General features: G+C 37.5%; 1 long non-coding RNA gene across 1 annotated transcript; it reads right to left on the reverse strand.

Annotated features, from left to right (window-relative positions):
* Window positions 1-9791: 9791 nt before the first annotated feature.
* LOC113602273 (uncharacterized) lies at window positions 9792-63802 on the reverse strand. The gene is made up of 3 exons (XR_008291468.1): window positions 62124-63802; window positions 15411-15466; window positions 9792-9910 (listed from the first exon to the last, which is right to left on the reverse strand). It is a non-coding gene; the product is annotated as an uncharacterized LOC113602273 (long non-coding RNA).
* Between the last annotated feature and the right edge of the window lie 80377 nt (window positions 63803-144179).

Consider the following 144179-nt stretch of genomic DNA (forward strand, 5'->3'; position numbering starts at 1 on the left):
GAGAGTAGCTGGTGATACCAGCTGGTGATACCCAATCACTATTAAAGGGGAGTACATTGTATTAAATGTCACTTTTTTTTTGATATTTGCAATGAACACCAAAAGAAAGTGATGTTTTACTGATCTACTCCTTGTTTTACTTTTAGCACAACCTCCATGCTCCCAATTTCAGTTTTAATTACTTCTTTCTCTATAGCATATGCAAAGGAAGACTAAGGGACAGACAGGCAATCTGGTATAAAATCAAAAAGAGCGAATACATAGCAATAAGAAAAGAATAAAAACAAATACAGTTATGAAAATGTTCTGTACTAAAAATACTCTACTTTGGGGGAATAAGCTTTATCTAAAATAGCCTTTACTAACTACAAAAAGAAAATGGAATAAATTAAATCAAGAAAAGTGTTACTAGAGGTCAGTGATCCATTGCAAATTGGCCATCTTGAGCTATAAAGGAACCCAATATTAAGTAACACTAGACTGGCTTGGGCTATGCATTGGTTTATTTGGTTGGTTGATTAGATGTTTGTTTTGTTCTACTTTTATAAAGGACTCCAGGGACTCCTACATTACCAAATACTTTCAAGGATAAAAGTTAAGGAAATGAAACTGAGTGGAAGCTTGAGCGATTTAGAAAAAGACCACAATATATTTTGAAATCTCATTTTATGCAGAAAAACACACACAGATTATCTTGATGAATGACAAATGATCTGCCTTTTTAAGTGGCTGATTTATATTGGTATAGAATTTGAACATTTGTGTCAGTGGAGTAAGGCAGAAGGTGAGGGGCAACAAAATCAGGATTAGAGATAATGTGGTTGCTCACATGGATTTTCAGATTTTGCGTGGAGCTACAGTGACCTTTTAGTATTTTTCATGTAGCTCATAGATCCTTTAAATCTGTGACTTAAAATATATATAAAGAGGTCTGGGCAAATTTAATATATTTTATTTTACTATTATCAAATGGACTTGTATAGGAAATGATTATATCTATTTTTGGCCTGCAAATATAATCTTAAACTACCCAATAAAGTGGGGAGGGTGTGTGGAATGGCTCACAAATCACAAATGGCTATGTCCACGGCAGGCATTGCTAACTGAGCTCAGCGTTCTTTACTACTCAGCTGGTATGTGTTCTCAGAATTATTTAATTATTTAATACAAGGCTCCAGTCAGCTTCTACTAAGCCATTGGAGTTGACAGGCAAGTTTAAACCTATTTGCAACCACTGACTTAGATTATCAATAATTGATTATATACCACAGAGATCAGAAGCTAGAAGAACCAGTAAATCAAACACCTGACTGGGAAAGAATATGAGTTCTATTTTCTCTGTTTTTACAAACAGCTTTTTACTGGTTTCACATCACCTTTGGTTTAAGGCCTGTTTGGTGTTCTAACAATTATTACCGATCCCACAGAGGCTCCTGCAGGGGTCTTTGAGTAGTATCCTAGGAAACTTGAAATAGGAAGAACTCAAGTGATGGTTAAGTGGGTAAATTTGAAAACTCCTAATCGGTCAACATCTATATTTAGCTTTTCACAGTGGGAGACCACCTCCTCTACAACCACTCAATTTCAAATTTAGTATTTTCCCTTCATATGTATTTTTCTTTCAAACTACAGTCAGACTGTGTCTGATGTTGACAGATATTGCTGAAGATCAGCCTTGTATCACCGCTCTGCTGATAAGCTCTCCCCGAAGCACAGGGCACCCCAGCACACCAGCATATCTCTTGAACTGTGAGAAACGTAAGTATCTATCCTGACTTGCTGGTACCTACTTTTATAAACTTCTTTCTTGATATTATTGCATAGCACTCAACTCATAATTATGATTTTATCTTCATTTCTCATTCCTAAGTATCACTATTCCTATATCTTCTTTTAAAGTGTTTGTTTGTTGGGGCACCTGGGTGGCTCAGTTGGTTGAGCATCCAACTCTTGGTTTTGGCTCAGGTCATGATCTCATGGTTCATGGGTTCGAGCCCCACGTCAGGCTCTGTGCTGACAGCATGGAGCCTGCCTGGGATTCTGTCTCCCTCTCTCTGCCCCTCCCCTGCGCGTGTTTGTTAATTTATTTAAAGTGTTTGTTTATTTATTTATTTGAGAGAGAGAGAGAGAGAGAGAGAACACATCAATGGGGGAAGGCAGAGAGAAAGGGAGAGAGAATCCCAAGCAGGTTCTGCTCTGTCAGCACAGAGCCCAATATGGGGCACAGAGCCCAATATGGGGCTCAGTCCCACCAACGATGAGATCATGCCCTGAGCCAAAATCAAGAGTCACCCAGGTTCAAAATGTAGGCTCATTATTCCTACATCTTATACATGATTTGAGCATTTTGGCTCATGACGGCTTTCTTTTCATGTTCATTTTCCATTTTGCTGCTCCCCAACAATTATAGTCAGGTATTAATCTGCAGGTCAATCATAAGGTGAGGGTAGTGACACAGGTATCATCCAAGCTGGATGGTGCCAGTGGTTTGAATTATGTATTTTACTGCATAAGACATATATTACTAGCCTCCTCCCTACAAAATAATTCTGTCATTGGTGTTTCCCTGGAGATTAGCCTCAAGTCCCCTTCTTTTTTTTTCAATTTTATGATTTGAGTATTCAAATCCCCTTCTTATGCCAGCAGTCCTTGAAACTCTAGCACTTCCTGTCTTCCTTTCCATTTTTCTTGTCTTCTTTTCCCTGCCTTCTTCAAAGGTTTGTAAGGGTTTGGAATGTGCTAGAGCTGGTACATAGAGGAGATAATAAAGTACTGACTTCCAGGACTCCTTAGTCCTGTGGAGAAAACAGATATCACAAAATAATTAGAATTGAAGCACTGTGGGGGTTCCTGAGCGGCTCAGTTGGTTGAGCATTCAACTTCGGCTCAGGTCATGGTTCATGGGTTTGACTCCTGTGTCAGGCTCTGTGCTGACAGCTCAGAGCCTGGAGCCTGCTTTGATTCTGTGTCTCCCTCTCTCTCTGCCCCTCCCCTGCTCGTGCTCTGTCTCTCTCTGTCTCTCGAAAATAAATAAATAAATGTTTTAAAAATTAAAAAAAAAAAAGAATTGAAGCACTGTGATAAATATTGTTGTAGTAGAAACTTTAAAATGCTCTGTGGAAGGCCAAGTGGAGAGAATACTTACACACAACATGAGTACATCAGAGAAAACCTTGTTTTCTTCATCTATACTGTGATATTAAATTTCTGAAACATCATTTTAGTTTCAAGGCTATTTTATGTGTCTTTCTTCTTAATTTATCTCCAGTCCCCCTTCCTTCTCTTTCTCTCTGTATTAACCATGTCTTTTATTGTACACATTCTGATATTTTGACATCTAGAGACTTGCTGACCCCGGGGGGATCACCCCTTCCAAGGGGAGCCAATTCCCAGAAATAAGAAACAACTCACCCAAGAGTGCACTTTGCAAATACAAATCAACCAATCCAGAGCTCAACTACCCGCTCTATCACACTGCCACATTCTGGGACGCTAACTCTCTACCCTAATCACCATAGGCTAGGTGCCAGACAAGTAAGGACAGACCTTATACACTGCAATTGTTCAAACTGGTCAGTCCTAAACGTGCCTATCCTGCCTTGCACATGCTACTGAAGAAACCATAACAAAGTTCTTGCCCATAGTTTTCCCTTTCCTTCCATCTCCTAACTGATAGCGATACTTCCCTGTGTGGATACCTCCATGACCTGGTGTGTTCTTACCTCTTGGGACATTTGAATGAGAAACTATGTTTTCAATGGCAGTGGTTTTCCAATCTATTGGTCCAACTATAGCTCAAGTTTCTACTAATAAATGATCTTTTATAACACTTCCTCTCTCCCATTCTCCCTCCCCCTCCTACATCCTGTCCTCTCCAATTTGTTGCAGGATTTTTTACCTCAACACCTAGGTTTATCTCACCACTTCGAAGAATGAAGAGGTGGACACAGAATAAAATGAGCAGCAGGCGAAAGTTTATTAGAGTATAAGATCAGAAAGGAAGAATAGTATGGAAACTCTCTTTGCAGAGTGGGGGCATTCGAAAGTGAATATCTGTGGACATAGGCAAGGGACTTTGTTTTATAGGATTTTGGTCAACCTCGCTTCCCTTCCCCCTCATTCCTTCTCAGGTCTACCCTTATTGGTTTGATAACTCTAGGTTCTGGGTTGTCCATTCTTGACTGGCTGATTTCATTGTGTGAGGAATCAGACTATGGTCATACTGTCCCTTTTACAACATGAGTTTTATGGTTTATCTATTTTAGTTAGGTATTTTGATTGTCAAAATCCTGAGGGGAACCTGAGGAGAAGTAGGTGGTGTTCATTAGATTTTTAAGATGAACCTTAAGCCTGAGGAAGTTTGCTCCTAGTCAGATGCTCCCAACATTTTTTAAAATATGTGTTTTTCCCCACCCAGAGATCTCAGGTCCTAACTTTCCCTCTCTGACTATTTTATCCTATCTTTCCCTATCATAATTTCACTTTGTTAATATAGACTATAATTTTTTTAAAAGTCTGTTATCAAAAAATTGGCTCTCTTCACACACACACATGTAATTCTTGTCAACTACTTCCTTTGTAAGAGCAGTCTTCACACTGTTTGTTAGAACAATTAGAGAAGAAATTATCTCTTTTGGCAAAAACAAGTAAAAAATATTACATATACCGATAGGCTTTTAAACTTAATTTGTTTACTTTTAAAAGAGAAATTATACTTGAGCAGCTACTCTTTTAAAACTAAAAACCAGGGGCTCCTGGGTGGCTCAGTCGGTTAAGTATCTGAGTTTGGCTCAGGTCCTGACCTCATGGTTCGTAGGTTTGAGCCCAGCTTTGGGCTCTGTGCTGACAGCTCAGAGCCTGGATCCTGCTTCAGATTCTGTGTCTCCTTCTCTCACTACCCTTCCCCACTTGCGCTCTGTTAAATAAGTGTTAAAAAAAATTAAAACTAAAAACCACAAGTGAATCAAAGATCTTAGTCTATGAAGTAAACTAGATAGTACATGTGCACATGAGTGTGTGTGGGTGCACACACACACACATAAACTACAAGTGAGTCATAGGTGGATATTACAATGGGGTGAATGTGTCCAATCTGTAAATAAAGCAGATACAAAGATGAACCCCTGACTTAATCTGTTACAGAATTCTTGGTCTGGAAAATCATGGTCTGTTAAGGAAAGACAAAATTGAAAATACTCATTCAGCTTCCATTCTAATACATTAGCTAAACACACTAAGTGTTTTATGCACAGATAGTAAATTGAAATGGTAAAACAACAACAATGACAAAGCAACAGAACTAAAACAAGCAAGAAAAAACTGTTTTCTGCATTATACCCAAAGATCCACCCCCCCCCCCCCCGCCCGGATATCTCTGCCTGCCGGTATTGAAAAACAAATACAGTCTAGCAATTATGGAAAGAACCTATTAAGCCAAGAGAGTGTCTCACTACCCATTGGCATCAAAAGTTCAAGAGCCCTCAGGCTCCTCTAACAGTTCCTTAAAAAGAGCGATGAACTGAGAAAGCTCTACTGGGGCCAAGCATTCCATGGAAGTTCAGAGGCAAACAAAGGCAGACTAGCCCACCCAGCATCACAGCTCATTAAGGTGTTTTATATTCAAGTGAAGTAAAACAGGAAAATATCACCACGCTTCTCATGTGAAATGAAAAGAAATTGAGTCATCCAGCATCATTAAAATAAAAAGAAGCTAAAAATATATCTCCATGAGCAAACAGCCACTTGCAACCTGTAATATACACTTGGCCATGTCTTACCCTGTAAAGCACATCAGGCTAAGAGAATTCATTGTTGTGAAGTGTAGGTTCTCCCCTCATCACTAGTCAACCTGAACCCTAGCCTGGATTGTCAAGTACACATGAGTTTGATGGGATTCAGTTGTTTAAGAGAAGGAAGAGGGGGCATTTGTAGGGCTTACCCAAGTTTCAGCTTCTGTATTTATTAGCCATTGGCTTTAGGCAAATAATTTAGTCTCTGTACCTGTTGCTTCATATATAAAATGAGATTAAAAACTATTTCATTGCCTTCTTCACTGTATATAAAAGTATGTTGTAAACTGGTTGATTCTACAGAATTGACAGTTTTATTATATGTAATTTATGAAAATAGAATCAGACTTTTTGGGTTTACAGGAGAAATACATTACATCAAATATACTAAATATATCAAGTTTCATATTTCTATACAGATAGCTATCACAAGGCTAGGTAAACAAAGATTTCTTGAGTTATTACCTACTGATCTAGTTATCATCCTAGCATATCACAAAAGTGCACCCTCACCTCCTATAGGCGTTTTAATAATGCCTAAAGGATATCTTATCTTTTACTGTTCTCTTGTAGCACTCATAGGATGTCCACGTGTGATATCTTTCAACTGTCCACTTTAAGTGAAACCCTTTAGCAGAAACTTATTACATTCAGTTGGCAGATGTAAGCCAACCACTCTGGATGTTTTATCTCTAACCAGATGTCCACTCAGGCCAAACTGACCATACCATACTGATAAGGGAGCATGAGGCAGACTGAGGGGCAAAAACACAAGCTAGCACCCCACCCCACCCCAGGTGGGATCTGTGTGATATTCCTTGGACACTCCTAGCTACCCAAGAACAAAGGAAAGGGGTTTAAGTGCTTGCCATGGTAATGTGGGAAACTAAGGCAAATGAAAAATTAAACTCTCTTACTGCCTATAGCCTATTGACAAGTCCTTGAGACCAGCAGAGTAACCTCCCTCTAGGAGCTCAGCTGCCTCAAGGATGACACTTTGCTAGGGGCAAAAGAGAAACTTGGCTTAACATTGTCCCAATCTTGAGGATCCTGTAAGTTTACTTCCTTTATCTCAACTGCCCCAGAATCATGCTCCAAGTTTATGTCCCTCCACCACCACATGCATCTGAAGGGTCTCATGACAGGTTTGATTAAATGGTGATAAATGATGTTTCCCTACCAACAGCTAGCCCCTCAAGGTCCTGGAAATCTTGCTTCCAAAATACCTTAGAGATTTACTCAATCCCTGACCCCCTCCCAACCTGAGAGTATATAATGAGTTACCTATCATGACCCCAGTGCAGCTCTTCCTGCCCAAGGGTCCTGTCCCCATGCTTTAATAAAATCACCATTTTGCTCTACAGATGTCTTCAAGAATTCTTTCTTGGCCATTGGCTCCGGACTCTACAAACCCCCCATTACCCCAAAATTTCACCAATACTGTAGGTCTTGAATTATCATGACCCTTTGGAACTATAAGATAATTTAAACGTCATTATAGATAAAATAATTTAAAAACTAATTTTTGTCATCATTAACCTTCCCCAAATGATAAATTAATAAACAAATGTTTTATCTAATTCAGTATACATTTTAGGGCTATATATTGGAGAGACACAGCCCAGCAGACTCTAAGCCTCAGGTGAGTGATGGTCCAGAGAGGCCAAAGAAAAGACCCCAAGACAGTAATCAAGACATAGGACAATTAGGGGGAACTTATATACAGGGACTCCGGGAGCAGCTGACTAGACAAAGAATCCTCTGCAGCCAGTTTTTATAGCATAGCAACTTAACCAAGTAACCACCAGTGGCCCTTCTATGATAGGAAAAGATAGGCTTCAGTAGACAGAGAGGGAAAGATTAGGACCTGAGATCCCTGGGTGGGGAAAAACACCAAGGCTGGGAGTGTCTGACCACGGCAAACCCTCTCAGGCGTAAAGTTCCCCTTAAGAATGTAACAGATACTACCTACTCCCCTTCAGGTTTCCTGCAAGAGTTTTACTAAAGACTAAAAACAAGTAGTAGGCCATAACATGTATGACCCACAAAGAATGATATGGCCATAGACCACCCCTCGTACAATGAAATCGAGCCAATCAGAATGGACAACCCAGCACCTAGAGTTATCAAGCCTATAAGGGTAGGACCTGGGAAGGAAGGAGGGCAAGGGTGAAGGATGGGCTGACCAAAAGCTTATAAAACAAAGACCCTAGTTATAGACTATATGTATATAGTTACTGACTACAGGTTAAGGGCATTCACTTTTGAATGTCCCCTCTCTATAAAGAGAGCTTTCATACTATTCTTCCTTTCTGATCTTATACTCGAATAAAGTTTTGCCTGCTGCTCATTTTGTGTCCACTTCTTCATCCTTCAGAGTGGTGAGACAACAAACACTGGTACTAAGGTAAAAAATCCTGCAACGCTCCCACCTGTCTGCATGGCCAGCATTTCCCAGGTGATTAAAGCCAGGCACCTGGACACTTTTCATTAAAAGGAGATGCTCTGGGTTTGCCACCCTTGGGGCCCCTGACCTTGAACACTGAACAACACATTCCTCTGCACATTATGCTTGATGGGAATATGGAGGGAGGACAGGGTCTTTACATTTTCAAGAAAGTGATTAACAGGGTCACTCAGGGTATGTTTGCACAAACTAGCTATCTAGCATATACCATAGAATTGTGACATCTCTTAAGTCATTCCTCCTCAGTTTTCCATCATGAAGTTAAAATATACAGAAAAGTCGAAAGGATAGTTCAGTGGTCACCAGTATACACACCACTTAGATTCAATATTTGTTTATATTTTGCCATGTTTATCATGTATAGATTATGTAACACATTTTTTTGATAAACTATTTGAAACTTTAGACACCATGATGTTTTATCCCTGAATACTTCAGCATGCATCACCTAAAAATTTTTTTCCTCCTAAACTGTAAATTCATTATCATCTAAGAAAACTAACATTTTTCCTAATATTTCCTAATACTCTGTATTCACATTTCCTCAATTAAACACAAAATTCCTTTTATATCTTTTTTTGCAATCCTAATTTTGCATAGAATTATACTTTTTATACTTTAAAAAAAAAAAACAAGGATCCAACCAGGGTTTACATATTGCATTTGGTTTTGGTTGCTATGTTTTTTTAGTTTCTTTTACTTTAGAATGGCTGCCTTCTCCCTACTTTTTATTTTAATAACATTGGCTTCTTGAAAAGTTCAGTCCAGGTGTTCTTGTAGAATGCTTAGCTCCCACATTTCCTGTAAACTGAAGGTAAGGTCAAAAGATTTCTTTAGATTCAGATATTTTGGCAAGATTACTTCAAGAGTGATGTTGTGCTATATTTCATATTTGCATTACAACAGGGGCACATTAGGGCAAGTTATTCCATTCTAAGTAAATTTAAGGCTGATCCCTTGGTTAAGGTGGTAATCTACTGATAGTTCTCCTATAAAAGGTACATTTTCTTCTTTGCAGTGAGTAACCTGTAAAGCCATAATTGTATGATGTAAATATTGTACCTTCCAACTTCTTCCATACTACTTTATGCATACTTTAATAATCTCTTGCCTCAGCCAATCACATCATGGAGGGTTGCATAAATGTTGATTTCTAATTCCCTTCTTTCTTCTGTATTTATTAACTGTCTTTTCTTTCTGTACAAAAAAAAAGAGCTTTCTATTATCAATTTGAGCTGAAATATCTTTCCTCGCCAAAAAGACAAAGTAAATGATTCATTCCTTCCCTTTAATTAGCAATTTTCACAGTAAAGATTCAGTGGAAGATTTAACTCCAAGGGTGGTAAATGAGTTTTATTCTTTTGATTAGCATTATTGGGTTCATAGATTTGAATTTGCTCAATGCTTTACAATCAATTAGAGTCATTATTCCTTTTGATATTCGAATTATCACAAATTTGGCTAGTGGGAATCCCAGCAAGTTCAGTCTTTGAGTGCTTTCAATGTTGTTTTGAAATGAGAGATCCTAGGCTCACCTGCTCCAGACTGACGATCGCCTATTTCTCCAAGAAGTCCTAGTTCCTTCTGGTAGGAATTAGATGTGGTCATCACTACTGGAGTGTCATTCTTTCATAGGCCATTTCAGAGGGCAGACCTAGGAAACATATGTTAAAAATTACAAATTCATATTAAAATTTCTAATCCCTTTTATCTTCTTCCAAATATTTTGTCCCCAAATTTTTGGATCCTGATAACATAATCATGTTTACATTTTTACCCTAAAGTATTTGTAAAATGGTTTCAAATTAGCTAGACAAATAAAACCAGTAGCAATGAAACTAGTGAGTTCAACTTTTCCCCTTAGAATATATCCCAGTAAGAAACTACTATTAGAGTTAAAGGTAACTCAGAATTGTTTTTTCCTCTGTGATTATGTTACCAAATTTATATATAGTTTTATTATTTTTGTTTAAGTTATGTGTTCTGCTTTCTCCTGTTTGAATTTATTCAAGTTTTGAATATATAAAAACATTTCTCCTTTTTCTCCCTCTGTACTTAAACATATTTTAAAATGTCCAGTTTCCCTTATGATAAAAGAAATGAAGATTAAAATGTATAAGTCTGACAATATACTTTTTGGAGCAGATGTGAAAAAAGAGACTTTCATACCTTGATGGTAAGAATGCAAAGATATACAACCCCTGTAAAGGTGAATTTATAACATTTTTAATCTTGCTGAACGAATGTGTGTTAGGTATCCCTCATGTAGATTGCAATGAATTGAGCTTTGGGGAGTTTTCTAAAAATCTTATCATTTAATTAAGTGAATTAAGCCCATTGGTATTGACAGAATTCATACATTTAGCCTCATCTCTATTACATTATTTTATTTTGGATATTTTGAGTGCATTATATTTGTTAGTTTTTTCACTACAGGTTTTTTTCTGTTTTTTTAATTTTTTTTGCTTGGTATCTTAAAACATATATATGTTTGTTTAAATATTTTACTAGTCACTGTATATAACGTTCCTACTCACGTTTTTCTTATTTAGTCCTGTATTACTCCATTTGTTAGCAATTAAATGGGATTTTTATCCTCTTGCACCACCCATCCAGCAATCACTGAGTTTCTTATGCTTTCCCTTTTCCTCTTTCCTTCCTTTTCCCAGTTTTAAGTTGTGTTATTTTCCTTTCTTCAAGAGCATGTGGCATCTATTCCATCCTTAGAACCACTTCTGCTTTAGGCTTAGCTTTCTTGCAGAACATATTCAATACCCCACAGTTCTCTGGCCAATTTACCCAATAATCATTTGGTTGAATCAGCCTCACCCTCCAGTTAACTCCTTGGGAAAGGCTTATGATTACAATATTCTTGCCAATTTTAAACTGATTTTTCTATAGCCTTGATACTGTAAGGTGAACTTGCCTGGATTTAAAATCCCTGGCTCTTTATTTTCTTTCCTAGATTTAAAATGTTGCTCTTTTATGCCCTTTATTGTATGTTCCTGTTGAGAAGTCTTATGCCAAATGGGTAGATGATTTCATTTGTAAGTTACTTGGATTTTTATTTTTTGCTTGTTTTTATCTTTGATGCACAGAGGAATATTTTCTTCATTTTATCTTTAAATTGTATTTAAATTTATTTTACTTAGTTTTGATTTTACTGGAATATATCTCAGAATTGATCAATGGGGGGACTCCTGGGTGCTCAGTTGGTTAGGCCTCCAGCTTTGGCTCAGGTCATGATCTCACATTTCCTGAGTTCGAGCCCCATGTCAGTCTCTGTGCTGACAGCTCAGAACCTGGAGCCTGTTGCAGATTCTGTGTCTCCTTCTCTCTCTGCCCCTCCCCCACTTGCACTCTGTCGGTCTCAAAAATAAATAAAAAAACACATTAAAAATGTTTTAATAAAAAAATTTAAAAATAAAAGGAATTGACCAATAGGTCTTATCTATCTGAATGTATCTATTCAGATCTTATTTTATATCCTTTAATTGTATTAAAAGAGTTTAACTATCCTTTTAAATATTAGTTCTGTCATTGTTGTTTTAGTCTTCAGCCTCTCCAATTATATACACATGCGATCTTTGCCTGTTTTCTTAATAACTTTTAATGTGATCCTTGTTATCTTTTCTTTGATGTTAAACTTAAGCTCTTTTTCTTGGAATTGTATATACTTTATTGCATTGCTATTGTCTGTGCTACTAATTGTAATTTAATCATAGCTATTCTCCCCTGGTCATTTAATACAATAAAATTAACATAAGTTAGTGTATATTGTAATATATTCCTATGGCTTTTTTAAAATTTGATTATCTCCCTGCTTATATCTTTCTGTTTTTTTATTTCTATTATGATTTATCTAATTATATTTAGTTAATAGTGTTGACTTACTGCTTTTTTTCATGCCTTCTTTTGGTGGTTGTTATTATTAGTGTTTTTGTCTCCTGCAAATTTTGAGTTTCATAATGTATTTTCTTCTTATATAAATTCCATATGTGTATTGAATTCTCTTCACTTAAATTCATAATTACTTTTTATTGGAATAGTAGGCATTTCAAAGGGAAGGGTTGGTATGACTTATTTGATTTCTTTGTTTAAGAGCATCTTCTGTTTCTATAGTAAAGTAAAATTTATTTTATTAAAAATAGTATCTTTTTTGATTTGTTTCTGCAGTCTTCTGATTCTTAGTGTCTTCTTTTACTATGGATTTGACTACCATTACCTTCTTCCTTCCCTTCAAGAGACACCTCCTATTTCTAAGATGTCTCTCTTTTTGCCAGAAGTGGTATTTTTCAGGACCACTCAGTCTGTTCAATAATTCCAAACCCCTTTTTTTTTTTTAATTTTTTTTTTCAACGTTTATTTATTTTTGGGACAGAGAGAGACAGAGCATGAACGGGGGAGGGGCCGAGAGAGAGGGAGACACAGAATCGGAAGCAGGCTCCAGGCTCTGAGCCATCAGCCCAGAGCCTGACGCGGGGCTCGAACTCACGGACCACGAGATCGTGACCTGGCTGAAGTCGGACGCTTAACCGACTGCGCCACCCAGGCGCCCCCCAAACCCCTTTCTATTGCTCTCCTTAGGAACCAGTACACTGTTTTACTGGGTCTCAGAATTGTTCTTGAAGTTTTTCAGATTCAAGGTAGGTCCTTTTTTTCCTAGGAATGAACTCTGGTTGGTGTTATCTGTGTTCTATTAGTAGAACCTCACCAAAATTTCTTGTCAACACAGTTGCTGCCTCTTTGCCAAATGTGCTGCAGAGATCATTCTGCTGGTTTAGGACACTCGGTTTTCTTCCAACATGTGAATTTAATGTCCCAGTATTCTCTTCTCTTAGTTACAATGTAGTCATGGAATATGGCTTTATTGAAATTATACGGAGCGATTATAATTTAGTCTTCAGCCATCATATTAATAGTTCCATACTCTCAAGTCTCTTCTAACGTAGCTCCAACTCCCCTACTTTTTTAAAAAAACCTCTTTTTAAGTTTTTTGTTGTTGTTGTTGTTCATTTATTTTTGAGAGAGAGACAGAGCATGAGCATGAGCATGAGCATGAGCAGGGAGGGGCAGAGAGAGGAGACAAAGAATCTGAAGCAGGCTCCAGGCTCCGAGCTGTCAGCACAGAGCCCAATGTGGGCTTGAACCATGAGATCATGACCTAAGTTGAAGTCAGATATTTAACCATCTGAGCCACCCAGGAGCCCCTCCTTTTTTTTTTTTTTTTTTTTTTTTTTTTTTTTTTTTACGACAGCATTCATCTGTTGAAGAAACCAGAGCAGCTGTCATGAAGAATGCAAATACCTGATGGATTGATTTGTTTTTATTGTTTTGTTTGGCTTCTTTCTGAATCAAATAAGAAAATTTCTTAGGGCCCTTCATCTCACTTTATTAATAACTTCACATCTTCTCTCTTATATCTTACTCATACCAAAAACAAATTCCTTCACTTTTATATACTTTTAATGTTTATTTATTTTCAAGAGAGAGAGTGTGTAAGCAGGGGAGTGGCAGAGAGGGAGACAGAGGGTCCTCACTGAGCAGATCCTCACTGATAGCAGAGAGCCTGATATGGGGCTCAAACTCACAAACCATGAGAACATAACCTGAGTCGAAGTCAGATGCTTAACCAACTGAGCCACCCAGGGGTCCTGCAGCTTAGCTATTTTTTTTTTTTTTTGGTTGTGGTCCCATTTACAGCTATGTCTTCAGATCTCAACTTTTGCATAAAAGTGTTTGTTATAAATATAGTCTAAATCTCGAGAGGAGTCAATTCTGTTTATGAGATAACTTTGGTAGCAGCTTTCTAATAAAAATAAAAAATAATAGTATCTAACATTCATTGTTCTCTTTTGTCCTTGTTATTGGTGGTGGTGGTGGTGACTATCATTGGTGCCATGCCTATCCAACTCCTTTATAAATATATTCCTAACACCTCTATCAAATAGATTATATTACATCATTTACTAAATTAAAAAAAAAGCCCTGAAGCACAGAAAAGTTACGTAATTTGTGCAAGGTTATACAGAAAGTTAAGTGGCAGGAATGGGGCAAGATTTAATTGTAGGCACTGTGATTTTATAACTCTTCCCACCTTAAGCACTGGCATGGACTCCTTCATCATAACATTATCATTGTTACACAAGGATTACAAATCACTCTTTCAGGATATGATGTCTACTGAGAAGGGAAGAATATAACAGACATATACCCATCTGATTTAGGTGAGCAAACTGTTGGCCTCACGTATATATTAGTATACATTTTTTAAAAAATTGTCTTTAATGTGGGGCACCTGGGTGGCTCAGTCGGTTGAGTGTCCAACTTCAGCTCAGGTCATGATCTCACAGTTTGTGGGTTTGAGCCCTGCATCAGGCTTCCTGCTGACAGCATAGAGCCTGCTTGATATTTCCTCTCTCTCCCTCTCTCTCTGCCCCTCCCCTGCTCACTCGTTCTCTCAAAATAAATAAATAAACTTAAAAAAATTTATAAAAAATTTTTCTAGTAGCTGCATCAAGAAATAAAAAAAATAGGGGCGCCTGGGTGGCTCAGTCAGTTAAACATCTGACTTCAGCTCAGGTCATGATCTCACAGTGCGTGAGTTCAAGCCCTGAGTCAGGCTCTGTGCTGACAGCTCAGGGCCTGGAGCCTGCTTCCGATTCTGTGTCTCCCTCTCTCTCTGATCCTCCCCTGCTCACACACTGTCTCTCTCTCTCTCTCAAAAATAAATAAATATTAAAAAGAATTTTAAAAAATTATCTTCAATGATTTGGGTACAAAGGTGTTATAAGATGATATTATAAGATGATATTATAAGACAGTTTTGTGAGGCCCATGTGAGATTTTCCAGGGTCTTTTTGGGAGCTGTATTAGAGTGCAAAGGTTGTGGCTGAAAGAGAGTCTATCCAGAGTTCTAGTTTCACCCAGTTTGCCTCTGGGCAAGTTGCTTAAATTCTCTGTGCCTGAGTTCCCCTATCTGTAAAACATAAAATGGGAGGATTTATCATATAGATTTATTGAGAAATTGAAGGAGTTAATACATGTAAAACACTTAGAAATATAACTGGTGCACAGTATACAGTAGGTGGTAACTACCATTGTTTCTAGAGGACATTCAGTTCATCAGGATGCCTACTCCACATTAAACTTACTTCCATCTTTGGTTTCATTGTCCAGGCATCCACATCCCCTTAAATCCTGCTGTGTCCTGCCAAGGGAAAGTTGTGAAACTTAAACAGAAAAAGAAAGAACATTTCAAGTACACTCTGCTAAGGTCAGCAGTGTCTCATTACCAAACCTCAAACATACCAGCCCCTGGCTCTTTTTTCCCAACCAGAGAGTCCTGCTTTCTTCATTTTGCCTGTTATACGCTGTGTATGTTTACAGACTTTGCTCAAGACCCATGACATTTTCCATCATCGTGGTGCCCTCGTTGATCTCTCTGCCCTGCAATGCCTACTCTCGGAATTTGTTGTATGTGGTCTAGAATTTAATAACACATTCTCCGGCCTTTTTCATCTTTTTTACTTTATGTGCACATATATTTCTGCTACCATTTCATGTATGCACATCTCTTCTCTGCATCTGAACAATAAACTGTGAGGTCAGAGACACAGCAAACTTGTTTACAGTCCCTGCAGCAGGGGTAAAATGCCACATACTTGTGGGTGTTTGCTAAGTGATATTTATTTGTTCTTTTTCTTTCTAGTTTGAATGGAATCAGAAAAAGCTCGGAAATCTGGTACTCAGCTAGCCCTGCTAATGTCTTCGTATTACACTGAGCTCAGCCCCTTTGCCGTTTTGCAGTTTAGGAAGTGTGACACGTGAGGCTGACAGATGTGCACGCCCTCTAAAAAGGCAGTCGGAGATTTTCTGCAAAACCCACAGGGTGATGGTGTTTAGCAGCACCTTTTATGACACCACCGAGGAGAGTTTCTTCACTTCTGGGCCTGACTTTTGGTATCATTTGAGAACTAACTCACAACCCCATTCTTTTCAGGACATCGGTTCATCTTGGATCCTCAGAAATGGCTTTGAGCTTCCAGATCCCAGTTCTTGAGGACTGAAACTCTTGTCTTCCAGACCTTTCATTTTGCTCCCAGACAATAAATGAGAACTTCCTTATAGAGGATTTTTTTGTTGTGGTTGCAGTTATTATTTACAACATAAGTATTATACAGAACACGGTGTGCTTTCTTTAAGTAAGGAGAACATAAATCAAACTCAGATTTTATTGTGTTATTGACTACCATTAAGTTGTAATAGCTAACTCGGCCCATATGGCCGTTTGAGAGAATAAGTGTGTGTGCACACACACACACATCCTCAGGGCTGGGGACACGGGTGTGTAGCAAAACTCAGAACTCAGCACATCTAGTTTGCAAGTTCAGATTATAGGTTTATGGATTCAAGTGTACCGAGTTTCTCAAGTGTGTGCCCCAGTGCCAGCTCTGAGCTGATGTTATTCTTGAATAAAATGAAAACTACAAGCCAGAAGCAAAATGTAACAGCTTTGCCAGCTGTGAACATACTGTTTACAGATTGAACCTGGGACCAAAACCATTATACAGTATACCTTATGACAATTCAAGAAAATATGTTTTGACAAACAGAGGTCTTCTTAAAAAAATAAGCAGGTGCAAACAAGAGCTCTCTTCTCAGTAGCACACGTTCTACAATGCTTCTTCCCCTCTTCCAACCATCTCAATTTAGATTTGCTCAGAGTAGATAGTGGTTTTCTTTACTAGGAACAAGCAGGACTTAGACAAATAGATCTCTCCCTCTCCCTCTCTCTCTCTCTCTCTCTCTATGTATATATATATATATATATATATATATATATATATATACACACATATATATATCGTATATATTATAGACTTATACTTAGACAAATAGAAGATATTTCCCTCTCTATATATGGAGTATATATTATAATAATTATATGTCACCATTATTGCATTATATATAATTATATATTTAAATTATATATTTATAATTATATAAATATATATATATAATTGCTTCAATCTTTCTGGGAACTACAGCCTCATTTTAAATGGTCCAGGGAGAGGCACCTGGGTGGTTCAGTCCATTAAGCATCCGACTTCAGCTCAGGTCATGATCTCACCGTCCATGAGTTCCAGCCCCGCGTTGGGCTCTGTGCTGTCAGCTCAGAGCCTGGAGCCTGCTTCGGATTCTGCGTCTCCCTCTCTCTCTGCCCCTCCCCCCACTCGCACTCTGTCTCTGGAAAAGAAATACATGTTAAAAAAAATGTTTAAAAATAAATAAATAAATACATGGTCCAGGGAGAATGTTAAGGATTAAAACCTTGATTGTTTTCCATTGTCCTTGGCTGTGAATTATTTGCCAGCTTGGATAAATAGAATTTATTTAGGCAGCTGAACTGTATACATGTCACTAATATTTTGTTTTAAGAAGCTATAAATTGTATTTGCAATAATCTTGAACTCAGAGGTGAGGCTATATAGGAAAACTGGAAATGGATCCTAGAGCAATTATATGAATGGTTCTGATAGTTTTTTTTTATCAATTATTTGGGTAGTTCATACATTGGTAGACATGCATTCAGTATATTAAAACTGGTCCTGGAAGTGAAAATACTGCTTTAGGAAATTGGACACAACTTGATTTATTGCCTACTATGAAATTGTTAATGAGTGAAGCACAAGGAATACAAGGATTTGTAAGATGTTGCCTTTCTCCAAGTAGCTCACTGTCTACTGGGTTATTTGTATAAGTCCTCAATTCCATATTTCGTAGACAGATCTTCCTTGACTTACAATGGTGTTATGCCCTAATAAACTCATCATAAGTTGAAATACTGTAAGTTGAAAATGCAGTCAGTATACCTAACCTACCAAACATCATAGCTTAGTCTACCTTAAACAGCTCAGAGCACTTACATTAACCTACTGTTGGGCACAATCACCTAACACAAAGCCTGTTTTAAAATAAAGCATTGACTATCTCATGTAATGTGTTGACTACTGCACTGAAAGTGAAAAATGGGATGGTGTGTGGGTACAGATGGTTGTTAGTTTACCAGGTTTTACCCTCATGCTCGTGGCTAACTGGGTTTTGCAGCCACTGCCTCTGCCCCGCATCACAGGAGAGGACCCTCCCACATATCCCTAGTTCAGAAAAAGACCCTCATCCAAAATTCAAAGTATGGGTTCTACTGAATGTACACCACTTTTGCACCATTGCGAAGTCGAAAATTCGTAAGTTTAATTGTTTTAAGCTGGGGAGCATCTGTATATCCAAGAGGAAATGTTTAGAGAAGTCATAGAGACATGTGATTTAAAGACAGTAACCGTCTTAATTGTTCAGGGACATGGATTAAAGAGAAGAGGGAAAATGTATTGCTGCACGTATAATTATAGACATTCTTTTCTTCTATTCCTTTCTATACAGAAATAAAAATATCTTGAAAAGATAGAAGAAAAATGTTTATTGCCATGTTCATTATATCAGGTACTTGAATGCATCATTAAATAAACAAAGCCCTAGCTACAGTTAAGAAATGACTTAGAACCACTAGTTACGTTTGGATTGGATCAATGTCTTCCAAGTTACCTGGACACATTTAGGACAACTGAAATTCAATATACATTTCCCAAAAAGATGTTAATTCATAATCTCCCACTGTCTTTACTCTGCTGTAGAAGTTCTATTAATTGCAGAGTTCCCTCAAGAACTGAAGAAACAGAAAACACAGTATCGTAGGATGTCTTTTTACCTTACTTCAGTCAATTAATATAGTCTACAGATATGGGAAATTCTAAAAATTAAAACAAATGTAATACTGTAAAGTTAAAACATCGGCATCTAAAATTAAAAATAAAAATTAGGGTTGACACATTTTCTGAAGAGTTATTTGATCCTTCACAGGACATTTCAAGGACTGACAGTGTAGTGAGCTAATTATACATGATATGAAGAATAACAAAATGCCCACCCTTCCTACCAGTGAAAAAAGTGTTATAAGATTTCAAAGGTTCAAGTTAAAGCACTATAATAAGGCAAACGTTTGTTACCTTTCACCTATAATTAATATTTTAGTTGACATTAATTAAGAAAACAGTTGTATCTATCAGATATAGTAGGAGGTCACAAGGCAGGCAGGCTTTGAAAGGAGAAGTGGTTCATGGCATACAGTAATAAGCTTGAAACATTTTGCTCCTATACATCGTCTTGAGAATGTAACTTCCAGCATATTCTAAGTATTAAGGCTTTGAAGTCATTGTATCACTTTTCTAAATGTATTCAATAGAATGGAAATAGCATAGTAACTTGATACTCACCATCAACCATTTTAAATAAATGCAGTAACAATTTTATATTTTATTTGTACATTTCAAAATCATATTTTTGGGGGTGCCTGGGTGGTTCAGTCAGTTAAGCATCCAACCCCTGATTTCAGCTCAAGTCATATCTCACTGTCGATGAGATGGAGCCCTGTGTCAGGCTCTGTGCTGACAGTATGGAGCCTGCTTGGGATTCTCTCTTTCTCTCCCTCTGGCCCTCTCCCTCTGGCTCTCTCCCACTCTCTTTTTGCCCTCTCTCTCTCTCTCTCAAAATAAATAAATAAACATTTTTTTAAAATCATATTTTCATTTTATTTCTTCCACAAAATTCTGTTCTAATATACTATTTATACTTGAAAGTGTTTGGGGCACCTACAATATCATATTTCTTTGCAACAACAACTATATATATATATCTTTTTTTCCTGTGACCGGAGGCTCTGTGATGTTATAAAAAAGTTCATCTGGATTGAGTTTTATTATAATTATTGTTAGTATACAATTATTCAAAACAAATAAATGATACATACTTTTTAAGCCAAAAATAGAATCGGAAATGCTTTTCTTAATGATGTGAGTGGAAGTAGAGATTAGATTAAGGGGGGAGGGTTAAATTATCCCTTTATTTTGTACTTTTTTTTTTAAGTATCTTTGGGCAATGAACCATAGTAAGATTCTGGACAGGTGAGATGAAAGGGGAAAAGTAAGATGGAAGGTGGAGAAGAATTGATTGACATCTCAATTGCAGATACATTGGGCAAATCATATGGAAACTGAAATTCTGGAAATTGATTGACTTAATATTATTCATGCCAGAGTACCTCTAAGAGAGTTTTCATGCACTCTCAGAGATAAGAATACCTCGTTTGAACTGTTGGCATAGCATGCAGTCTAGGAAAGCATTCTGGAGATTTTTTTTGTTTTGGGGAATATTTGATAGCAAGGGAAGACTATGTTAAATACAAAAAGATTGAGAAAGGAGAGTGGTGCTGAACAGGAAGAAGGTCTACCAACAAAGAACTCAACCATCATCACGACTTGATCACATATGACCCTAATTGCCATGACTTCCCTGCGTGTTTATCCATTTTGTACTCCTAAACAGGAAACAAATGAGTTCCTTGCAGTCTCTGAGAAGAGATTAAATGGAATAAGCCCAAATGTGAAAGGGGAAACACAAAATAAAGGAAAATTCTGTTAGGGAAGTACTCTGGAAACCTTGTTTAGAGAATCATTTATTAGGTTTCATGTTTGCTATGCTAGCCTTATTTTTTCTCCAGCTAAAGAAATACCAGAGGGCTTCAAGTGAATCATCATTTATCTTATGTCTTGTCACAACTAGACTTAATTATCTTTCTGTCAATTATTTTAAAACCACTTTGCCCTCCAGCCTTGTATATAAGTTGTGTTGGCATGGTTACCCAACACATTATTCTGAGTGCATTGATTCTTTAACTCTTCAAAGCAATAAATTCCTTTTCTAATACCAGTCCAATCAAGGCTTAAAATTATAGACCATGATATCAGTTTCTGAGTATAGAAATTCATTAGCCTGATGAGCTTTTTGAAACTAATGGCTAATTTTTCTAAATGGCTAATAAAGATTCAACAGAAAATGTTGAAGAGGGAACATACAGAAAGCATCACATCTTATAGACAGCTGAATTAATAATGGACCAAGGATGTCTCTTATAAACACATCCACTGTTAAGACCAACATCCCCTAAAAGCCTTGGGCTCAATTCTAAAGCAGATATTCCTTCAAGCAAGGAGTGCTGCCTCATTCTCTCCTTTTCCTAAATTTGCCCCCCACTCTCAGGACTTTCTCTTTTTAGAAAAAACATGTGTTAGAAGCATATTTCTTGAAAAAGGTATGGAATGTTGGGAGATAAAATTATTGCCAGGATCAGATATAAAATTAAGTAAAATATAGAGAAAAGAAATGGTCCTTTTCAAATAGCACTGCACAGGTAAAGAACTGGGATGGGAACAAAGGTCCTAACTCAACAGCTGTGTCATTGTAGTCTAGCCTCATAGTTTCTCTCCATCTCAATTATTTCATGTAGACCAATGGTTCTCACCTGGGAGTGGAGTAAAATGTTTGAAGACATTCTTGGTTGTCACAACTGGGAAAAGAAATTACTACCAGTGTCTAGTGGGTAGAGACTAGGGATGCTGCTAAACATTCTACAATGAACAGGACAGTCCCTACAACAAAGAAAATTATCTAAACCAACATTTCTATTGTACCAAGACTGAGAAACCCTAATATGGAGGTTGGAGGGGTTCAACCAGCCTTACTTGTATTACGGATTTACTAGAAGATAAAAGGGAAAAGAATGTGAATATTTTAGGAATCCATAAAACTATATAATTTATGGTATTATTATTATCATGTTATTTATTCCCATTTCCCCTTAGAATTCCTTCCCTTGACAAAGAGGCCACAGCTTTCATATTTTACCCTTTGCAGAATGTCTCAGCCTTCATATTTTACACTTTGCAGAAGGTCTCAGCCTCTTCTACCCTCCTCCTTGCTCAGGTCCTTCTCTTTAGAGCCTGGCCCTCCTTTCCTACTTTCTGTGCTTCATCATAATATATTTATTAAATGTTCTAGTTTCTGTGGATATTTTTAGATGATTAAGTTTTCTGAGAAACATCTTTGAATTGATGGCTCAAAATATAATTGTTATTAATAGTTTAATATGAATCCAACTGGAATACAATTTTTTAGACATGAAGAAAGTCTAGATTCCATTTTTTCCAGTAATTTTCTAAATGTGGGTGGTAGAATCCTAGGGTTCTTGGGAAACATGACAATGGAAACAGTGAGGGGGCAAGAGAAAAGAACAGGCTTCTTTCTAAGTTCTCTGCCCTCTTTCTCATTAAAATGACTCAATTTTTGCTTATTTGACATATCATGACCTTTTGCAAGCTTTAGTTTGACAAAAGATTTCCACTAATAAGTAAATATTCCAGAAAGCCACTAATCTCATCTGTTCCCTTTTCATAAAGAAGCAACCTAAGGCTCCAAAAGTCTTAGAGACAGATAATAAGAGGTGAGAAATAAATCACAGTACCAGGTTTTCTGACTCCCAGTTCAATGACCTTTCCAATCTGCCATGTTGGCTCATAGATAATGATTGCATTTGAACATGAAGCTTTAATGGCTAATGCAAAAGGATGAGTGATGTGAGATTTGGGGGGGGGGGGGTGAGAAGTGAGGGAGGCATTTTTGAGCAGGCTTTTAGCACCTTCAGATAATACAAAACATCTACTGACTTCTGCCAATAGTCTGGATTAGGAAGCCAAGCTACCTTAATAAAGAATAAATAAACCCCCCACCTCTTCCTTCTTTTTTCCCAATCATTCCTTTTTGTGACAAAGGAATGAATGGACATAGTAAGGCCTCCCACGTTTGCGTAATGTGTCCCCCAACCAACCCAGTCATAAAAATCACCAGGGGAAGCTTGTTGTAGAGCTACCAGGATCTAGGCCCCATGAGCAGAGTCAGAATCTCCAGACCCATGGCCTAGGAATCTGTATTTTGGCTTGCCAATCACCAGTACTACACACAATTGGTTAAAACTGGAAGTTTTTAAATTGGGAGACGTAAATGGCTGACTTGACCGGTATTTTATTGATATTGTCATCGAATTCACTAGTTGTTCTAGTATCCCATAGCCATATTATGCATTGACTGAACTATATAAAGGACAGATCTCACCCTGCAGAAATGTCCATAAAGCTGCCAGTGTGTCCTTCTCCACAGCTGGCCCAGTCCCAGATGGAGCCTCAGGGCCATTCAGACCAGTGCACATGCCACCTCTCCTTTTGGCATGCTTCCTATGGAATTTAAAACCTATAACCACAAATGTTGAGCATCCATATGGCACTTTATATCTGCACCGTGTTTAATATTCATTTTTATCGGTCATTTCTGAAAACAATTCTCCAGGGTACATTCATGTTATCACCTTAGATGACAGTTGAAGAAACAGAACCACATGGAAGGTCTGGGTCACAGAGCAGGGATAAGACCGATTCAGCTGCTTCCACCTAATCTACTCTGCATTGCTTGATTGGGTAGCCTCATTTTGCCTGTCTGGATCCATTCTCCTCTATCTGAGGATGCTGACCTACATCAGCGGATTCCTTTGCCTCGGTCTTACATCTGAATTTGGCTATTGCAGAGCAATAGAGAGAAATCCAAGGGATGGAGGAGATGATGGTTGAAGCATTTATTTTCCCAGTTCTCTTTCTAGACGTCACGTAAGAATAGCTGCAACCCCGGACCAAAATTCACCACTCCTTTCAAGGTCATGACTTTCTCCTTGGGATTTTAGTAACAGCTTTCTCCCATTGCCTCTTCAGGCTTAATAGAGGTAACAACTCCTCCTTACCTATTACTAGTCCCTGGGTGCTGCATTACTATTTTTACTTTCCTCAACTCTACCTACACGTTTGTAAATAGTTCCTTGTTACACATTCCAGAGTATGCCACCTGTTTCTTTCTGGAGCCCTACTGACTCAATAAATGTCCACCTAAGGCTGCTATATGTTTGCAAATATAACCTGATTTAAGCCAATCTGATACATGAAAATTTATACTTATCAAATCATAAAACTTTAAAGGCAAAATGAATGCATCCTTTTTAGAATTTCATGAAAGCTATGCTGCTTTCATCCAAAGCTCCTATGTACAAGCATGCATGCACACGCGCGAACACACACACACACACACACACACACACACACACGCATTTTTGCTTAACAGTGGTTTCACAGACATTCTGAAGCCCATCTGAAAAAGTTTATGGACATAAACTTTTGAGATGGTCTTACATTCAACATCCCCATTTTATGAATGAGGAATCAGAGGGAACTGTCCCAAGTGAAATGGGTAGTTACCAGCAGAAATTGGACTAGAAATCAGACCTGCCCCTGAATTTCCAGTCTAAACTTTTTCTGCTACAATGAATATAAATGTTGAGACTTGTTATTTAAAAAAAATCACTGAGGGATTTATGAGTAGCATACTCCTCAGGCATGTTTACATTTTAAAAACTTGCTCTTGGTGAAACAAGCTTCGTAAAAGAAGGGACACTTATAGGTATCCACTTTCAAAAGAAATAGATCAGGACTTGGAAGTAAGAATATAAAAATACAGAAAGTTGGCGTTTTAATTTCTGAGTTATTTGGTGATCAGCAAAAACTCAACTGTGATTTTTGTCTTTTTGAAAAGTTCGGGATTGCCCAAGAGCAAAGCACATTTATTTGCCAAAAAATGTGTGCATAAAGCTGCCCTTTTCTGAGAGCAGAGACCGAGGAAGAACAACAGTGAACTGCTGTCTCTGAAATCCAGTGGCAGCTTTATGATGATTTATAAGAGACAGGGCCTGGGTAGGAGAAGGTCATCCTCTCCTGTTACACCTACTGTCCCCTGGCCACCACCTGCAGCTCTGCATTCCCCAGGGGCCCGGGCCATGGAGGACACTGGCACAGGGGAACCAGAACATGGAATAACTTTCCCAAGATGGCAGTTACAAGCCTTGTCACCAGACAAGGGCAGCTGCTATTAAGGACTGGCTGATTATCTGAGGCCAATATAAATAGGGTAGAGTAGTGGAGAATTTTCTTATCCATAATTTCAGAATCCAAAGATCTCAGAAAAACGATTATTACTATTTTTCTTTTTTGCAAGTTTGATGCAAACTCATTTGGAGGCAAAATCTGACCTGAATTGACTTGAGGCTATTTATATACTATTTAGATACTATGTTTATCCCACTTAGCATAAATGAGCATAATTTTCACTGTAAATATTATTTTGATCCCTGGGTATTGTTTCAGACTCTACTAGTGATGTTATAATAGATACGGCTATTATACTGTATTACCTTTTTAAAAAATAGACTTTATTTTTTAGAGCAGCTTTAGGTTCATGGCAAAATTGAGTAGGAGGTAGAGATTTTCCATATATTCCCTATCTCCACACATTTATAGTTTCCCGTTATCAACATCCAGCACCAGCGTGGTACAATCAATGAACCTGTACTGACACATCATTGTTACCAACGTCTGTAGTTTTATGAGCGTTTACTCTTGGCGTTGTACATTCTTAGTTTGGACAAATACATAATGACAGGTATCCACCATGAAATGACCACGCAGAGTAGTTTCACTGCCTTAAAAATCCTCTGTGTTCCTCCTGTTCATTGTATTATCTCTTTCAAAAAAATGAACTCTGAAAAACATCAGGCTCTAAGGTTTCAGATAAGGTATAGTAGACCTGTATTTTCTATGGAATACAGAGGTAGAAGTCTCTGGAATGAAAAGGGAAAAGACTCACTGGTTAGCTAAATTTAGGAAGAAAAGGTCAGTAATAGGAGCCTTAGAAAGCACCTTATAGGGCGCCTAGGTGGCGCAGTCGGTTAAGCGTCCGACTTCAGCCAGGTCACGATCTCGCGGTCCGTGAGTTCGAGTCCCGTCCCGCGTCAGGCTCTGGGCTGATGGCTCGGAGCCTAGAGCCTGTTTCTGATTCTGTGTCTCCCTCTCTCTCTGCCCCTCCCCCGTTCATGCTCTGTCTCTCTCTGTCCCAAAAATAAATAAATAAAAAACATTGGAAAAAAAATTAAAAAAAAAAAAAGAAAGCACCTTATAGCTCAACTATCCATTCTTTTTTTTTTAATTTTTTATATGTTTTTATTTATTTTTGAGAGAAAGAGAGGCAGAGCATGAGTGGGGGAGGGGCAGAGAGAGAGAGGAAGACGCAGAATCCAGGCTCTGAGCTGTCAGCACAGAGCCCTACATGGAGCTCAAACTCATGAACCACAAGATCATGATCTGAGCCGAAGTTGAACGCTTAACCAACTGAGCCACTCAGGTACCCCTCAACTGTTCATTCTTAATATCTGAAATTCGACAAATTTAACTCATGCTTAATTTATTTTAATTTTGCCTGCTAGTAAACAGACTCTAAATGCCATAGAAAGGAAACTTTGAAAGCCCATAGGTCACTGACATCTTAATGTAAGTTTCAAAAAGGAGAGGCGTTCAAAAGTAAATCCACTGCTGAAAGGGGAAGCCAGCTCATCCTACCAGCTGAGGACCAGTAGATCTGTCCCAGGCAATCAAAACAATGCCCACTTGACTTGTTCTGATCAGAATTTTACATGTTAAAACATATATATACATATATATACACACACACATGTACACATATATATGTATATATACATATACGTACACACATATATGTATATATACATATATATGTGTGTGTATATGTATATATACATATATTTATAGTATAATTACATAATTATGCTATAATTATAATTGTTATAATTACAATACAATTATTAATAATTATAAATAAATTATACACAATATGTAAAATCATTAATATTAATATTATATTTAAAGAATAATTTATATTCACAGGTGAACCCTTGAGTTGGAAACAGTATCCCCACCCCCATGAGCTGAGGATAATGAGCCATAAGCTGAAGGAAGTCAGGTGACTCACTAAACTAACAGAAAGACAGGTAAGTCACCTTTGATTGTTACATAAATTCAAACATAAACCTCCTGCATTCCTCGATAACATTTTCTAGGGCCCTCTGAAAATGAAAATCTACTACTAATAAAAAGAAAAAAAAAGGAAAGAAAGAACTCACAGTACGTTTCATACCTTTTCTTGTCTGGAACATTTGGTGGAAACAACTAGAGAAAAATCTGCTATGGAGAAGGGATGTCTAAACTGGAAATTTCGGGGTTTCTTCCTCTTTATCTTTCCTAAGGCACTCATACACCACTGGATGATTCCCAAAAGCAGAAACACAAAGACCCAAGTATTCTTTTATTCTCCCTCTTCCCATCAACCTCAATCCATTGTCTTCTCTTTCCGGCCCACCAGAGAGTCACATTCTCAAACAGCCTCACCCCTGCAGGCACCACCTCTGAATTTCCTTATTTCCAAACAAAACTCTTGAGCCCTTGAGGCCTCTTTCTGACTATGGAGATTCCTACTAACAGAGAATAACATTCATTCATTCTCAGGGACCATCTGCATTTCCAAGAAGAGCTTGCTAATCAGACTACACTTCTCAATTAGAGGTAGTTTGGAAAAGATTTTTAAGCAAGGGGATTTTCAGATATTTAGTCATTTTGAGCCTCTCTCTACTCTTCAATTTTTTTCTGACAGTGTGTGTCACCAGTAACAAATACAAAAAGAGCTTAACAGACAAAGAGAGCTCAGTCCCCTCCTTAACTTAGTTTCACTAAAAATTTGTGTGAATAGAGATCCATGAAAGAAGGTATTTCTTGGGGGAAGGTGGTTGGTATTGATCCTCTCCTTTATATTAATAAATCCATGGGAGAATTTCATAAATGAGACTATATTTCTTACTAATAAAATTTCCTTTCATGTTAATTATGCACCATGATTTGCTCTTTTTATTTAAAAAAAAAAACTTCAAAAGTTCAAATACTTTTTTTTAATTTTATTTAAATTTAGTTCATTAACATACAATGCAATACTGATTTCAAGAGTAGAATTCAGTGACTCATTACTTACATACAACACCCCGTGCTCATTACCATAAGTGCCCTCCTTAATACCCATCACCCATCCAGCCATCTCCCCCCATCAGCCCTCAGTTTTTTCTCTATCTAGAGTCTCTTGTGGTTTGTTACTTTAACTGAAACAATCAGAGCAGAGTGATAGATTCAAAAGATTAGGACTGTAAGAGAAAGAGTCTCAAGTGGGGATTTTTCCACCTTGACACTAATGACATTTGGAGATGGATAATTCTGTCTTGTGCATGGTAGGATGTTTAGCAGCATCCCTAGCCTTTACTAATGAGATGCCAGTATTACTGTCAGCAAGCCTTCTTGATCGATTATAGACCCCAACAATTATTCTTATTGCACTTTCTTGAGGCTTTGACAATGACTGGAACATTCCAACTGCCAGTCTGATAGCAATAGAATTCCTAGAAGACCACACAGCACAAATCCCCTCCCCTGTCTCTGATCTTAAGCTGAACATGTACCAACCCCCCACCAACCCATGATCATGCACTCCCTGCTGCTTTCTTCCCCAACCCCTCCCTGTACAACTCTAGGTTTCCATCTTGCAGGTAGAGAAGGCAGTTAAGTCTTGAGTCTACCACCTCCCCTGGTTGCCAACATCCGAAATAAATTTCTCCCTTTCCCTTTTCCAAACTCTCATCTCCTGAGCTACTGGCTTCTCTTGCAATTTTATCCAAGTTTGTTTGGCAACAGTGTTGGCCAACCCAGCCAGGAGCTGTGTTCTGGGTTTGTCCAGACCCCAGCAGGATTCCCCAGAATGGAACAGTTGGCCACAAAAGTGTCAGGGCTCACCTGTTGGTTTCCTGAGTTAGCAGCTCAGGAAGATGATAGATCATCTGGAAACATTACCACCACTCCCACTTGTGACAACCAAAGTGTCTGCAGACATTGCCAACAGTACCCTAAGAGGAAAACTGCTCCAAGTTGAGACCGACTGATACAGACCAGACTCCTCATCTGAAGATAAGGTGTGTTGAGAGACTAAGAGAAAAATTACCAGGTATACTCACAACTGCAAAGAAAAGACCCCCCCCCCCCCCTCCCCGCCCGCTTGCCCGCCGTTCCCGGAACCAGCCAGGGCGAGCCCGGTTGTGGTCTGACCTAAAGGCGGGAACCAATCAAGTTCTGCTGAGTGTTCAAATTTAAATATCAACCAATAACAGCTCTGTAACCACAAAAAAATCCCTAACTTGTTTGTGCCTGTCTATAAAAGAAGCTGTAAGATCCTAGCTCGGGGCCTCTTAGCGTCACCGGCAACGAGTGCGCGGAGGACCGGGTTGGAACCTGCAATAAACGACCCTTGCCACTTGGCTTTGACTCTGGACTCTGGTGGTTTGTTTTCGGGGGGGTCTCTCCAATCGGGGCATATCAGTCTAAAATCCAGAAACAGAAGGGGACATCACCACATTTGTACCTATAGTTAGAAGCAGAGTCAGGAGTATATTGTAGTTATTCCAGTTCTCAGTCGTGTTCATTCAAGTCCTTATTTCACTCATTATACCCTTGAGAATGATTTAAAGTTTTTTTAATGTTTACTTATTCTTGAGAGAGAGAGAGAGAGCAGGGGAGGGTCAGAGAGAGGGAGACACAGAATCCGAAGCAGACTCTAGGCTCTAAGCTGTCAGCACAGAGACTGACGCGGGGCTTGAACTCACAAACCGTGAGATCATGACCTGAGCTGATGTCGGATGTGCAACCAACTGAGCCACCCAGCCGCCCTGAGAATGATTTTATATTCTCCAATATATTCTCTCTGGCTTAAGCACATTTTATATTTATATCATAAGAGTTGAGAATTTAAAAATGCTTTTGATTTCTAAATTTTAAATGAAGATAAACATTGATTTATCTTTGCTACATAAGGGTGCTAGTTAGGGTTCAACGGAACCAATAGAGTACACACACACACACACACACACACACACACACTCACACACTCACACTCATGTGATTATGGAGCTTTTCGAAGTCCCACACTCTGTTGTCTACAAAGTGGAGACCCAGAAAAGCCCGTGGTGTATTAAGAAGACCTGAGAGCAGAGAGGGCCCATGGTACAGATTCCAGTCTGAATTTGAAGGCTCGAGAACTAGCAGCACCAAGGGCAAGAGAAAAATCAATGGCCTAGCTCAACTAGTCAGGCAAAGAGCCAATCTTTCCTCCTCATTTTTGTTCTATTCACACTCTCAGGGGATTAGGTGAGGTTCACCCACACTGGGGACGGCAATTTGCTTTTTTTAGTTCACTGATTCAAATGCTAATTTCACCTAGAAAGACACACACACACACACACACACACACACACACACACAGAAAGGAGTTAGCCAATTATCTGGGCACCCTGTGTCACAGTCAGGTTGACATATAAATTAACAATCACCATAAGTAAATCCAAGAAGCAAAAATGGGAAGAGAATAGGACAGATACACTCAGTCGCTTGGAACTCATCTCATTTCTAGATCCTCGTGTCACGTAATATGTAGTTACTATTCTATAAGAGCTTTGCTTTACTACTGAGCATTTCAAATTCCCACACCCAAATCAAAGCATCAATCCCTAAGACATTTCTCTGAAAGAGTAACAGATGATCATTTCTCTATTAAACTCCTCAGAACCAAAATGTCTTATCTAAATATACCAAAGAAGCTTCTATCAAGTCCAGAATACACCTTATAGAAGCTACTTTTCAGGTTGTTGGTTTGTTTGTTTGTTTTAATCTTAGGGACTTACCTAGCATGTACACAGGTTGTTCCATTTTTACCATCCAATGTTTTGCAGTGTTACCTGATGGGTAGTAGTGAAACAGACAGTGCTACTTCTCTGAGGTCATAATCCTGAAGTGCTCTTGACATTCATAAAGGCCAAATTTCTTCACTTGATAATACCAAGATATTGGTTCAAAAAAATGCCCATCAGCTATGCACTATTGCCTGTAACCAAAGGGACACGCTCCACTCTCATGAACAGAAAACTGGGGTGAAAGACAATGAGGAGTGAGTAGTAGCTTCTTGTAGGCAGCACTGAGCATGCACGACAGGACAAAGACTACCTGTAAACCAATCCAGGTGATCATGCCCTAACATTTTCTGAATTCTTTGACATGTAAAGAGGGGCTAAACAGATTAGTGACAATCATAAAACAGCACACTGATCTTCCAAGAGCTGCCAATCTAGTGGAAGAAATCAAGCCGAAATCCTTGGAACGCAAGTAACTCATTCAGCAGGGACCCAACAAAAGCCAACAATCTTATCTCCATCAGTATTATGAGCATGAAAGTGAGGCAACTCAGGTAGGATTAAATAAGAAAAATTCCTGCAGGAAAAAAAAATTCAGAACCAGCTCATTTAAGAAATGAGAGAATAGCCTCATATTGTAATTCTTTTTGAAATAATTCCATTTGAAAGCTGCATATAAATGAAAATTGAAACCACACCGGAACAGTATATTGTCTACTTTTACATTTTTGAAGAAGAATCTTTCTTCTCTACTAAATTGAGCAATTCTTCTTTGTCATTGTAGTTTGTATTTCCCACAGTATTCCTCTTTATCTCATAATATAGTGTGAATCCTATAGCACTGAAAGGAAATAGATTTCCTGGAAGTATACACTTATTTACTCTAAGTAGGTGGCAATCAAAAAGTGCCCAAGGATAAGTCCCTGTGAATTGCTGGGTTCTGACGGGGTTCTTACTTTAAGTCATAAGTCAAAACCTCATATAAAGAAGAAGAAAAAAAAGAACTAAATTGCTTTTTGTAAGTGTCTCAGATTTTCTTGTGAAAGATGAACAAATGAGTGGCATTTCTGCTCTCCTCTATCCCTTCCCCACCAGCTAAATGAAACCAGCTATCAAATAGACGCGTGAAGTGTGGGCACCATCTGAAATGCGTTATACATAATTTTCTACCAAATGAAAAGAGCTGAGAAAACATGTTTCATTCATTGTGTAAAATTTATAGTGTCTTCTATTCTGTTGAAGTCCCATAAATTTTTTTTGAAAACTTGCAGTATATCTATAAGAGCAATCTTATGCCCCATCAGCTGAATCAAGATGTATCAATTTTTTTATACACACCAAAGACTCTTGAAGCGTCAGACCCAAGACATATTAAGTGGCCAGATGAGACTGAGAAGAGATAGGAACAAGTTACAGATGGCCTAAGTTAACATTGTCAGCGGAGAATCAAGCTTTCGGGAGCTGGAGTGACAGCTCGGATGTGCTCCTTTGAGATGATTTCTTTGCTGTTGTTCTTAGGAATTCTATTTTCAAGACTATTATGGCAACCACTCAAAAGTATTTCTTAAAAGAGAGCATATATTGCTTCCTGTCAATCTAACATTCAGTGGGCCAATGTTTGATGAGCAAGGTATTAGGATATAATCCTGCAATTATGGTCAAAATTAGGCTCTCCTCCCTCCCAGCTGGTCTCAATAAAGGTAAATATATTGAAAAGGGCACATTTGCAGTTACTGCCACTAGGATTAGGTCTGCTTTAGAGCCACATTTGAGACTCTTGATGATCATTCAAGAACCTTCAGGACTTTTGAGGAGGGCAGAGGCCAAGAATAGAAATACAAATAATAATGGAAAACAAACACATAGTAACATTATTTGTTTATTAGAGGAATAATAAAGAATTGGAAAAGCACATTTTTGTAATCTATTATTAAGGGACAATGTAGGCATGAGAAGAAGTCTGATTAAAGACACCATTTTAGCACTGCTTGCTTTTCCTTCACCTCTCATTTAAATATAATAGTCTCCTGATATTTTTATTTGAATAGATGACGGTAAACCTCATCTCTAAAGAATTACTTTTCATTGTATTTTGTAAACAATCACAAATTTGGTTGTAACTGAGATTTTTTTGATCCCACAGTAGCTGGACTCCAGAAAATGCTTTTCCACTTCTTGAATTGCCCATTGTATTATGGGTTGTTGGAACATGTGACAGTGTGTCTGCATGTGGAATAAAAGCTAATAGCCACATGATATATTGATTTGACATCACAATTCTGAATCCTGGGATGTAGAATTCAAGAAATTTTTACCTTTTTTTTTTTGCCTTATCTACCAAAAAAAAAAAAGTCTCTAAAGCCTACAGATTAAATGTATGAAAATGCAATTTAGGAAATATCTTGAGTGAGATATTATATAAATATAAAATAGAAAACAAGATATTTTGAACCGAGGATGAGAAATAAAATACTTTATACACACACACACACACACACATATATATATATAAAACAATATTTCTCAAATCTGAGTATATACACACCCCTTATAAAGGGAAAATATAGTAGACTAATATTAGTAGTATAAATTAAATATACACAAACATAAAACTAAACTTATATTTTTAATTCCTATGCAATTGTAAACATAAATTTATAAGTTAAAAACAGAGCAACAAAACAAATAAAAATCAAATAAATAACAATTTAATGTTATATGCAATACTTTGCTATATCTACATTACCATCTACAATGTAAATATTGTATTGAGTAGGAAATTGTACAGAATATTTTGGGTTTGATCTATTCTACGCTGCATCATTTGATGACTCATTTTTTAAAAGTGGTATTTCCCATTTAATTTATTGCAAAACTTTTTCATATGGAATTCATTTAGTGAACCATTAAATATTATCAGACCTACCCTTTAATTTTGTCTTACTGGCAGGTGATAAATTAATCCATTAAAAGTTTCATCATGATCATAAATACAAATGAAAATACAGACACTTTGAGCTGTATTCTCTTTTAAGATAGTTTTCCATGTGATTGTGTATATGCTTGTATTGAGTCTGATTATTGATCTAAACATTCAAAACTTAAATATTCTCATGGACAACTTGAGAATTTTTAAGAATAAGCTAACAAAGTGTTTATATGCGTGTGTGATTGCTTCACTTAAGGTTCTACCTAAGTGTTCTTATTATTTTCTTATTCAGATTGTGGTCTTTTTCAGCAATTACATTTCGCTATTGTGGATACTATGCAAGCAGCTTTTTCTTTCTTTTTCTTTTCTGGTCATTAGATCTCAGGTTGATTAATAAAAGTTTTCTGAGTGGTGGTTGCCCTACAAATAGGGGAAAATAAACTTGTATGTTATTCTAGAAGGCTGGCAGTATAGAAACAAATAGCCAGCCACCTCCTTGCTAAACTACCTAAAAGAATTTTCTCCAATTTCAGGTAATTAATTTTTGTCTCAGTTTCCAAGAGAAAAGAATTTGGCTTGTCCAGTTTGCTTCTCTGGACACTCGGGATCCAGAAAGATCATATATTTATCCATTGTCAATCTTATCCCAGAGAGCCTCAGTTATATGTGGATAAAGCTCTAGAATCCAACCACCTTTGCTCCTGGGGTTTCTGAAAGAAGGGTGCAGATACTCATCCAGCCTTTGGATTAGAAAGCTGTGAGCCAGTGCTTCTGGTGGGAACTTCTTACAACAGTCTAAGGTCCCACTTGTACCCAGTTATCTATAGGTCCCAGAAGATATTTGCCTCTGAAGGAGCAATAAATCAGAATTAGATGGGAACAGAAGGGAGAAGAATCTTTGAATCCCTCTTTCCCTCAGCCACTTTCTGAGACCTTACAAATTACACATGGGATAATGTATATACTCATCACATTAAGCTCTAGCAGTCAACTCAATCACCTACTGTTTTCATACTACAATACACAATACAAATCAAAATAATCACTCTTTCAGTTAAATCAAGTTTTAGTTGATAGTCAACAGAACAAAATTGTTTATTCTTTTTCTAGTTTATTCCCTATTAACACACTTTACATCTCAAAGAAAAATGACAAAAACATTTACTCCAATGCCTTTTCTATATCTTATTTAATTATTTCTCCAAGTAATGTCATTAAAACTTGAAAATTTTTTTTCTTTTTTTGGTTGGTTGATTCTATAGCTTAAGTATATTTTTCCCCTAACTGCCTTATAAAAATATTATGCTTGTTGTAATATATATTTGTAATTCAAGATTTACTTTTGTTTCAAAGCTGTAACCAGTAATAAATCATTAATGTATTAATATTCTACTATTAATATATTATTGAAAGTATTAATGAGGATGATCTATTATTCATGAGAGGGATCTGAGTGCTCGGTCTGTAGATACTCTAATCTTTAAAAAAATGGACTTGTAAATAAATTATATAAATGATAGAAAGTAATATTTCCCCTGATTCTTATAAAACAATATTTAAACCCACCATTTCTATTGCAACGGATATGTTCTGTGAAGCTGACATTACCCAATAATTTTTAGCTCTGATGACCCACCTGAGCTAAACTAGAAATAGAACATTTTTATCAGATGAATATAATCAAAATACTGACCTAAAATAAAAAAGAATACAAGAAGACAGGATTTTTTTCAAAAACTGGACATCAAGTGAATGATCATAATAAACTTGAAACTAAAACTTAGCAGTATTTGATGAGGTATACAACTTTGACAAGAATTGCCTGTTTTCACATTACTCAGCTTTTAATCAATTCATCACCATTGTCATTAAGCATTTGTCACATCTTGAATATTGTATAATGTGATAGAGCACAAAAGACATGATACTGTGTATTAGGGTATGGTAAACTATCAAAGATATATCAACCCCTCAGTGTGAGGGTTCAAATACTATTACACTTATTTTCTCTTCACATACATTTTAGAGCATCTCAGGTTGGCAAGTAGTTATGCTCCATGCAGTCTGTCAGGGAACCGGGCTAGTAGTGTCTCCACCATACTTAACACTACTACTACCATTTTGGCACATAGAAAGGGGGAAAGAAGCACGAGTGAAGCACTCGTGGAAATTATTATGGCTTAGCCCTGGAAGAGGCATATTAAACTTCCAGTCCATTAGAAGAACTTTTGGTTCAAAGTCACACTGAAGTGCAAGGGCAGCTGAGAATTTAGTCTCAGTAACTAGGAAGAAAGAGAAAATGGATTTTGGTGGTTAGCTAAGAGACCGTCACAAAATGTTAAGTCATGACCACAAGGAATTTACAATCCAGGGGAGACAGAATACAGCAACACAAAGGAACATATGCTGAGCAATAATTTAACATTAGAGATAATAAATACTATAGGCATCCAAAGGAAGGGAAAAGCATCAAAGTTAAAGCTTCATAGAAAAAAAATGTATGTAATCTAAAGGAGGTTAGATGGGTTTTCAACAGAGCCAAGGGAGCCATTACACATTCATGGGAATTGATTAGTGTTTATATGCATACTGGGGAGGCAGAGCAAGAAAGTAGAACACGGAAGACAAATGGCCCTAAGTAATACATCAACTCTTTCTAGCTGTGTGACCTTGGGCAGGTCATTTAACCACTGATTCTAGCAAGTTTGGGTAAAACTACATTATCTACTTTAATTTTTATATCAACCTATATTTAGCTTGTAGCTACGAGATTTAAAAAAAAAGGAATTTTATTTAATCAGAAGAAGGATTAGAAAATCTGCTTTTTAATAAAAATGCCAGGAGACACTTCTAACCTGTCAATTTGGAAAACCTTGAGAGTATGTGGTGCTCAATTATTCTCACTGTTTTCAGAAAGAAAGCTTGTAGAGCAATAAGAATAGAAATGTCCAAGTCAGACAAATTGAGTTTGAATCTCAATTCTACCATTTGTTAGCTGATTAGCTTCTGAGTCTATTAAATAGTGGTCCACATATTTTGGTTTCATTTTTCTCTGGCCACTTCTGGTTATCGTTCTCCAGTATTTTCCCCCTAAACCTATAAATGCCATAACTTCTCAGATATGGGTTATGGACGTTTCTACTTCTCTCTTATATATACAGCCCCAAATGAACTCATTCTGTCATGCATTGTAAAATATTAATTCTGTGCATTTTCTTCCTAAATATATCTTCAGTTCAGCCTTCTGAGATCTGAAATTCAGATTCATAGGCAACCATCTATTGCTACTCCACTGAAAGAGTTAGGAGACATGACAAATTTGTCATGTGGTTTTTATATGGGATCCTCAATTTCCACCTCATCCACCCCTATTACATGCATGAAGACACACACATGCACACACACATGTTCCTCCCTCAGACTTCCCCATGTGAGCACATGGCATCATCATCATCTGACTAATTATTTAAGCCAAAGTCCTTCAAGTTGCTTTTCTGATTCTCTCACTTCACCCTTACACATATAATCAATCCATCACCAAAATATATCTTAAACCTGCCTGGTTTTCTCCATCTTTACAGCCATCACCCTAGACCTAGCCACCATCAACATATCTTTTTTGATCTATTAAAATAACCTCTTAACTCCTTCCTTTATTATTATCCATCTTATATCCATTCTCCACAGCTGCCAAAGTGAATTTTACATACATGAAAGGAATCATGTCACTCCCTTGCTTGAAACCCTTCAATATCTTTCCATTGTCCTGGAAAAATGATTCAAACTCCATAACCCACAGAACCTTGAAATAATCTGACTTCTCCTTCCTTCTTCAATATCATGTTGTACCAATTTCTCCTATGTTTTATCTACTGTAGTTTTCTTTCCATTCTCTTAGAAACCAAGATGACTCCTGTCTAAGGGCTTTTGAGCTTTTTACTTGGTTGGATCCTTCATTGCCTTCAGGTCATAGTTCAGATATTACCTCTTCGGAAAATCTCTTCCGACCTCCAATCTGAAGTAGACAACCATACGTTAGAGTTGTATGCTCTGGTTTTCACCCACAGCATTGTCACTATTTGTAATTATATACCCATATGTTTATTTACTTGTTTATTTTCTGTCTCTACACTTTGTCTATTATAACTTATTTTATCAACATATATACCCAGTGCTTGCAATTGCTTAGCATGGTATGGGTGCTCCAAATATACATATTTGATGTATGAATGAATTCAGTTAGCAGTAGATGTGATTTTCTTGCCCCACCACCCACAGTGTAGTAGAGTGGTAAAATGGAAAGAATCCAAACCTGGATTCTAAACTTGGTTTCACCACTTTCAAGCCAAACTACTATTCTGAAATAGTGCATTGATATAAAAAAAACTTGAGGTATTGTAAAGCCAACAGATCAGAAGATGATAGCCATTAAAAAGATTGCTTATTACTCAAAGTTCCCAAGGGGAGAGGCAAGACATGCCATGGGGAGCCACACTGGGATGCACCAAGGTTGGTGAGGAGGTACAAGGAGAAGGAAAATCTGTGGGCAGGACCCTTTATTGTGGTTTCTGCAGGAAGGAATGGGGAGATAGGGTACACAGGCTTACGACTGGTTAGTGTGAACAATTTCAACAGGCCCTGGAACATAGGGGCTATTTCTAGTTTTCTAGTACCTGGCCCTGGGGTCATTAGGGCTGGAGGATAGTAGCATTGAGTATGAGAGCCTGATAGAGGTGGTGCCTGGGGTGTGGGCTCTGGATGGGCTGATTTGTATTTGAAGGGCACACTCACAAGTGAGTTATTTCCTGTCTCTAGGAATTGTTAATACCTTGGAGGGCCTCCAAGGTCAGCAAGGCCCCAGATTTCAAAGCATCAGCAATACAGAAAATGAAACACATGGTTAATACAGCTGCTTTGATGGTAAGCCCTTGACATCACTGAATCTCAGATTTCACTTCTGAAAAATGGAGATAATAATGTTCTTTTCTCAGGATGTCTGGATGGCTCAGTCAGTTAAGTGTCTGACTTTTGATTTCAGCACAGGTCATGATCTCATGGTTTGTGGGTTCGAGCCCCACATCAGGCTCTACACTGATGCTGCAAAGCCTGCTTGTGATTCTCCCTCTTCCTGTCTATTTGCCCCTCCCTCACTCATGCACTCTCTCTCTCTTGCTTTCTCAAAATAAATAAATAAACCTAAAAATTTTGGCAGATAATAGATGTGAAGGCCCTTTGAAAACAATAAATCCATTTATGAAGATATTTTATTCTTTTATAAGGAACAGTCCATCAAGAAAGCATGAAAGCTGTATTTTTCTTACCCTACTGTTGATGCGATTATGGTCACATTTGTTCCACTCTCCCCCCCCCCCCCATTCACTTTGTGGGACTAATGATCTCTTTCTGTGAGATTGTCGAGTAGAACAGCAGAAAGTAGAGAGGTCAGTTTGAAGCCAGGGAGGAAGACACTAAGCAAACCTCATTAGCATCATTCTGTAAACATGTGAGCTATGCAGCCACTGTCATGACTCTAGGACATGGGGGGGGTGGGGAGTCCAAACCACATAGTAGCTATTTGGAAGCATTCTTTATTCACCATGAAAATTCATTACAAGAAGTCAGTGAAAGATCAAATAAAACAAATAGAAATAATAGTAGAGGAATTTTCTAATTATTTACAGCAATGGGATATTTATATTAAAAAGAATTTATAGAAATTTGATGAGGTTATGAATATTTATGTAAAACAAATTGGACAATGGGAACTCCAATCCATCAGTCCCTCTCATTTCTTCACTCTTCTCTTTATGAAGCTCATATTCCATGGGAATTACTAACTCGAATGTTTGGTCTCAGGGAAATGGGAAATTTCTCTTAGTAGGAGGGGCTTTCATCTTCTGAGCTGGTAGTGGAAGGAAGAGATGGATTAGAACTTTGTGGGGAGGGGAAATTCTGAAATAAGCATAATTTCTTGTATAAGCACAATTTCCTCAAAGCTCATTCCTTTTCCCCTCCAACCCTGGGTGAGTTCAACTCTGCCCTAAGCAGCTGAGCTTTGTGGACATTACACAGTACGAGATTAGAACTTCTGATAAAACAGCAACCTTACTTGAGGCCTTCATGATACCTAGAAGTCCTATTGTGTTTGTCCGGTTCTGGTTGACTCAGTCTCTCCTTTTAAACTCTCCACATGCGTGTTGCAAATCTCCCCCTCTTCTCAAAATTCTGACCATTTTCTTTCTACTACCCATTCAGTAGATGAATTTGTAAGGAAAATAGAAACTTTCCCTGAGACCAAGCATGCAAACTTACTTCATCTGCATTCATTCTAGTCTCTCTCCTGTTTCAGATGAGAACTAGCTCCTACCCAACACCAATCTAGTTCCTTCTCAGAAACATGCACTGCTACTCTTATAATTCACCCTCTCCTTCCCATGGAGCTCCTTTTCACTGTTGTTAAATGACTTCAATTTGTCCCATTAAAACAAACAGAAAGTACAGCAAAAATCCCTCAGTCTTTCAATGACATTTGGAAACAGTCTCTTTTCTCAACTGTATTTCTCAAAACACTCATCTACACCCGACATTTTAATTTCTTATTTTCCATCCACTGTTCAGTAATTCAATCCGGCTTTATGTTTTTTTCTTTTTTATTTCCCTGTAGTGTTCTTCCATGGATCACCAATGACCTCCATGTCATTAAAGCCTATGGATCTCACCTTACTTATAATCAGCATTCAAATTTGTTGAGTACACTCTTGTTAAGTATAATTACCTTTTTTTTTGGGGGGGGGGTTCCTTGATAAATACTCTCTAGATATTTTCCCTACTGCTCTGATAATCTTTGCCAAATTTTCAAGTTTGTCTTCTTCTGCCTAGGCTAGGAGTTTTTCAGGAGTCAGCCTTGACTTCTCATATCTTCTCACCCAATGTTCTGTCCCTGAGAAATATCATCTATAACTGCAACTTTAATTACTGCTCATTTTCACATAATTCCCAAATATCTATCTTGATCCTAAGTTTCTTTCCTCAACTGTAGACCTGCATATCCAAATGCCATCTTGTGACTCCTCTTCAATAACTCATAGAAATGTCAAAGTAAACAAGGTCAACACCAAATCTCCTGATCTTCCTCTCTGAACATGATTATCTTCTGGAGTTTTCCATCACAGTAAATAGTTCACCATTCACCCAACTGTACAAACCAGAAGCATAGGAGTCATCACTGGTTTCCTTCACACTCTTCCTCACCAAGCCCTATGAGTTTTATCACCCATTTCTTTAATCTAGCCATACCTTTCCATGTTGTCATCATCACTCTGAAGGAAGCCACCATAGTCTTTTATGTGACTGCTAATAGCACACTCACTCATTTATCTGCATCCACTCTGGCACCTCTCCAAGTCCCAAAGTAACATACCAGCCTCATTTCCTGACTATCTCTGATCAAGACTCTTGGGTGGCTTTCCACTGTGTTCAGAATGAAGGCAGGATTCCTTAGTACAGGATTCCTGTGCTCTCTCACAGTCTGGGGTTTGCATATGCCCGTTTCTTTTCCCAGAGTGTTTTTCCTTCTTCATCTTCCTTCAATAACTCCTGCTCATCCTTCTGATCTCAGCTCTTTATCACAGTGTTTATCACTTCATTAGAGAAGTGGTTCAGAACATTTCTGACTGAGTAAAAACATTATAGAATTTTATAGCACTCTTTCTCCTCAATATCACATTTTGGGAGACTTTGTTTGATTAATGTCTTTTTTCCCCACTGTAGTAGAAGTTGCACATGGGCAGCAAATATGTTTGCTTTCCTCTTTATTTTATCACTATCATTTAACATGGTGTCACATTTAGTATAGTTCCTGACATTCATGTATTCATTTAACAAATATTATCCAATTTATATTATAAATGAATATGCATGTGTTAAGCATATTATAGATAAATATATGTGTATATATATACACATACACATATATAAATCTATATTAATTTACAATAAATCTAGGCACTAGAGTGTCTTGTCTGAAGTCCTATAGCTAGTAAATGTCAGATAAGATTCAAACTCCAGTTTCAAAGCCAGTGGTTTCCTTATATGACACAGGCCCATAAACCAACCATAATTTGTCCCCGTTTACTGACATAGTTCTTAACCTTGGCCTCATGTTGGAATCGCTTAAGAAGCTTTTAAAAATGTTGATGCCTAGGCCCCAGTTCCAGAGATTCTATTTTGATTAGTTTAAGGTTGGGCCTGTGTATTTGTGGTTTTATAAAGCTACCCAGGTGATTTTTATATGTAGCCAGAGTAGAAAACATTTGCTAGAATGACAAAACTAAATTAAGCAAAGAGGGTGGCCTGAGATTATGATGACAATGAAAATACAATTTTAAAAATAGGAAATTAAGAAAGGAGTGGAAATTCACATTGGTGGCCTATGACTTCCCCTATTATATCTTTTTTAATTAGTTGCTGCTGTTACCCTTTCTCAACTGGTTACAAGCCACCCAACATCTTCAGATCCTTTTCCCTGAAACCTGTAAATGTTATCTAACAAGAAAAAAGAACCTTTACAGATGGGATTAAATTAAGGATCTCAATATGGGGAGATTCTCTTGGATTATCCAGATGAGCCCTCAATCCATTCATAAGTGTCCACAAGAGAGACAGAGGGAGATTTGACACAGACAGAAGAGGAGAAGATAATGTGAAGTGGGAGCATAGATTTCAGTGATGAGACCCCAAGCAGCCACCAGAGGCCAGAAGAGGTAAGGAACAGAGTCTCCACCAGAGCCTATGGAGGGAGTAAGACCCTGCCTGAGTCCATGCGAAACTGAGTTCAGGCTTCTGGCCTCCAGAACTTGAGAGAAAAAATTTCTGTTGTTTTAACCTTTCAAGTTTGTGGAAATTTGCTATAGCAGCCCTAGGAATCTAATACACCTAGATTATGATAATTTCACTATAGTGTATTTTTTGCCTATAACAAACTTTTCTAAGGCCATATATTCTAAAGCAGTAAGAGAAAAGTGATAATAAGGATATTCCTCTGTCTCAGCCTTCTTCTTCTGCTTTCTAAGTCCAGCCTCTCACACACATTCTTCCCAAATAGTCCTGGGAGTCCCCTCGGGTATCTCACAAATGTCCTGAATTGGCTGCCTCCTCTCTTAGATTATGTTTTTCATTTCCCATGTTTCATGCTCATATCACTATGGCAATGTCTTTGACCATTGGCAACCACAGTCATGGCTGATATCTGTCTGCATGAATGAAGACTAGGCTACAACGAGAACCTATGATCTGGACCTGTCGGGGGCACATTGGATTGTTGCTTTTCAACTATCTCCTTGATTACACTTAAAATTATAGTTTAAAAGGGCAACATAAATTTGAGATAAGACAAGATAACTGGTTTCAGAAATACTATTTACACATTTACAAAAATATTAGTGATTTCTCTGAGAACATAAAACCTAACTCTATTGTTAAATGGCCCATTGTCTCATAATTCTAATGTCACTATCATCAAGATTTTGGATCTTCTCTTGGAATAGAAAAATCTACATATTTGAATCCATTATTATTTAATGGATTTTTTATTTTACAGCTCTTTATGGCCAATTGCAATCCAAAAACAAAGGATTATTTAGGTTTTACCTATAATCACAACTGAGGATCCATATATTGAAATGCCAGCTGTTACTGATAAGGCTTTTTCTTTTTAATTTTAAGGGCTGTGTTTATTTTTCTTCTGATTGTAAAAGAGATATATTTTTTCATTGATAAATTATCAGGTAGTCACTCAAGGAACTAAATTTACAGACTAAATGTGTCACCTGTCCGAGTCATTTAGTCTTTCTCCACTGAAATGATTAATCCCCCTGGTTTACAGGACACACACATGAATATCCTATAATTAGATCATTAAGAAAACCATCATTAACATTTTTATATTTAATTCCAGTGGTAGGTGCAAGGCATTTTTTCCCTTAAGTTTAAACCTCAAATCACACTAATTCCTGTTTATCAATTTATTATTCATTCTTAGACTTGATCACCTAAGTATTTATCTGACCCCATTCCCTGCCCAGGTCTGTAATATCTGGACAATATAATTAATTCTTACATTGATATTCTAGAAAACCATAACAATATTAAAAGCATTAGACAAATACACTGCTTCCATGTACCTTAATAATTATAACATTTTGTAGACATTAGAGTTTCCAATAGTTGAGAGAAGTGCTTATTAAGAAAAAAAATCTTCAAACACAAAATAAAAAACAAAATATAAGATCAAGCCATTATTGTCACAACAAAAGGTTTTATTTTCCACCTCGTATTTGCTAATAAAAGACATATTCTGAGAAAATGAGAGTGAGCTGATCAATGGGGAAAGTTTATCAAAATTCTGAAAAGAGAGCAAGTTCTGGAAACATAGGCCAGCATGGGCAGGATGCATAAGACAGATGAGAATCCTATATGTGGTCCAAGAAGTTTTGAAAATGATCCCTGATGTGAAGATATCTAATAAGAGCAAAGGAGGAAATGTTCTGTCTTAAGGAGAATCCTGGGAAACTGAGAAGTGGACTGGAGGCAGGGAGAGCTAATTCTTATCCTTAATGTCTGGTTTGTCTGATCAGATTGTTGATTATGAGAGGTACATTTACTCTCTAAACAAAGTTAGGGTTTGTAGGATCTTTTTTTTATTTCTTTTTTATGAATTTTTTAAATGTTTATTTATTTTTGAGAGGGAGAGAGAGAATCAGAGCAAGAGGGGTACACAGAATCTGAAGTAGGCTCCATGCTCTGAGATGTCAGTACAGAGCCTGATGAGGGGCTCAAACCCACGAACCTCAAGACCATGACCTGAGCCAAAGTCAGATGCTTACCAGACTGAGCCACTCAAGTGCACCTAATTATTTTTTTAATTTATTTTGAGAGAGAGAGAGAGAGAGAGTGCGAGTGAGCAGGGAAGGTGCAGAGAAAGAGAGAGAGAGAATCCCAAGCAGGCTCTGTGCTGATACAGGGCTTGAACCCACAAGATCCCATGAGATCATGACCTGAGATGAAATCAAAGTCTGATGCTTGACTGATTAAGCCACCCAGGCACGCCTGTAGGAACTTTTATAAATATGTCATCAATTAGGGCTGTGAATTGTTAAGACAACATTCGCTAAGCATCTAGGAAGAATTAACCCAATCGCAAGGGGGATTAATGAGAAGATTAGGAACTGGAATGATCTGGCTCAAGATTGCTGAGATAAAAGTAAAAGACAAGTCATATCATTTCTATTTCGGATGTACAAATGTTGAGCCCAAGGAAAATTAATTATCTTCCCTGAAGGATGCCAGAGAATTAAAATAGACTACAGATTTGACTTCTGCCCTTTGCTATTTTAAGAAATTTACGATAACTGACATATTGAGAAAATCTTTCACATTGTGTTTCATTCTACATTTCCTGATTTTTTTTTAAACTGAAGAGCTAATCACTCTTAAATAATGATTCTCCAGCTCTCCCTTAGCTTCAGATTAATTTATGCAGCCAATTTTCTTTTCTTTCTTTTTTAATGTTTATTTATTTTTGAGAGAGAGAGAGACAAAGCGTGAGCAGGGGAGGGGCAGAGAGAGAGGGAGACACAGAATCCGAAGTAGGCTCCAGGCTCTGAGCTGTCAGCACAGAGCCTGATGCAGGGCTCAAACTCACCAAACATGAGATCATGACCTGAGACGAAGTTGGACACTTAACCGACTGAGCCACCCAAGCACCCCAGTGCAGTCAATTTTCTAATTGACATCTCTACCTAACTCTACCTAAATGTTGTGTAGGAAACTCTACCTCACTATACTCAAACTGGAACTGTCCCCCAAAATAGATGCATTAGGGCACAAATGTCCTCTCTGTCTCTGTCTGTCTGTCTGTCTGTCTCTCTCTCTCTCTCTCTCTCTCTCTCACACACACACACACACACACACACACACTGCAAAATCTTCTTTATATCTCCTTTATCAATAGGGTTACCAATAGGACATCCATCCAGTCACTCAAGCCAGAAATCTAAGTCACTTTCACCTCTGGCTTCCTTTCCCACACTCTCCAACATCCAATTTCTCTCTAGGCTTCCTAGTTTTTCCCTTGAAATCATGGCTGGCAAATGCATGAAAAGCATCCTACCACATACACTCCCCTGCTAAGCCTGTGCAGACATAATTAAATAATCACAATACCCATTCCAGCTAATCCTGAATTCACCACCACATAATTCCTCAAAACAACGTCCCTCATCAACCATCAGGTGACTGGAGTTGATACACGAGACGAAACTTATTTGTCTTCCCAGTCCTTGAATTTCTGTTTCTTCCTCTCCGACATGACTTCCTCACTTCTGGATTACCGTATTTCTTTTCTGAACAAATTCAATGACCTCTTTGTTGTTCTTCCTGCTCCTGGTCTCAAACCTGTATGATTTTCTCTCAGTCCTGCAGCCAGAAGGATCCTTCTACAAATGCAAATATGTCTGTGCCAGTTTCCTCAAAAAAAAAAAAAATCCCTATCCCTCATTTCTCATTTGTAGAATCTAAAGTCTTTTGTTGCAGGTGGGAGGATGGGTTAAGTGGGTGATGGGGATTAAGGGCACTTGTGATGGGCCCTGGGTATTGTACGGAAGTGTTGAATCACTACATTGTACACCTGAAACTAATATTACTCTGTATGTTAACTAACTAGAATTTAAATAATAACTTAAAGCCTTTAGCACAGTTTACAAAGTTCTTCATATCCTGCATATGCCTACCTGCTCATTCCCAAACTCACAACTTCCTGCATTCTTCCTGTAATGTTTTAGTGAAACCAAACTATTTTCAATACCTTAACTTTTTCATGCTGCTTCTCCCATCATGCCTCTTCTTGTGCATTTCCCATTGCCAGAAAGATCCTTTTTGCTCTTACAAATTTACTCTTTCTTTACCTTTAAATCTCAACTAAAACATTGATTCTCATAAGATCAGTCTCTGATGCTTTGTACTCCCTCACTCGTATGCTCACTGCTTTTAGATTGGGAGCTTCTGTGTGTGCTTCTATTATACCCATTCGTGCTTCTGTCACGGCACTGAAAATATGTTTCTGTGGTTATTTTCTTAGTATTGATATCTCCCTGGCTACCCTCATAAGAATAATGATGAGTGCATATGGACTTTTGAACCTATAAATCACCAGAGTCTATTTATCATGGACCCAATAAATGTTTGTTGAAGTAAATAGGGTGGAAGCTGACCTACGTATTCTGATACCAAACTTCCCATGTAGAGGTTGCCTGCATAGAAATTATTCAAGTGATGCCTGGGTGGCTCAGTCAGTTAAGTGTCCAACTCTTGATTTCAGCTCAGGTCATGATGTCACGATTCATGGGTTTGATCTCTGCTCTGTGCTGACAGCTCAGATCCTGCTTGGGATTCTCTCTCCCTCTCTCTCTGACCCTCCCCCACTTGTGCATGCTGTCTCTCGCTCTCTCTCTCTCTCTCTCCCTCTCTCTCTCAAAACAAATAAACATATTTTTCTAAAAAATAAATTATTCAATAGACTGGATAAGAAAGATGTGTTATATACAATATGGAATATTGTACAGCCATAAAAAAGGATGAGATCAGGCCATTTGCAACAATATGGATGGACCTAGAGGGTATTATGTTAAGTGAAATAAAGCAAACTGAGAAAGATGAACACATTATTCCACTCATATGTTGAATCTAAAAAAAAGGAATTAATAAACAAACAAAAAACAGAATCACACCTATAAATACATAGAACAAGCTGATGGTTGCCAGAGGGGAGGCAGAGTGGGGGAATGGGAAACATGGTTGAAGGGGAGTGGGAGATACAGGCTTCCAGTTATGGAATAAGTAAGTCACAGGAATAAAAGGTACAACATAAAAATTTAGTCAGTGATATTGTAATAGTGTTGTATGATGACAGATAGTGGCTGCACTTGTGGTGAGCACAGCATAACGTATATACTTGGTGAATCACTATGTTGTACACCTGAAAGTAATATAACATTGTGTGTTAACTATACCTAAATAAAAATAACTTTTAAAAAATAAATTACTCAGGCATAAAAAAAAAGAAGGAAACCTTGCCATTTGTGATAACATAGATGGACCTTGAGGGCGTTACGCTAACTGAAATAATTCAGACAGAGAAAGACAAATACCATATCTCTCTCATGCGTGCAGTCTAAAAAGCAAACAATAACAACAACAACAAACAAACAAACTCATAAATACAGAGAACAGATTGGTGGTTGCCAGAGGTGAAGGGCTGGGGATGGAAAATAGGTAAAGGAGGTCAAGAGGCAAAAAAAATTTCATAGTGAGAAATAAGCATTTCTGGAAGACAGGAAATGAGGAAAGGAGAGAACAAAGGTTTATTTACTACTAAATCCTATTGCAATCATCTGTTTATAAGTCTTCAAAAAAAGTAGAACTTTCAAATCTATTTGTACTTGCTTAGCATTATTTGTAACCATGGAAGTAACTGTTATTTTTCTATTTCTTTCTAAGCAAAGTTTTCATAGCAGAAGCTCAGGCTGTGATATTTCACTTTCTACCAGGAAGTGGAAACAGTCCTCCATGGTGACAAATGTATTACTTTGCTAGGGCCGCCATAACAAAATGCCACAGACTGGGTAGCTTGAGCAGTAGAGGTTACATCTCACTGTTATAGAGGCCAGAAGTCCAAGATCGAATGTTGGCAGGTTTGGTTTCTTCTGAAGCTTCTCTCCTTGGCTTGCTTATAACCACCTTCCAGCTGTGTCCTCTCATGGTCACCTAATTTCTACATGTATATCCTAATCTCCTCTATTTATATAGACACCAGTCATATTAGACTAGGACCTGCCCTATGATCTCATTAAATTTTAAATACCCCTTTAAAGTCCCTATCTCCAAATACCATCACATTCTGAGAAACTGAGGGCTAGGTTTTCAACATATGAATTTTGGAAAAACCCAAGAAGGCAATGTATGTCAGGAATTTTCTTTAACAAGGAGCCCCCTAATCCCTAAATGTAAAAATGTGGTGGGAATACATAAGGTAAATGTCTTAAATTAACCTTATTACTATAGTATCTATAAATCAAAGGGGTCAGGTGCCTTGAGATCCCCTCCACACGTATACTTACAGGAGAAGCAATCTGACAGAGTTGGGTGCTGAAAAACTTTATCAACTTCTATTTAAGTTCTCTGAACTTGAACTTCCATTTCTGTTCATAATTATTTTTTTTCCTTGGGGAAATCACCCAATGGTTATTTACACGATGCTTAAACATCTAAAGAGTGCTTTCCTGTCATTGGTCCATATAACCAATTATTTAATTGACTTAAATGCTTTCAAATTTCTGTAACCAGTCAAGTCAGAGACATTGGCAAACATGGGACAATAGCATTAGCAGAAAGCTTTAATGAGCAAAATGTTCCAACAGTTAGGCAGTTTGTGTCTATAAACTCAAAACAGACTTGAGAAACTGCTACTTGAAATTAGTTACAAAATCTAAAAAGTATTAAAGTAATTAAGTGAGCTACTTAAATTAGAGTCATGTTTTAATTGGAGCTGATTAATGTTTGCTATTGTTTTCTTCTTTAGTAGATAGATAATACATAATTCATTTTAGAAAATTATAATAAAGAAAGGAACAGAAATTAAACTCACACCTCTCTTAACACCATGGAATATTTCTGGGCATTGACAGAGGTACTAGAGTCTGAGTTACATCCTCTCTGGAGAAAGTATGTTTGTGGAATGTGTTTGTGTGTGCTTTTGATGCTAATATTAAATAATATTCAAAATATATTAGGTTAAAAGTCATATGCACCCACTCCTAGGTATTTGCCCACGTGAAATAAAAACCCAGGTTCCCACAAAAATTTATTCATGAAATATTTACAGTAGCTTTGTTCTTAATCACCAAATCTGGAAACAGCCCAGCTGTCCGTCAGCTGCGAAATAGAAAAACTGTGATACATCCATACAATGGAATACTATTTAGCAATCAAATGAAGCGAACTATCAACATATACAACACAGAGGAATCTCAAATATATATTGCTAAGTGAAAGAAGTCAGACTAAAAAGGTTACATGCTATGATTCCATTTATATGATATTCTGGAAAAGGCAAAACTAGACAGGAAAACGAATTAGTGAACTCCACAAGTTAAAGAAAGGTTGAGGGAGGACTTGACAAACAAAGGGGAAAAAAAAGAGGGAGACAAACCACAAAACAGACTCTTAAACTATAGAGAACAAACCGATGGTTACCAGAGGGGAGGTGGGTGGTGGATGGATGAAACAGGTGGTGGGGTTTAAGAGGACACTTATCCTGATGAGCACTGGTATACGGAATTGTTGAATCACTTGACTGTACCCCTGAAACTAATACAGCACTGTATGTTAACTCTACTGAAAATTACAATAAAGACAGAGAGAGATCTTAGGGGATCATTTTTGGGGAGAAGAATAATAGAATTGTTCTGTACTTTATGTTGTTTGCATGGCTCTATGCATTTGTCAAAAGTCATAGAACTGTACATCAAAAAGAGTGAATTTTATCACATGGAAATTAAAAATAAATTTAAAACATATTATGCGGAGGAGTATATATATCATATGTTTCCCTTAGTGTTTTATTTATACATATATGATACCTGTAATATATATATCATATAATTTACACATGCTCATACATGTATATGAACCATTTCCAGCAGTATGCAAGAAACTGTTCAGTGAGGACCACTAAAGATTAGAGGTCCCACGGTGTGGGAGAGTTTTGATTTTCATTGTGCATATTCTTATACTGTTCGAGTTGTTTACCATATCAGTATAGCTCTCTTCAATTAAAGAAACACTAAACTAAAAGAATATATAAACATTTCGGTGTTGCAATTTTGGAGTCTATTTAGGTAAATTTTCCTTTCTTACCAAAAGAACAAAATATCTTCTTTCCTTGAAAATGAGTACAATTAGGTTATAAAAAGTTTCTGCAAGTTACTTGGGCAATAGAAGCTGTGTGAACTGGGCTTGAAGTTCCCTGGTCCACAAGAGACTCTAACAATTACTCTCTGGTGAGCAGCACAATTCAAAAATCAATGAAGGTAAAAGCAGTCGGTTGTTCCATGGTGAGAATGACCTCTGTTTCATCAACAGCAGTTAGCACAATCTTTGGAAGCAAAAAGGACTCAGAAAAAACATAAGAGTGTACAGGATGCTCAATATGGTTATCAGCCAAAACCTTATGTAAACAGGGATATCTATTAAATTTTCCTTTTAAACTGCCAATGAAACATAATAGATCCATAGAATTCACTTGTAATCAAGAAACCTTTAAACAGTATGCCATGAAACAAGGCTCTCCTGAGTCTTAAATGACTGGACACAGTAATGGCCTTCTCCTCCAGGGTTATGGAGGATGCAAGAAAATTGTGGGCGCCTCACCAGTGATGCATCTCAGACATCCCATAGGCTTATCATGTTCTGAGAAGGAGTTACTACAACAGCGTCTTCATAAAAAGTAACACAAAGATTGCAACTTTAGAAAAAAATCTGTATGCCTGTGTATATGTATATAAGAATGAATATATATTTCCAGCTTTTTCTATGCTCCCTGATTATTTTCTATGAAAAAATTTCTCTGGGAAATTTCTATTTTATTCTACTGTTTTGTAAAGGGAGGCTGTGTTTATATAGTAGGTATGAAGGAAAACAGCTGATGAATCCAGCATGAAAGGGTACTGTTTTTGTGCAGAAACACATTTGTGTATCATGCCAGAAGCTCTCTTTAAAATATTTGCTAGTTTAGGGGGCACCTGGGTAGCTCAGCTGGTTAAGCATCTGACTTTGGCTCAGGTCATGATCTTGCAGTCCATGGGTTCGAGCCCTGTATCGGGCTCTGTGCTGACAGCTCATAGCCTGAAGCCTACTTCGGATTCTGTGTCTCCTTCTCTCTCTGCCCCTCTCCTGCTCGTGCTGTGTCTCTTTCTCTCTCTCAAAAATAAATAAACGTTAAAAAAATTTTTTTAAATATTTGCCAGCTTAAACATGTGCTGGAAACTTGTAAGATTTTTGCCATTTTTGTTTGTTTGTTTTAACCTTTCATTAGGAACTTGAATTCTCAGAATAGTGCATGGACTATAAATGTAGAACTCCATATTATTATAATTTTTGAGGATATAAATGCTTTATCAGATATATGTACTGTAAATATTTCTCCTAGTTCTTCACTTGCCTTTTCAGTTTTTAAATGTCTTTCAAAAAGCATCATTGTTGATCTCCACTAAAAACCACCTATCCATTTTTATGTTTCGTGCATTTTTACTCAAGTCTAATAAATATTTGTCTATTTCATGTTTACAGAGATAATCTATGTTTTCTTCTAGAAACATAATTTTAGATGATAGGTTGAAGGTTATCAAATTTGTGGGTGTTGTTCAGAGTACCACTTTATTATCATCTCCATGTACATGAAATCTGCAATGATATTCTTTCTTTCATTTCTAATATTAGTTATTTGTGTCCTCTCTTTTTTATCAGATGTGTCTAGAGGCTTATCAATTTATTGGCCTTTTCAAAGAACCAGCTTTTGGTTTTATTGATTTTATTGATTTTCTCTATTGATTTCCTATTTTTAATTTCATTAATTTCTGCTCCACTTTTTATTCTGCCTTCTTCTTTCTCTTCCTCTTCTTCTTTTGCTTACTTTGAATGCAATTTGCTCTCCTTCTAGTTCCTAAGGTAGAACCTTGCTTATTGATTTTAGATCTTTAGTCTTTTAAATACAGTAAAACCTTGGTGTGCGGGTATAATTTGTTCTAGAAACATGCTTCTAGTTCAAACTACTTGTATATCAAAGTGAATTTCAAGAACCATTGGCTCAATTCTGACTATGTGACATTCAGCGTCAGGTACTACTTGTATTTCATGACATTGCTCATTTATCAAGTTAAAATGTATTAGAAATGTTTTCTTGTCTTGTGGAACACTCACAGAACAAGTTACTAATAATCCAAGGTTTTACTTTATATGTATTCAAATCCCACAAATATTGATGTTACATTTTCATTTTATTTGAAATATTTTTCTAATTTGAGATTTCTCCTTTGATTCATGCATTATTTAAAAATGTGTTCTTTAGGGGCACCTGGATGGCACAGTGGGTTAAGCGTCTGACTTCTGCTAAGGTCATGATCTCATGGTTTGTGGGTTCGAGCCCTGTCTCAGGCTCTGTGCCAACAGTTCAGAGCCTGGAAACTGCTTCAGATTCTGTCTCCCTCTCTTACTGCCCCTCCCCCACTCACTCTGTTTCTCTCTCCCTCTCTCTCAAAAATGAATAAACATTAAAAAAAAATTAGTATGTTGTTTAATATCCAAATATTTTTGTATTTTCTAGATATCTTTCTTTTATTGAGATCTAACTTAATTCCACTGTCATCTGAGAAAGATATTGTATGATTTCTATTCCTTTAAATTTGTTATGGTGTGTTTTATGGCCCACAATGTGGTCTATTTTGGTAAATTCTCCATGTTAGCTTGAGAAGAATGTGTATTTTGCCGTTGTTGGATGAATTAGCCTATAAGTGGCCATTATATTCAGTTGATTGATGGTATTGTTAAGTTAAACTATGTTCTACCTATTAGATCTCTCCATATCTGAAAGGGTGTTGACATACCCAGAAATAATACTGGATTCATCTGTTTCTCCTTGTAGTTCTAATGCATTTTTATTCACATATTTTGATGCTTCTTTTAGGCACATGCATATTATACTGTCTTGAATAATTGACCACTTTATCATTATGTAATGCCCCACTTTATCCTATATATATGTGTGCGCATGAATTCATCCATGTGATCAAGGAATATACTATTCCATATGATTCTAATTCTTGGAAGTCTGTTGAGATTTGCTTTATGACCCAATCTGTGGTCAGTTTTTATAAATATCCTCTGGGTGTTTGAGGGAAAAAAACCAGCCTTCTGCAGTTGAGTGGAATATTCTAGTAAGTTGGTTTTGATAATCATTTTTTTGGTAATTTTGTTCTTCAAATGATAAGTAACTCTTAACTATTGAAAGTAGAGTGTTTAAAGCATCTCATTATAATTAATTTACTACCATTTTTGTTTTTTATATATTTTAAGGACATGTTATTTAGTACATATAAGTAGACAGTTGTATTTTTCTGATAATCCATTAAATGAAAGAATAATATTTTTTGTCAGATTCACTTCCTTAAGTTTGGTGTCTAGTTTTCTCCTTATTCTCCTGGATTTAATATGTGGTCACATGTTTCAAAATCATTTAATATCACCAAGGAAATACTGAGGGAAGAGAGTACAAAGCCACATACTTATTATGATAATATATAGCTAACAAGTAACTCAATTACATGCTTCATCCCTTTATTATTTAGTTATTACTATATAACAATCCACAGCAAAATGCACTGTCATAAAATAAGCATCTGTTATTAATTATGGATATGTAAATCATGTGCACAATTATTAAGATTTCAGATGGGCTAACTCATGCATCTACTATCAGCTGGCTGATCATCTGTGAGCTAGTTAGCCTTGAAGATGATCAGTTTTTCTCTATGCGGCCTCTCATGTTCCGGCAGGCTTGTTCTTGTGTCAGTGGCTGAGGTTCAAAAAGAAGTTTGAAATAGTGCCATTCCATACCTGGAATTGGCACACCATCATTTCTGTTGAATTTATTGGCCAAAGCTAGTAACAAGACCAGACTAAACAAGAGTTAGGGAAATAGACCACCCTTGATTGGAAGAACTGCAAATTACATTGCAAAGGGTAGAAGTAGAGGTAAAGATAAAGAACTTGGGACAGTTTTGCAAACAGTTGATCACATACTCAAATCTTTGGGGACTTGAAATGTAACAGAAATGGAAATGGTCAAAATTATTTCTTTTCAGTCATGTTACATGATTCCTTCCCCTTTATTCTTACTTGTAAAATGTAATTATATCTGAATTACTTCTACAATTAAGTATAATATTAATGGAGGAAATTAGGGAGAAAAAATATGCAAACAAGAATGGAGCGGTAATCTCAAACCTACATTTCTTTTTACAAAAGGAACTCTAGGAATGATTTTCTATCTTCCTAGATAGATAATGGAATTCATTAATTAGGAGGAGATCATCTAGTACTACTTTAGGTTTAACCTGGAGTAGCTACTGTGTTTCCTGGGGACCAGACCAAACACTCAAATATATATAAAGTCCCAGAGAATGAGGTATCTAAGGCTTCTGTTTAAGAATGAAAGAATTGGGCAGAATCCTGGCTCTTAAAGTGCCCTACGGGACTTTTGCCTTTGCTGTGACATAATCCTCCCAAGACCTTCACCTTTAAATCTCTAATTGCCTTTAAATGACTGGCTATGGCTCAGTCATCCAGGGATTTATCTAAACCCTTATTTAACCCATTTAAACTTTCAGCCAGTACAATCTTTTGGGAGTATCGAGTTTCATCTGTATTTTGAGAGTTCTCAACTCTTCAGCTGTAATTATATTCCCTTGAATGCAGTATTTGGTACTTGTGGTGTTCAAATCCATTTACAGAAAAGACTACAGTCCTATAGCTTCTGTTAGATTTAAAAAAAAAACTGTACCTATGTGTGACTGCTTGTCTGTCTACTGACTTTACTATTTTGTAATGTGAATTAAGATTAACATAATTTTCTATTTAAAATTATTTATTAACCCTCCTTGTTGCCCATATTCCAATAAAATTGGTAAAATGTTCTTTTCTCAAGCTATAAAAATGCAAAATTACTTGTTACTTAGGTTTCCCCATGTTCCTTCAGCTTTGGTACATGGACATAATACAGCAAGTTACCATATTATAATTTTATTTTTATTCCTCTTTTAGGATTATTTTCAATTTTTTTTCATATTAGAAATGTGCAAGAAAAAAGAAACTCATAACTTCCCCACTTCCTGTGGGAGTTAACGGCTGCTAAAGATAATAACCAGAATACTATAAGGTATATTAATGTTTCTACAGTTGCCAGAATGAAGCAATTTGATGTCAAGAATATGAACTATAGAGTTTAAGTGGTAAAAATTAAATAAAAGTTTTAACAGCTGATGAAGACTGTTAGAATGGAGACAGACTGAGAGATGATAGATGATTGATAGATGATCGGTAGATAGAGAGATGTTTTTGTATTTTTTATATTTGTAAATAATAAAATCTAAGGATTAGCCTATTTTCAGAATTTGTCTTTCATTTCTGAGTTTTATTTCAAATATTGGTTATATTAACAAAACACCAGGGCTTCAGGTAATAGTGAAAGACTACAGGAATAATTTACTCATGACTCTAAGACTTCGAAAGAAAGAACAATGATTCCATCTATCTCTCCTGTTGTTCTTCTCTACTATAAATTATGTTCACATGGAGGCAGGAAGTAAGTTATGATAAATTTGAGGTGGGATATCTCAGAAAACATAATTTTGCCAAGTGTGTTTGATGGAAGTGCATTGGACGATGCCTGTCCTTAAAATAAAACCTGTAGTGTGCAAGCGGTAAACATGGAAGAATTGAGAGTCTATGTGTGAGTCAGAGAGAGACCCTTCCCCACTCCCACCTCACATTAGAACTCTCCCAGGTTCAGAAAACATGTGCATTACAAACCACTGACAATTTGGCACAACTCTATAACATTCCCTATTTATTAGACCAGGTAAACATATCTGCAATGTTTTATACAACTCAAGATGGAAATGGCAACAATCAAGGGAAGAAGGGAATTCTAGGCTAAATTATTGCATTGCTATTTCCCATTGCCAGACTCATCTAATAGGTTGCTAACTGTTTGTGTTCTTCTGAAAATCTAAGTAATCTCTGTTAATAATGGAAGATTTGTTGTTAAAAGTCCAAACGGTTAAGCATCCTACTCTTGGTTTTGGCTCAGGTCATGATCTCATGGTTTGTGGGACTGAGCCCCACGTTGGGCTCTGCACTGATAGCGTGGAGTCTGCTTGGGATTCTCTCTCTCCTGCTCTCTTTGCCCCTCCCCTACTTGCTCTCTCTCTCTCAAAATAAATGTATAAACTCAAAAATAAGTCCCAATCTTCTCATGTATCATTTTGATGTATGCTATACTAGTATCCTGGAAAGATTAAGGCTGGGCTCTTTCCATTTCAAAATGAAAATAGAGAGGATACATTTAGTAGTAAATCTAGAAGGAAAAACAACTGAGAAAATGATGAATACTTTATTGATCATCAATTCCAAATCCAAGCTGGAATGATTGGTAAGTGTTCGTGGCATTCCTTAAAAATGTGCCTTTGAAGGAAAAAGAAAAGGTCGATTTCTAAATCATTCAGAGCCATTTGTATTGGTGAAATTAGTAAGGATAAGTACTAAAATTTTGAGTTCAATTTTTTGTGTGGTCATAACTACAGGGTTGACCTTGATTAAGAATGTTAAGAATATTTTCACACAGTTTCCCACCCTAGGCCAAAACTGGGTATGTTGATGATGAAGACTTTATGTCCAAGTCTACACTGTAATGAACTCACATACTTCCAAATTCCCCTTGAGTGCAGTAGTTATGTGCAATTGATACTTGTGGTTTTAAGAAGTTCTCAGAGAAAAGAACCCATCCTTTACAACCCAAATGCAAAATTTACATGTACAACATCTCTATCATTTTTTCTTCCCTGAAATATGCAGGGATAAGGAGAATATAGTCAAGCGTGGCTACATTTGGCATTATTGTTGGCATAAATATAAAATATGACCTAGTGATAGTGAGAGGAATGGCAAAGGCAACACTATTTGAAAGGTGCTGATTCTCTGGATCTCGGGATCCAGTAAGATGTTTTCTTACCTAGATATTATGTGATTAACACAAACAAACAAATGGGCAAAAAATTCACTGGGAAGTAATTAAGCTGTTGTAAAATAAGCCACATTCTATTTACCAATAAAACTAAGGGTAAACATAGATACCATACATGTGCACATATGTAAAAAGGTACAACCACATGCCTATGTATATGTGTGTACTTGGGTCTGTATGCAGAGAGACAGAGACAGAGAGAGAAATATCTGAAACGGCAAAAAGAAAATTAAACTGGTAGTGACAGTATTAATTCAAATCCATCTTTAGGAATGGTTGTAGGAAGTATCTCTGTTGTGGATTTTCCTTGTTTTTTATTTTTTGGTTTTTTTTTTTTTTTTTTTTTTTTTGGTACATCATCCACCTTTTACACTGTGTATTGTGTCAACTCCACTAATCCTTATCATTCTGCATCTACATGTTCACCTTCATGCATTTAAGTATGTGGATTCATTCTAGGCATTTCTATCCTAAATCTTTTTGTGTAAAACTGTTTAAAGTTCATACGTTATTCTCAGTGTCCTTCAAATATTCTTCTAAAGTTCTAGTTATTGATTTCCTAAATTGCCTCTCAAGCTAGAAATTCCTGTAATGAAAAAATGTAAAGATGTCCACTCTCCTCCACAATGCTCTCTAATTCTAAAAATGCTTCTCATATAGGTCTATTATTATATCACCCAGTTGACACCTTTCACCACCTTGTGGTCAAACCTCCTTATAATATCTTAATTCATGACTCAAGCCTCTACCTGGCCAAGTTAGTTATCTGACAGCTCTCTCTCTCTCTCTCTCTCTCTCTCTCTCTCTCTCAATCTCTTTTTCTTCCCCTTCTTCCTCCCACCTCCTCCCTCCTCTCACTCTATCTTTCCTTTGCCCACTGAAATTATTGAAGGACAAAGAAACTTATTTATAACAACAACAACAACAACAAACAACAACAAAAATCATCCTTGTTTCTAAATGCCAAGGAAACAAATGAAGAATCTGATCCATCACCACTGGGCCCCATTTTAGGCTACAATTATTGTCATTGAAAACTAATCTCACAAAGATTTTAAGAGGTTCTTTCTGAACCTGGTGTGTGTTGTGTTTGTTTTGTTTTGAGGAAAAATAACCTCATTACTTTCAATATTATGATCAGTTAAGGGAGTATTCTACTTGGGCTCCCAAATATTCAGTTCCTAAGTAAGGATTCATACTTAATTTGTTTTGACATTAGCAGTGACTAGCATTTATTAAGCACTTACCATGGGCCATTAACTCTTCTAAGTATTTTATATGCACTATTCCACTTAGCCCCAAAATAGCCACATAAACTACAGATAAATTTGAAATCATACTTAGTTTTATTCACAAAATGTATTCATTATTCTGGCCTCCATGTCAGAGTATCTGGATTAGAAAGAGATCTCTCACTTTTGAAAAATGCTATTCCTAAATAATTCTTCCTTTCATGACATAGACAGCCATAAATCCAAGCTACCAATCAGAATTTTTCATTTCTTATAAGATGAATTCTTTTCTGGGGATCCCTGGGGGCATTAGTTGGAGCCATTCTAATCTACCACAGAGCTTCATTATGATAACAGTGAATCTCAAAAGGAAAATGGTTGGTGTCCTTATCACTTTCTTCCCAGGAAGATCCTTGTCATTTGTGCAGATTTATCTACTTCATTCCCATGCTCATTTCTGTATAATTGAGGAAAACTGGTGTCTTTGTCAAACCATATATAGATGCTGCTTCATATTTTCCCTAAAGCAATGGGTACCTACTTACCTTAAAATTATTTTTAAGAGGGATAATTCAATTGATTGTCCCATAATAGCACAAATCTGCTCTAAGGGGGTTTACTCTACAGTTCTAGACATAGAAGTGGGGAGCATAATTTTATTTTATTTTAGTTTTAATTTTTTATGTTTATTTTTGAGAAAGAAAGAGAGAGGCAGAGAGAGAGGGAGACACAGAATCCAAAGCAGGATCCAGCCTCTGAGCTGTCAGCACAGAGCCCGACATGGGGCTCAAACCTACAAACTGAGATTATAACCTGAGCTGAAGTCAAATGCTTAACCAACTGAGCAACCCAGGCACCCTGGGGACATCATTTTAAATACTACTTGGCTGATTCACATTCATTGGGGACCATGGCAGTGTCTCCCAACCATTTTCAAGTTAGAGTAGACATACAAAATTATTATATTTGTATGAGAACTGGGATAAACTGGAATGGATTTGGGAATATCTATATAGCGCTTGGTGGGGAAAAAATTACATTCTTGATGTAAGATAACAATGTTAGAAAAGTCAAATAAAAGTGATAGAAAGAGTATTAACTATTGAATTTATATAAAACTTCAAAATAAAGACTTTTCATTTTTTTCTTTAATGAGAAACTTGAGCTTCCTTTTATGAAAATAGATTTTTATGTTTGATTTTATGATTAAGCTGACTACAAGCATTTCCTAATCATGATTTTTATGGTGATCTTTCTTCAAATCCTTAAGAGTCACATCAAGTAAAAAACTTTGTTCACATATAGATAAAAAATTTTAAAACCATTTTCCCATTTTATAGCTGCTTAAAAACTAGCCAATTGAAGTTATACTTAAAAAAATCTAAAAGCACTTCCTTTACTCTCCTTTACCAATGTAATGTTGAAATTTCTTATAGCAATGCAAATGGATTTCAAACCCAAATAAACTTTTGTAGATGAGATATTCCAAAATAAGGGAGAACATCTAATTTGCAGAAAATGCATCCATTTTTAGAATGGTCATACTGCAGCTAGATTGTATGCACTAATGAAACATGTCTCAAACAGCTTGAGGAGCCCAGTCCTAAAATAACACCCTCCAGGACCTTTCTTGTGGCCTCTCTGACCCTCACACCTGTGCAATTCACCTTGAGTTGTATGCTGTGTTCTGAATGTAAACTCTTCCAGCAGCAGCCTGGACTGGATTCTAAAGTAGATTTCCACAAGGTAGAGCATCTCCTCAGTGCTTAGCAGGCAATGTGAGAGCAAGCACTGCCAGATCGGGCTCCTTGAGTCCTTGTTTGATGACTCAATTTAAGTGCCCCGAAGGCTAAAGCAATTCTGTAAATGTGGTCCCCAAAACAACAGCAGCAGCAAGAGCACCTAAAAACTTACAAGAAATGTACATTCTCAGGCTCCGCTTGAGACAGAAACTATGTATATTAACAAGCTTTCTAGGCTTTCTGATTCATGCTAAAGTTTGAGAGTCAACAGGATAAAGGGATCAATATTTCAGGGAACATCTGCAATCTATTCCCAACACAAAAGGTAGGAAGCCCCATGCAGGTTTTATTGTTGTTGCTGTTGCTGAAATAGTACATATTTCTCAACTTTTCATATGGAAAGTGTTCAAGATTGAGGGCCATATGAAGAAGTCTATGCATTGTGTAAAAGTCATTATCTGTATTACTCACTGTATAGCTACACTTTGAAACTTGGCTCAGTGGCCCAGAGTTTTAAAGCTACACATTCCATGCCCATTTATATATGCACAATATAAGCAGAGTACCCAGGTAATATTATCCAAGAAGGACTACGAAAACCTTTATTCCAGAATTGAATATCCCAGAATTGAAAATTCTAATTTAGGATATGGCATGCCACCTCCAGAATTACTCCTTTAAGATGCAAATATTTTTTGTGATATGGAAACTATAGCAATTATCCAGCAATACCTTAGTTTATAAGATTCATTCTGGACCCCAGAAACACTCTGAGAGAATGTAATATAGGACAAGAATGGTTGGTTTGGGGCATAGTAGGAAAGAAGATTTAAAAAAAGAAAAGGCAGAAAAGAGAAATCACAGCAAAAGACAGTGTGAAAATGAAGATGGCTCAGCATGGCATCCTAATGAGCTAAGAGGCAGCGTAAAGTCTTGGTTGTTCAGTGTATATTGAAGGGAAGAGAAGTTGAGAGAGAGAGAGGCTTTCACCTCTGAGTTCTCTTTAACACCAGCTCTTGGTTAAATTCTTAATCTTCCCTACGATTCACAATGGTAAGAGTCAACTTGCCACCATGTGTATCACCAATTACAAATTTGTTTTCACCTCAGAGAGCCTTTGCTTAAAAAAAAAGAAGAATTAGATCAAACAGCGTATCCCATGAAATATTTGCTATCCCTGGAGCATCGGGAGCTCTTCATCCTGTGAAGTTGAGGGTTCAGAGCACTGCTGCCTATTTGCTTGTTATCAAGCCACAAACTTCTCTCCAGAATTCTCAAAATGAATGGGAGAAATTTGAGTCCACAGGTGAAATGAAAACTAATGGAGAAGGTGAGGCATTCTAGTGGAGAACACATTGGAAGTTTCAGTGTTGTTTGACTTATTTACCAAAAAGCATTAACAGGATTTCTTTGCATGTATATGGGATTTGATGCTAGGGACATTTCTTTTGGTCTCAGGCACCTTGAAAACAAAAACGTATTTCAGCTACTTTTAAAAATAAAGCGTCACCCAATAATGCATTTCCAACTCTCTGCTTCCGGTCTCCACAAGAAACCTATAGCCACCACTACCAAGGCCATCATCACTGCCACTAAACGGTGGTAGCCAACCAACCGTGTACAGCACTATTGGGAGAGACAAGTCAGTAGAACCAGGTCTGAACAACATCAGTTTTAAGTCTCCACTGGCTTGGGCACAGTTTTCATCAAACAAAACATATAAGAAGATGTGAATAAGATCAAAATGGAACTACAAAAAGTGACCTATGAATGAAACCTTATTCCCTGAAACAGATGCGGCTCATGAGTTACTGGAGCCACACCAAACACACTTACATGGTCACTCGTACTGAGAATTCCTTTTCCATCAAGTCTACAGATGCCCTGGGCAAATGATATTTGAGAAGGAACCAGGAAAGGGATGAAAGAACGGTAGAAAACATTTCTCAGTTCTGCTTCCACAAGGCTGGCTGGCTGATCACGTACCTTTTTACCTTCAGGCTCACGGTATCTCACCACCACCAGCAAGAGAGCAATTTCTTCTAAAAGCTCCCTTACAAGTCTTAACATTCAATCTGCTTCACTGGCAGATCGAATCGTGTGTTCTCTGATCTGTGGTGTGGAATACATGCATAAGCTTAGACCAAAGTTCCAGGGTTGAGTGGGCAGAGGGTGTCTCTCTACCGACTTCACGTCATGCCCACAACTAGCTCTTTTGTAGGATAACCTAAGCCCTGATTTCATAGTTAGTTTCTCTTTGGGTCTAGGTGATTTTGCTGGGTGGCCTTTCCCATCTGCTGGTCTCTAAGGGTTTACTGTGCTCAGAATATTCCAACATTCAGTCTCCACCACCCCCACCTCCCTCAAAAAATTGTGTCAAGGTCTTAATCCTTTTCTTCCCACAGTCCTCTTGGTTTATTGTGAAAACTCACCTACCCTCTTTCCCAGCAGCCTTTGAGCTCCACACACCAAGGTATAAGGAGGGGATAGTCCCTAGTCATCAGGAAAAAAATGATCTGGTACCTTTTCCTCCAAAACCTGGGCTCATCTCAATACTGAAATGAAACTTGAGAGTTTTTTCCAAGTGAAAATAATAATTCCTTCAATGTGTTGATATCACCAACATAGAAACAAATGGTCTGGAAACTGTCAAATGGAAACTCGGTAGCTAAATTCTAGTGAAAACAGGCTTACCTTTCTAAGCACCTGATGACTAAGTGCTAGGTCTCTCTCTCTCTCTCTCTCTCTCTCTCTCTCTCTCTCACACACACACACACACACACACACACACGCATACACGCGCGTGCGCGCAAAATGGGAGACAGAGCTGATTAGGGAGAGAAAAATATTTTGAGCACTGCTGAATGGCTGGTTGAGTTAAAATACTCAAGGCTAGGTTAGGGCGCCTGGATGGCTCAATCAACTGAGTGCCAGACTTTGGCTCAGGTCATGATCTCACAGTTAGTGAGTTCAAGCCCCACATAGTACTAGCCACTTATCAGCACAGAGCCAGCTTCAGATCTTCTGTCTCCTCAATTTCTCTGTCCTTCCCCTATTCATGCTCTCTCTTTCTCTCTCAAAAACAAATAGCATTAAAAAATAATAACAGGGGCGCCTGGGTGGCGCAGTCGGTTAAGCGTCCGACTTCAGCCAGGTCACGATCTCGCGGTCCGGGAGTTCGAGCCCCGCGTCAGGCTCTGGGCTGATGGCTCAGAGCCTGGAGCCTGCTTCCGATTCTGTGTCTCCCTCTCTCTCTGCCCCTCCCCCGTTCATGCTCTGTCTCTCTCTGTCCCAAAAATAAATAAACGTTGAAAAAAAAATTACAAAAAAAAAATAATAATAACAAATAAAATACTAAGGCTGGATTAAATTTTCAGGCTTTTTTAATAGGCAAAAGGCACATAGGTCACCTCTATTCAAAGGATTCTTTTGATACTATTTGCTTACACCAAATATCATACAACACATTGTTGGGCAAACTGCTTCTGCTCTCTGCATTTCTCATATGTTTTCAACTCTGTTTGTGGATTGAAATTTTCTCCACATGTATAATCTAAACTACACTTCCCCCAGTCTGTGAGTCAGACCCTTGAGGAGTTCTTGCCTCCTATTAGGCCATCTGATTCAAGAGCGTGTAGCTTCCAGACCCTTCTTCAGTCTTGTCCTATGATGGCAGTGATTGTAGTGATGACTTCCGATAGTAACTTCATTACCGCCTTTGAGGAGAAAAGAATGGACAGGCCATTCTTCAGCTGCAGCGGTAAACACTAACCTGGCACAGATTTTTGCATATAGATTTGTCATCAGGACTTTGCAAACATTTTATAACTTCAGTTGTTTCAATACCATAAAAGTCATTTTTTTTTCAGAAGCATTCACACAGATCACTGTCAGACCTGCTTGAGGACAAAAGTTTATCATTGCTTTTTATTGCTATCATCTTCCCAAGAGAAACAAATTTATTACCAAATGTGCTAGAAATATTAGGGATCTTCAGGCCTTAAGGGCAATTTAAATAACGTTTACTGAAAAACTCCACATCAATATTTTTCTTATTAATTGGGAATCAATTATTAATATATTTCATAGTGATAGCATTTCCTTTGTTCTGGCTATTTTTTTCCTATCTGGAACACTTTTCCACTATATATATCTTCTCTCACTACCCTCCTCTTTAACTTCCTTGCTCAAATGTCACCTTTTAATAAGGTCCAACCTGACCACACCATGAAAATTTACCACCTGGTACCCAGAATTCCCAATCTGCCTTACCTTGATGTATTTTCCCCAAAACCCTTGTTATCTTTTAATATAGCCAACAGTACACTTATTTAATAAGTTTGATGATTATGGTCTGTCTCTATGTTCTGAAATGAATGCTCTGTGAAGGCAGGAATTAGGGAATTAGGGGAGCTTTGTTCAGTAATGGGTCCCCACTTAATAGTACTGTGCTTGACATATGGCACTCAATAAGAATGCGTTGTGTGAATGAATACGTGCATGAACAAATAAATAAACAAGCAAACTAAAACCAAAAAAGAATGGTGACAGGTTACCGCTTTTTTGAAAGAGTTTGGTTGGATGGTAAATAATCTGCTGAAATAGTAAGATATGATTTCACAAGAAAAATAAATTCAAGCTGTGAAATGAAGCTACCTTTTACTTTTACAACTTGTATGTCACCATTTAAAAGTAAAAAGTGACCATTAATAGTATAATATACATTTGCCTTCTTGGTGGCCTTTTTGACATATAAAAATTGTATACATTTAAGGTATACAACTTGATATTTTGGTATATGTATACATTGGGAAAAGACTGGTACAATCAAGCTAAATAACATATCTGTCACCTTCACATGGTGTATAGAGAAGATTCCATTTAAGATCCATTGGAAATCTATAATCAAAATATTTCCATAAAGATTTCAAGTATCTGACAACATCATTAACTACTCTCACTCACCATGCTGTATATTAGATCTCTGTAACTTACTCATCTTGTGTAAATGATACTTCGTAACTTTTGACCTATAATTTTAAGTCTCTTTTTGTGCTCACATTTTAATATAAAGTCCAACATTTTATTTTTTTAATATTTTTAAGTTTATTTATTTTGAGAGAGACAGAGAGAGAGAGAGAGAGAGAGCAAGCACACAAGGAAGGGAAAGGCAGAGAGAGAGGGAGAGAGAGAATCCCAAGCAGACTCCACATTGTCAGTGCAGAGCTGATGTGAAACTCGAACTCACTAAGCATGAGATCATGCATGACCTGAGCCAAAATCAAGAGTTGGATGCTTAACTGACTGAGCCACCCAGGTGCCCAACATTTTAAATGTTTAAAAGTCCAACATGTTTAAATGTTTCTGTTTGCTGGGTCCAGGAAAGATATTCTTGGCCCTCATGACACTTGACTCACAAAAGGAGTGACTCTGTGTGTGTGTGTGTGTGTGTGTGTGTGTGTGTGTGTGTGTGTTTTAAGTAATAAGTGTTACTACTAATTAGGATCTTTGTATCCTGTGTTCTGAGACTCCCTTTCTTCTAACAGTTACCGATCTTGATTCACTTAAATGAACATACATGGTTATTTAACTCTATGCTATAATTTTAAATTTTCTTAGCTTTCTGGATTTGCCAAGGTGATTATAAATTATTTTGTTAATTATTTTTATTCAATTTCCCACCTAGATATGGGGCATGGGTAGCATGGAGGATAGCCTGTCTGGTTTTCAACAGCCTGAGCAGCATAAGTCAAAGCCACAAGCCTGTACATGGTCCCCACAGCCACACTATCTCTAGTCAGAAGTGACTATTTCTCTCAAATTGTTGTTTTAATCTACTATTATATCTGGGTTATCCTATCCTTATTTTTCAAAGCTTTATTTTTTGTAGATGGGGAGGAATTTATATGCTCAAATAGTCAACTTTTACATGTGAAGAATAGCCTTAGTGTTCAGTGAATGAAACTGTCATATCTTTTTTATTTTACCAATGCTACAAATCTGGTGACTTTACCTGGCTTTTACAGGTTTTAATTTCTGGGTAGGCAATGTATTTTAAATTCATTATTACATAACACTAACATAATACTTTTAATATAAGAGTGATGAAAGTAACAATAAGTATAGCATTTTTTTTTAATGCTTATTTAAGAGAGACAGAGCATGAGCAGGGGAGGGCCAGAGAGAGAGGGAGACACAGAATCCCAAGCAGGCTCCAGGCTTAAGCTGTCAGCACAGAGCCCAACATGGGGCTCGAAACCATGAGCGAGGTCATGACCTGAGCTGAAGTCAGATGCTCAACCTACTGAGCCACCCAGGTGCCCCCAGTATAACATTTTTTAAAGATTTGTATATATCTTCTGTGTGTGTTACCCTAGGTGTTGCACAAATTTTAGTGTATGACTTATGGAACGACATGTAGCATTTTAGTAAATACTGCCAGAAACTCACATATGAGTTTCTTTTAGGACCTTTTGTAATACTTGTCCTTTTAGAGTATCATAGTGGGCAAACAGCCTTTACAGATTCCATCTGTTTCCTTTATCTACAGATCTAATAATTACTGCTTGGCCACTTGAAATCTCAAGTCTGTTTCTCTCCCTTTTATATTACCCTCAGATACTTTCAAAAGCATTTGGCCAGGAAAATAAAAATTCTTCTTGAATTGAAGTATACCCTGAAAAGCTCTAGTTTTAATTACTGGAAAATAATATTAAAAATCAAAATTTGAGTGATAGGGGTTCACTTCGTATTGTTTCACATGAACATAGGTAGGAAATCAATTGTTATTATTCTCATCTAACTATTGTATCCTTCAGTAAGAAAAAGAAATCCTCTCTCAGGAATACATCAGAAAATACAAAGACATGACATTTTAGACAGCATCGGCATACTCTTAATAGAGAAAAGAAATAAAAGGGAGAGTAAGTGTATTCAGTTCTTTGAAATACCTACATCTTCCATTAAGTTTTCACTTTGCCACAAAATATAGACTAGGATGCATATGTTAGTGTATATGTGTGATTTAGAACACATATCAATTGTAAAATCAGTCCATTTTACACAGACACACACACACACACACACACACACACACACACACACACACCCAATACTTCAACCAATTAAGGAAATGGTAAATTTCAGAATTTTGGTATAAAGGCTAGTTTAGGGAAATTTCAAAGTGACAACCATAGCATCTTTGATAACTTTAGTTTTTATGTAAGATTCTGAGTCTTCAAGGATTAAAATATGTCATATTTGTTTTGCATTCAGTGACAAATGCCCCTTCAATAATGAAATGCAGATAATCTGGAAAAATTAAGAGTCCTCCAAAAAAATTAAATTACCAATGGAAATGTTATTGTTTTATGCTAGAAGCCTGAGTTAAGGAAATCTTCAAATCAATAAGAAAAAATTTTTCAAATTTGTTAAATACATATATTTTTAATATTCATTTTAATGTCAATTTCCAAAAATTTGGAACCAGAACTTTTCAACATAAATTTCCATTGTATTTACCAAGGAAGTGATTTGACAGTGGAGTCTCTCACTTAGAGCTCAAATACAATTAAAATTACACCTAAACTTTTGTTTCCTTCCTTACATTTAAAAAAAACTTTTTTAATGTTTATTTATTTTTGACAGACAGAGACAGAGTATGAGCAGGGGAGAGGCAGAGAGAGAGGGAGACACAGAATCTGAAACAGGCTCCAGGCTCTGAGCTGTCGGCACAGGGCCCGACACGGGGCTTGAACTCACAAATCACGATATCATGACCTGAGCCAAAGTCCCACGCTCAAACGACTGAGCCACCCAGGCGCCCCCGCTTCCTAACATTTTAATCTTGGGGATGGCTGGAAAAAGCGTTAAAGTCAGGCATCATCTATATTCTAAGCACGCTGTCATAGTATGTATACTAACCAATTCAAAGTGACCGTCAATTTCCAGACTAGCTATTCAGAAATTAAATTTCATTTGGAGTGTAAAGTTATAGTGAAAAACAAAATTACTGGTTTAAAACACAGTTTAATTTCTTGACTCCATTCAAGTTGACTGATGGGAATCTATCTAAAATAAAGGTAACAATCCTTCAAAAATTTGCTTAGTCACCTTTACACATGTATTCATTCAGAACAGTAATATTTTTGCATTTTAAAAAAAGTTAAAGAAGGTTTTACACTTTTGCTGGAACAAGTTTTGGCCATTAGTGCATTAAAAAAATTAATAATACCACTTAAAAAAGAATTACCTTTCCTAAAACATACCTTCTTCCTCAGCTAAAAGCAAAATGAAAGAAAACAGAGAGAGCAAAGCTAGCCAGGTTTTTCTCCCTGCCTTTGTCTGCCAGCAATTGTATGCAAGGTTCCACAAACCCCAGGAGAGGGAGGAGAAGGAGAAGGCTTCGATTTAATATTATTCCCTGTTTTTTGCCTCCCCTGAAAGTCCTGGACTGTTATCTGTGCAGCTCAATGCTATAAAATCTGCTGAGGCCCCCAAACTATACTCTACCTGTTCCTGCCTTGTTACCACATTGTGGACAGCTGACTACTTTCTCTAGACTAGACTTGAATTTTAGGATATTTAATGTCAGCAATGTGGCAGCAATTTCAAGATACCAAGGGACCCAGAGAGCAGTTAAATTGCTATTCTACTGGCCCTATATTCTCTACAAATACATTACAAAACATTTAGATAATCTTAATATCACTCCACCTATCTACAGAACTTGACAAAGTTATTTCCTCCTTCTTCAAACACTTCTCATGGTTTTTATGATACCCATTCACTCAGTTCTTCTTCAAGCTCTGCTGGTTTTCCTCATCTTCTCAAACTATAAAATTTTGAGTGCCCCAGGCTCATTATAAATTCATTCCTTAGGTAATCTAATAAATCCATGGCTGCAAAGCCTATCTATACGCAGTGACACAAATTTGCATTTGCAGTCCTAATGCTTCCTTTGAACCTCAGGCACCAGATCATTAAATAGCACCAGCATCTCCATTTGGATGTCCAACAGCCACCTGGGCCTCAATAAGCTCAAATTTGAACTCCAGATCTCAACCATCAGCACACTTTGCCATAGCCCCTGGAACACCCCCAAGGAATTCCTGTTCTTAGGAAAGGACTTCTTGTTCTTAGGAAATGAAACTTCTTTCTTCCAGTTACTCAAGCCAAAGACACTGATTTCATCATTGACTCCTCTATTTCTCCCATGACTCAATCTACTAGCAAATCTTACCAGCTCCACCTTCAAAATACACTGAAACCTTTACCATTTGTCACTACATTTTTCCCTGAGTAGTCCAAATCACCACTATCTTAAAAGCTTCCTAGTTTGTCTCCCTTTATCCACCCCTGCCCTCCCTCCATTCTAAACACATGCTAGATCACAACACTCCTCTGACCAAAAAGCATTTCAGTCAGCATCAAAGCCAAAAACTTTACAAGATCCTGCGTGATTTTTCCCTCCTTAACTTCTGACTTCATCTTCCACAACTCTCCTGATTCACTCTATTCCAGTCAGACTGGTAAGGCAAACACCCTTCCATGCCAGAGCCATTTACTTCCTGTTTTTTTTCGGGGGGCGGGGGGGAATCGTGTCCCTACATGTGTAACTGACTCCTTCACTTCCTTCAGATCTTAACTTCAAATTCATCCTTTCAGAGAAGTCCCCCTGACTACTGTATCTAGAAATTCTCCCCAGAACCCTCTCCCTTTACCAACTTTTTCCCCATAGCCCTTATCACCATCTTGGCATATTCATATTCATATTTGCCTTACTGACTTTCTCTATCCCATCCCACCACTAGACTATAAAGTCTATAAAAACAGCACCTTTATTCAGGGTTGTATCCTCACACCTACAATAATGCCTGGCAGGTGGTAGATGTTTTTCACAAGTCTGAGCCAGAGGAAGATTGATTGTGAAGTTAATGGAGCATAACCTTCACTCCCCTCACTTGACGTGGATCCCTTGCAAGTACTGGGAATTGTTGGAAAGTGTTCAGTATTCTAGGTGCTGAGAGAGAGAGGCCAGGTTAGAATAATGAAAAGACGTAGCATGAGTGGAAAAGGGCCTGAAGGAGGGTCAGATGAGACCTCAGTCTCTAAGCCTTCAGTGGGTGGTCATGATTTCCTCTCTCATTCTAAGTAAACAATTATTCTTTTCCCAAATTGTGTTTACATCATTTTGCATCCTCTTTCTTTAACTGAATCTCTCCGAATTATATAAAAGCCCCACAAAACCATCATCTGCCAAAATAGATCACCCAGCTTTTCAGCAAGCAGAGAGCAGAGGAGTTTGTTTGCATTCAAGTACCCTCTTCGCAGGAGGATCCCAGACCCCATATGACCACTCTCGGGTCAGAAATTACTTATCCTAGCAGCATTTCCATGGCAAAGTAGATTTAATTGGCAGGTCTTTCTCTCTTCTTTAGCACCAACATTAAAGAGTAAATTAGTATGCATCTTATACAAAATTTCCTCTAGGAAATTATAAGTATTGCACGTATCTTTGGTTGCAGTAATGTGAATCACTTATGCAAGTCATGCAAGTCATGGTAGAACTTGTAGAACTTAAAAAAGGAGTGAACAGTCACAATTTTTATTTTCATATTTTTCCAAGAAGATAGAGAAAGTAAATAATTAGAATATATATAAGTATTAAAGGAATCTTCAGGCCCATAAAGGAAAATGTATCCAAATATATTTTCTTTAAATTATGGACTTGCCAGAATTATCTACATTTTATTGTTTGTATGTATATCTCAACATTTCTAACCTTTGTTTTCTAAGTCATAAATTCTGCTTTGCTTTCCTTTGGCTGTCCATAGGTCTCTGTGATTATTGTTTATTATGGTGAACATTAATGGTTTGTTCCTCTATTTTCATTCTTTTATTATTACTAATGAAATCATGTAAGGCTAGACATTTGATTTCAAATAATATTTTGTGTTCCATAAGTTTTGACATGTAGGTTTTCTTTAGATGGAGTTTTTGTTTTGTTTTAAATATACCTTGAAGTTCAAGTCAGTAAGCTTTGGGGTTATTTTTGATGAAAGAGTGACATGTAAGTATTTTTCTCCTACACTTTCATGAACACTGTGTGAAAAAGGTCTAAGAAGCAAAGACACCACTAGGAATGAATATGCTCAATGTGGAGATATAGGTCTTTGATGAAGAGAACCAGAGATCCCTGAAGAAATGGCTGATTCTAGAGGAGAACACAATGAGCCCAGGACATATTGTGCCAGAAAGAGAGGAAGGGAGTAAAAAAAAAGATGGAGGCACGTCCCAAAGTGACAAGAGCCAGTTTAATAACGGGGTTCCTACTGTCCAAATCTGGGACAATTTGAGGACCCAATTAATGTGCAATAATTGATTAAAGGTATTTTTAAAAATTGGAATCCTTGACTTCATTTACAGCAGGTAAGTAAATGAATGAGGAGGAACAAAGGGACGGCCTTGCTTATAGTAGAAAGCCAATTACTGACTGCTAAATACAAAGAGAATACTGGAAATGGAAAATCTTCATTTTGTAGCCATCATAGTAAAGATTAGTTATGAGATGATTCATCAATTTATGCTAAGTCTAGGGGGGAATTCTGATGAGCATAGGACATATACACCATTTTAAAGTAAATCTCCCCAAAGATTACTTATTATCTACAGTGGAAAAAATAGGGGTGCCTGGGAGGCTCAGTGGGTTAAGCGTCTGGCTTCAGCTCGGTTCTGATCTCTCCATTCGTGAGTTCAAGCCCTGCCTCAGGCACTGTGCTGACAGCTCAGAGCCTGGAGCCTGCTTTGGATTCTGTGTCTCCCTCCCTCTGACCCTCTCACACTCACACTCTGTGTGTGTGTCTCTCTCAAAAATGAATAAACATTAAAATTTTTTTTATTTTTTATTTATTTATTTTTTTTATTTTTATTTTTTCCAATATATGAAGTTTATTGTCAAATTGGTTTCCATACAACACCCAGTGCTCATCCCAAAAGGTGTCCTCCTCAATACCCATCACCCACCCTCCCCTCCCTCCCACCCCGCATCAACCCTCAGTTTGTTCTCAGTTTTTAAGAGTCTCTTATGCTTTGGCTCCCTCCCACTCTAACCTCCTTTATTTTTCCCCTTCCCCTCCCCCATGGGTTTCTGTTAAGTTTCTCAGGATCCACATAAGAGTGAAACCATATGGTATCTGTCTTTCCCTGTATGGCTTATTTCACTTAGCATAACACTCTCCAGTTCCATCCATGTTGCTACAAAGGGCCATATTTCATTCTTTCTCATTGCCACGTAGTATTCCATTGTGTATATAAACCACAATTTCTTTATCCATTCATCAGTTGATGGACATTTAGGCTCTTTCCATAATTTGGCTATTGTTGAGAGTGCCTGCTATAAACATTGGGGTACAAGTGCCCCTATGCATCAGTACTCCTGTATCCCTTGGGTAAATTCCTAGCAGTGCTGTTGCTGGGTCATAGGGTAGATCTATTTTTAATTTTCTGAGGAACCTCCACACTGTTTTCCAGAGTAGCTGCACCAATTTGCATTCCCACCAACAGTGCAAGAGGGTTCCCGTTTCTCCACATCCTCGCCAGCATCTATAGTCTCCTGATTTGTTCATTTTGGCCACTCACACTGGCGTGAGGTGATATCTGAGTGTGGTTTTGATTTGTATTTCCCTGATGAGAAGCGACGTTGAGCATCTTTTCATGTGCCTGTTGGCCATCTGGATGTCTTCTTTAGAGAAGTGTCTATTCATGTTTTCTGCCCATTTCTTCAATGCATTATTTGTTTTTCGTGTGTGGAGTTTGGTGAGTTTGTTATAGATTTTGGATACTAGCCCTTTGTCTGATATGTCATTTGCAAATACCTTTTCCCATTCCGTTGGCTGCCTTTTACTTTTGTTGGTTGTTTCCTTTGCTGTGCAGAAGCTTTTTATCTTCAAAGGGTCCCAGTAGTTCATTTTTGCTTTTAATTCTCTTGCCTTTGGGGATGTGTCAAGTAAGAAATTGCTATGGCTGAGGTCAGAGAGGTCTTTTCCTGCTTTCTCCTCTAGGGTTTTGATGGTTTCCGGTCTCACATTCAGGTCCTTTATCCATTTTAAGTTTATTTTTGTGAATGGTGTGAGAAAGTGGTCTAGTTTCAACCTTCTACATGTTGCTGTCCAGTTCTCCCAGCACCATTTGTTAAACAGACTGTCTTTTTTCCATTGGATATTCTTTCCTGCTTTGTCAAAGATTAGTTGGCCATACGTTTGTGGGTCTAGTTCTGGGGTTTCTATTCTATTCCATTGGTCTATGTGTCTGTTTTTGTGCCAATACCATGCTGTCTTGATGATTACAGCTTTGTAATAGAAGCTAAAGTCTGGGATTGTGATGCCTCCTGCTTTGGTCTTCTTCAAAATTACTTTGGCTATTCAGGGCCTTTTGTGGTTCCATATGAATTTTAGGATTGCTTGTTCTAGTTTCGAGAAGAATGCTGGTGCAATTTTGATTGGGATTGCATTGAATGTGTAGATAGCTTTGGGTAGTATTGACATTTTGACAATATTTATTCTTCCAATCCATGAACACGGAATGTCTTTCCATTTCTTTATATCTTCTTCAATTTCCTTCATAATCTTTCTATAGTTTTCAGCATACAGATCTTTTACATCTTTGGTTAGATTTATTCCTAGGTATTTTATGCTTCTTGGTGCAATTGTGAATGGGATCAGTTTCTTTATTTGTCTTTCTGTTGCTTCATTGTTAGTGTATAAGAATGCAACTGATTTCTGTACATTGATTTTGTATCCTGCAACTTTGCTGAATTCATGTATCAGTTCTAGCAGACTTTTGGTGGAGTCTATTGGATTTCCATGTATAATATCATGTCATCTGCAAAAAGTGAAAGCTTAACTTCATCCTTGCCAATTTTGATGCCTTTGATTTCCTTTTGTTGTCTGATTGCTGATGCTAGAACTTCCAACACTATGTTAAACAAGAGCGGTGACAGTGGACATCCCTGTCGTGTTCCTGATCTCAGGGAAAAAGCTCTCAGTTTTTCCCCATTGAGGATAATGTTAGCTGTGGGCTTTTCATAAATGGCTTTTATGATCCTTAAGTATGTTCCTTCTATCCTGACTTTCTCGAGGGTTTTTATTAAGAAACGTTGCTGAATTTTGTCAAATGTCTTTTCTGCATCGATTGACAGGATCATATGGTTCTTATGTTTTCTTTTATTAATGTGATGTATCACGTTGATTGATTTGCGAATGTTGAACCAGCCCTGCATCCCAGGAATGAATCCCACTTGATCATGGTGAATAATTCTTTTTATATGCTGTTGAATTCGATTTGCTAGTATCTTATTGAGAATTTTTGCATCCATATTCATCAGGGATATTGGCCTGTAGTTCTCTTTTTTTACTGGGTATCTGTCTGGTTTAGGAATCAAAGTAATACTGGCTTCATAGAATGAGTCTGGAAGTTTTCCTTCCCTTTCTATTTCTTGGAATAGCTTGAGAAGGATAGGTATTATCTCTGCTTTAAACGTCTGGTAGAACTCCCCTGGGAAGCCATCTGGTCCTGGACTCTTATTTTTGGGAGATTTTTGATGACTGATCCAATTTCTTCGCTGGTTATGGGTCTGTTCAAGCTTTCTATTTCCTCCTGATTGAGTTTTGGGAGCGTGTGGGTGTTTAAATGGAATTTGTCCATTTCTTCCAGGTTGTCCAATTTGTTGGCATATAATTTTTCATAGTATTCCCTGATAATTGCTTGTATCTCTGATGGATTGGTTGTAATCATTCCATTTTCATTCATGATTTTATCTATTTGGGTCATCTCCCTTTTCTTTTTGAGAAGCCTGGCTAGAGGTTTATCAATTTTGTTTATTTTTTCAAAAAACCAACTCTTGGTTTCGTTGATCTGCTCTACAGTTTTTTTAGATTCTATAGTGTTTATTTCTGCTCTGATCTTTATTATTTCTCTTCTTCTGCTGGGTTTAGGCTGTCTTTGCTGTTCTGCTTCTGTTTCCTTTAGGTGTGCTGTTAGATTTTGTATTTGGGATTTTTCTTGTTTCTTGAGATAGCCCTGGATTGCTATGTATTTTCCTCTCAGGACTGCCTTCACTGCATCCCAAAGCGTTTGGATTGTTCTATTTTCATTTTCGTTTGTTTCCATATTTTTTAAATTTCTTCTCTAATTGCCTGGTTGACCCATTCATTCTTTAGTAGGGTGTCCTTTAACCTCCATGCTTTTGGAGGTTTTCCAGACTTTTTTCCTGTGGTTGATTTCAAGCTTCATAGCACTGTGGTCTGAAAGTATGCATGGTATGATTTCAATTCTTGTATACTTATGAAGGGCTGTTTTGTGACCCAGTATGTGATCTATCTTGGAGAATGTTCCATGTGCACTCAAGAAGAAAGTATATTCTGTTGCTTTGGGATGCAGAGTTCTAAATAGATCTGTCAAGTCCATCTGATCCAATGTATCATTCAGGTCCCTTGTTTCTTTATTGACCACGTGTCTAGATGATCTATCCATTTCTGTAAGTGGAGTGTTAAAGTCCCCTGCAATTACCACATTCTTATCAATAAGGTTGCTTATGTTTGTGAGTAATTGTTTTATATATTTGGGGGCTCCTGTATTCGGCACATAGACATTTATAATTGTTAGCTCTTCCTGATGGATAGACCCTGTGATTATTATATAATGCCCTTCTTCATCTCTTGTTACAGCCTTTAACTTAAAGTCTAGTTTGTCTGATATAAGTATGGCTACTCCAGCTTTCTTTTGACTTCCAGTGGCATGCTAAATGGTTCTCCAACCCCTCACTCTCAATCTGAAGGTGTCCTCAGGTCTAAAATGAGTCTCTTGTAGACAGCAAATAGATGGGTCTTGTTTTTTTTAATCCATTCTGATACCCTATGTCTTTTGGTTGGTGCATTTAGTCCATTTACATTCAGTGTTATTATAGAAAGATATGGGTTTAGAGTCATTGTGATGTCCATGGGTTTCATGCTTGTAGCGAGGTCTCTGGTACTTTGTCTCACAGGATCCCCCTTAGGATCTCTTGTAGGGCTGGTTTAGTGGTGACGAATTCCTTCAGTTTTTGTTTGTTTGGGAAGACCTTTATCTCTCCTTCTATTCTAAATGATAGACTTGCTGGATAAAGGATTCTCGGCTGCATATTTTTTTCTGTCCATCACACTGAAGATCTCCTGCCATTCCTTTCTGGCCTGACAAGTTTCAGAAGAGAGATCGGTCACGAGTCTTATAGGTCTCCCTTTATATGTTAAAGCACATGTATCTCTAGCTGCTTTCAGAATTTTCTCTTTATCCTTGTATTTTTCCAGTTTCACTATGATATGTCGTGCAGAAGATCGATTCAAGTTACGTCTGAAGGGAGTTCTCTGTGCCTCTTGGATTTCAATGCCTTTTTCCTTCCCCAGATCCGGGAAGTTCTCAGCTATTATTTCTTTAAGTACACCTTCAGCACCTTTCCCTCTCTCTTCCTCCTCTGGAATACCAATTATGCGTATATTATTTCTCTTTAGTGCATCACTTAGTTCTCTAACTTTCCCCTCATACTCCTAGATTGTTTTATCTCTCTTTTTCTCAGCTTCTTCTTTTTCCATAATTTTATCTTCTAGTTCACCTATTCTCTCCTCTGCCTCTTCAATCCGAGCTGTGGTCACCTCCATTTTATTTTGCACTTCATTTATAGCATTTTTTAGCTCCTCATGACTATTTCTTAGTCCCTTGATCTCTGTAGCAAGATTCTCTGCTGTCCTCTATACTTTTTTCAAGCCCAGCGATTAATTTTATGACTATTATTCTAAATTCCTGTTCTGTTATATTGCTTAAATCATTTTTGATCAATTTGTTAGTTGTTGCTACTTCCTGGAGTTTCTTTTGAGGAGAATTATTCCATTTTGTTATTTTGGATAGTCCCTGGGGTGGCTCGAAACTGCAGGGCACTTCCCCTGTGCTGTCTGGAGTAACTTGTGTTGGTGGGCGGGGCTGCAGTCAGACCTGATGTCTATCTCCAGCCCACCACTGGGACCATAGTCAGACTGGTGTGTACCTTATCTTCCCCTCTCCCAGGGGCGGGACTCACTGTGGGGTGGGGTGGCCCCTGTCTGGGCTACTTGCACACTGCCAGACTTGTGGTGCTGGAGATCTGGCTTATTAGCTGGGGTGGATCAGCAAGGTGCACAGGGACAGGAGGGGCAGGCTCAGCTCGCTTTTCCTTGAGATCCACTTCGGGAGGGGCCCTGCGGCACTGGGAGGGAGTCAGACCCTCCGGAGGGATGGATCCGCAGAAGCACAGCGTTGGGTGTTTGCGCAGTGCGAGCAAGTTCCCTGGCAGGAACTGGTTCCCTTTGGGATTTTGGCTGGGGGATGGGCGAGGGAGATGGTGCTGGCGAGCGCCTTTGTTCCCCGCCAATCTGACTCTGTCGTCCGGGGCTCAACAACTCTCCCTCCAGTTGTCCTCAGCCCTCCCATTCTCCGAGCAGAGCTGTTAGCTTATAACCTTCCAGATGTCAAGTCCCCCTTGCTGTCAGAACACACTCCTCCGGCCCCTCCGCTTTTGCAAGCCAGACTCGGGGGCTCTGCTTGGCCGCTGGGCCGCCCCTCCACCCTCGCTGCCTCCCACCAGTCCGTGGAGCACGCACCACCTCTCCGCCCTTCCTACCCTCTTCCATGGGCCTCTCGTCTGCGCTTGGCTCCGGAGACTCTTTCTGCTAGTCTCTGGCAGTTTTCTGGGTTATTTAGGCAGGTGTGGGTGGAATCTAAGTGATCAGCAGGACGAGGTGAGCCCAGCATCCTCCTATGCCACCATCTTCCCAGGATCCCCCCCAAAAAAAATTTTTTAGGGGTGCCTGGGTGGCTCAGTCGGTTAAGTGGCCGACTTCAGCTCAGGTCATGATCACACGGTCCGTGAGTTCGAGCCCCGCATCAGGCTCTGTGCTGACAGCTCAAAGCCTGGAGCCAGTTTCAGATTCTGTGTCTCCCTGTCTCCAACCCTCCCCCATTCATGCTCTGTCTCTTTCTTAAAAATAAATAAACGTTAAAAAAATTTTTTTTAATTTTTTTTAAATTACAATGGAAAAAAATAAACAGTAAATAGTGGGAAAATGTAGACCTTAATCAGGTGATTAAAATTAATATCACTAATGAAGAGCAAGTGGACACAGGCGTGCATTGGGATGCAGATGTCCTGAGAAGGACACCGCATCCCTAATGTATTATTCGGTCCTGGAATGTATAATCTGAATCTAACCATGAGGAAACATCAGGCAGGCCAATAAAGATCATCACATTAAAAACAAAGGTGGAGAGAGACTACCCTTCAAAAGCAGCAATGTCATCAATGACAAAGACTGTGGAAACATTTCAGATTAAAGGAGGCAAAGGAAACATCCCAAACAAAAACAATGTTGGATCCTAGAATGAATCCTCCACTGGAGGGAAAAACATGCTGTAAAGGATAATATTTAGATACTTGACAAAATGGAAATATGGATGGTAGATTAGATAAAAGCATTGTGTTAATATGACACTGAAGTTGATAATCGTACTGTGGATACGTCTGAGAATTCACTTATTTTTAGGAAATACTGAGTATTTGATGGTCATGTAAAAAAGTAAAGAACCTTGATATATGAACTAACTCTCAGATGATCAGGAAAATATATATACATATCTGCACATGCGCACACATGCAGAACAAACACAAATGATGAAAAATAAAGCAAATAGGGAATATCTTCACTGTAGATGAATCTGGGTAGAAAAATGCATGAATATTCTATGTGTTCTTACTTTTGCAGCTTTTTTGTAAGTTTCAGGTTGTTTTCAAATAAAATGTTAAAATTCCAAAGATGTTTTCACGAGGTTGGAGTTTCTCTTGTATTTATTTTATATGACAGTTTCTAGTCTATTATTTCGTGGTCACAAATTATAGTCTACAATCTGGTTTTTGAAATTTGTTGGCATTTTCTTTGTGAGTCGATTTTTATAAACATCTAGGGGCACTTGAAGACCAGTTGTTCTTAGTTTGTAGAAATCATTTTTTTCTTTGTTTACAGAAGCTTTAAGAGTATTATGGTATGTTGTATGAAGAATATTTGCTCACACATCTTGTATTTTTAATGTGAATTTAACCATTACAAAGGACCATGCTTTGTCTTACTTAATACTTTTTTGGCTTGGCTGCCTGGTCTAATATCAACATCCTGAGCTCTGCTTTCTCTTGGTAATTTCCATCTTTGTTTTAGTTTAAAGATAAATATAGTCAAGATTTACCCCTAGTCTTTTTGCTAAAATTTGACTGTTTATCTCTTGATGACTATCCCTTACCTGTTAGTAGATTTCTCATAAAGGATCCATGGGGATGTTTCCTCAGTTAACCTATGTTTAAAATTATTTATCTATAGTCTTTTATTTAAGGGACAGCTTGGTGGAATCTAAAATGCTTGGTTCACACTCTCATGAGTATCTTATTAGTGTTTTTCCATTGTGTTCTGGCATTGAGTGGTAAGCTTATTCTGTTTGTTATGATCTTTTGGCCATACTTATATAAAATTTGGGGTTTATGAGTTTTCCTTTTTCTCTTACCTTCCATAGAGATGAATTCTGCGGGTTTATTTTTCTTTCTTTTTTTTGCTTCGGTAGTAGTAAGTGGTAAGAGGTAGGAATGGAGTCGCTATCCGGCTCCTATCAGAACCAGAAGTTTGGGCAATTTTCTCACCTCTCATCTTCAATTTCTGTACCTGTGAAACCTAGACATCCACTTCAGAAAGTTACATGAGGATTAAATAAGATACCTATATTACAAACTTAGTGTACTGCTTGGCACACAGAAAATACTCAATGCACATTTTTTTCTGCTTAGTCACTGGTAACACAGTTAGGTTGAGGCCAAATCTTCCTTCATCAAGACATGATTCATAAAGAGAATCATTAGAAGCTATGCTATCTGTATACGGTCTGTCATATTTAGCAAAAGTCTTGGTCATTAAATATAGAAGATTTCTTCATGAAATTGCATACTTTGTGGTTGAGGCAGTGGGGAGGTTACTGAAACAAATGAACAATGAACAAATGAAGAATACCCATTTCCTTTAGTAAATGAATGTTTACTAATTCAGAGGTCACTTTCATTGCTTTTGACAGCTTGACTGCCACTGGACACAAAGGTCTTTCCATGCAGCAAAAGGCAGATTATACCTCATAAATCTCGATTAACTGTGATCAAGTGACAGTACCTTGCTAACATATTTTTTAAAACGCTAACTTCTTCAAGGGGATGATTAAATGACCGATTTCCCCACAACTTTCACATTTTGTTTTAAAATAAATTTATTTTTCCCACAAGGTATTATCAATTACTTTCTTCCCTTGATTCCTCTCTCATCTCTTCTCCTGAGGTTCCCATTAAGATTGTAGTTTTACTGAGAAGCAGAGAAGAACAGCACACACACACACACACACACACACACACACACGAGTATATAAAATTTTGTAAAATAGTATTAGTTCTTTCATCTTGTTATACGGGATGGCTGAAAAACCCCAACCCACTGAAACTGTCAAATTCATAAATATTTTTGGAACTCCCCTTTCAGAAGTTTCTTCAGTATAATTTTAGGGAGCCAACATCCTAAAGCCTGTGCTTTCAACCACAGAGTCATCATATTCATTTTCTAGGGCTGCAGAAACAAAGTACAGAAAACTCAGTGGCTCAGAACCACAGAAATTCATCATCTCACATCTCTGGTGACTAGACATCTGACATCAAGGTGTCAGCAGGACCACACAGTCTCTTTCTGATGGCTCTCAGAAAAAAAATCCCACCGTGTCTCTTCCAGCAATGCTTGGCTTTCCCTGGCTCTGAGATGTATCACTCCAATCACATGACTATCTGCTCCCTGGGTGTCTTCATGTATGTATGTCTGTCTCTGTTTCTCTCCTTTTTTCTTTATTCCAGATGTATGACATTAAGACCCAAACTAATGACCTCATTTTAACTTGTTTACCTCTGTAAAAGATCCTATCACCAAATAAGATTATATTCAGAGGTACTAGGGATTAGGATCTTAACATATCTTTTTGGAAGAGATAAAATTCACCCCATAACAGCTGCCTTCCTTCTAATAAATATGATTTTTCTTTTTTAAAATATTGAAAACTGCATTTAAATGTAAAACATTCTTTTTTTTTTTTTTTTTTTTTTTTTTTTTTTGCTGCCGGGCTCAGGCTCAGTGGCCGAGTTTATTCAATACCTAAACTCGGGACTGAGTGTCTCCCCCTAGTAAATATGAAACATTCTTAGAAATACCATTTGAAAATGTAATATCTACAAATGCTTCCTTTTTAATAGTAGCTGAGGTATGTATGTATACAAATCTACCTAAGAATAAGAGCCTTTTAGCTTTTGTAAGACAGGAGAAGGGAAGGAGCGTGCATGTGAGTTGTCCTGATTATTAGCTAGTTCTTTCACATTCATTTAAGATTCCAGGAGCTGAGATCTGCATAACTACCATGTCTAAGCCTTCAGAATAATCCCTTTGCCTAAACTAAGTCTTGAGCTAGGACAGTTTCCTCATTAAAGGCCTCACAAACATAATTATCTCAGTGCCTGAAATAGTTTGTGCCAGAATTTGAGGACAGATATCATCAGTGCCTTCCTCATTAAAGTAAACTGATCCAACATGATTAATTCCAAGTTCGCTTAATACGCTCAACTAATGGGTGGACGGGGGAGTATGAGAAATTTCTCACTACCTGGTAGATTTTATTTATACCAGACAACATGTTACTGCAATGTCTTGGCCTTGGGGGGAAAAAATGTCTTCATAAAAAATGTCCTTGTTCAGTAATCTTTGCTGAGCCTTTTAGGTACAAGTTTAGAATATATTATCCCAAAGGTTTTTGGATTATACTTAGTTGATGGGAAATAAAAAATAAAATTTTTTGTGAGAGAAAGTTGCAAGAGAAAGGATTGTCATATTGGGAAACTTCTCATGTCTATAATATTACACAAAACACACTTGGACTTCAGAACACTATCTCAATGTATTTTTTCTTAAATAACAAGGAGTGACCCACAATCTTAAGAGGACCTATCAGACTCTAGAAATAGTTCATTCTCTATTCCTAGAAGAGTTGCACACTAAAAGGATTCTTCATCCTCAAAGGGGAATTACAAAGTTTTACAGAAATATACACATTGACTGATTACATGTCAAGTTAAAACAATTCTCAACGTAGTACATCACTGAGGGAAAAATCCAAACATGTGGTGTTTCTTCCCGGTTGAAAAACACAAATTCAGTAAGAAGTTAACAGGGATTCTATGATAAAAGGGCTACATAGACAGTAAGTTTGGGAAAGGGGGCCCAGTCATCCCCACTGAGAGATTCACAAACTATTGGCATACTAAAGCTTTGGGAAACTCTACAGTGAAGAAATTCTCTCTCTCTCTCTCTCTCTCTCTCTCTCTCAATGCCTTTTAATTCTAGAATTTTGAAAATCATTTGTCTACAAAACCAAATATGCTCTTATTTAACACCCACTGATAACTCATATCCTATAAAAAGAATAAATCACAGTATTTCCTTTTTGTTTTTAAGCAGCTTCTAAGATGCATTCCGTCCAAGAATAAGCTGAGTGTAACTGTCTATACTCACTTCTGTTTCTGTCTGAATTTAAGCATCGGGTGACTTTGTTAGGCACTTTCTACATTAAGATGGGAAGGAATCTTACATTGCAATTTATACTTTGACTAAAACTCAGTACCGCCAGCACAAACTCTCCATGAGATTTGCATTTTAAAACCTTTGATCTCTTAGTAACTTATCAACTGTTTCGGCAAGTTCAGGCAATATCAGCAGGAACAGAAGATTTGATGTGTTTGGGGGCCAGGGAGGAGGCCTGGGAGAAGAGGAGGATGGGAAGAGTGCAGAGGGACACTTCGCCTCCGACTCCATCTGTGCTCTGATTGGATGCCCAGGAGCTGGCGCTGGCTCTTACAGCTGCTGCATTCCTGCTTCTCTCCTGCACCCTCCATGGTACAGACCTCACCATTGCCCAGCTCATTTCAACCCACACTGTTAGGTCTCTGTGAAAACATTTCTTCTGGAATGCCTTCCTGAAGCCCCCAAGTCTGAGTTAGATCCCCTCCTGTTCTATTCTTTCCAATAGCACAGAAGTAATTTCCCCCATTTGGATACTAACCACATCTTTTTTCAATGCTCATTTACTTCTCTCCTTGAGCGACCTAGTTTTAACAGTGAGACCTAGATCTCCATCACTGTTTATGGCAGGTACCTAGCACAGTGCTTGGCAAGTGAATGTGCCCCGAAAATACCTGTTGAGCGTGATTGTCTTTGAACTTCTGCTATTAGCCCTAGCTGGCTCTAGAGTTAAATCTGGGAAATGGGTTAGAATTGCCAGCAGGAATGGCTCAGGTAGGCCCCTTTCTCTCTTTCATTCTCTCTCCTTTCAACCCTGAATTTTCTCTTCTCCTCCCTCTATTCCCTTTTCAAAAACAGTTATTGTTTTATCTCTTCTTCCAGGCTGGTACATTTTCCCTCCCTCCTCCAGCCACTTCCAGAGTCATTGCCACCGCAAACGGGTCACTGTTTCCATCTCTCTGGTCTCCTAAACTACAGGCAATGGGTGGGGAAGGAGTCAATTACTCAAAAATCCCTCAAGTGAGAAATGAGAACTGTAAGGGCAAAACAGAGAAGTACTGAGCAAGAAGGCTCCAGGTGGAGAAAATTAAGGTGAGGCTCTTTACACTGTAATGTGTATGTGTGTGTGTTAGGGGTGGTGGGTGGCAAAGAGGAGTATAAATGGTACATTGAGTACCATTGAGTACCATTTATAGGAGAACAGTCAGTAGTAGCAGAAATTACGTGTATTATAGGAATAACATAGACCAGAAAAACTCAAAATGTTGTTTGTCCATGTAAAAGTGATAATATACTATTTGCAATATTATGCTTGTGATAATGTATTGCTTAATTACCATATGTTAATCATCATTAAATATTAGCATAAAGTGTTATTTTTACTTGATTCCACTTGTTCATGTATTTCACATATAAATATATAAATGCATAAACAAATTATACAACTATATCATCATAGAATAATGTATTGTGTCTATATACAACAATGTATTATTTTCACAATTTGTTGGGCATTTTCATGTAGTGAACAGTTTATCTGAATTTAGGAAGGTACCAATGTAGATGAGAAGCAAGAATTAAATCTTATAGATGCATCAAGAAAATAAACTTTGAAACTTACAGATAGTATCAGAAATCAGATATAGAGAGTGAAGGAAAAGCAAAAATCATACACATTTCCCAAGTATCTCTCCTGCAAGACTGGGTGTGTGGGCTTCACTCTCCACATTGGGTTGGGATTGTAATAGCAGAAACATCAGAAGGGAATTATATCTTGATGACAAGACACTTTCAGGTACCTCACTTATCTCACTAACACTCAAAAATAAGCCTTTATGAGATGTCTCCTTGGCACGTGAAAATGGAGAAACAAGAAAACAAAGGATCAAGTTCTTCTGGTCCATCCAAAGTAAGCTGCAGTGTATTCAGAGTATTATGATGCCCATTCACAATATGACCTCCAATAAGGATATTTTACTACATCGATAGTCAGACGGAAAAGTAGAATTGATAAGAGATGGGAGGATATATATAAGATTTTGAGGGCTATTAACTTTGAGATGGAGGAAAATAAAGCATGTTGAAGTAAGCAATTTAGCAATCTTGACCACAGAACATTGCTAGTTACTTTTAAGCCAAATACAGAAGATACTTATAAAAGGAAAGAGAAGGAAAGGGAGGGATAATTTAGATAGTTTTCATGGATAGAGTTCAGATAAGCAGAGAGTTTAGATAGCATATTAAAAGAGACGAAAAAAGAATAAATCAATGGATGATAGGTGAACATGTATGTCTACTATACATAATAGAAAAATTAGATTAATAATTGAAGATTAATGAAGTGTTGGTAGAAATACTGTACAGAAAATTTAAGATATGGATAGATACATAGGTAAATAAGAAGATGGGTAATACACTTAGGAAACCAAGTATACAGCAAATCATTTTTATTTCCTCTTTAACAGACAAAAAAAAATTGCATTGATGGGATCCAATTGCTACGTGGCAATGGGAAATTATAGCTTTCCCAGAATACCAGAAGATACCTTTACAAAAGATGGAGTCTGCTGATATTTCTACTCGTCTGTTCAAAGACAGCCGCAGCTTCATGACGAATAATCCCTTCCCTCTAACATTCGACTTGTGCTCTACTGGAAACTGCTCCAAATCATGGAAGAAAATCCATCTATTTGAAGAAATCTGCCTTGACATCCCAGAAACATTTCCACCTATAAATTCTGAGGTCTTAAAATTAGCATCTGCTACCAATTATGACTTTACAACACACATGTAAGTTCTAGGAGAGTGCCAGTAATGCATAAAATAACTACAGTGGCATAAGCTATATGTATTAATAAGTTTAAGTTCTGGGATAGATAGTAATAGCCAATGTTTTTAGGAAGCATATTTTGTTAATTTCTAGTAAAACCTGAATAGGTGATCTTTAAAAAAAATTCTTTTCTAGAGTAGATAAATGGGAATGGGAGCAAAACAGTAAATGAGAAAAAAAAAACGTTTATTTGGATATGAGTATTATTTTGGCAAGCAACTAATCAGAAGTATAATATATTGCTTAAGAGTATTAATTACCTTACTTGGCTTTGACTACTCTACAGTAGAGTTGTTTTCTAACTTTCAAATCCTTGGAAATGAAAAGCAAAAAAAGATTTTTGTAAAACCGTATTAATTACATTTGTGGATTATGACTACTTTTTTTTTAAGTTTTAGAAATACTTGGGACAATCCCATTTTCTTTTCTTTCCTGTTTTATATTTTTTTCCTTTTCTTCTTCTGAAGACAGGAAATCCAAACCACCAGATGAGACTCTTGGTATTGTTAGTTTTCACTTTTTTCTCTACAAAATTCAGAAAATAGATAAATCCTTGCCAGTTGCCCTCCAAAATAAAAAGTGGATTTCCCAAACTAGGTCCTAGACCAGAGATTCCCAATCATGGCTGCTGCACATTTTATTAACCAGAGTTTTGAAAAAATATTGTGCCGGGGCACTTCTTCAGAGATTCTGATCAAGTTGGTCCATTGTATAGCCTAAGTATCAATATATTTTTTTAAGCAGCCAGGACTGGTAATCACCACACTAGACCTTGTTTTTCACACTCAGGAAGGAAGAAGGGAAGGCAGTCATGGAGACTTTTAAAAGAACTGTCTTCCATTTCCCAGATGCACAATGTCCATTTGTACTCTCTTTGAAAACTGCATGCCTGAGAATATGATGGGGGTTGAGGCATAAGGATGAACTTCTTTCATATTTTCTTTCACAGCCACCTTCTCAAAGGCTCCCCTCATACCCATCCAGAATCTTCTAGCTATGATGCACTGTCCTAAGGAGTATAACCTCCATCCAGCTTATTAAGAGATATGTTTAGTTATTAAATTTAGATAATTATTTTTCAAAATTTGAAATATATTTATACCAATTTGATCAATTGTATACTAATTATAGTTATAGAGATCACTCAATCAAGAAGAAAAATAACACTTAAAGACTTGTGTAGCAGTATTAGTAATATATAAGAAATATATATTTCAATGTATTTTCCTGTTTGCCTTGTTGAGAAATATGTTAGGATGATTAGTAAAAGACTTACAAGCATAAATATATTTTACACTAGGATAAAATTCTCTGTGTGTAGTAGGATGAATAAACAATTTCAAGAGAAACGGAAAAAAATGAATATTTTATATTATTAAAGAATACTTCGGGGTTTTTTTAGTTTTAGTTTTATTGTTTTAACTTACATATAATAAAATGCACTCATTTAAAGTATACAGGTAATTGTGCACAAACATATATCCACCATTCTAATTAAGGTATGGAACACTTCATCACAGAAAAAGGTGTTCTTCTTTGATTTTCAGTCCATTATCTCCCCCATCCCCAAGCCCAGACAACCTCTGGTCTGCTTTACTCGCTCTGGTTTTATACTCTCTTGGACTTAATATAAATGAATCTTCAATGGAATGTAGTTCTTGTGTTTGACTTTTTAACTTAACATAATGTTTTTAGATCCAGCCATGTTTTATCGCTCCTTTGCAATTCTAAGTAGAATACCAGTATGTTTCTCCATTCCCCAACTGAAGACCATTTGAACTGTTTCCAACCAGGATATAATGGGCAGTGCTGCAGTATTCATTTCAAATCTTTGGGTGAATATATGCTTTCATTTCTCTTAGGTAGATACCTAGGAGTAGTATTGCTAGGTCCAATATTAAGTGTATGTTTAACTTTATTAGATATTGCCATATCATTTTCCAAAATAGTTCTGCCATTTTGCATTCCCACCAATAATGGGATTTCCTTTTGCTTCACGTTCTCACCAATATTTGGCATTGACAGCATTTTTAACTCTAGCCATTCTAGCAGGCATGTAGTAGCATCTGTTTTTGGCTTTAATTTGAATTTCCTTGATGCCTAGTGATGCTGACCATCTTTCTTTTTTTCCTGATATTCTGTGTATTCTATTTTATGAGAGTCTGTTCAAATCCTTTTGCCCTTCTTACATTGGTTTGTCTTTGTATTATTGAGTTGTTGGAGTCTTCTATGTATCTTAAATACAAGCCCATTATCTAATATGTTTTGCAAATATTCTTCCAAGTTATGGCTTGTCTTTTTATGTTCTTAACCATGAATTTTGAAGAGCAAAATTTTAATTTTGATGAAGTCCATTTTGCCAATTATTCTTCTATAGTTTATGCTTTTCATATCTTATTTAAGGAATTTTTGCCTAACCCAATGACACAAAGATGTTCTCCTAAAGCAGGAAAAAACCTCTCTGACCTCAGCCGCAGCAATTTCTTACTTGACATATCTCCAAAGGCAAGGGAATTAAAAGCAAAAATGACCTATTGGGACCTCATCAAGACAAAAAGCTACTGCACTGCAAAGGAAACAATCAACAAAACTAAAAGGCAACCAACGGAATGGGAAAAGGTATTTGCAAATGACATATCAGACAAAGGGCTAGTATCCAAAATCTATAACAAACTCACCAAACTCCACACCCGAAAAACAAATAATGCATTGAAGAAATGGGCAGAAAACATGAATAGACACTTCTCTAAAGAAGACATCCAGATAGCCAACAGGCACATGAAAAGATGCTCAATGTCTCTCCTCATCAGGGAAATATAAATCAAAACCACACTCAGATACCACCTCATGCCAGTCAAAGTGACTAAAATGAACAAATCAGGAGACTATAGATGCTGGAAAGGATGTGGAGGAATGGGCACCCTCTTGCACTGTTGATGGGAATGCAAACTGGTGCAGCCACTCTGGAAAACAGTGTGAAGGTTCCTCAAAACATTAAAAATAGATCTACCCTATGACCCACCAATAGCACTGCTAGGAATTTACCCAAGGGATACAGGAGTGCTGATGCATAGGGGCACTTGTACCCCAATGTTTATAGCAGCACTTTCAACAATAGCCAAATTATGGAAAGAGCCTAAATGTCCATCAACTGATGAATGGATAAAGAAATTGTGGTTTATATACACAATGGAATACTACTTGGCAATGAGAAAGAATGAAATACGGCCTTTTATAGCAACGTGGATGGAATGGGAGAGTGTTATGCTAAGTGAAATAAGTCATACAGAGAAAGACAGATACCAGATGTTTTCACTCTTATGTAGATCCTGAGAAACTTAACAGAAGACCATGGGGGAGGGGAAGGGGGAAAAAAGTTACAGAGAGGGAAGGAGGCAAACCGTAAGAGACTCTTAAAAACTGAGAATAAACTGAGGGTTGATGGGGGGTGAGAGGGAGGGGAAAGTAGGTGATGGGCATTGAGGAGGGCACCTGTTGGAATGAGCACTGGGTGTTATATGGAAACCAGTTTGACAATAAATTTTGTAATAAAAAAAAGATGTTCTCCTATTGTTTCTTCTAAATTTAATAGTTTTGGCTCTTATATAAAGCCTATGATCAATTTCAGCATGCTAAAGAGGTTGTTTTTAACAATTTTGTTGAATTTTATCATTATCTTGTGGCAAAAGGATTTTCTGTGTTTCTTATTCCACTATTCTGAAAACTCTGCCCACAAATAGTTTAATTTAAAAAATGTTGAGTGGTGCCTAAGTTGCTCGGTTGGTTAAGTGTCCGACTTCAGCTCAGGTCATGATCTCTCAGTTCGTGAGTTTGAGCCTCACATCGGGCTCTGTGCTGACAGCTCAGAGTCTGGAGCTTGCTTCTAATTCTGTGTCTCACTCTCACTCTGCCCCTCCCCATTCGTGCTCTGTCTCTCTCTCAAAAACAAATAAATATTAAATAAAAATTTTTAATGAAATAAAAAATAGAAATGTTGATATTTTCTCTTCATCTGAATTCACCCATATCTTTTGCAACTATATAAGCTTACAGTGAAAAATTGTAGGTGTCATTTATACAGAGAGTTTTTCAAAATTTTTTAAGGAGGTGCTTGAGCAAAAATACACAAAGACTTATTCTAAACCATCATTTATCTTTGGTTCCAATGGCAAATATGGGTGCTATGTGGCAGTTCAGAGCCTTTGTTCTTTTGTTGTTGTTGTTGTTTTCTTTTTATAATCCATTCTTATCTGTTGAAACTTTCTTAACAGGAATTTATATTCAACACAAGCATACACACAAAAATCAAAATTAGATAAATTGAAAAGCTGGGAGATACAATTTATTTGTGATATAACATGAGAACTACCTAAGTCTGGGCTCATGATTAATCATGAAAACCTCCATGAAACAACATGTAAGACCATATGTAAGTATTGCCTATAATAACAAAAGACTATGGCTTAAAATTGTCTAGACTAATTCCCAGTTTGTGGCCATATTCTTTTTATAAATAACTTAGAAGGCCTCAATATTCTATTATGCTCATATTCAGAGAATATTGACCATTAGAAAGTTATTTCCTGTATTGGGTTAAAACATGTCTGCTTCTAAATTTCCACCCATGAGCTCTGGGATTAACTTCTATAGACACAAAAACAAATTCAATCTCTTCTTTATTTAACATTCTTGTAATATTTTAAAATAGTTGTCATAATTTCCTTCCCCTAGTCCTTCCACTGTTCCTTGGTTTCAAGAAATATTATCATTAACCCATCTCTTCTGGAAGCCTCTAATTTGCATCTGACTTAATCTTCATGTTGGTTCTCTATACTCTGGCTCTATCAGGCACTGTTCTTCCCTTTGGATCTCAGCCCCCTAACTCCCTGATGTACCATTTGCCAAATCTGAGTTATGTCATAAGGCTCCATGCGGATCTGTATTACATTACCTATAGTAATGACTACTGCTTCATATATACCTAGAATATCTATACAGTTTAAGATATCCATGTAAAATCCTGCTCCAGGGTTTAAAACTCTAACCACAGAAGTACAAAATGCAATATGATGGAGTTCAGAAATTAATAATTATCTAGCAACAACTCACATGCAAGATACAGTAATGATGTTTTCCTTTCTACAAACCATGCAGGAAGCTATTCCAATTTCAGCTTTGACAAGTGGAGAGCTTGCAGGTTATCACTCCCATCTTTATAATAAGAAAATAGCTGAACAAACTGAAAATCAATGATTTCTCTTGGACTCCACAGAGAATTGAGGCAAACTACTAGAGCAAACCGCCATCCTTCAATCTGGAGAGATAGATGAATACAGAGAGTCACAGCTGAGATCAGCTTACCTGGAGCCATAAACTGACAGAAACAGTTACATGACAGCTTTCAAGAATTTTTGGAGGCAGAGTGCAGACTGGCTTGAGAGCAAGAAATTCATGGGGGCGTCAGTTTTAGGGGATTTTACCTCCAGAAACCCTAAAGGTTCTCACATTTTAGTTGCTGTATTTTCAAGATGTTTTATGTGATAAGCAAATGGATCAGTCATAACTAAGCAATCTCTATGAATCTATAGCACCCAACAATAAAAATATTAGTTGTGCCAAAGATTTACAGCCTTGTTTCAAGAAGGCATTGGTATCACCATGATTCCAAGATACCCAGGAACTAAGAGCTATGTTGGGGCCATAAGCTCATTTTCCTAATCTTTCAAGCCTGCTACTGAACCTTGCAAAATGATACCAATGCTTTAGAGAGTGAAGAAAAATAAAGCATTTCTAAGGGTTATAAATTTATTTTGACAAAGTGCCCAAACTTTATGGTTCTGTCATGTGGATATTTAAAGACTGTGATGCTTATGACTATGATCCCTTTCATTCCAGAGTTATCAGAAAGGATGAGAAAACCCCTTCTATACCTAATCTAGGGGTACTGGGGAAGAGAAGGCTGATAGAAAATTCTGTGGTCCTAGAGAATGGCACAGACTTGGTGGGCACCCCTGGAGGCTAAAAGGAAGAAGAAAACTGGTTATTTGGAATATTTTAAGGGAATTAAAGGAAATCTAAGGGAAATTCATCTGGTTTAAGTAAGATTGGTGGTGATTTTCTTTTTTATTTTTCCTTCCCCCCCCCTTGGTGTTTTGCCTCTGTTTTGTATAGCTAATGTATAATTTCTATTAAAGATTAATTTGGAGATAATAATCTCATCTTCCCTTATTTACCATACCTTTGAGATTGATGTTAAGGTTAAACATTAATTTAACTATCTTTCCTGCATTCCCTTATCTTTTAAATAAATAGTCCTTTTTAAACCTCCACTTTCTTGGGGCGCCTGGGTGGCTCAGTCCGTTAAGCGGCCGACTTCACTCAGGTCGTGATCTCGCGGTCCGTGAGTTCGAGCCCCGCGTCGGGCTCTGTGCTGACAGCTCAGAGCCTGGAGCCTGTTTCAGATTCTGTGTCTCCCTCTCTCTGACCCTCCCCCGTTCATGCTCTGTCTCAAAAGTAAATAAGCGTGAAAAAAAAAATTTTTTTTAATAAATAAATAAATAAACCTCCACTTTCTTATAATTGTCACTTTTCCCCCATTAGATAGGTAATGTGTATGTCATTCTGTCCCCCTCATCTATTGATGAAGAACACAGAGTAAGAATTAAAAGGCCAGATTTACAGCTAAGTATACCTAGATGTTGAGAGTCCTCAAAGAGAAACAAGAAGGGCATGATGATCAAACATCACAAACAAACAGAGACCCCAATGATAAGCTGATTTTTTTCCATTTTTCTTGACATTATGTCCCATAATATCTATCATATAAAATGAGTTTTTTATTTAGGAAAGAGCCAAAATTAGAAAGGGATTGTAAAGAGTGAAAAACATGACCACCATATAAATAATAACAATATTGGACTTGGATTCATAGAATGACTACATAGACTCCAAATAAATTAAACAGAAAAAATTAAATAAAATTTACATATGTAAAAATATGGAGGAAGGTTAATGTAATCAGGACCTATGGAAGAGACATGTGGGCATGTTAGCTTCTAGGACCAGGAGGTATACAGATCCCCAAGTATACACATACAGATCCCCTGGCATACACATCTGTAAAGGTTACTGTCTGTGTGATTAAGGTCCATTTCAGGGTTTTTGATGCCCAACCATTTTTCATTCAGTCCAGATCAAAATTGCACACGGCTGGTCTGGGTTGGAACCACAATCAGCCCGTCTGAGCTGGTGCATCTATCTCATCGATCTCAGAATTGCACGATCAATACCTGAATGGATTACAAAGCTCCGTACAGTTCACTCAGCATAATCAAAGTTCACATTTATCATCCTCAGCCTTATTAGCTCAGCACAGTTGACTGCAAGTACACCTCTCATCACTATACGGCACAAGTACAGCAGTGGTTACCTATACCTTTCCAAGAGTCTTACCACGAGACCTACCAATAGGCTCCAAGGCCTAATTTGAAGGGTTTTTTTTTTTACTAAGTTGTAAATGTTCACACTTTCATTTCCATAATTTCCCCACAAACAAGATGCAACTAACACATTCTCCTAAGATTCTAATTCAAGCCAGATTTTGCCTTCCTTAATGTGGCCTTAGAAGCCCACAGCAGCCTACTTAGTAAAAAGTGGATCCTGGTCCTCCTAAAACGCCACAAAACATTTAAAACAGAGCTAATAGTTCTGGGACACTAGGGAAGTTGACAAACTCTTGTTTGAGGTTACACACAGTCATTGAACATCTCTCCTTTCCACCAAAAAGTCATCCTAATGAAACCCTAGACACACCTGGCAAAAAGTATCTGTTCCTTCTAATCCTGCCCAGGGAGAGACATTCACACCTACATGTATATCTGCATCTACATCTGTACATCTATGTTTATCTTACAGGGAGCCACACTCAGACACTCGCACATGTATGTATACAATTATATATATAACATATATGTGTCACACTTATAGGAAGCCTAAATACACTTTCAGGGGTACCTGGGTGGCTCAGTTGGTTGGGCCTCTGACTTCTGCTCAGGTCATGATCTCACAGTTCATGGCCTCGAGCCCCACGTCGGGCTCTGTGCTGACAGCTCAGAGCCTGGAGCCTGCTTCGGATTCTGTGTCTCCCTCTCTCTGGCCCTCCCCCACTCATGCTCTAGCTCTCTCCCGCTCTCTCTCTCTCGCTCTCTCAAAAATAAACATTAAATTTTTTTAAAGTGTTACACTTTCATCATGATTCCAAGGATTAATGAATGAGCATCAAAATAAAAATTATCTTATTAAGCAACAATTTATACATGAGCTCATTAATATTATACATGGTAAAAAAAAATCCTCATTGATATTCTGAGACTATTGAATGCACCACTACTTTTGAGCAGTGACTAAGCCTCCTTATGGCATTTCTAGAAGCCTAACATCTTCTTATGCCAACAACATATTCAAAGTGAAAATGTTGTTAACTTCAAGTTCCAGGGCCACATCCAGCTAACTCAGTCCCAGCCTTGTTACTGGCACAAGTTCACTTCCTTTTTATCTGATGACAACAGAGATCTCTTCAGATGATTACTTTGGTGAGGCAGTAAGACAGTAAATCTCATCAGGCCCCCTCAAAGGACAAGCTATTGAAATCCAAGAGGTGGGAAAGGAGAGTGTGAGAAAATGATAAATACATTAGGTTCAGAGCCCTTAGAAAACCATTGTGATGGTCAAGAGATGTGTGTCCACATAAAGTGTAAGCTTCTGTGCTTACCTGGGTCCACACTAGTGGCCCTGAGCTTCTAATCACCCACCAAAGACACCCATATCCCTGGAGCAGACAGGCAAAATTAAAGGTGATGGCATAACTCAATCATTTTTGAAAGCTCACTGTCCCTTTCCTTTCTCTCTAGTCCCTATCATCAGCTGATTAATTATCTAGTTATATTATGCATGCTAAGGTGGAAACGATTGTTGAATATCACCATTACAACCTCTCTAGAGATGGGCTGTTTGGGGGTTGGAACTAGCTTGTTACTCCAGATGAACTGCTAATCCTAGAGATGGTTACTTAGCAAACACCCACACACTACAGTGAAGATAACAGAGGTTTGTAATTAGGGACCCGGTTTTCAAAAAAACAGCTGTTGAATTTTCATTTCATTATATTAAAAGGGCGATATCTTGACCAAAATAATTTTTTCATTTATTTTGGCGAGTTAATCGTTTTTGAGACTTAGCAGATACCAGACCTTATATTAGGCACTGCAATAAAGAAGAAAATAAGATATAGTCCTTACCCAAAGTCAGCATTTGGAAAATGGTCCTTAAAATCAGCTTCAAGTGTCTTTTTTCAAGAGGAATCTTAATTCAAAGTTTTTAACTTGGTTGAATGTTTGTGCTTTCACAAAATTCATATGTTGAAACCCCACCCCCCAATGTGAGGATATTAGGAAGTGAGGCCCCTGGGGGTGAATTAGGGTTAGATGGGGTCATAGGGGTGGAGCTTCCATGCTGGAATGAGTGCCCGTATAAGCAGACATTGTAGAACTTGCTCTCCCTCTCTCCACCATGTAAGGGCAACAGCAAGAGGGCAGCAGCCTGCAAACCAGGAAAAGAACTAGGAGCCAAAATTGCAGGGGTCCTGATCTTGGACTTTCTAGCCTCCAGAACAGTGAGAAATAAACTGTTGTTTAAGCCACTGGGTCCACGGTATGCCATTATAGCAGGCCAAGCTGACTGAGAAAGATATATAAAGGAAGACTTTTTACAAACCATTTAAAAAGAAAGATAAAGGATTGACTACAAAGAAGGAGAGACTGATCCATCATTTATTCCACAGCATGCACTGGGCTCCTGCTCTGAGCCGGGTACTGTGCTCAGCACCAGACAAACAGGCACCCATTTAACCAGCATTTTCAGGATAAGAAATTGAAAATTGCCACTAACTTAAAAAATTGTGTAACCTCCTCTAGCTAATCTCTCTGCCTCCACGCCAGAAGTAATTGACATCTTGACTTGTATATTATCAGGGTTTTGCTTATAGTTTTCTCAATGTAGATTTCCCAAACAATACACTTTTTAGTTTTACAACTTTTTGAATCTGTATAAATAAAACCACGACCTACCTCTTTTACTCAAAATTACATGTCTAAGATCCATGATGATGCCCACAGCTAGAACTTTCTTTCTCATAGATACCTAATATTCATTGTGTAAATATATCACAAGGTACATCTAACCTACTGATAATGGACACATATTTCCTTTTTTTTTTTTTTTTGGTTAATAAAAAGTGGCTATAAACATTTCTGTGCATGCCTGCTTGAACATCATTTTGTAAGTTTAATGACCATTTGGATTTATTCGTGTGTGAAGTACCTAAGTCTTCTGTTGAGTTTGTTCTGTTGAGTTTTGCCATTCTCTATTGATTTTTTTGGAATTCCTTATATATTCTGGGTATTTGTATTCCTCGGTTATCTATCTTTTCCCAGTTTCTGGCTTTTTTTTCCTCTTGTGATTGTTATTTCCCCTCTATAGTACCTTTAGTTTAGTTTTTTTTTTCAACGTTTATTTATTTTTGGGACAGAGAGAGACAGAGCATGAATGGGGGAGGGGCAGAGAGAGAGGGAGACACAGAATCGGAAACAGGCCTCAGGCTCTGAGCCATCAGCCCAGAGCCCGACACGGGGCTCGAACTCCCGGACCGCGAGATCGTGACCTGGCTGAAGTCCGACGCTTAACCGACTGCACCACCCAGGCGCCCCTAGTACCTTTAGTTTAAAAGAAGTTTTGAAAATCATAATTTTAACATAATCATTTTAGTAATCTTTTTTTTTAACGGTTAGTGGGGTTTGTGACTTAAAAAGAAATTTTCCTGTCTTGCAGTCATGAAGATATTCTTGGATATCAACTTCTGAAAACTTTAATAGCTTTGGATTTTACAAAAGGTCTATAATTCACTTGGAGCAGACATTATTACTTCTGTTTTATGTGATAGATGTTTATATAGATTTGCACACATGTTTGCTATTTTCTGTGCTCTTTATTCTTGAATCTCTGACTTTCCATCTTATATCACTTTCCTTCTGCCCCCTGTATATCCTTTGGGGTTTCTTTTACTGGAAGTCTGATGGTGAAAAACTATCTCCAGTTTCTTTCTAGTTGGCAAATGCGTTTATTGCACTACCATATTTTAAAGACATTGTTTGCTGGTTATGCAATTTTATATCAATAGGTACTTTCCCTTAGCACATCATTTCATGGTCTTTTGCCTTCCCTTGTTGCTAAGAAAAAGTTAGATGTATTTCTCAGTCTCTCCTCAATGCCTGCTTCTAAAATCATCTTACATTTGCTGTTTTGTCTAGTTACCATTTTTTTTTTAATTTATCTGCCTAAGATTTGGGTTACTCCTAGATATTAAAGATTGGTGTCTTCCCAGTTATTGAAGAATTTCCTGCCATTATCTTTTCAAATATTATCTCAGCTCATTCTTTATCTTTTCCCCTTTGGAACCCCATTTAGACATTTTATAGATATCCACACTCTATCCTCCAAATCCCCTAACTTAATTTTTATTTTTTCCAGACTCTTATCTCTCTTTGCTAAATCTTGCATGATTTTAGTTGATAATTTCTCAGTGTACTTTTTTTTTGTTTCTGTTCTATAATGTTCCCTTGTTCCAATGGATTTTTATTTTTAATATTACTGTTTTTATTTCTAATAGTTCTGCTTTATTCTTTATAAAATGTTTGATAATTCTTTATTGTGTGTGTGTGTGTGTGTGATGCACATAATGTTAAGCGTGTCTTTTATTTCTTTAAGTATTGTAAACATAGCCTGGGTGACTCAGTCAGTTAAGAGTCTGACTTTGGCTCAGGTCATGATCTTAGGGTTCATGAGTTTGAGCCCAGTGTCAGGCTCTGTGCTGACAACCCAGAGCCTGGAGTCTGCTTTGGATTCTGTGTCTCCCTCTTTCTCTGCCCCTCCTCTGCTCATTCTCTGTCTGTCTGTCTCTCTCTCTCAAAAATAAACATTAAAAAAATTTTAAGTATAGTAAGCATATGTATTTCATATTCTGCATCTGAAAATTACAATATCTGATGCTTATGGACCTTGGGGTTTTTTTTAAGTTTTATTTATTTATATTTTTAAGAGAGAGAGAGAGAGAGACAGCAAGCAGGGGAGGGGCAGAGAGAGAGGGAGACAGAATCCCAAGCAAGCTCCTCACTGACAGTGCAGATCCCAATGTGGAGCTCAAACTCACCAACCATGAGATCATGACCTGAGCCCAAATCAAGACTCCGAGGCTTAACCAACTGAGCCATCAGGTGCCCTGAGGATATTCTGAAGGTTCTTACCCATAGAACTTTGTTTCTTTCTGTCTTTGGTGATTATTGTGGGAAACTTTTGAGATGATTAAGAGGAAAATGAGTTCCTTTAAGTTATGCATTCGTGTCTGCCAAGTGCCTGGGGAAATTATCAGTCAGCAATCATTTTAATTTATATGTTTATATCTTAAAGGCAACATAAATTTAGGCTTCCAAGCTGCATGGGGTCAGTCTGGTGTTTCCAAATGTTTACTAATGATATCCACCTCCCCATCTCAGTGCCATATTTTAGATAACTAATTTCTCTTGTGGTCCCACTTGACCGTGGCAGAGAAGATGATTTCTAGACTATTATATACCCATTAGGGTACCAGCTTTAAGACATAAAGCTTTCACATTAGATCCTCCACCTTACACAGGTCCTGGATTTTGCCTCTTTTTCCCAAACTTTGAGAGTTCTAAGAAATACAGCCAAGGTTCAGAGGCCCAGCAAATGCCCTTATGTGAAATCCAGTGTCACTGTTTTCTTTACTTCTTTGGGTTCCTGCCTTTGATTAGTTTTTTAAACCTTTTGTGCAATTCATCAGTCCATTTAATATTTATCCAAGATGATTCTTCCTCAGATGGAGGTCTACCTAGGTACATAATCCAGAATATTACTGAAAATGAATGCCTTAAATAAACTTTTAATTCTTTTAAATTCTGTATTCTACCATACTATATTTTCACTTGGATTATTCTATTTTATCAAATTAGGCAAATGGAAAATTTAAGTGAGTTTGACAAGCAAAAGAGAAATTTTTTCTTATGTGTTCAATAGACCTTATGTATCTAAACATTCCTTTATTCCCAGTAAAATTTGGTTTGTAACTTTCTGAGTTTGTACCACTTACTCTCCTTGGATATTTTCTTAATATGTATTTTATAAATTAATTGAATCTCCTTTTTACTCTTTGACCAATTAATTAGATGAAATCTTTTGAGACTATACTTATCTTCCTTTTAATGATTTTATGTGGTGAATACTCAAATATTCTGACCTAATCTCAATTTTCAGGGCATAAAAACTTCCAACAGGTCTATTTTTTTAAATGTTTATTTACTTTTGAGAGACAGAGACAGAGAGACAGAATACAAGCAGGGGAGAGGCAGAGAGAAAAGGAGACACAGAATCCGAAGCTCCAGGCTCTAAGCTGTCAGCACAGAGTCTAACGTGGGACTCAAACTCATGGACTGTGAGATCATGACCTCAGCCAAAGTCAGAGGCTTAACTGGCTGAACCACCAGGCAACCCCCCCAAAGGTCTATTTTTATGTCATTTACAATTTTTCTTCTAATGTATCCTAAAATGCATTTGGAATACACATATCCGTAAAATCTTCCTAATTTCTTCATCCATTGATTGAATCATTCATTCATTGATTTATTCACTCAATTACTGTTGACTGTGGAATTTAAAAGCACAAATCTATGTTTGTGGAAACACTAAATTATGTGAGACAGGAATTCTTTTGGCTATTAAGATTAATTGATTCAGCTGTATTTCAGTTAATATTTTGCCAAAAAAAAAAAAGGTAGACATTTGAAGTTTGAAAAAACTTCCATTTAATTTTTGTAACTACATCCAATGCTAGCAAAAGCGTCAGTAATGACCAGCTAGTCAAGTATTGGCTTAAGGTAACTTGGTCCAGAGGAAACATTCAAATTATGTCAATATTTAGACAAGGCCTAACTTAAAGTCAAACTAGAAAACAACACAAATAGTTCATAAGTAGAAGTTTTTACCCCTTCCATGCCATCCTTAATTAAAAGGCCAGATTCGTTCATTGAAAGAGGAAATCTCTTCAGGTTGCTCTTTTCTGCCCTATTTTCAGGTACCAGAAACTACATGCCTATCCTATCCAGAGCCCTTTCTTTTCTATATCTGTATCAATGATCTCAGGCATTTAGGACTCTTCTAGATCGTCCTGAAAGGATCAAAGTTCTCAATCCCTAACCTCTGTAGGTCTTTGCAAACACCATCGAATTCTAGGTATATGTTTCCTCTTTAGGCAACAAGGCAGGAAGAAAGCAGAACAGCCAGACATTTAGATATCTGGGACCAAAATGTTGCCATTTGCTGGTTAATTTTCTTTCTTTATTTTGCAACCGAGTAACAAGAGAATGAGAAGAAAAAGAGAATTACTGTAAAACCTTGGACTGCAAGTAACTTGTTCTGCAGGTGTTCTGCAAGATGAGCAAACATTTCTAATAAATTTTAACTTGATAAATGAGTGATGTCTTGCAATATGAGTAGTGCATAACACTGAATGTCACAGGATCACAACTGATCCAATGGTTCTCTCTCTATCTCTCTAGCTGCAGGATTGTGGATCATCATCTCCTCTGTTTGGATGCTTGGTCTCAGGCTGCGGTGGTTGGAAGAAATCCATGATTTTTCAGAACATTGGCAAGTACCCACAACTGGCACTAGTGTATTTTTTGTCACTTCAAAGCACCTATGGACAGTCCTTTGTATTTCCATACAAGATTAAGCTTAGGAATGCTTTGCTTCATTCTAGGTCAGGCTGCCTGCAGATATAGATCCTTTCCTCTGCTGCCTTATTGTCAGTTCCATTAAATACAGTATATGACAAGAGTTTATTAATACCATACTGTAGTCAACATCCATGCGAGCATATACAATGACCCTGAGGCAGAAAAAGATTCCATTGAGCCAATAGATAGTAGTGATTCTGTTAGTGTTAGTGAAAGTGATCCTATACAATAACCCTCCTGTCTCTCATCTCCCTTGCACCAGCCACAAAGGTTTTCAAAGGTAAGTCCAGGTTAATTTGTTTATTTTCATTATATTTTGTGTTTTCTTTATTATTTTATATTATATTACAGTATTATAATCATTTTTATATGAATATTTTTGGATTGTGGAACAAATCATCTGAATTTCCATTATTTCTTATGGGGAAATTCGCTTTGGTATACAAGTGCTTCGGATTACAAGCATATTTCCAGAATGAATTATGCTCACAAACCAAGGTTTTACTGTACTTAGCCATAGGATTCCTAAGATACACATAAACAACAGTTGGTGTGCAGGTTTGTACCTGTCTGAACTGGTCTGGGGGTACAGAACTGGTTTATCTCGAAGGGCCAGGTCATCCACCCTGCATCGGGCAATGACATTTAAAGAATGGCTTTAAATTGCCATCTGAGGTTAGGTTTGGAGGCTGGGCAACAGAGAACTGTTAGTTTTGTCAGACCAAACAAACTGAGCACCCAAAGGCTCCATGAATGGGGCTGAGTAAATCTCTTTGACTTGGCTCATCGTGAAGCATGGCAGGATACAGAAGCATATTTATCATTCCTATGAAGTTGATGCCCAGAAAACCAGCCTCATTAAATACTTCATTTCTGCTTCCAAATTTAACATGGTTGAATAGATCTAGTCTTTGCCTGGAAATCATCTATTCTCTTCAGTTTGTTTATTCCTTGGTATCCTTCCCTCAGAGATTAAACCATTTCCAAGTCTTCCGCAGCTTTGCAGTGTTCTCTGCAAAGTGATTCTGACACAAGATCCTTAAGTATAATTGTTAAGACCAAACATCAACTTTTTAATTGCAAAGCAGAAAACAAAAAATGCTGATGTTTCCCATGCATCCAAATTTAAACATATGCCAGAAAAGCGTCAGGACATTAATTTGATTAATCTGTTGCTTTATATTATATCACACTTATTAACAAGCAATGTGTTGTTATTTTCTTTTCTGAATGGAAGTGAAGCTAAGAAAAATCACACTATGGTAAGATTTTCGAGGTTTGCATCGCAATGCTAAGAAGTACAAAGGAAATTTTATGAATACCTTTATTGTAAATACTCCATTGCCTAGATCAAAGCTCTACTTAGATCTCTTTTCTCTTTTCCATTCTAATTAACATTTGCATCAGATAATTAAGATATTTTTCATCTAAGACATTAATCCTCATGTAAAAGAGATACATAAGCATTGGATATTTTTATACATTTCACAGGCTCACCTACTAGGTCTTTAAACTGGTTACTGCTACCATTGTAGTCTCTTCTAGGTTTTAGGATTCCCATAAAGGCTTGTGGTGAGTGGAAGCTACATCAGAGCCTCCTTCTGAAATCAGACTTGCAAAACATTGGGGAATCTTAATCTTAACGTAATGATTTTACAAATTAAAAGCGTATCCCTTCTTCCCCTTTTTTCTCATTGAATCTCATTAGATAATCTTCTATATACATTAGCTAGCATCCCTATGTTGGACTCTTAAATCTCACTCTAATTTTCTACTCTTTGTGTAACATTGGTGTATTAATTTCTTATGCCATTTACAAAGTGGCATAAACTAGGTGGCTTAACCCAACAGATATTTATTGTGTCATGGTTCTGGAGGCTAGAAGTCTCAAATCAAAGTGTTGGCAAGGTTAGTTCATTCTGGAGGCTCTGAGGGAGAACAGGCTCCATGCCTCTCACCTAGCTTCCAGTGGTTGCTGGCAATTCTTGGATTCCTTGGCTTGCAAGGAATCTCTGCCTAGAACTGACACTTAGAGCTATGAAATTCCTACAAGAAGCATAAGGTAAAAGCTTTTGACATTTGTCTTGGCAATAGTTTTTTGGATGTAATACCAAAAGCACAGGCAACAAAAGCAAAGATGGACAAGAGGTATTATATCAAACTAAAATCTTCTGCACAGCAAAGGAAACAATCACCAAAATCAAAAGGCAACCTAAGGAATCAGAGACAACATTTGTAAACCATATAAATGGTAAATGGTTAATATCCAAAATATGCAAGCAACTTGAATAACTCAAGGGCAAAAAATCCAATTAAAAAAAATGAGCAAAGAAACTGAATAGACATTTTTCCTAAGAAGACATACAAATGGCCAACAGGTATATAAAAACATGTTCAACATCATTAATCATCAGGGAAATGCAAATCAAACCTATAATGATATATTACATCACACCTGTTAGGATGGCTATTACAAAAAAGAAAAAATAATGAGTACTGGCGAGGATACAGAGAAAAGGGGACCCTCATACACTGTCAGTAGAAATACAAATTAGTGCAGCCACTATGGAAAACCATATGGAGATTCCTCAAAATATTAAAAACTGAACTATGAAATAATCCAGCTTTTCCATTCTTGGGTATATATCCAAAGGAACTGAAATCAGAATCAAAGAGCTATCTGTATTCCCCTGTTCACCGCAGCATGATTCACAATAGCCAAGTCATGGAAGCAACCCAAATGTCCGTGATGGATGAATAGATGAAGAAAATATGGTATATACATACAATGGAATATTAGCCTTAAAAAGAAAAAAAAGAAAATCCTTTCATTTGGGACAACATAGATAAACCAGGAGGCTAAGTGAAATAGGCCAGGTACAGGACAATTAGTTCATAATACAACTTATATGAGGAATCTAAAAGAGTAAAAATCATGGAGGCAGAGAGTAGAGTAGTCGTTGCCTGGGGCTGAGGAGAGGGGAAAAGGAGAGTATTAGCCAAACCGCATAAAATTTAGTCCTACAAGATAAATAAGTCCTAGAAATACAGCATAGTGCCTATAATTAGCAAATTTCTAAGTATACAATATGGTATTATTAAGACAGTAGATCTTAGGTTAAGTGTTCTTGTTACAAAAAACAACAACAACAACAAAAAACGAAGAACAAGAAGGAAGCCACGAGGAAACTGCAGGTGATGAATATGTTTATGGCTTACATTGTGGTAATGGCTTCAAAATGTATATTTATCTTGAAACCCCTCAAGTTTGTGAACATTAAATATGTATAGCTTTTTGTATGTCAATTATATCTCAATAAAGTGGTTGAAAAAAACAAAATTAAAATATAGTAAAATGCATCTTAAAACAATTGCAGGAAACCCTGTGCTCTTGTAATTTTTGTAAATATAAGAATCTTAGAAGAAATGAGAAAAAAAAAACCCCACTCCAACCAAGCATGACCTTATTTTAGCTTGATCACATTGGCAAAGGTTCTATTTCCAAATAAGGTCACATGCCTAGGTTCTGAGTGGACTCCAAGTTGGGGGTACACACTGTTCAAACCAGTTCACAAGGTAAAATGGGTCACACTTTCAGAAAGGAGGAAACAGAGGAACAAAGACAGCACTAAACTCCTTAGAGTAGAATCCAGGATTAACACCAATCCCTTCCATGAGACCAGAACTTTCTGATAGAGCAAATATAAAGCTTGCCTTGGGCTCTGTTTTCAAATACATATACCCCAAACACTCTCTTCAAATTCTTTCAGCTCTTCATTCTTCCCTCACTTTTGAACCATTTTCCCTTTGTTCCATGAGTATCTGATCCATAGCTCTCTCCCCAATCTCCCCAAATGAGAGCAGAGTAAACCACTTTATAGCCCTCTGGTATAGCATGTGATAAAACCTAGAGAAACTTCAGGGCAAATGGGGGTGCTTGCCATTTTATGATATTGATTTTGATATGCATATGTGTCTGTTTGTTTGTTTTTCTCTTTGGGTACTCACTAAACTTATTTTATTCTTCTAATAGATTCTGGCAGCAAAAGCTTCAAGGATCATGTCAGCAAAATATGACCAAAATAATTTAAGATCGAGGGTGCACCAGGCTCTATTTTAACAGGCCTGTGGATTGTCCAACACAGTTCCCAGAAGCATAAAACACTCTTCATCAGGAAAAACAAGTTATTTTATTATACATTCGGTGCAACTAGCCATAGACAACCATTTTTCAAAGCAAACTGAAAGCAGGAAGCAATTTTATTTTCATTTTCTGTTGTTTCTTCCAGTCCAAGTCAGTTTCATTGTTATCTGTGGTCCTTTTGTTCTTCGGTGACTGTACTTAAACCCTGTAACTTATGCCCACAAAAGATGTTCTCAGCATCCCATCCACACAGATACCAGCAGTGACGCCACTGAAGCCTCCTCCCTGTCGCAATCATTTTACAAATCACTTATTTAAAAGGCTCTGGATTAGAGAAATCAACTCTCCCTGTGACTATTATGTGACTCATAATTTAGAAATTTCACTTGTTGGCTTAGTTATCAATATGGTTTAAAATAGGCAAACGATTCTCCTTAAACAATTGATACTGATTGTGCTTTTTGTGTCTCATTTCTAGGCTGTCCAATTTCTTTTCTCCAGGCATGGAAACAACACTAGCACTCACATTTATGTATTTTTATACACAACATAATTTGGTAATCAAGTATTATAAGAAGCTATTTTTCTGAAGCATGAAATTGCTATATAAATACAGATCTGTGACCTGTAACATCCAATTTTAAGTCTTTTACCCAGAAACAATGCCCTAACAGGTAACTCAAGATTGAATTGTATGCATTTAAAACATTAAACATACAAAGTGAATTTGGGAATATTTATTCATCCTGCACAGTAAGGGAAGACAATAGCTTACACATTTTTAAAAAAATCTTTATTCCTGAAGTTGGATCTTATGGCTTTTAAAAAATAATTTCTAATATTAAAGGAAATAAAAAATATTAAAGAATAGGTATCAATGGGCATGCATTCTAAATTATTAATAAAATGCTTTCTTTGTCAAATTACATAACGCTGTTTGGAGTCTAAAGAAACACAGGGCTCAAACCTCCTGAACACATAGTCCATACAAGTATACGTAGGGCCAATTTATAGATAAATCATGAATTTTCTATGCCATTGCCCTTTAGACCTATTGCAAGTACCAAATGCTCTCACTACTGCTTCTTACTTTCATATGCCTAGGATGCTAAGGATGGCAGGCATGAGCACGTTTCTGCTTCCTGCCACCAAAATAAAAGTTTACCTGGCCATTGCCATGGACACCTATCGTCTGTAAAGAAATCAATAGCTCGACTTAAAAAAAAAATGAAATTTATTTATTTTGAGACAGACACAGAGCACATGAGCAGGGTAGGGGCAGGGAGAGAGGGAGAGAGAGAGAATCCCAAGCAGGCTCTGTTCTGTCCGCACAGAGCCTGATGTGGGGCTCACACCCGCGAAATGTGAGATCATGACCTGAGCCGAAGTCAGGATGCTTACCCGCCAGAGCCACCCAAGTGCCCCTTGACAGCTCGACTTTTAATGTCCAGTTTATGGATCAAATTATTTAACATTTTAATATCTTTCCTATGACATGTAACTATTTATAGAGGTCTAAAGCTTTAATTAACTCAAATTAATGTGTCCTGTGGAAATCTCGGATTACAGGGTATAACTAGTAGCAAGGCATTCAAAGACAGGGAGGTTCTGGGGCACATGAGTAGCTCAGTGGGTTAGACGTCTGACTTTTTTTCTTTTTTTTTTTTATTACGTTTTTTTTTGTTTTTGAGAGGCAGAGAGAGACAGAGCATGAGTATGGGAGGAACAGTGAGAGGGAGACACAGAATCTGAAGCAGGCTCCAGGTGCTGAGCTGTCAGCACAGAGACCAATGCGGGGCTCGAACCCATGAACCTTGAGATCATGACCTGAGCCCAAGTCAGACACTCAACCCACTGAGCCACCCAAGACGCCCAACTCTTGATATCAGCTCAGGTCATAATTTTGTCATAAATTCAAGCCCTGCATCAGGTGACATGTAGGGGTCCACACTGAGTGGAGCCTGCTTAGGATTCTTTTTCCCTCTCTCTATTCCCCTCCTGTGCACATGGACTCTCTCTCTCTCTCTCTCTCTCTCTCAAAATAAGTAAATAAACTTAAAAAAAGAGAGACAAGGAGTTTCCTGTGGTCATAGGGAACTGTCTTTTTATTGGATGCTTGAAGGGGGTTTTGAACATTTGCCACACATATTTAACATCTGTATGTGCTTGGTAAGGGTAAAGGCAAATGATTCGTCCCATTCTTGAAATACTGTTTCTTTTATCTGCAATTGAAAGTATGAAATTCATCCACTCACCCTGCCCCACCACTATCAGAGATTATGGACAAGCCATCGACCTTGCCTAAGAACTGAAACAAGTTCTATTAAAATAGATAATTTTATCACTAGGTCTGGTGAGTGATCATTATCACTTGGGTCAGGACCGGGCATATTTTTAAATGCCAGCAATTCATGAATCACATAATTTAAAAAGTAGGAGGGAAGAATTGCAAACGAAAGAAATCAGTACTGCTTTGCACAGCAAGATGAAACAATCTCCATTGTTATTCATAAGTTATTCATAAGGCTGGTGTGAGGATGAACTGAGCTAATGTGAGCAAAATGCATGTAATCCAAAAGCATTCCATTAAGACAGTAGCCATAACAAATATTTTAAGGTACTGCTTTATAATAGGAAAAAATAATGTGTCTCCAACAAATTCCAGAAGAGAGATTTTCAAAGGGAACCAAACTATGCTCACCTATACTATCTATAGAAATTGGAAAACCAAAGCAGGCCCGTGGCTCTATTTCTTTACCAGTTGTCGACCTACCCAAGGTATTCGTGCTTTCCACTGCTAAATAACTCACACTTGGAAAATACACTGGAACTTGTTAGGTGGATTCAGGTAATTAGAATTACGTTTTACTTGCAATAGACAGAATTATCACAGTTTAAATACGGAAGAGTTTATTTTTCCCTCAAGTAAAATGAACTAGAGGCAGGTTGCCATACTGATAGGGTAGCCTCACAGTATCTGGTGCTTTCAATCTTGTAATCTACTATTCTCAATGTCAGCTTTCTTCCTCATGCCCCCACAATGGTCCAAGATGACTGCTCAAGTTCCAGCCATCACAGCTGAGCACTACACAAGTAGTAGCAGAAGGGAAGAAAGCCAAAACTCACATGCCACCTATCTGACTAAGTCATCCCTAAAAATATTTACCCAAAGTCCCACAACATGCCTCTCTCCTTGGCCATTCTAGATGGTGGATGTACAGGAATGTAAATTCTTCAGCTGGACAAAATACCACATGAAATAAATTCGGGGTTGTATCACTAAGGAAGAAAGAGAGGATGATTATTGCTTAACAATTAGTATTCTCGGGCACACTGAACAGAGACTGAGTTTTCCCAAGGGTTGGTAGAAGCTGGCACCATGCACACGAGGAAGGAGGGATCGTGCAAAGCAGGCAACAGAGCCAATTTTGGAACAGTGGATGTACACAAGGGATACCCAGAGAAGGGTTTAAATTCTTGGCTGTGCTTCCCTTGCACTGGAGGAAAAGCCATGTATGGCTTCCAGCTCTAGGCATTTTTCTCTACCCTACAATTATAATTCCCTTTCATCATGTAGTTTATACAGTGGCATTTAAAGAATAAAGGAAAATACATAGCCAACTCTGGCTAGAGTCAGTGTGAGAGACACAGATGCTACTTCACAAACTCTATACCCATCCTCCTTCAACACGGCACCTGGACACCGCCTTAATTCAAGGGGACTGTGCTGTTCAGGAGCTACAACAGTGACCAGCGGTAATATGAGCAGGAGGTAGGGAGGCTTTGCAGGGAGTAGGGGAGTATCAGCACCAGGGACAACAGCACAGGCCTCCTAACACGGTACAACAACTGCCAAATGAACAACAGGGGAGGGGGCCAGAAAACAGGTTCCCCACCTCCAACCGGAGTCCCTTTTCTCAATGTGCTAAGTTTGATGACCATTAGAGGAGCAAGAGAAACTAATGCTTGAGTTACAACCTCCATTCTTCACACTGGAATTATTTTCGTTTTCTACTATTTTATTGCCATCATAATAGTGATGCAGGCAAATAGTTTAAAAACATTCAAACAATAGAGAGTACATACATTGAGTAGTAAAAGTACCCCCCCCCCCAGCAATTGTCAGTGCCACTCACAGGGACAAGCAATGTTTATATTTTCTTACACACACTTTCAGAATTTGTATACACATGCACAAAACAAATAGATTTGGTAAAAAGTACACATAAAGGAACAAATTGTATATGTAGTTATCACTTACAAAAATGTCACCATATTATGTATTATTCACTTCTGTGCCTTGGAATTTTTGGGAACATATTCTCCCAGACCTTTTTATATCAGCATGTATAGATTTATTTCAACTTGTTTAAATTCTATAGTATTTTGTTATATGCATAATACAACATAATAGAGGAGTGGTCTTTTAAGGGTGTTTACATAGCTTTCGGTCCTTCTCTCTTATTACAATAATGCTGCAATAACACCTTTGGATTTGTGCAATGTGAATGAATGGTAAATTCCTACCAATTAAAATCGAGGGTTAAAAGATATGTGCCTCTTTTAAAATTAATTTTAAAAGAAATCTATTTGAGTATGTTTGAGTATATAATTGCAAAAGGTATTACCAAAAAGTTTCTCCAAAGAGATTAGACCAATTTTCACTGTCATAAGAGTGCACAAATGTGTCTGGTAACCCACACTCAGTCGTATCTGATCATAACTTTTGCCAAAATAATATCTCCTTGTTATGATTTGTAATTTATTCATTGTATTTTGGGGAAAACCTATTTTTTTTATCAGCTACCTGTTCAAATTTTGTAGAACATCTCCCTCCCCAATTAATGTAAAACGTCCTAGAGAGGGGGAGAGGGATTCGCTTTTGGGGGTTCACAGAGTTTGTGACTAGGCAGCCATCTCTCTCCTCACTGCAGCAGGAGGGCAGGAGGAGAGGGCCCTCTTGTTATTTTGATTGTGTTGGGGCCAGAAGGGATAATTGTGACCTTCTCCCTGTTGGGGTGTTTGTGGACCATAGCCTGTAGCCTTCAATAAGAAAGACAAAGACAACACCTGCCTGACCCTTTAACTCCACAGGCAGCTCCTGGGAACAAGCAAAACACACCTATTCTAATGGAGGTAATGGTGAGAAATGAGGTTATAGTTACCATGATTGAACTGACATATTGCTAAGGTCCGTCTGCTGGTGAAGGGGTTTGGACAAAGCAAAATTAGACATATTTATTTGAAAACAAAACAAAACAAAAAGAAACCTTAGTTATTCATTCTCATTTGAGACTCCTCCAACTTTTTACCCACACATGAGTATATTTTCATATCTATATATGTGCAAACATGTGAAACTGTGTGTGTTTCTATGCATGTATCAGTGGGGTCCTAAATGAGCAAATCATCAGTTTGCTTAAGGCAAACCCAATTTTTTTGCTCATAAGAAAAATCACGCTGATTATCTTATGCAGTTTTATATTTTCTTATTCTAAACTGCACCTACAGTCTTCCTAGCAACATTTAATTGCTACCTTACTGGCCTCAGCTTCAGTCTGGAATCAAAAGCTCAAAAGTCCCTTTGAAGCAGGACTGGAAATCAGACAGACAGTATACACTGACTGTAAATGTGTTAAAATACTGATTTTTTTTAACTAGTTGGAAAATGTCTTCTGTTTGAATTCTCTATGTCCCTTGCCCCTTCTAGTCATACCAGCTCTTCTGACATTCACAGAACTTCCCCATATCCCAGTCAAAAAGTGGGGTATTGCCTAGACCCAGCACAAGGTCCTGCAAAGCTACTGCCAGTATCTATTCAAACTACATGATTACATATTTTAAATGTCACCCTTCTTTGAAAAACTATATACAGCAGCATCTAAATTATTAGAGGAAAACATTCAAATGAAGAAAGATCATTTTAAGTTTACAAAACCAAAAGTTATTTACCAGTTTAGAGTTTTATCAATTTACATTAAAACACTTGTCGACAGTTTAATAATTTGTTAGTTTTTATAAAGTGCTATCATTCTGAAGGCAGGGTAAACTGAACAGATCTTTTGCAAGTTTTTTGTGTTCATTTAAAAACTGATAGCATTGTGCATTCATATGTAGGAAATCAGCCTTTAGTCTTTAGTTTCCCATGGCAACCTGATCACATAAGCAGAAAAAAAATTTAAATAAATGGGAGTGCCTGTTGTATATCAATTCCTTGGCTTAGCATCTCAGTTATATTCAACCTAGATATTTATCTTTAGAGAATCACATATTCTTCTAAGTCCCCAAGTTGTTGTTGATAAAAGATGAGAAACAACATAATGTTAACCATGTCAAGTTCTGAGAAAAATCTGTCTTGTATCCTTAAGGATATCCTTAAGGTTATCCTTAAGGATAAGATACCATTTTGTTCTCTACAGCACAGCATTTGTTCTATGTCCCTTGAGAAATTTCACATACTCTGCAAGTTATCTTCCACTAGTTTTATGGGTATACCTAAAACACCTAAGTATTGACGGTGCAGATATCCCAGTGCCTCAAATGAGTAGACAAAAGAGTTCCTCCCTGTGATGAGTTTGTCATCCAAACCATGGTTTCCAAACTCAAGACTTATTGGATTGATTATATCAAAGTCATTTGGGGCCCTTGGTTAACTCTCTGAGTCCCAGGTCTCACTCCAAAATACCTGAATTTTTAAGAGTAGATGCATGAAATATGAATTTTTAAGAAGTACTCTAGTTGATATCTGTGCATAGCTAATTTGGAAAATTAATTATTAAATCATTCACAAAACTGACTTGATAGTTGTTTATTCTTTTTCTATTTTAGAGAGAGAATGAGAGTATAAGTAGGTGAAAAGGTGAGAGGGGCAGAGGGGGAAAGAGACAGAGAGAGAGATTCTTGAAGAGGCTCCTCCATGCTCATTGTGGAGACCAACATGGGTCTCGATCCCACAACCCTGGGATCATGACCTGAGCTAAAATCAAGAGTCAACGTACTGAGCCACCCACCCGTCCCTAGCTTGATAGTTTTTAATTAACTAATTGTCTGACTGCATTGATCAGTGTTAAATTCAAACAAAAAGAGAAAAGCCAGAAGATTCTCCAAGATTCTGCTCTAGTGGGATCCAGGTACTGCCTGGCAGGTCTAATTTTTAAGTCTCTTCAGGGAATCTGGTGTGCCTGCAAGATACACCCCAAACCAGACGGTGGTCAAGCCAGAGGAGATCAATCTATTGTAGAAATATCAGTTAGTCATGTAGGAGCGCCTGGGTGGCTCAGTTGGTTGAGCATTCAACTCTTGATTTCGGCTCAGGTCATGATCTCATAATTCATGGAATGGAGCCCCGTGTTGGGCTCTGTGCTGACAGCACAGAGCCTGCTTAGGATTCTCTCTCTCCCTCTCTCTCTACCTCTCCCTTGCTTGCTCTCTCTCTTTTTAAAAATAAATACATAAACTTAAAAAAAGATAAATATCAGTTAAAAGATAAATATCAGTTAATAGTGTGAAATCAGAACAAAATAAAATGGCTCCATGACAAGCACAGATGTCCTTTTCATAGGTACCAGATCTCATGAATCCACAGAGTTGGGGAGTCTCTTCCTTACACTACTAGATGGACAATGACCATTTTATCTCTTTGATTATCTCAATTCTATGCCTCTCGTATTCAATTTTCAAACTGGATGCAATATAATCATTTAGGTTTCCAACTTCTAATTTATTCATTCAGATACTTAATCCCTAAAATGATAACCAAGTTGTCTTGATTGAAGCTTAGCATTGTCCCAAATGCCAGACTCAATCATCAGTAAGTAATATCGTTAATTAATTTCATGGATGATTAATCATATCCATCCATGAGAGCAAGAACTCTGTCTATTTTGTCTATCACTTTGTGCTTATAACTGTGCTTGGCATAAATTGGGCATCAATAAATATTTGCAGAAAATGTGCCTAGAGATTTCACTACTTTAATCTGAAGAAGGCAACCTAATTTCCCATATCTCTAAGTTTTTAGGGGAGGCTACAGCATGTTCTCATGCATGGACAACATTAAGCACTTAATTTGATTGACTAAATAAATTAGCAGATAGAAAAAGGTATTGAAGTCAATGAGAGAGTTAGATACTTTACATATGTAAATGCCATCTCTTATCTTGTTGATATAGTGGAATAAACATAGGCATTGAGACTAAATAATTTTTTAGACATGAAAACTTAAAATAGCATGAAGATTTCCTTTACAGAATACATAATAGAAAATAAACAAATAAACCAAAACAAACAAAAGAAGCAAAAAATAATGGGGAAGGAGTAAACTAAATGTTCAGTAGTAGAACTTTGGTTAAGTAAGTACGGTGTGTTCTACTCCATGAGATGTTGTGTAGTTTCAAGAATTTATCAAGGATATGAAATATTATCAAATGAAAAAGACACGACATAAAATTATAAATACACTATTTTTACAACTATGTTAAATAAAGCACTTGTCTCAGGGAAAAAGACACAAATCAAAGCAAAAACAAACTTAAATATTAACAGTACTGGTGCTAGGATAGTAAAGTGGTGTACTTTTTTCCTTTTTTTATAAAATTATTTGCAAATTGTTAGAAGACACTTGTTAATTGCCACGCCAGCCCCTGTCCCCATTCCTACAGGTCCCTGGGTTTTCTACCAGGTGGTTTAGGCTGAACTGAGTTACCCCAACTCCAGGAATGGGCCTTGATTAGCATAAGCTTGCAGAATATTCCATCCCCCATGGGCAGTTATTGGTTCAGGAATTAATATGTTCACTCAAAATATAGCATGAGGGTTAGATTTTAGAACTCCATCCTTGGCACCAGTTGACCATAAAATAGAAAGATTACCCTGGATTATCCATCTGGGGCCAATATAGTCATAGCAGGCCTTAAAAGCAGTGAGACACAGCAGAGGCGGAAGCCAGAGATACCAGAAATACAAGAAGGACTCAACTTGCTGTTGCTGGCTTAAACCTGGAGTGGCCACATGGAAAGCATGAGAAAGAACTAAATTCTGACAACATCCTGAACAAGCTTTGAAGCAGATTCTGCCTCAGAGTCCCGAGTTGTGAATAGAGCTCTGTCAACATCTTGATTTTGGCCACCTGAGACCCTACGCAGAGAAACGGTCGAGCCACACTGTGTGTGCCCAGACTTCTGATCCATGGAGACGGTAAGATAATAAACAGGTGTTGTTTTAAGCCACCACTAAGTTTGTGGTGATTTGTTACAGCAGCAATAGAAATCCCATACAGTGAATCAAGGTTTTATAAGCCTGGGAAAACGGTGGTGCTTTAATCAAAATACAAACGCCAGGGAAGAGACACATTTCCTTAGTCTTTCTTGTGAAATAATAATCTTCCTTTCAATTTAAAATAAAATTTGATGAAAAATTTATACTAAATAATAACCACTTATTGGCAGAGTCCAGAAGATTGCTACTCAGAGATCAATGCAACATATCATTCTTAATTTGAACATTTTTCCCTCATCAGATAAAATCAGGATAGTTTGGGGAGGAGAGGAGATGCTATTGCAAATCTGTTTTCTGTGATATGTTGCAATTTTGAAATGGAGCTGGGAAAAGAATAAAACCTTTTTTTTTATTATTTTGTGTAAGTAATTTGTTTTAGGTTTAGATTATTTGATAGCTACCAAAATTTGCCCATTATCTCTCCAGAAAAATGTGAGTGTCCATTGCACTAGAGAACATTGCTCCAAATTGCCAACCAACTCATGTCTCAGCCACAGAAAACTGTTTTTGGAAACTAGGATTACAGTCACGATTGCTATAAAAAAATTTTTTTAAAAAGGAACTCATATCCCTTAATAGTATGTTTTGTGGCTAATAAGTATTTTCTATGTAACACAGTTTTATAAAACAAGTTACAAATAACATATAATTAACAGTTTTTGTACCTCTTTGAAGACACACAATTCAGTTAAAAACCTATACCAAAAACAGCTCACAACAGATATTTTGAATACTGAAGGGCATTACAAATTATAATTAAGTTCTATAATTTGTTAAATACTTTTTTTCCAGTTTTATGAGGTATAATTACGATGTAGCGCTGTGTGAGTTTAAGGTATACACCATAATGACTTGATGTACATATATTGCAAGATGATTACCTCAATAAGTTTAGTTAACATCTATCACCTCATATGATTATACTACCCCCATTTTTTTTTCCTTGTGGCAACTTTTAGTATCTATTCTCTTAGCAACTTTCAAATACACCATACAGCAATATTAATTGTAGTCACCATGCTGTATATTACATCCCCAGTATCTAATTTATAAAGATTTTATCTAGTTAATAGTTTTAATTGTTGAGCTGGGAACCTTCCATTAGTTTGTTTCACTTCAAGTTTTTTTTGTTCTGAATTGAAAATCTATCCTTTTCCATTCTGCTAAGGTTTTTCCTGAAAAGGTAAAATCCTATCCCCATTTCTTACTTTCTCTCATTCAATGCTTAATAAATTGAGAAGAAACATTAATGTTCTAATGATCTCTATCTCTTTAAGTGGCATAATTGCGAAATACACATAATTCCACATTCACCTATTCTCACATCTAATACAGCAGGTTACCTATTTTAACAGAATTATTTCTCATGGAAATATAACAGGGATGGCCTCAAGTTGACTAGCAGTTACCACAGCAATGAATAATTTCCCTTCCTGGTTAATTCACATGATCATTAAAATGGCGAACTTCCTTTTGTTTGTCAAGAGCTTGCCTCTGAGGACCTGAAAACTCTGCAAAGATGTAAATGATACTGATCATCAGCCTGAGGGAGAAAATAGGTTTAGTTAACACCATTTTCCCCAAGAGAAAATCCAAATGGTCAAAGATATATGAGGCAATAGGAGGACAGAGTTTCCAATATGAGGACATATCAAACAGCCAGATTTCACCTTAGGTTGTTAGGTAATTGAGAGAAAATTGGCACCAACCCTCAACTATCTTTTCTGGTTGGTGTCACTGTCTAAATTCCCTTGATAATTACCAATCTGTTTCTTGAGTACCTTACCCTGAAATCATTTCCTCCTCTGGGTTCTTAGAACACATACCACCTGAACCACTCACTCAGCAGGTTGTGGCTTTCTACTGCCAGTTCCATTTTATATAGAGATATCTTTTCACTTCTGCTTCACTGTAAATAGGAATAACTGGAGAAATGGGAAGGTAACTGATATTTTTTGAGTGGCTAGTATGGCTCAAGCACTTTTAGTATGTGGGAAATGGACTTCCTTAGGGCAGTCTAACCCCAGAAAGTGAACAGTAGTAACACCCTGCTCAAAGGTGCCCAGACAGTAACTCTGATTTCTCCCTGTAGAGGGATGAGGCCTCTGTGACTCTGAGACTAGTCCAAGCACCTGGAAATTGCAACTTGTATTAACATGCCTACAAAGGGAAGTGGATAAACTGATAACGCAATTTCTTCCTTTATGTTTATAGAAATACTAATCACCAGCATTTATTGAGTACTTTCTGTGGGGCAGGCACTATTCTAAAGTACTTTACATGACTGTCTTATTTCATTCCCGCAACAACCATGGAAGTAGTTACTATTTTTGTTCCCATTTTCATTTAAGGAAACTAAGATGCATCAAGTTTAGCTAACTCCTCCAAGATTTCCTGGCTGGTGAGTGGTGGAGAATTTAAATATGATCAGCATGGATCTAGAACCCTGGCAACTAACCATCACCCTTGGATCCCAATGTAAATCCCTGGTATTGAATGGCTGTCAGGTAGGGAGAAATTGAGCTTCTCAGATCTGATAAGACTGATCACATGCACGGTGTCACCAGCAGCTGACCACCCCTTCATACTCACCTTTTTATACTACTGGAGTCCCCCACCCTCAATCAGGAACTTGGGACCAAAGAAGCTATCTGACAATGACATAGGCTTCTGTTTTGTGTATTTCATGTCAGTCTTGCCTGATGAAATTGAAGTGACATCTACAGTGTGTGTGCCTTCTTCTGGCCAACATGTAGCTCACCACAAATTTCACAAATATATAAAATAATGTGGCTTTCAGCCTCTAAGGTGGCCCGAATGATAGCTGCCTCCTTGCATTCACACTTTTGTGTAATTCTCTTCCTTTGAGTGTGGGCTGGATCTTGTGACTCACTTCTAACAAACAGAATACAGCAGAAGTGATAGGATGTCATTTCTGAGACGAAGTTATAAAAAGATTGTCCTCTGTCTTCGATGCTCTCTCCCCTCACTCTCTTGGATTGCGTTGCTGCATCGGAAGCTAGCTGCCATACCATGAGGCCACAAGGAGGAGAACACTGCCAATAGCCAGGTGAGTGAGCTCAGAAGCAGATCCCCCAGGTTGAGCCTTGAGATGACAGCAGCTCTGGCTGACACCTTGACTAAAGCCTCACAAGAGACCCCGGGAGGGAGGAACCTTTGGCTAAGCTGCATCTGAAAACCTGACCCACATACCCTGCCCCAGAATAAATGCTACTGTCTTTAGCCTTCAAGTTTTAGAATAGCATTTTTGTTATTGTGACTTATTGTTACACAGCAATAGATAACTGAAACATATCACAAGGAATGTTTAATATGCATGAGAGAAGGTGCTAAGCACTCTGCATATCATTTGTTTTTCACAACAACCCCATAAAATAAGTACTGTCATTATCATCCTTTTATGTATTTAGGAAACAGGACTACAAAGATGTAAGATAGCCAGGTGAGGCTCATCTGGCTTATAAATGGAGTCCTTGGGGTTATATCAAAGAATATCTAAATACAGGGTCTAGCATATATATGTACCACTGAATCTATGTTGAATAATTAATTGATTCAACATGTTCATGTCCAAAAAAGATAATAAGATAGAACAAAAGACAAGTTCTATTATTTATATTCAATGGTAGCAGACCTGGGGGAAGTAGATTATCCCCACAAACACTTGCTTACTATGCCTCTTTTAATATAGTGTTCATGCATGTGGGGTTTCTGGTTTTCTTCTCTCCATGATTAATGCTCTGGGATCATGATCCCCCATCCCCAAAAAGTGATACAAAGCAGGCCAGAGATCCAACAGTCCCTGTCATTTACTACACCTGTCTGTAGACGTGGAGCCATGGCTTAAGAGTATGGGGCTGAAGACAACATTACTTCCATGACTCCTTGACCGCTGGTCCCTCCTTGATCTTTCAGTTTCTGCATCCTTTATCTTTCCATTGTTTGGGATTCACAATGCCCCTTACAAGTTCAGTCCCTTACCAGCTCCCAATCTTGATTTTGAGCCAGGATGTTGAAGGAAGTTCTGACTCCATGTACTTGGGCTTATCATCATGGTTAGTTGTCAAAGCCCAATTAAACATGAGCTAGAGCCTTGCAATTGGCCTCTGCCCAAATTCCAAGGCTTTCACTCTATCTGGTTACCTTTAATAATGGATTGAGCTTTTCTTCCCCTTTGTTTTTGAAAGTTTTTATTTAAATTCCAGTTAGTTAACAAACAGTATAATATTAAATTTTTTTAATGTTTATTCATTTTGAGACAGAGAGACAGACCATGAGTGGGGGAGGAACAGAGAGAGAGAGAGAGAGAGACAGAATCTGAAGCAGACTCCAGGCTCTGAGCTGTTAGCACAGTGTCCGACACAGGGCTCAAACTCATGAACCATGAGATCATGACCTGGCTGAAGTCAGACACTTAACCAGCTGAGCCACCTAGGTGCCCCACAGTGTAATATTAGTTTCAGGTGTATAATATAGTGATTCAACAATTCCATGTATCACCCAACGTTCATCACAACAAGGGCACTCCTTAATCCACATCACCTATTTAGTCCATCCCCATCCCCACCTCCATTCTGGTAACCATCAGTTTGTTCTCCATAGTTAAGAGTCTGTTTCTTGGTTTGGTTTGCCTGTCTCTCTCTCCCTCTCTCTCTCTCTCTCTCTCTCTCTCTCTCTCTCTCTCTGTGTGTGTGTCTCTCTCTGTCTCTTTCCCTTTTGCTCATTTGTTTTGTTTCTTAAATTCCACACATGAGTAAAATCATACAGTATTACTCTTTCTCTGACTGGCTTCTTTCACTTAGCATATTATCTCTGGCTCCATCCCCACCATTGCAAATGGCAAGATGTCATTCTTTTTATGGCTGAGTAATATTCCATTATAGAGATAGAGATGATAGAGAGAGAGAGAGACAGAGACAGAGAGAGAGAGATCTCACATCTTCATCCATTCATCAATTGATACACACTTGGGCTATTTTTTCCATAATTTGGCTGCTATAAATAATGTGCTTGAGTGTTTTGTAAAAAATTCTATATCCTCTCTATTTAAACATTACTTGTTAAGCTCATGGCCTCATTTGGCCATGCCAGTCCACATCTAGAAATAAGAGCCCTGTATTATGACATTTTGCCATACCCTATGGCCAGCAGACAAGCTTGGATAAATGACTTTTTCATGTAGATAGGCCACCTGCCTATCTGCTAAGACTCCTAACCACTGCATCCTCAACTGTGTTTTCCTACAATTGTACTATATTGTAGTTTATCTTGAATCTCCATTATCTACTACCTGCCTGAGCAATATTAATATAAAACCTCTTGGACATTGTACTATACCCAATACCTTGAACATTCTTTCAACCCTGTCTGGAACAAGTGTGTAAGACAGATGATCATTTGAATTAACATTATCATTAGTAAAAAGAATATGAAAATATTTGGTTTATTAAATGCGAGGAACTATGCCAACTCTATGTGCATATTGTATTTATTCCATCTAACATTTAGGTAGTTTGTATTCAATCCATTTTGAAATGAACAAACTCCATTTCATAAAGCTCAACAAGTTGCCCAGTATGAAAGCCAAGCGGTAGAAAAGACAAATCCCTATCCCAGACTTCTACTTTTGGCTATGATGGAATGCCTGGTATCATAAAAAATCTCCTGTCATAACAACTGTAAAAGCTGAGTGAAATTCAGACCAGCTAAATGAAGGCATTGGAGGGCAACCAAGATATCCAGACATTGAGACAAGTCCAAAATATGCTATTTTAGAGAGTAAAATGTTGGTTTTCAGAGGTTGGGGGTGCTGAAAAGTACTTCTAGTTTTAAAGATGAATAGGATCTAGGTGACTATAGTTAATAATATTGTATCATATACTCAGCATTTGCTAAGAAAGTAAATCTTAAATATTCTCACCACAAACACACACACAAAACAAGGTAAAAAGAATGCTGTTATTTTTACCCCTCAGGACTTATGCCAATATCACAGCAGGGCATGGAAGCTAAGAGATTCTGGTAGTCTTGCTGGGCTGTGAAAGCAAAAACTGAAAATCAGGATTATCCAGGCTTCCAGGACTTAAGGGGCCAACCTCTGGAGAAAAAAGAACTCCAGGGAAGCAAGCTTGACATACTGGGCACAGTTTCCCCTTGAGATATCTGCCAACTCATGGCAGAGAATGATTCTGGCACAATATATAAAAAACCAAACAAAGCATAGCTGCTAAGAGGCTGAAGAACTAAGTAGATATTTCTCAGCATCACAGTTCTGGGGAAACAAAACTGGAATACAGAATTTGCCAAAAAGGAGGGATGCTAAAAATAGTCCCAGCTTTTCAGTTGAACCACTGAGGGCCACCCTCAAGGAATCAGGGAAAGCCTAAAATAGATGCATATTGATTAGATCAAAATGACCTACCTAGAGTCTAACTACCTGCCAGAAAATTAATTAATTACTTAATAAAATAAAATATAAATAAGTAAAAATTAAATCCTTTCTGGAATAAATAATACCATCCAGATCCTCTACAAATTCTCACACCCAATTCAGGCAATTGGTCAAAATATCCACAGGCATGCCAGAAAACACCAAATGAGCAAAATATGAGAGAAAAAATAACACAGATAAAAGAAAGAAGGTCACAGTGATTCAGTTATATGTGGGCACTGAAATAACTATGGATTAAATGCTAAAGAAAATAAATGAGAGAATGGAAATTTCACTCAAGAATTGGAATATATCTTTAAAATCAGTGGGAGTCCTAAACCTAAAAAATAAAATAACAAATTAAGCGTTTGATAGATGGATTTAACAGCAAAGTAGATACAAGAGAAGAATTTTTTTTAATTTATTTTTGAGAGAGAGATTGTGTGTGCGTGCATGAACAGGGGAGCTGCAGAGAGAGAGAGGGAGACACAGAATCTGAAGCAGGCTCCAAACTCTGAGCTGTCAGTACAGAGCCTGATGCAGGGCTCAAACTCATGAACTCTAAGATCATGACCTGGGCCAAAGTCAGATGCTTAACCGATTGAGCCACCCAGGTGCCCTGAAAAGAGTATTAATTAGCTAGAAAACAGGTCAAACTGAAGCACAGAGATAAAAAGGATAAAATATAGCAAATATAGGGCAAGAGAAATATGGGACATAGTATAAAGGTCTAATAAAAATGAAACTGGAGTTGCAAAGAAGAGCAGAGAATAAGAAATATCTAAATAGTTACTGGAAATGGTGAGGCTGGCCTTGAAATATTGAGACCAGAAAAAGGACAAGGATGTCAATTATCACCAAATCCATCCAACATTATATTGGAAGACTTACCCTTTGCAAAAAGAAAAAAAGCAACAAAAGAATAGACAGGAAGAAATGAAGGGAGGAAGAGAGGATGAGAGGGAGGAAAATGAAAAGAACAAATAAAATGTGAAGATTTAAAATGAAAGAAATAAAGCTCTCATTATTTGAAGATAAAATGATTGTGTATGAGCAAATCCAAAAGATTTTAGAGATCAACTGCTAGAATTAATACATGCCTTTATCAAGATCTCTGAATAAAATACCAATTTATGAAAATAAAATTATATTTCTATATACTGGCAAAAAACACTTTAAATGTTTCATTAAAAATAATAGTATTGGGGCACCTGGGTGACTCAGTCCATTGAGTATCCAACTCTCGGTTTCAGCTCAGGTCATAATCCCAGGGTGGTGGGATCAGGCTCCGTGTTGGGCTCTGCACTGAGTGTGAGCCTGCTTAAGATTCTCTCTCTCTCCCACTGCCCCTCTCCACCCCCACTGGTGTGTCCTCTCTCTCTCTCAAATAAAAATAATGAAAATAATAGCATTTATAGGAATAAAAAGCTCTTACATATCTATAAATAATCTAATGAAATATGTATAAGATGTCTATTGAAAAAATTATAAAAAGTACTGGTATAAACTTTAAAAGACCCAAATAAATGGAGGAATATACCATATTCATGGATTGTAATACTCAATATTGTAAAGATGTCAATTTTCTCCAAATTGATTTATAGACAGATCAAAATCCAAATCAACACAGTAGCAAGATCTGTGTGTGTGTGTGTGTGTGTGTGTGTGTGTGTGTGTGTATGGCTACTGAGTCTAAAAATATATAAAAATGCCAACAGCCAGGAAGATAAAAAACAATCGTCAAGAACAAAGTTGCATAACAACACTACTATATATCGATGTTTATTATAAAACTACAAACATTATTTAGTGTATTTTGCCACAAGTATAAATAGACCAACAGAACAAAACAGAGAGACCAGAACAGACCAGCTCATATAATGTCACCTACTTCATGACAAAGATGCCACTAAAACAGAAAAAGGAGAAAGATCTTTTTGCTAAGTGATATTGGATCACATCAATCTACATGTGTGAGAGAAAAAAGGAATTTTAGCCTCTATGTCCCCATGCACCCTAACAAAATTCCAGATGGATAAGGTAAGTGTCTAGAAGAAAACATCAGAAAATACCTATATGACATTTAGATAAGGAAAAATTGTATATGTAAGGCATAAAAAAATAACTAACCATCTGGAAAAGAATAGAAAATTAGACTTCCTTAAACTCAAGATCTGCTGTTCATCAAAAGACTCAGAGGAAGAGTAAAAAAGCAGACCATAGTGTGGAAAATGATACTTGGAATGCATAAACCTTACAAATAACTCATGTCTTCAATACATATAAGGACATCTAACAGGTCAGTAAGATAAAATCAGATGATCCCATTTAAACTGTGTCAAAGACTTGAATAGGCACTTCACAAGAATATTCAAATGGCCAATTAGAATACTAAAATAGCCTCAACATCATTAGTCATCAGGGGAATGCTAATTAAAACTATAATAAGGTACCACGATGCACCAACTAGAATAGCTAATAATAAAAAAGTGAAAGAAAAACCGATAACATCAAATATCAATTCAGTTATGAACCAGTTGAAACATACATACACTTTTGGTAGGAAACAGTTGGGCAGTATCTGCTGAAGTTAAAAACAGACAAACCCTATGATATAGCAATTTCTCTCCCAGGTATACACGCCTCAGAAATGAATACATACGTGCACCAAGAATGCCCATAGCAGCACTATTTGTGATAGTCAAACTGGAAACAACTCAAACATCCACCAACAGAAGACAATAAAAGAACTACAGTGGAACCATACAATAAGCAGTGAAAAAAGGAAATCCTACCACACACACACAAGATGGATGAAATCTCAGCAGCAGCAAAAGAAGCCACACACAAATGACCACATAAAATATGATTGTCTTTAGGGGTGCCTGGGTGGTTCAGTCGATTAAGCACCAACTTTGACTCAGGTCATGATCTCATGGTTCGCTGGTTGAAGTCCCACGTCGAGCTCTGAGCTGACAGCTCAGAGCCTGGAGCCTGCTTTGGATCCTCTGTCTCCCTCTCTCCCTGTCTCTCTCCCTGTCTCTCTCCCTGTCTGTCTGTCTGTCTGTCTGTCTCTCTCTCTCTCAAAACTAAAATAAACATTAAAACAATATGATTCCCTTTAAATATCATTCAAAACTCGGCTAACCAATTCTATAGAAATGAAAGGATAGTGGTTACATTTGAGGGATGTTGAGGGAGCAGGCAGCAGAAGGGAGGCTTCTGGGGTACTGATAATATCCCACATTTTGATCCGGGTAGTGGATTCACAGATGTATTGGCTTGCAAAGCTTCATCAAGCAGTGCCTTTAAGATCACTACATTTTATTCAGTGTATGTTATATTCAACAGTAATGTTTACCAAACAAAAACTTCCATCTCAGCTCCTTCCCTTTCACTGGGCTGCGTTGCCTCTCGAGTTCCCTGAGACAAGAAACCAGACCATTCCTATTGAACTGCTCCTCTATGTGCCTACAATCCACCTACTGTCACCTGGCTTCTCGAACCTTCTTGCAGAGTACCCTGGCCTTTCAATAATTAATTGTCTTCCAATCTTTCCATCTGTTCCCCTGCCAGATTCCTGATCCTGCCTCTCTTATATTCGTTATAAACACAACCTTGGGCTAAGCAAGGAACTGCAGAGCAAGTGCTGATCTTCAGACAAAATGAGAAATGCAAGTTTTCTCCCAATCCTCCCGACAGAATAACAGACATAGTCTCCAAGCGGGAAAGTTCACATTGAAGTGCTCCCAAACCAATCCAAATATTACTTCAGCTGAAAGAACACACTTACACAGCACTGAGCACATTGAGGGCAATTTACGAATACTTACTGGCTAAGCCAGTGCATTTGTTGACCTAATAAAATTCTCTGAAAATACTTTTTTTTTCTATCCTGTATCTCTAATGCTAAGGAACTTTCCGCTTCTCAGCTCCAGTTTGTTCGAGCTGGAATATGAACCGGGGACTTTACCACAGGGGGAAAAGTACAGTAATTATGCCTGTACTCCTGTTAGGAGAAATCACAATGACTGCATTTTACATTTAGTGGCTTAGTTTACTTTAAATTTGCCTCTATATTTAAATCATGCCTGTTTCTAATGCTACTGGGAGAAAAGGAGGTGAAGGCAAGGAGAAGTTCACAGGAACACAATATTATTCAACTAAATTAGAACTCTGTGGAAAAGTACTGCTGATTAGGGATGGTAAAGCCATTCCGGGTGAGCTCATCGATTTAACCTGCGGAACTGTGTGTCTGGGCACTAATTTACTCTGATAAAATGTTACTAATAAAATGATGGATCTCAAACCTAATTCACTAAGCCTGGCACATCATAGAGAGACCCTCAGTCAGTGGAATGGCAGACCCCCTACTGTCTCATTATGTCCTTGGAATCCAAAGGCCCCACTGAAGCAAAGCCTATAATGGAATTATCACAGCTTGCTGCCTCTGAATTTCCCATTTACGCCTTCTTCTTCAGTGTCATATCCACATACTAATTACCTGCACACTCTGTTTCATTTAATAATAATCCCAAACAAAGAGGCCAATGCTAAAAGAAGCAAGCAGGAGTGAGGAGAAGAGAAGGGAACGGAAAGATGTAGATTGCTGCGTGCGGTAACAAATAAGGGTTTAATCAAACTGGACTACATGCCCAGAAAAAACAGCAAAAGGGAGCCAGCTGTTCACAAAGGCAAATAAATGCATTTCTAAAATGAATGCTCATGAATTTAGACAAAATTGGGCCTCTAGTTCTGTCATTGTAAATGTTTGTAGGAGCTGCAAAGACCACCCCAAGGGAAATGGCCAACAGTGCTTTTTGTCCTCCGTACCTCACATTTTATTCCTCACATTTTGTCCCTGCGGGCTCACAGAGCCTGGGATGGAAATACTGCCTGTTGCTCCCCTTTCAGAAGTTGGCCTTGCCAAGAGTAAGCTGAACTCCAAGCACTGTGAACACTAGTCTTGTATCCTGCTTAGCGAATCCCTACCACAGGTACCCGGTCACATTCGCTAGTATCTGGTTCCTATTTTAATGGCTCCGTGGGCCGAAAACTGGTCGTGGGATACAGCCTGCTTCATCACCTTCCGCCAAGTTCTCGCTGATTTCTGTCCCCAGAGCCAGTGCGTCTTTCCTGTTCTGATTGTATCTGGTGGGCTGTGCACCCACAATAGACCCCTCACAGCCCTGGGCATAGATATAAATTCTCCACCTGTTAACAAGTAATCTCTCCATATTCCTCTTTCCACTACAAATTTGAAACCCCATTCTCAAATGCTTTCCCAGGTTTCAGGTCTTTTGTCTCACTTAGAGAAGCATGCTCACTACCAAGTCCTTTCTAACCAATGTCTAGTTATATAGTCTTTTAGGCTTTCATCTCCACTTTATTCCCAGGATATTGTCACATATGTAGTCACCTCTTCTACTGCAATGAAGTTTATGGGCACCTTGCCCCACTCTGGTCCAAATTCCTGAGATAGTACAACCCAGCCTGGGACCAGACCCGAGAACCTCTGGTTCTCATTTGTCTGGGAAGACGGTTTGCATATGTGTTCCTTAAGTCTCCTTGAAATAACCTTCTCATTATATGACTCAAATACACCAAATACAAGAGACATGCCAAGTAGATTGTCTGATCCCTGCCTGTTATGGACTGAATGTTTGTGTCCCCCTCAAATTCACAGGTTGAAGCCCTAACCCCCAGGGTGGTGGACATAGGGCCATTGGGAGGTAATCTGAGTTGGATTAGGTCCTGAGGGTAGGGCCTTCATAATAAGATTGGTGACCTTCTAACAAGAGGAAGAAAGGTCTCTGTTCTTGTACACACATACACACAGAGGAAAAGCTACATAAAGACACAGTGAGAAGGTGGCCGTTGCAAGCCAGGAAGAGCACTCTAACCCGAATTTGACCCTGCCTGACCTTGATCTGGGACATCTCAGCCTTCAGAACTGTGACAAAATTAATTTCCATTGTGTAAGCCACCCAACCTGTGGTGCTTTGTTATGGCAGCCAGGGGTCATATACCATCCTGCCCCTTTGGATGTTGAATGCTATTTCCTGCATTCCCTTAGTCTGCTTTCTTAGGCCTAGTCTCGGCTGAGGAAAATTTGTCAGGCTCTTTCTTGCTGTTGTCACCAGAGAATGCTGTGTGAGTGGGGCTGCTTTGTCTATGGACTTCTCAGAGGGCTGTGAGGAGTCTTAGGGCATCGTGGCCCATGCTTTTGCACGGAATCCAGTGATGCTGAAGTGTGGTGTGGTCTGATTTACTTAAATCAAGGAGAGGAGCCACAAAGACAATAAAGCATTTGAAAACTCCCTAAGTGTGAATCAATTGTTTTGCCTTCTAACCCTTGGTCTCTGACAATGGCTAGGCATTGTCTCTCTCTCAAAATAAGTAAATAAACTTTAAAAAAAAATGATTAAGCAATAAAGAGTGTATGAATTAGACCTCACCGACTTCCAATACATGTTATTTCTTTTATGCCAGTTTTCAAGTCTAAGTGTTTGTATATGGATCCTCTTGGAAGTTTCCTTGCCATTCACATTCCCAGGACACTCCTCCCTCCCAGATTCTGATTCAGTAGGGATTTCCTTTGTTTAATATCCAACCAATTCTAATGCAGTTTACCTGATGACCACACACTGATAAATGCAATGCATACCTTCATCTCCTCCCCTTTACTTCCCTATCCCATCAACACCAAGTTTTTGCTCACTTGCCTTTTGCTGTTTCTATTCCCTCTAGACCTATTCAAGTTCCTCCCAATGACCTTAACCTTTGACTACTGAAATGCCCTCTTTACCTTTAAGGCTAAGGGAGTCAGAAGTCCTTTACCTACAGGCTACTTACACTCATGCTACTCTTGGTAATCACCAGATCAACTTGCTCACAGAGGAGCTCTGATCTTTTCCTTCTTCTGGCCATAACATTTTTCAGTGGCCTAAAAGTTCAGTTCTATTTAAGGCTTTCCATATTCTGATCCAAGCCTTCTGACATTGTCCTAGATGAGACCTCTATCCCATTTATCTTATTTTTCTAATCTCAGCTAGCGATTTCCTCATTCATGCTGTTGTATCATCTTACATTTTTCTCTTCAAGGACTCCCTGCTTCTAGCCTTTTCCACAGGCAATATATGCCTTCTCCAAAGATCATTCTCTGTTTCAAAATCTGCAGAATCTCTAATTGCCCTTAGAAAAAAATCTAAACCTCCTATGCTGATAACTAAGAGCCTCCACAAGCAGTCTTCTATTTACATTCTCAACCTCATCTCCTGCTGAAACTTTATAACCTCTCTGCTCTCTGCTCACTGTCACCCAAATATGCCTTAATAACCCTACCTTTGTTTTCATATTCTATTTTCTTCTGTAGAACACAGATCCCTCCTTTTGTCTGCCTACCCAAAGCCCCTTCTCCTTGAACTATAATTTCTAGTATAAGTCCTTCCTTTTATGAAATACTCTCAGACCACAGTGGTCTTCCCTCTTCTGAACTGCTGGTATTCACTACCTTCTTTGACTATCAAACACATACTGCCTGACCATACCTCTTGTACTATTATCCATGTTGCTCTGTAACTTTCCACATTAAAATTAAAAACAAAACAAAACCAAAAAAAAAAATCCACGATGTCAATGATCTGGGAATTTTAAGTGAATAACTCTTTTGGTTCAGATAATCTGAATAATAATTTCAAGTCACTTCTTAAGTCAACTGGCATAGATACATCATTTAAGCTTTAGTTGACAGCTCAATTTATCACATATTAGTCATTGGGCAAGTATTACCCATGCAGATTTATTTATGTAACATAATACAGATATAGTCTCTCTCTATCATCTTTGAATAAATTATCTCCTTATTTTTAATCTTCTCATTAGAATATTAGATAATTTCTACACACAGGATGTATAGTAGGAGACAATATCTCTGAAATTAAAGAGATAATAAGTACCCTTAACTCAGAATATATGGCTTCGTTCAACTTCTGTCATATCTCTTTAAACTTATCTTCAATATCACTTTAATAACCAAGGAACAAAGTCATGTCTAATAGAAATGTAAATTTCAAATAACATAACACTTATTTCTAATATAGACTGCAATAGAATGTTCCAAAAGTTGAAGTTATGCTCCCAGTAATAATTGTAATCTCTCTCTAACAAGGTCAGTGATGGGACTAAGTTTCTTTGGGATTCTCTAGAGAAGGACAAAGAAGAGTGTAAGCCTAATATGAGATCCAGTGTCTCCTGTGATGTTAAACTTAATTTAATCATTAAGACATCAGAGAATTAGAATAAAATTAGAATAAAATCTAATTAATTAAGGGAAAATCGACTTTTTATCACTAACAATATGACTCAATTTCTTGGGACAACTAAGGCATATAATCCACGGAGACATGCTCACTAAGTGTACCATCTCTTACAAAATGTTCTAAATTGTAATTTATCCAAAGGCCAAAATGAAAATTGTTTCTCCTCTTTGCCATGATCACATTTGAACTCTTTACAGAACATTTCAGCAACTACATGGACTCTGATATTTATTGCTAATAGAATGTTTTACCCATTGCTTTCTCAGTAGATTTTTAACTATGTTTTGAGATGATCTATCTGATTTCCCCTCCTAAACCATCTAACTGTGGTAATTAAACCTTGTAAAACCCATTATTATATTCAACTCACACCAATCTCTGAAGCCAGCCCTCCATTTAGTATAGGAAAATTTTTGAAATTCTCTCTTTCAGCATTAGGAGAAAATTTTGATAGGGTAGAACTCAACTTTCCTTTTGGTCAAGACCCTGTCCTACTTTCCCAGACTCCTAGCCCTTAACCTCTGGTTCCTGGCAGCTCCTCCCCAGACATTACTAATTCTTCCACCTGACCACTTGGAACTGGACAAAGTGGTATTTATTAGACTTCTACCATTCATTTTCCCACATTTACTATATTATTCTGTAATATTAACTACTATAAACATATGTTTATTATTATATTTATTATATATTATTTATATTTATTTCTCACTTATGAAATTCAAAAACAGCTGCTCCTAATCAGTACACAGTGATTAATGACTAGTGATTAGTGAAAGAGATATTTGAAGACCAAGCTTCCTCCACCTTATGGACCCTTCCAAGTGTGCTGTGCTCATCTGAAACAGTTCTTCAGAAAGTGGAGAAACCCACCTGCTTCTAAAGCTTCTTGGCCTAGAAGTGACATTCTTTGCTTCCAGTCATACGCCATTGGTGAGAACTAGTCACACGACCCTACCTAGATGAAAGAAAGCTGGGAAGCACAGCTCCTGGCTGGGAACCTGTTTCTTAGCAACCATTCTCTACTAAGAAAAGGAAGGCACAAATTTTGTTACACATTTAGCTCTTTCAGGTCCATCCCACTTGTCCCTGTTTTTTTTTTATTTTTTTATTTTTTGGGGATTGAACTGCTGAACTTCTATCAGCTTTCTAGATATATTAATTAGTTTTTCCACTCAAAAATATCCTGGATGCAAATCTATCTTTAGATACCTCTCTTTTTCCAGACCCTATCCACTGTTGGTTCTATGGAATGTCCAACCTTGCTGTCTTTCCATGGTCTGGCCTATCCTATTCCCCACCAAGCTCCTTATGTAAATCTGTTTATCTTGAGGTGTGTCATAGTTTGAGGAATAAGCTCATGAGAAAAATCATGCCCAAGAAAGCATTTTAAAAAATGAAATGTGTGATTATGTGTATTGGTTAATTTAATTTCATCAAAGTCACAAAAATGTAGTAGGAAAGGAGAATCAGAGTATAAACTTTCTCATTCAGTACTTCTCATAGTAACCCGTGTAAGAAAGGAGTATTGAGATAAAGGTCAACAGCAAAATAAAGACAAGTACTCAAATTATTGAATCATCTAAATAATGAAGGTAAGGACAAAGGAGGAGTTTCTGTGGGCTTTTTCAAGGATATCCAAATTAAATGAAATTAAGATGATGTAAGTATATCGGTAATTTAAGAGTTTCATAATATGCATGATTACTAATTTTATGGCTCAGTGAAATCTAGAATAAAAACATAATTACATTTGTTACATATTTGTATTCAGTTAGAAATATGTGTGTGTATGTGTGTGTGTGAAAGAGAGTTCTGTATGCAACATACATATACATATAGGTTATATGTTAGGAAGGGAGGTTACACTTAGGACTTAGATTTACTCAGTAGGAGATAATGATGAACTGTCAACTCCAAAGTCAAGGTGGAGTCATAAGCATTATTCATTATGTATTACTCACCCAGGAGCTCTTCATACAACAAAATATAATATCAAGTGATCAGGGTGAGGCAGGTCCAATTCCCAGCATATATCAAATTTCACACTTTCATTTCAAAGGATTACAAAGACGTTACTTGAAAATAAGCATCAGAAAATGGAAACATAAATTTCATGAGCATATTGGCAGTAATGTAGTAGATAGTACATACAAAGAGACAGAAATTGGAAGGGAGAAAGAGCAAACTGGGGCTTGGCTTCAGCTCTCCAGGTTGCTGAGACTGCAAGAGTGACACACTAAAGAGAATGCCAAGAGAACTCAGGAGGTAGGACGTGCTCCTGGACCAGTCTCAGAAAAGGCCAGAGAGGAGTCAGGGAAAGCATGGGAGGTAAAGAAAATCCAGAAATTTCCTTCCCCTAGAGGTCAACAGCTACCATCACCATCCTCCACAACATTAAAGGATTCCCCCACATGACCAGAATCATTGTCCCCATTCTTCTTACCTTTTCTTAATGGCAGACAAACATTCTGAACTCAATTTTATAAAGAATGTAATTACTGTAAAATTATCATATCAAACTTTAAGTGAGCAAAGTACAAGGAAACCCTAAAAAGACCTGAGTCGTCCCAGTCTAAAAACCCACATCTTTCACCTGCCATCCTTGACATTTGTCCCTTTCTATAGCTGGAATGGAAGTGTTTTAAGGGCACAATTTTCATTCTTCAGAGAACACTTTTCTGGGATTGCTGTTTACATAAACTTTTACACTCAACAACACCCATATGGAATACATTACCAAGCCACTAAGACAGAGTTCCTCTTACCTAGGATGAGCCCTAACACACAACACAAACGCAGCCAGGAAATCTCAGAACTAGGTGAACAGCCACTTTTCTTCTCAGCCACCTCTGCCCACAACTCCTGGATGTCCCTGACTCTTTTTACTTTCTGTTTCCAGTAAGTTATGATCACAAAACCCCTGCAGCCTGCTTAACTCATGTTACATACTCTTGACCCATGGCTCCCTTGTCACTGATACCCTTTCTAACCTTGGTGAAAAACATAATTCAATCCCCCTTGCTTCTCTTTCCTTCTATAGCTTTTCCTTTTTCCTCCAAATGATTTATAATTCCCATCAACTTCCATTGGCTTCCAGGAATATGAAAGGACTATTCCTCAGACCCAAGTTTGTGATCTGAAAGCCTAGAAGCTAGTACCAAAAGGTTCTAATAGCACCTTTAAAGTCATCTAGAAGAAATGTGTCTTTGAACAAATTCCAATTAAACTAAAATGCAATATATTTACATGCGTATTGTATACGCAGTATATTTGTAAGTGATAAACAGGATTAATCAAAGAGATAATGCTAAGATATTTCTTATTATTCAAGTGTTCACAAATGAATGGCATTCTTACTCATTAAAATTCAAATACAGATAAATAGCATCCTCCACTCATAATGGAACTTTAACCATGCAGGTCATAAAGGAAGCTACCAGAATTCTGAAGTTATCCTCAATTTAAAGCTGCAAAAGAAAGTAATTAGGTTGAAGAGAAGCTATGGCTTCAAAACAAGGATTGATAGTCATTTTAAATAACAAAATGTCAATATTTGCAGAAAATTGAGACTTCACAAATAATAAACAGTGCTATTCTCTCCATGAATTGTGGGCCAGCTATAATAAATATTGAAATTCAACAATTCATCACCAGAACTATCCTTTATTTTAGCTACTTTCATCTGGCAGTAAATAGAAATTATATTTGGTGGATAGAACTAGAAGAAGGAGAAACCTCTCTGCCCTTTATTTTTCTTGATGAATTTGGCCCAGGATAAGAATATCAAATTATATGTTGACAGAGAAAATAACTTGGCATCCTGAAGGACCAAAAGATGTTACAAACATAATTATCTCAGCATCAGCACCACATGCTAATATTGTCAGACTGAGAAGGAAAAATATCCCATGAGATAGAAAATGCAAACAGGTGATCTTGCCAATAAAAAGATGGATCTGAATGCAACTTCGGAATGGCCAAATGTTTTAACCTGTTTCTAATTTTTTTTGAGATTTCATATCTATTCATCTACTGTCCTTTATCTGACCATCAAGATGGATTCTATTTTCCAGAGCATCAGGTCATTAGTACATGCTGACTGATTTTAAAGTCATTCACATCATTACCATATTTGCCCATAAAAAAAAAAAAGCGGAAAAAGTAGCATGACAAAATATCCAATTATTTTACATTTATAGCAAGAAAGAGTTACCAACTGGGTGTAAATACTCTCTAAGCTTTGTACTTTCACTTCTAACAGGGCACACTGCTGTTACTGGGTGGGCTGTGTTGTCAATGCAGAATCAAAGTTGTAGAACGGCCCATCTGTTACCGAGAGAGCTGTCAGCAGGTCCACAGGGAAGCTCGCTGGCCATCATTAGTGAAACATTTTTCCAATATACCCAAATTCGGTGTTAACATTTTTTGTAGGTCCTAGAATTATGAGGTTTTTTTGTTTTTGTTTCTACTAATCCTATAGCTCTCTAGGTAGTGGCCCAAGGTTTTGAAATACAGAGAAAGACAAGGCAAGTTGCTCCCCACCCCCTGCCCAGTAACAGCAAGACTTAGGAAAAAGGTGTTTTAGCACTTCTATGGAGCCACATTGGACCCATCATGCTAGGCACAGGACAGGTATGGAATGAATTTCCTCCAGGGAGTGAGAAGATGCATCCCCTATCCAGAGAACATCATCAAACTACAGGAGAGAGATCCTGGCACCCACAGAGGGACAGCTGTGCTACTAGCCCTCTGGCTGGAAAAAAAAAAAAAGGAAAGAAAGTTACAGAGGAATAATGTGAACAGCAGAACAGAGATTTCCATCCAAATGTTTTTGATGCAGAATGGGGCGGGGATCAAATGAAAAATATATGTCTAAAGTGAATCAAGAAACATACTAAACATTCTCATTTTTTTATTATAATAAACAGTGTTTCTCTGCTTAAAACTTTGATTTGTCATCATTTCATAACTTTCTTCTCCAGTCAAGGAAAACTAGACTCAGGTTGACATGGTCACTCCATCATTTGTGCTAACAGAAATGATGAAGGACCAAGTCGGAGAGCTTTTCTTTTGAGCCACCTGCTGGCCCTCAAAGGTTAGAGCTCTGTCTTCACTTGAATTCCTTGCCCTTTCTGTTTCCCCAAAAGAGCAACACCACTCACTCTGTGAAAGACCAAGTCCTCTCCAAGGTGGTCATTGTGTAGGCTCTTATACATTTTTCACATTCAAAATGAGTCGATTTTAGATAATATTGTGCATACTAGTACCAGATATGATAATACTAATTAGAAAAAAACTGCACCTGGGATTCAAAATTTTCCAAACTGGATTAATGGACTCCCCTGCTCCATCCCAGAGAAAAATGCCTTCCACTTTCAGAAATCTGTGCATCATCCTTTGTTTCTCCCTCTCTATCTATGAATCTAATCAGTCACTGATTTCTCTAAATGACACCTCACAACTATTTTTCACAGCTCTCTATTCCAGCATCATTGTCTTGGTTCAGTCCTTCTTCATATTTTCTCCATGAATCATTTTAGTAGTGTCTTTGCTGCTGGACAACTATTCACATACTTTTCCTCTGTATGAATAGAGTGACACTTGAGGGCCAGAAATGTTCTATTACGTGGGACTTGCTGCTGTAGGATTACCATGAATTTTCTTGGGACTTGCTGCTGTAGGATTACCATGAAGTTCACTGTCACCATGGCTACGAACACATTAGCCCTGTTAATGGACAAGAAATGTTATGAAATGACATCCCACCTGTGGCATTCCCTATATTGTCCTCATCTGTCTCTTCTAATAGTTCCTCCCCCATTTTTTATTGTTTCAGTGATTTTCATTTTGTATCATACATTTTTTTCCTCTCTATTGGACTTTTCCAGACAGCAAACTACTCCAATACCTCGTGGCTGAACATAACTATGCATTTTCTCATGGTTCTGCAATCTGGGCTGGGCTCAACTGGGTGATTCTTCTGCATGCATTACCTGGAGTCACGCATGCAGTTCCAGTTATCTAGAGGCTGCACCCGAGCTGGAACTCCGTGATGGCTTCACTCACACATCTGACCTCAGCTGGTAAGAAGGCTGGAACAGTTGAAGCCTTGCTAGCCATCTCCCCCACTCCTCCCACCTCTGTCTCCACCATGGTAGCCCAAACTCTTTACAAAATAGTTTGGGACTCCAAGAGGAAGAAAGGAGAAGCTGAAAACTTAAGACCTAGGCCTTCCTTTACTTAATGGCACTCATATACACAAGCTTCAATTGTCTTTTTAGCATCTTGCTGTTAAATATGATCAGATTACCCTGGAGCACCAGGCACTGGAGATAGCCATCTAATGTGAAAGTCAGGAACCAAAACAAAACAACAGAAAAAAATCAACTTGGAGGAGTCATAGATGATACAGAGAGAGAGGGAAAAAAAAAACAAACATAGATATAAAATTATCACTATCCTCAGAGTTAAAAGAGCAGAGTTCCATCTTGAAAGATAAATATTCTAAGAAACATTGTTTTAAGAACTAATGAACTCTATAGGAAGTTTAGAAGGCAAAGTCAAGAAATATCCCAGAAAAAGTTCCTAAGGTTAAAGGAAGAAAATAAATAAGAAAATTAGAGGACCAGCCCAAGAGGTTGAAAATCCAAATACTGGGGTCCCAGAAATAAATGTTAAAGATAAAATTGGGAAAAAAAAGATATCATCAAAGAAATACAAGCAAAAAATAAATCCCAAAATTTCCAAAATGAATAAGCCTACAAAGTCCTCAGAACAATGGATAAAATTACACAATGGACAAAATGTACACAAAGGTAATTTGTGAAATTTCAAAATACTGGGGACAAAGAAAAGATCACACAAGCTTTGGAAAACAGATAAAACAGATACTACACAAGGATAAGTTTCAAAATATCATCAGATTTCTCTAAAACCTTCTCCTAAAAGTTATGAAAATTGAGAAACAGCTTCAAGGTTCTGAGAAAAATAACTTACAATCTACAATGTTTGCCCAGACAAACTTAATTATGAAGGAGGATAGAATAAAGATCTTTTAAAATATATTTCCCGTGCATGAATTTTTAGGAAGCTATTAGAAGGCATACTCTACCAAAATGAGGAAGTAAACCAAATATGAAGAACTGGGACCCAGGAAATAAAGTTTCTATCACTAAAGATACATGAAGGGAATCTCTAGGCTGATGGTTAAAACAACAACAACAACAACAACAACAACAACAACAACAAAAACCACCTCTCAAGATGGCAGCTATGTAACATATCTGGAAATCAATTAATTTAAACAGTAACAGATCTGAAGGCCCTACAAGACATTTTTTTCCAGTAAAATAAAATTGATAAAATATTTAACGTGTTTTAATATACTGACAGTAAAATAAAATTAATAAAATATCTAACGTGTTCTAATATACTGGCAGAAAGTTCACATTATATAGAGAATTAGGTAAACAAACAATTATTAACCTTGAAAAACAGAAGGATGTTGCACAGTAAAGAAACAATAAGCATAATATACTACCTGCTCAGCCAGGTATAGTGTTTACCTATATAAACACTGAATAATATTCTCAATATTTATACTAAAATCATGGAATAAATATCCTGGGAGTAGGGGACCACGGACAGGAAATACACACATGTAGCCTAGGGAGTGTAAAAGGGAAAAAGTAAGTTAAATTTTCATCTTCCATCATAAGGAGCAAACAGGTGATGCTTAAAATTGATAAATCAAAAAGTAGTAATGTGTGCATGCTATTCATAAATACACAGGTACATATCAAACAAATCCACTGAAAAAACTGAAAGTAATTGCTTTGAGAAGTGGGAAATGGTGGGGCAGTGATTATTTTCATATCAAACCTTACAGAACTACATAACTATTTAAATGTATAGGTTTGAATAAAAAAAAACAAATAGTTATCTTTGGAAATTCTTATTGCACACGTATTCTACCTTTACTTCCTTTCTAGTTCTAGAGATTGTTGCTAGTGTGGTACGTAAGGCTTTAAACTATCTCTATTCATTTTTTGTGGCCATTAAATTCTTGAACATTTATACTTAGTTTGCCAATTTCTCTTCTCTATATGTATTTATTCCCAGACAATCAGTGCTCAAATGTTGTATAAGGTGTCAGAAAATAAATGAATGTGAAGTGACAAATTATATTTAAATAGGGAAGCTGGCTGATAAGGCCAAACAGCACACCAATAAAACTACATACCTTGGCAACTGCTCCAGACCTCAAGATCAAGCGAAGTTACCGCCCTGTCTTTGATTCCATTTCCCAGATAAAATTGCATGCAATGAATGGTCAGAGTTATAACTATCCTGAGGGAAATTACTGACAAAAGTAAATAAATTCCATACAGCATGGGCCAAATTGTTTTATTAAACTGGTTGGTAACACAATGGTTCCTTCCATTTGCTGATATGAGGATTGGATTTCTCAAATCCATGAAAATAATTTAATTTCTCAAACCTAGATGAAAGAGAGAAATGGAAGAAGGTGATCCAGGGCCCAGGAGAAATTTATTTGTCTTTTTCCAACTTATTGTCGATGCTGTCCTACTTTGAAGCAATGCATTTTTGATTCTCATGTTTGGATGGTATTTCTGCTTAGGGAATCACTCACATTTTGATCTTTAATTCCTTTGGGGACAGCCAGTGAAAAGTGCTTTTTTAAGTTATAGTTCTGACCTTTTTAGGATTCTGTTATTTGATTAAAAAGCATTAGAGGTCTTCTGTATGGCAGTGTTTATTGCCTGTAACAAAGCAATCAGAAATGCAACCAAAGAGTAATTTGTAAGGGGTTATGGATTCACTCACAACAAATATTTATTGTTACTGGTGCAATTCCACACTGAAAATGAAATACACCAGGGATCTGTTTATCTTCCTCTCTTGGGACCCATGACACTCAACAGTACTATAGGTGAAAACAATTTATAAAAATGGCATTTGGCTCCTTGAGAGATTCAAATCCTTGAATGAGATCCAAGTGAAAACTTGCTTATGAAGCTCTCTCCAGGGGAAGTGTGATATGGCATGATGTGAGTATTATTCTGCATAACACCTTTATTCCCTTATACCACCTAGTCTCTAGATGGATAGGGAATCCTGAGACCTTTCCAGGTGTCCCAAGAGGTCAAAACCATTTTCATAATAATATCAAATTATTTATTTTCACTGTGTTCACATTTGTATTGGTGGTACAAAAATAACTGTGAGTAAAATTTGGGTGCCTGAGCAGGAATCGAGACCATGGCACCAAACTTCTCTAGTTTTTTTCTTTTTTAAATAACAGTTTTATTCAGATGTAATTCATATAGTACGTAATTCATATAGTACAACTCACTCATTTAATGTATACAATGTCTAGGGTGATATGCATCGCCACCAACAATTCTCAGGTCTCCAAACACCAACTAGGTGTCCAACATTTCAATTCAACCCTTCTACTATCTTCCTAGAGGTAGCATTAGATCCCACAAGTTAAGGATTGAGTCCCATAAGACTGCTCCCCAACTTCCAATGTCGGTGCAAGTCCAGGTTACCATCTATACTTCTGACTGACCAGCTACAAACCAGAGGTTTCCAAAACTCCCTCCTTGGGTTTGATAATTTGCTAGAGTGGTTCACAAAACTCAGGGAATAGACATTTACTGGTCTATAATAAAGGATAGTATAAAGGATATAGATGAAGAACCAGATGAAGAGGTGCCTAGGATGAGGCCCAGAAATGTCCCAGGTATAGAAGCTTCTGCCCTTCCATGGGGTTAAAGTATGCCACCCTCCCATTATGTGGATGCATTCACCAACCCAGAAGCTCATCAAATCTCATTCAAGAGTTTTTAGAGAGTTTTAATCTCCAGAACTTACTCCACTTCCTAGCAGTCAGTGGATAGTGTAGAAAGTTCCAGAATTCCAGTCACTTGGACTTTCTGGTGATCAGCCTTATCTTGAGGCTATCCAGAAGCCCCACCCTAATTCACCTCATTAGCATAAACTCAGGTGTGATAAAAAGGGGTTCCTTACGAATAACACTCCTATCACTCAGGAAATTCAAGATTTAGAAGCTCTGTGTCAGGATCTGGAGACAAAGATCAAATCTATTTCTTATTAAACCACAAGTGCAATGGTTTTTAGTATATTCACAGATTATATGCACCCATCTCTACAGTCAATTTTATTTATTCATTTATTCATTCATTTATTCATTTTATTATTTATGTATTTAAATTTACATTCAAGTTGGTTAGCATATAGTGCAATAATGATTTCAGGAGCAGAATCCAGTGATTCATCCCAACAAGGGTCCTCCTTAATGCCCCTTGCCCATTTAGCCCATACCCCCACCCACAACCCCTCTAGCAACCCTCAGTTTGTTCTCTATATTTGAGAGTCTCTTAAGTTTTGTCTCCCTCCCTCTTTTTATATTATTTTTGCTTCCTTTCCCTTATGTTCATCTGTTTTATATCTTAAATTCCACATATGAGTGAAGTCATATATATTTGTCTTTCTCTTACTGACTAATTTCACCTAGCATAATGCCCTTTAGTTTCTATCCACGTTGTTGCAAATGGCAAGTTTCATTCTTTTTGATTGCTGAGTAATACCCCATTGTGTGTGTGTGTGTGTGTGTGTGTGTGTGTGTGTGTATTCCACATCCTCTTTATCCATTCATCTGTCAATGGACATTTGGGCTCTTTCCATACTTTGGCTATTGTTGATAGCGCTGTTATAAACATTGGAGTGCATGTGACCCTTCAAAATAGCACACCTGTGTCCTTTGGATAAATACCTAGTAGTGCAGTTGCTGGGTCATAGGGTAGCTCTATTTTTAATTTTTTGAGGAAGCTCCATACTGTTTTCCAAAATGGCTGCACCACTTTGCATTCCCACCAGCAGTGCAAAGGGTTCCTCTTTCTCCACAACCTTGCCAACATCTGTCATGTCCAGAGTTGTTAATGTTAGCCATTCTGACAGGTATGAGATGGTATCTCATTGTGGTTTTGATTTGTATTTCTCAAATGATGAATGATGTTGAGCATTTTTTCATGTGTCGGTTGGCCATCTGGATGCCTTATTTGGAAAAGTGTCTAATCATGTCTTTTGCCCATTTCTTCACTGGATTATTTGTTTTTTGGGTGTTGAGTTTGTAAGTTCTTCATAGAGTTTGGATACTAATGCTTTATCTGATATGTCATTTGCAAATATCTTCTCCCATTCCATTGTTGCCTTTTAGATTTGCTGTTTCCTTTGCTGTACAGAAGATTTTTATCTTGATGAGGTCCCAATAGTTCATTTTTGCTTTTGTTTCCCTTGCCTCCAGAAAAGTGTTGAGTAAGAAGTAGCTACAGCCAAGGTCAAAGAGGTTTTTTCCTACTTTCTCCTCTAGGATTTTGATGGCTTCCTGTTTTACCTTCAGGTCTTTCATCCATCTTGAGTTTATTTTTCTGTATGGTATAAGAAAGTTGTCCAGGTTCATTTTTCTCCATGTTGCTGTCCAGTTTTCCCAACAGCATTTGCTGAAGACACTGTCTTTATTTCATTGGATATTCTTTCCTGCTTTGTCAAAGATTAGTTGGCCATACATTTGTGGGTCCATTTCTGGGTTCTCTTTTCTGTTCCATTGATCTATGTGTCTGTTCTTGTGCCAATACCATACTGTCTTGATGATTACAGCTTTGTAATACACCTTAAAGTCTGGAATTGTGATGCCTCCAGCTTTGGTTTACTTTTTCAGGATTGCTTTGGCTATTCAGGGTCTTTTCTGGTTCCACACAAATTTTAAGATTGTTCGTTCTAGCTCTGTGAAGAATGCTGGTGTTATTTTCACAGGGAATGCACTGAATAGGTAGATTGCTTTGAGTAGTATCAACATTTGAACAGTATTTGCTTTTCCAATCCAGGAGCATGGAATCTTTTTCCATTGTTCTGTGTGTGTCTTCTTCAATTTCTTTCATAAGCTTTCTATAGTTTTCAGTGTATAGATTTTTCACCTCTTTGGTTAGATTTATTCCTAGGTATTTTATGCTTTTTGGTGCAATTGTAAATGTGATCGATTTCTTGATTTCTCTTTCTGCTGCTTCATTATTGGTGTATAGAAATGCAACCAATTCCTGTGCATTGATTTTATATCCTGTGACTTTGCTGAATTCATGGATGAATTCTAGCAGTTTTTTGGTGGAATCTTTTGGAATACCATGGCATCTGCAAGAGTGATAGTTTGACTTCCTCCTTACCTATTTGGATGCCTTTTATTTCTTTGTGTTCCACAGTAAGTTTTAGAATATTTTTGTCACCTTTAAAAGAAACCCCATAATCCCTCCCTACATACCCCCATCCACCCCAGCCTTAAGCAACCACTAATCTAGTTTCTGTCTCTATAGAACTGCCTTTCTGGGCATTTCATAAAAATGGAATCATATAATATGTGGTCTTTTGTAAATAGTTTCTTTCATTTAGTGTAATGTTTTCAAATTTCATCTATATTTTAACATCTATCAGTACTCTATTTCTTTTTATGGGTAAGTAATAAAAACTACATTATATTTACCCATTCATCCACTAAGTGACATTGGGTTGTTTTCACCAATTGGCTATTATGAATAATGTCACTATAAACATGTGACTAAAAGTTTTTGCATGAACATGTTTTAGTTTTTCTAAGGTATATACCTCAGAGTGGATTTGCTGAGTCATATGACCAATCTATGTTTAAACATTTGAAGAACTTCCAGACTACATTCCAAAGTAGCTATATCATTTTATACCCACCTTTTTCCCAGATATTTGCATAGCTTACTGTCTCATTGCCTTTGTACCTTTGCTCAGATCTCCTTAAAGAGACTTTCCCTGATGGCCCTAATTCACACCTTCCTGCTACCATCAGTTCCTTTGTCCTGTCTTCTATGTTTTCATAGTCCTTGTCACCACTTGACACATTATATATTTAAAAATTAGCTTATTTTCTGTCTTCCATCTTAGAATATCATCGTGATAAGAGCAGGAATGTTTTCTGGTTTTGCATTTCTTTTCAGTACTACAACCCAAATCCCCTAAGACCATGTGACCCTCTAATGACTCAACTGTAAAAGTAGATTGACTTCGTCTGCCTTTACTTTTTCACTTAGTAGAGTGTAGAAGTAGGCTTTAGAATAACAATGTACAAAAAAGCACTTTTTTAGTAGGCAGGACACGTCACTCATTACATGTGGACTCGAAAAGAAATAATTGAGAAATCAAATATGTCCTTAAGGAAATTGAAGAATTAAACTATGACATGAATTTTACATAGTTCAGCTTTAGGGTCATGATTTAAGGTTTGGCTTTAGGTTGGAATCCTCAAAGGCCAATGGGAAATGAACTAAAGAAGTCTGTAGTGGATTCATTCAAACAAATGTGTGATGAAACACTTTACCCAATGAGGATTGCTAAGCATTGAAATGCAATCATAGTAAAATGATGGAATGTACTTTAAAATAACATCATAGATGGGGCGCCTGGGTGGCTCAGTCAGCTAAGCATCTGACTTCGGCTCAGGTCATGATCTCACAGTTCATGAGTTCAAGCCCCATATTGGGCTGTGTGCTGACAATTCAGAGCCTGGAGCCTGTTACAGATTCTGTGTCTCCCTCTGTCTCTGCCCTTCCCCTACTCATGATTGCTCTCAAAAATAAACAGACATTAAAAAATTTTTTTAAATAACATCATAGAGTATTGGCAAGGACTTCAGACTAGAATTTGTCATGGCTCCACTACTAACTGGCTGTGTAACTTTGAGTAAAATATTAAAATAGTTTTCAGCAAGTCTTTTCCTGTCAAATGAGAGTGTTAGTTTAGACAATCCCTGTGGTTTCTTAATATCTTTCTCTGAAAACACTGGAAAATAACCTCAGCTAATAGGGATAATATTGAAAGCAATCCTCTATAGTTAAGGAAGTGGTTGATGGGGAATTAATGACTTCTAATTTTAAAACAACACATATAACCAATCAGTTCAATTGAGATAGACTTATTAAGTTTATTGCCATTGGTAATAGCAGTAAGAGAGTGGGTGATGTGATATTTCATGGAGGGGTAATTTAGGTTTTCCGCTTAACTCTTCACTGCTCATTGCCTGTGTAGACATAGACCATGCAAAACTGGCTGTACTTAATCAATTGGGTTTAGAACAATTCAGTCTGATGTGCCGCTAACAGGTCCATCAGTTAAATGTCAATTAATATAGTTGCCTCAAGATTAATTCTGTAATCAGCCTATCTTGGCTCAAATAGAGAATCTGAATAAAGCCTGCATATAACAAGGTGTGAATATTTAGAAGCAAACAGCTTCCAATTTGGAATTTCAGGGCCTGTTTTATAAAAGGTTTACTGTTCAAATACAGAAAAAGAAACGCTTCCCTAAGGAATTCAGATGACAAATGAAGTGCTCTTCACCCTGAGCAACATTCCATTTTTGCAAACTGATATTGTCAGATATACGCTGCCTCACCGTAGACCAAAAATTCAACTAATTTCGAGCAAGACGGGTCTCTCCTCCTCCTCATAAATGATCACTCAGCCACTACCTTCCTTGTGCCAAGAATATGTCTTTCCCAAAAGTAGCTCCTCCCACCCCCCATTAATAAACATTTCTTGTGACACACCAAAATCAGTGGGTCTCACTGGGACCCTGATGGGTCTATTGATACAGGTGGGTCACAAATGCATACCTTTCACTGTCCACCTGGAGCGGTGGGCACCCCAGCCCTGAGTAATTTGGGATGCTGTTTAATTCAGTGCGCCATGCTGCTCATTGGCCCTTGGCAGTTTTTATCTCCCATCACTCCCGCAAAGCT

This window comes from Acinonyx jubatus, chromosome D3, assembly GCF_027475565.1.
Source record: "Acinonyx jubatus isolate Ajub_Pintada_27869175 chromosome D3, VMU_Ajub_asm_v1.0, whole genome shotgun sequence".
Taxonomy (NCBI): domain Eukaryota; kingdom Metazoa; phylum Chordata; class Mammalia; order Carnivora; family Felidae; genus Acinonyx; species Acinonyx jubatus.